A 121,896-nucleotide genomic window follows, 5' to 3' on the forward strand; every position below is an offset into this window, starting at 1 on the left:
CATACAACGCGATTAACAGTAAGAGCTAAGCATAAGATGATATTTGGAATTCAGATCAGTATAAACAACCACCTCAAGTGCTGCAGTGAGCAGTAGTAAAGTTTACCAACTTGCCCACTGGGCACTAATACTCCATTCCTAACCAGGCCAATTTTCAGCATTCAGTACTCACACGTTTTGAATGACAATTACTCAGGCATGCAACACTGTACCCATATGAAATATTTGTCATTTTTTCACAGAAAACTGAATTTTTGTAAAATCTTACCTGTAAAATTCCTTTCTCTGAGTCCTCCGACAGTCGCCGCCATCTTCATATTCGTCACAATGGGGGTATTAGTCCCTGCTTTGTAGGAGTAGCTAGGCAACAGAATATGTCAATATTAAAGGTTTTAACATATCCCAACCCCAGGAGGTGGTCCCCTCAGACAATACCCTCCCATTTCCTGTATCCATTCCTCAGTTTTAGTGGAATAGCAGTAGAGAGTACATCAAACCCCAAAAGAGGGGCGGGGGCGGCGACTGTCGGAGGACTCAGAGAAAGGAATTTTACAGGTAAGATTTTACAAAAATTCAGTTTTCTCTTACGTCCTCCGACAGTCGCCGCCATCTTCATATTCGTCACAATGGGGACGTCCCAAAGCAGTGCAAACATGAGGGGTGGGAAACGCAGTCGCGCCTAAAGGCAACGCCATCTCCTCATCAGAGAAAGGAACCTTACCAAAGGAAGGAACCCAGCTGGGCAACCTGAAAAACTTGCTCAACAGGAGCAACAACCCAGGAAAAACAAATAACCCAGGGATAAAAACAAATCCCGGACAGGTAAAGGGTCCAAAACCAAAAACAAGGGCCCTTACGGAACTGCCGCACTAAGAACCTTGCGGCCAAAGGAAGCATCTGCCGATGCCTGAACATCCATTCTGTAGAATTTTGTGAAAGTGTGTACAGTCGACCAAGTCGCCGCCCTACACACCTGGGCCACAGAAGCCCCATGACGACAGGCCCAAGACGCACTCAGCGATCTGGTAGAGTGCGCCCTCACAGGCACAGGGGGAACCTTCCCCTTCAAAGCATATGCCCGTTCAATGGTCTGTCTGATCCATTTGGCGATGGTGTAACCCGACGCCGCCATGCCCTTCCGAGGACCTTCCGGAAGTACAAACAAGGAATCCGTCTTGCGAAAAGACTCAGTCGATCTTAGGTAAACCCTTATCACCCGAACAACATCCAAGGAGTGTGACTGTACCTCCTTCGGATGCTTAGGCTTCGCGCAGAGCGAAGGCCAGACAATGTCCTCATTGAGATGAAAAAACCGAAACGCACTTCGGAAGAAAAGAAGGGTAGGTCGTAAGACCACCTTATCCAAGTGAACGACCAGGTACGGAGACTTGCAGGACAGAGCCGCCAGGTCCGACACTCTGCGAGCCGAAGTGATCGCCACCAAAAATGCGACCTTCTTGGACAGCATAGACAACGATATCTCCCTGATCCGTTCAAAAGGAGCACGTTGTAACACGGACAGAACAAGGTTCAAGTCCCAAGGAGGCAAAGGACCCCTCCTCGGAGGGACCAGATGTCGCACCCCTTGGACAAAAGGTGCTAACCAAGGGGTTAGATGCCACAGGACATTGAAAAAGAACGGCCAGCGCAGACACCTGACCCTTGATTGTAGCCAGCGCCAAACGCTGGTAGACACCCGTCTGAAGGAAGGACAGCACTCTAGACACCGAGTAGGTGCGAGGTGAGACCCTCCTGGACTCACACCAGGCAAAATAAGCCTTCCAAATACGGTAATAGACCTTCCCCGAGGAAGATTTCCTCGCGTTGATCAAAGCGTGAATGACCTCAGGAGAGAGACCTCTATCCTTCAGGATTTCCGTTTCAACAGCCAGGCTGTCAAAGCCAGCGACTGTAAAGCAGGATGGAAGATCGGCCCTTGAGACAGAAGATCTTCTCGAAGAGACAGACGCCATGGAGCGTCGATTGCCAGATTCACGAGATCTGCGTACCAGGACCGGCGAGGCCAGTCCGGTGCCACCAGAATCACTGTGTTTCGTTCCGAGTGCAACCCGCGAAGGAACCTGGACAGCAATTGAAATCGGTGGAAACGCACACAGCAGTCGATACTGATGCCACGGGACTTCCAACGCGTCCGACGCGTCTGCCCGAGGATCGCGCGGTCCTTGCCACGAATCTTCTCACCTTGTTGTTCAAACGAGACGCGAACAGGTCGACCTCCGGAAGACCCCACTTCTCGCACAACATCTGGAAGACATCCGGGTGGAGGGACCATTCCCCCTGGTCCAGGGTCTGGCGGCTCAGATAATCCGCCTGCCAGTCCTCCACCCCCGGAATGTGAACCGCCGACATTGCCGGGACGTGTGTCTCGGCCCAAGACAGAATGTCGGCCACTTCCCGAGCCGCTCGGGCACTCCTGGTGCCCCCTTGGTGATTGATGTAAGCCACCGCCGTGGCATTGTCCGTCTGCACCCGAACCGGGTAGCCCTGCAGCCCGTCCGTCCAACGACGGAGGCAGAGATTTTATCGCAATTCCAGAATATCGATCGAAAGGGAGGATTCCTCCTCCGACCAAGTTCCCTGGGCGGACAGAACGCCCAGAACACCACCCCAGCCCGACAGGCTGGCATCCGTGGTGATCACCGTCCCTGAAAAAGGACGAAAAGACTTGCCCCCCGACACCGCCGGGGACTGGAGCCACCACAGAAGATCCCTTCCGGTGCGATGACTCAAGAAAATCTGGAGATCCAGAGACTGGTCGCCCGTCCCACCTGGATAGGATCTCCGCTTGGAGACCCCGCGTGTGAAACTGGGCAAAGGGAATCGCCTCGAAAACCGAGACCATCAATCCCAGACACCGCATGCACGTCCAGAGGGGCGAGCACGGAGCGTCCCTGAGGGACCTGACTTCTTCCTGAAGAGTCCTGAGTTTGTCGTCCAGTAGGAAGACCTTCGCCTGGACCATTCCCAGGTAGGGAAGACGAACCGACGGACACAGCGTCGACTTTGGAACGTTTATCGTCCAACCAAACTCCTGCCGAGTCTGCATCGTGGTGGACAGGGCCTCCACCAGACCCTGGCTGGTCACAGACCGAACTAGAATGTCGTCCAGATACCCCAGGACAGAGATGCCCTGGGCTCTCAACAAAGCCAGAACCAGTGCAAGCACCTTGGTGAGCACCCGTGGGGCCGAGGCGAGACCAAAAGGTAACGCCACGAATTGGAAGTGATCCTCCGCAATGGCGAATCGAAGGTACCTCTGGCGACCCTCGAAAATCAGGATGTGAAGGTACGCATCCTTCAAGTCGATGGAAGCCATGAACTCCCCTGGAATCAGGGCAGCCACCACCGACCGCAGGGATTCCATGCGGAACTTGCGAACCCGCACAAAGCGGTTCAGGGCCTTCAAATCCAGGATCGGACGAACCTTGCCCTCCTTTCTGGGCACAGTGAACAGAATGGAATAGAACCCCCGAAATCTGTCCCGGTGAGGCACCGGGACCACCGCTCCCTGAGCCCTCAGATCCCGCACCGCCAGGTGCAGATCCCGCAAACACTCCGGAGACAGTTGAAGATTTGAGGGAAAAAATCTGCTCTCCGGTCGAGAGAGAACTCGATCTTGTAGCCAGACCGAACGATTTTCTGAACCCACCTGTCCCGAACCCGGGCCAGCCAGGGTTGAAGAAAACCGAGCCAGCGTCCCCCCACCCCAGAACTGGATGAGGGCGCCCCTTCAGGCCGCATTGTTATGGGCAGTGGGTCCGGACTGGCCGGACTTCTGCTTACCTGACCACGGCTTCTTTTGGGAGCCTTGACCCTTGAAGGGCTTGCCCTTATAGTGCGACCGAAAGGCACGAAAGGACCCCTGAGAGTGCCGAAAAGAAGCATGCTTCTTACCCTGAGCAGCCTTAGCCTTGTGGGAGTGGGGCAGGAGCGTGCTCTTGCCACCCGTGACCCCCTCTATCAGCGTATCCAAAGATTCGCCAAAAAGGCGAGACCCATCAGAAGGCAGATTGGCTAAGGTTTTGCGCGAAGATTGGTCCACAGACCAACACTTCAACCAAACCAAGCGGCGAGACAACACCGCCACACTGTGTACACGTGCAGACAACGGTACCATATCCAAGTCCGCATCACACAGATACATGACACCCTGATGGATTTGAACCACCAAATCCAAAGTCGCCGGGGAGTCAGATTCAGCCACCAGGACGCGCCTAAGCACCTGCGTCCGATTCGCCACAGCCTGGGCTGTCATAAGCGAAGCAAATAAAGCTTTCAGCATAGACCCAGTAACAGAGCAAGTATGGCGGGCAAGAGACTCCAGTCTCCTGTCCGTGGCATCCCGGAACACCGGGGCATCCTCTGAGGGAACCGCAGTGGACTTATTCAAAACCGCCACCGCGTGATCCACTGGAGGTGGCACACACCAACGTTCATCAGTAGCGGGCGTGAAGGGATAACGCAGCCTGAACCTACTCGGTACAGCAAAAGGCTTGCGTATATTGCGCCATTGTTCCTTAACAGCGCGCTGAAAATCATCCGTGCAGGGAAAAACCTGTGATGACTTGCGCCTTTTTTGTGTCCCATAAGCTGCCAGAGCAGCAGGAGGACATGGTTCACCATGTAAACGCAGCTCTTGCTTGATAGGAGCAATCAATTCATCCATGAGAGCAAGCTCTTCAGGCGAGCCAGGGGGAGAATTATCCACCCCTTCTACCTCAGCCTCCACCTCGGACCCCACAAGATCAAGGGAGGAACGGGACCCCGATAAGGAGACCCCAGCCATAGCAGCCCCATCACCATCATCCTCTGAATCAGAGGAAATTAAAAGTCTGGGCCGTTTCGTGGATTGAGCAGCCACCAGCATTTGCACCTGAGCAGCAAGATTAGCCACAACCGCAGCCAAATCCCCCCCTGGGGGGGAGACAGCAGTCCCTTGTGAACCCACCAGGTGGTAGGAAATTTGCTTTTCTGAGAATCCATTGCCCCCAGATCAGACCGGAAAATAAAGGGTTAACAGCCCCTACAACAAGCGCGGCGAGCGCTGCCCACCGCCACACACACTAGCGCAATTGAGACCCCCACAGGGATAAAGGCTAAACTTAGGCAAGGACACAGGGATAGAGAGGATAAAACCTGCAAAGACCACTGCTGCTGCTCCGATCGGTGCGCCCAGGGAGAAGGATGAGATGTAATACAGGGTGCTTCTGTGCAAGCCTATGGAAGGCTACAAGAAAATGGCCGCCAGCAGTGTTACCATGCGGCCGGAGCGAGCGCTGTCAAAATGGCGTCCTTTGGCGCCGAAAACTCCGCTCCCTCACCTCAGTGAAATGCACAGTAAACATGGCGGACCGCCGCAGCGGTCTTAGTAATGTGCCCCAACACGATTCATGCATGTTATACAGCACACAGTCTGACACACAGATCCAGTCTGACACAGAAGTGCAGCACAGCCCCCCTCCTTGCAGCCCACAGCATGCAGCCAGAGAGATAGGGAACATTTACAGTGTGACAGAGGCAGGGTAACACAGTCCCAGACTGACACCCCCCCAGACAGACAGGTCCCCACATAGATTTACACTTACCTCATAGGTGGCGTGGGGAACCCGCACAGGTGAACAAGCCACTGTACATGAGACAGGGAGAGTCGCATCCAGGACGCAGCAAAGGTGGGTTAAGAAACCGCACAGCGTCCAGTGAGGTAGCCACCTCACCATAGCATCCCTGCACTGAACAGGGATGGGTCGTTCAGAACGTCAGGAGCAGTACCTGACTGAACGCTCGATGGTGGGCTGAGAAGCCACTGACCCACAACCTGCGAGCAGGGGGGTCAGCCCGAGACACAGCCCGCACGATCCTCTTCATCAGAAGAACCAAACTAATGCTGGTAAAAATAACAGCTAGGTAGAGAAAGAGAAAAAAACTCAAAATAAAATCAAAAAAGAAGAAAAAGGCTGAGACAAAAGCCCCAGCATAGAGACATGCAGCCACTCCTGACAAGCTAGACATTGAAACTGAGGAATGGATACAGGAAATGGGAGGGTATTGTCTGAGGGGACCACCCCCTGGGGGTGGGATATGTTAAAACCTTTAATATTGACATATTCTGTTGCCTAGCTACTCCTACGAAGCAGGGACTAATACCCCCATTGTGACGAATATGAAGGTGGCGGCGACTGTCGGAGGACGTAAGAGAAATATAGCTTTCCTTTAGGGGTATTTAATCACCATTGTTTTTTTTATTTTTTGCGCTATAAATGAAAAAAGACCTAAAAATTTGGTAAAAAACAAAAATGCATTTTTCTTCGTTTCTGTTATAAACTTTTGCAAATTAGTAATTTTTTTTTCATAAATTTTGGCCAAAATTTATACCGCTAAATATCTTTGGTAAAATAACCAAAATCAGTGTATATTATTTGGTCTTTGTGAAAGATATAGAGTCTACAAGCTATGGTTCCTATCACTGGAAATTGATCACACCTAATCACACCTGATGTGCTAACGGCCTATCTCATTTCACGAGACACTAACAAGCCACGACAGTACAAATACCCCCCAAATTACCCCTTTTTGCAAAGTAGACATTTTAAGGTATTTAGTAAGAGGCATGGTGAGTTTTTTAAAGTTGTAATTTTTTTCCCACAATTCTTTGCAAAATGAAGATTTTCTTTTTTTTCACAAAATTGTCATATTAACAGGTTTTTTCTCTCACATGCATATGCATACTTGCAACTGCACCCCAAAACACAATCTGTTACTCCTCCTGCAAAGCACGATACCACAAGTGTGATAATTTTTCACAGCCTGGCCACATACAGAGTCCCAACATGCAGGGAGCACCGTGAGGTGTTCTAGGGACATAAATTACATATTTATTTCTTGACTATCTATTACAATTTTGAAGGCCCTGGATGCCAGAACAATGGAAACGCCAAAAAAAAGACCCCATTTTAGAAAGCAAACACCCCAACACATGATCTAGGAGGCATATTGCGTATTTTGAACATATCCTTTTTTCCATAAGTTTTTGGATAATGCGAAAAAATAAGGAAAGCACATTTGTTTTTACACAAAGTTGTCTATTTTATAAGATATTTCTAACACATAGCATGTACATAGCAAAAATTACACCCCAAAATACATTCTGCTACTCCTCCCGAGTATGGCAATACCACAGACCTTTATACAGCCTGGACACATACAGAGGCCCAAATAAGCAGGGAGCACCGCCAGGTGTTCCAGGGACATAAATTACTAAATTATACATCTTATTTCCGGACTACCTATTACACTGTTGTGAGGCACTGTTGTGGCACTGATGAGCACTGTAGCGGTAATGATGGGCACTGTAGTGGCAGTGATGGACACTACAGTGGCACGGAATTGGCATGGATGAGCACTGATGTGGCACGGATGAGCACTGATGTTACATGGATGAGGCACAGATGAGCACTGTTGTGGCATGGATGCAGCACAGATGATCACTGAGGAGGCACGAGTGGGCACTGATGTGGCATGGATGAGGCACGGATGAGCACTAATGTGGCACGGATGAGCACTGATGTGGCATGGATGAGGCACGGATGAGCACTGATTTGGCATGGATGTGGCACGGATGAGCACTGATGTGGCATGGATGCTGCATGGATGAACACTGATGTGGCATGGATGAGCACTGATGTGGCACTGATAAGCACTGATGTGGCATGGATGAGGCATGGATGAGGCATGGATGAGGCATGGATGTGCACTAAAAACCAAAGTTAAGAGGCGCTAGCATTTAGTGATAATATAAATCATGTGAATATAATCAATTCATATAATAAATATGAATAAAAATATACAAATGTCCTTATTGGTGAACCAAATAAAGTGCTAAAGATTTATACAAAATTCTTCAAATCAAACCACAATGTGAATAAATATGAATAAAACAGTCCCTAATCGTGATCCAAATAAGGTGCTCAGGTGCTAGAAGTCAAACAAGATGCTTCAAAGTGATAGGTGACCCCTCTCGGTTCCCCACTCACCAAATTGCCAGAATTTATAAGCCTTGTAATTGTATTGCACATTTACACAAAATTAGCAAGAGCGCATATACAAGATGCCTCGTGTAGACAGCGCTTGGCGTGCGTTCCTCGACCAGGAAGTGCCTGACCGTTTTCAAAAAAAGCTTTTTTTGAAAACGCCGTGGAGGACGGTGAAACGCGTTGACGTAATTTCCGGTTACAGACGAGACGTAACGTCACTTCCGGTCAGGCACTTCCTGGTCATGGAACGCACGCCAAGCGCTGCCTACACGAGGCATCTTGTATATGCGCTCTTGCTAATTTTTTTTTTAAGTATGTTTTTGGCTTATGAAGCGTAATAAATAGTATAAACATACTTCACTATGTATGGCCTTTATTTATTTTAATGGTGGATACGGAAGCGGATTCCTACCTATCCATATTCAAGGCTTTATGGAGAAACACCTTTGAGATCCTGGCAAAGAGGGCTAATGTGCAATACAATTTCAAGGCTTATAAATTCTGGCAATTTGGTGAGTGGGGAACCGAGAGGGGTCACCTATCACTTTGAAGCACCTTGTTTGACTTCTAGCACCTGAGCACCTTATTTGGATCACGATTAAGGACTGTTTTATTCATATTTATTCACATTGTGGTTTGATTTGATGAATTTTGTATAAATCTTTTGCACTTTATTTGGTTCACCAATAAGGACATTTGTATATTTTTATTCATATTTATTTCATGAATTGATTATATTCACATGATTTATATTATCACTAAATGCTAGCGCTGCTTAACTTTGGTTTTTAATATTTCCTAAGATTTGCTTAATGTTGCAGCTGCTGCATACTATTTTGAACTTTATAATAATTTACACAATTCACATATTTATTGACTCATATTCAGTTGATCTACCAGCGTGGGTATTCATTTTGATTTTTTACATGGATGTGCACTGTTGTGGCATGATTGAGCACTGTTGTGGCACGAATGAGCACTGATGTGGCACAGATGAGCACTGATATGGCATTGATATGGCACGGATGAGCACTGATGTGGCATGGCTGGGGCATGGATGTGGCATGGATGAGCACTTATGTGGCATGGATGAGGTATGGATGAGCACAGATGAGGCATGGATAAGGTATGGATGACGCATGGATGGGCACAGATGTGGCATGGATGAGGCACGGAAGAGCATTGACGAGGCCCGAATGAGGCATGGATGGGCACAGATGTGGCATGGATGAGCACTGATGGTGCATGCATGAGGCATGGATGCGGTATGGATGAGCACAGATGAGGTATGGATGGACAGGGATTAGGTATGAATGAGGCATGGATAGGCATGTATGAGGCATGCATTGACAGGTATGAGAAATAGATGGGCATGTATGAGGCATGGTAGAGGCATGGATGAGGCATGCATGAGGCATGGATGGAGCACAGATGAGGCATGAATTTGGCACAGATCAGCGCTGTGGGCACTTCAGATCCAGCCCACTGGCGCTCCTGCACAGGCTCCCTCCTCTCCTCATACACTGTACTGATCAGTGTGAGGAGAGAGCTGAACCGGACATGCAATGTTTTTTTGAAAAGTGATTGCTCTGTAATTGGACGGAGCGATCACGTGGTAAAGGGCCGCTGTCATTGGCTCTTTACCCCAATCCGGGGGCTCGCCCCAGGGGGACGTGATAGAAGCGCAAATTGATACAAAAAGTTAAAAAAGCAGGGTTACTCTGATGTACTAACTTAAAATGATGAGAGAGACTGTGATTTTTAAAACCCTTTTTGATGTTTGAGACATGTTCTCTAAGTCTTATTCTTAATTCCCTAGTGGTCCTCCCCACATACTGTAACCCACAGGGACAAGAGAGAAGATGGGTTACGTGGGTGGACGCACAAGTAATGAATTTGTTAATTTGGTAGGTTTTACCATTGTAGGAGGATCTGAATTCACTAATTTTCCTTTTCCTATATCTTGAAGTTCTACAAACCATGCATCTCCCACAACTAAAAAACCCACCTGGTCTAAAAAAGTGCACATTTTGGTGGGAGGGTTAATTACATCGTGCGCCAACTGTAACCTCAGGGTCTTAGGTTTGGTATATATGAACTGGGGTTTGGGAGGTAAAAGACGCTTTAGAACATTATCTTTTAACAGAAGGTGCCAGTGCTTTTTAAAAATTCTTTCGATCTGAGAATGCTGTCTTGAAAAACTCGTTAGAAAGGCAAGACTAAAATCCTTTTCTTTATTCTTATCTTTTTTCTTGAATAAGTCTTTACGTTCAATATTTCTGACCTTATTCTTCACTTTTAAAAGATCTCTTGTTTTATAGCCTTTTTCTTGGAATTTTTTTATAATTATATCGGCTTGTGCATCATAATCACTTTCTCTGTCACAGTTTCTCCTTATTCTCATTAGCTGGCTATTTGGAATTGTATTTAACCACCTGGGGTGGTGGCAACTTCCCATAGGGATGTAGCCATTAGCATCGACTTCTTTAACCACTTGCCTACTGTGCACTTAAACACCCTTCCCATACAGACCAATTTTCAGCTTTCAGCGCTCTCACACTTTGAATGACAATTGCGCGGTCATGCTACACTGTACCCATATGAAATTTTTATCATTTTTTTCACACAAACAGAGCTTTCTTTTGGTGGTATTTAATCATCTCTGGGTTTTTTTATTTTTTACAAAAAAAAAAAAAGAAAAAAAAGAGAAAATTTTGAAAAAAAAAAAGTTTTTCTTATTTTCTGCGAGTAAATTTTGAAAATAAATTTTTCTCCCTCACTTATGTGCACTGATGAGGCGGCACTGATAGGCTGCACTGATGGGCACTGATGAGGTGGCACTTATGGGCACTGATGAGGTGGCACTTATGGGCACTGATGAGGTGGCACTAATATGCCGCACTGAAGAGCACTGATAGGCGGCATTGATAGGCGGCACTGCTGGGCACTGAGAGGTGGCACTGCTGGGCACTGAGAGGTGGCACTGCTGGGCACTGAGAGGCGGCACTGACGGGCGGCACTGATAGGCACTGGCGGATGGCACTGATGGACACTGACGGGTGGCAGTGATGAGCACTGATGGGCAGCACCATCAGTGCCCACACTCAGTGCCCATAGTGCTGCCAGTCAGTGCTCATCAGTGCCTAGATGAGCAGGCACTGACTGGCAGCACTATGGGCACTGATTGTGGGCATTGATGGGGGCACTGATGGCGGGCACTGTGGGCACTGATGGTGGGAGCAGTGTGTGTGTTTTTTTTACCTTCAGTAATCAGGGCACTGGAGATCAGTGCCCTGATTACATGTCTCTGTGTCCCCAGCGGCTGTCGGCTCCCCCTCCTTCCTCACACTGCAGTGTCTGTGTGAGGAAGGAGCGCCGGCGATGAGAGATGATCTCATATGTTTACATATGAGATCATCTCTCATTGGACGGCTTGATCACGTGGTGAATGGCCGCTGTGATTGGCCATTCACCACGATCTGTGATCGGCCGACACAGATTCCCCCCGATGCGCGCTCGCAGGAGCGGGGGGGGGGGGGGCGTGTCACTGGAGGCCGTTTAAAAACGGCCTCCCGAAAATTCGAGTCCGCGCTGCAGCCGTATATAGGCTGTAGCGCGGATGGGAAGGGGTTAAAATAAGTTTTAGTAAAAAGCCTGTTAGAACTCTTAAAAATACACAAATCTAAAAAGTTAATCTCGTTAAAATTATACATATGGGAAAAGGAGATATCATACTGGTTATTGTTAATAACCGTTCCAATGATTCCTGAGTACCAATATATGTTGTATATTGTACATACTGATTGAATGCTATTTTTTTATTTGTGGTTTTACTCTAACTTCCCTGCAATAAAAGTTGAAAAAAGGACCTAGCACCTATCTCAATGAGTTGTTAAGGGAGGAGAGTTAGCTGTCTGTCTAATTACAGGCATACCCCGCTTTAAGTACACTCACTTTAAGTACACTCGCGAGTAAGGACACAGGTTGTTCAGCTTGGAATGACACTACTGCCGGTTTTTAACATTGGCGTCTATAGGAAATCTTGGTCAGCTTGACATGGCACTGCTCCCAAACCATAAGTGACAGGGATACCAAACTTAGGGAGCACGAGAGGGGAACCAGGACTACAACATATCCTGTTTGTGGCTGGCCAGCTTGCCTAGGTAATCTACTATGTCATAGTCCTGGATCCCCTTAACATGCTCCCCAAGCTTGGTGTCCTTGTCCCATGGTTTGGGAGCAATGCCATGTCAAGCTGACCAAGATTTCCTATGGAGCTCAGCTAGTGTATTTACATGCATTGAGAAATGAAAAAAGGTATTGCTTCACTTTAAGAACATTTTTGTTTTACATACATGCTCTGGTCCCATTGTGTACTTAAAAGTGGGGTATGCCTGTATACCTCAGCCAAGTGTAGTGAGGGCAGAACAGTAAAACGGCAGCTCCAAACAGGCTTGCACACAGAAGGGCAGTGAAACAGCAGCCTTTACCAGGCTTCCACATTGCAAGACATAATGTCAGAGAAAAAGTCAGAGCCATTAGAGACGAGGTCCCAAGTCTCGTTTAGCTCCAGGAGCTCAAAAGGGTCACTGAGCAGCGATATGGTCGCTATTGCCTGCGCAAAAGCAGAAGCTGGAAAAGTAAAGACTGCCTTTGCTGAAAAAGAAATGCATAGGAAATTAGATAAGCTACGCATAGAAGAGAGAAATTGGCTACAGAGAAGGAAGCAGTGGCAGCAGTAGCTGAGGGAGAGAGCTTAGATCATGGGTGTCCAACCTTTTGGCTTATCTGGGCCACATTGAGTGTAGAGAAATTTTCTCGGGCCGCATATAAAATATATGCTATAGTTAAGGTATATAAGTAATAAAACATTGCCGCTCCCTTCCCCCGCTGCTGTGCCCCCCCTCCCCAGCACTAATTTAACACAACTAGTGGATGATCCCCCCCAAGGCAGCCTCTGCCTACAGTTAGTTGGAAGCCGCTGTGGCCGTGCCCCCGACTCGACTTCCTTCCTCCCCAGCAAAAAAAATAAATAAATTGTCAGGGGGCAGTGGGCCGCATTGCCTGTGGTTATGGGCCGCATGCGGCCCCCGGGCCGCAGGTTGGACATGCCTGTCTTAGATGAACTTGCCAACCCCATCAGTGGGAGACTCAGCAACATACTTGAGATTAAAGCTGATCATCATAACAATTCACAGTGTACTACAGACTATGTGCTGCAACATGCCAAGCCAGATGACTGCCTGCATTTAGCTTCAAGAGCAGAGTCAACTCCTGCGTCCACACACCCTACATTAACTACCTCAATACTGGGCACTTAAACCCCCTTCCTTCCCAGACCAATTTTCAGCTTTTAGCGTTGTTGCAATTTGAATGACAATTGCGCGGTCATGCAACATTGTACCTAAACCAAATTTGTGTCATTTTTTCCCCACAAATAGAGCTTTCTTTTGGTGGTATTTGATCACCGTCAGGTTTTTTCTTTTTTGGTGCACAAATAAAAAAAGACTGAAAAGTTTGAAAAAAAAAAAAAAGTTTTTTTGTTTAGGTTATAAAATTTTGTAAATAGATACGTTTTTTCCTGCACTGATGAGCACTGATGATGCCGCACTGACAGGCACTGATGAGGAGACACTGATGGGGTGGCACTGATGTGGTGGCACTGATATGTGGCACTGATAAATAGCACTGATATGCAGCATTGGTGGGCACTGATAGGCAGCGCTGATGGGCACTGATAGGCAGCGCTGATGGGCACTGATTGGTGGCACTGTTGGGCGGCACTGATCGGCACTGATGGGGGGCACTGATGGGCACCACTGGTGTGCAATAATGGGCACTGGTGGGCGGCACTGATAGATGGCAATAACGGCACTGGTGGGCAGCACTGATAGATGGCATTGGTGGGCAGCACTGATAGGGAGGGCACTGGGGGGCTCTCTGAGCCCTGTTTGCCATCCCTGGTGGCCATGGTGGGCATCCCTGGTGGTCATGGGTGGGCATCCCTGGTGGCTCTAGTGGCACCCCTCCCCCCCCCCAGGGCTGCACTGGTAATCAATGTTCTGATTACCAGCACAGACCCCCCCTGTGATCAGTGAGTAATTAGAAATACTCACTGATTACCCCGGCTGCAGCACAGATCATCCCTCTTCTCCTCACTGACAGGATCTGTCTGGAGGAGAAGAGATCGAAGCCGTTACAACGGCTCTATTTACATTACATGACGGCTGTGATTGGACACAGCCGTCATGTGATCAGGAGGGCCAATCACAGGCAGCTTCCCTTCCCATATACAATCACAGGGCCCTCCTGCCGAATGATGTTGCTCTGTGTCCGAGGGACACAGACACATCGAGATCGTGCCGCTGCGGGTGCCCGCGGCAGCGCGATCTCTCTCCTTCTGAAGGACGTTCCGGAACGTCCGATCAGAAGGAGGAGACTCCCACCCGGCCGTATATTAACAATGGCCCGGGTGGGAGGTGGTTAAACAAGAAAATAATCCCATACTCGGTCACCCCTTAGTGCAACCTGCATCCAAGCTATCAAACCCCTTTAATACAGTCACCCATTTCAGAAAGAAAGGGTCATGGGGTAGGAATCACAGTGACAGCATTTCTGATAACCACAATTACCCAAGTCCCCCGCACAACAGAACACCTCAAGGCTACTCACAAAAAGACCAAGGTATGCTGGGTTTCCTCAAGTTCTTTGCAGGGCATGAGCTGTTGACAAAAGGACTCACAATGTTCAATGACCAACCTGAAGGCTATAGAGCATGGCGATCATCCTTCAGAAATGCAATAAAAAATCTAGATCTATCTGCAAGTGAGGAGGTCGATCTCTTAGTTAAATGGCTGGGGAATGAGTTAGCAGAGCATGCAAGATGAATCAATTACATCAATGTTAACTATCCAAGCAGAGGACTGAGCATGATATGGGAGAGAATTGAGGAGTGTTACAGTTCCCCAGAAGCCAAAGAAAATTCACTCTTTTAAAGAATAGAGGACTTCCCTAAGATTCCGAACAAAGGCTTCCAGAAACTGAGAGAGTTAAGCGACCTGGTGACAGAGCTCCAAGTAGCCAAGGCAGAAGAGATAAAAACGAGGGAGCCAGCCCTTCATGTTCACTAAAGCCCCCGCATCGTGAGAGCACGCATCCACAATCTATCTTTGGGTCATGTGTGAGTGTGATCTTTTTCATTTCTGTTCATGTACAGATGTCATAATATCACACTCCTCAATCATATATAGTAACATGTTGTTTACTGTCTCATTCATTTTTAGACAATTTATCTCATATTTACTCCTGATGAGTGAGCTTACTGAAGACTCACGAAACGCGTCAAGTTACTACAATATAGGAGTGCAACCCATATTTTTATCGATATTGTTATTCATGTGTATTGTTGATGCTATTATGCCGCATGCCCATTGTCTTGTTGTTTTATTGTTGTCATCATTCATATGCAACTACATCAATAAAATTTGTTATATTTTTTACCATCTTTGTACTATGGTCACTGAATGTATATACCTCATTTAAAGTCCCACCCCAAGGGCACCCTCTCTCTTTTTTCTAGTATGAATCGGGATGGAGGTGTTTACATGGAACCATGTGAGACCATTTCTTTTGCTTACTTTCACTAAAGACTTGTACATGCGTTAGTGAAGAAACTGGGAGAAGGGCCATTGGTTAACAAATCAAATCTATGGATGGCCAAACATCCCTGTCTTTGCCAACCTTAATCAAGTGCAATCAGTTCCCAATTGACAGAGGGGAGATCCCTGCACCTGAAGCAGCATTTCATCACAGACCTCTTAGGAGCATAGCACATCTCATCACTACGCTTGACCCCCAGGCTCAGATAGCACTCCTGCTTGGGAGAGATCATCAGAGTTCACAAGGTGAGAAAACAAATCAATGACCCCCATAACTCTCCTTACGCTAAGAAGCTGGACCTAGAATGGGTCATTATAGGCGTTGTTTGCCTAGGAAATGCTCACAAACCAGCCAGCATGAACTCTATTTTTACAAAGACTTTAGAGAACGGCATCCATCCCTTTTCCTACCTTGCCCCAACAGATTCCTTTATAAAAGAGAAACCTGCCAGGGTCATACATTCCAACCTTTACAGAAACAATTTTCCCTGCGAAGAAGAAAAAGATCAGTTGGGATGCTCAGTTTTCCAAAAGATTAAAAATGACCAAAAAATTGCCCTATCTATTGAAGATCAGATTTTCTGGAAAATAATGACAGAGGGATTCTACAAAAATGATGAAAGCAGCTGGGTAGCACCCTTGCTTTTAAAAACACAGAGAGCCTGTCTTCCTAACAGACTACAGGCTCTAAAATGCTTTTCTTCTCTCAGGCTCAATTTTTTAAGGAAACCAGAAATGAAAGAGCATTTCTTCTCGTTCATGGGCAAGGTGTTTGAAGACAGCCATGCAGAGGTGACCCCACCTCTGAAAGAGAATGAAGAATGCTGGTACCTACCTATCTTCAATGTTTACCATCCCAAGAAGCCATAGAAAACCAGAGTAGTATTTGATTCCAGCTCCCAGTACGAAGGAATCTCTCTCAAAGACGTCCTTTTAAAAGGACCAGATCTCAACAACACTCTTCTTGCCGTTCTCATCAGATTCCGCAAGGAAGCCATCGTCATAGTTGCTGACATACAACAAATGTTTAACAGTTTTCAAGTCAAGGAAGAACACAAGAACTTTCTGAGATTCTTCTGGTTTAGGGATAATGACCCCACTAAAGACATTATAGAATACTGCATGAAAGTGTATGTTTTTGGCAACAGTCCATCCCCAGCTGTTGCTATCTATGAATTTAAGCTATCTGCCCAAGAAGGTGAAAAGGACTATGGGCAAGATGTAAGACAGTTCATTGAGAGAGACTTTTATGTAGATTATGGCCTAAAGTCACTTCTATCACCTGAGGCAGCAATCAGTCTACTTAAGAGGACCCAAAGTCCTTCTCTGCTGATGAATGGAGAACAGCTTCTGGGCATGCGCAATGAGCTGTGGGATGACGTGCCTGCACCAGAAGTGACGAGGCATGGCATTCTGGGACTCTGACATCCAGGAAGAGGGATGCGAAGAGGGACGCTCCGGCTTCAGCTGCCCACACCGGAGATGGCAGTGCTGGACAAGAAATTTTTAAGGTACGTTTTTCTTCTTACAGGTAAGCTAAACAGGGAACAGTTCCGAGGCTATTGTTGCTTAAATTCTCTAGCCCTCACTGTCCTAGGGGTATTTTTATCCCAAAAAATGTTTTTGCCCCGAACTCCGCTTTAATTAACGTCCTTCCTCAGACGTTGTGCGCATGCTCCGAAACGCGTTACGTCATCATAGGTGGACAAGCGGCTCCCCGCTGTTCCTGGACTGATCCTGCTCCCCCATTGGACTCTATCGAGGCGGTGTCATCTCCCGACTGCTGGTTCGGCTGTGAGGAAGAGAGCGCCATGCCACGGGGTTGACAGAATAACAGAAGAAGCCCATACATTACCCACATGTAAGTGTGCTATGTTGTTGTTTAATAAATTGTGGTTGCATTACTAAGTGGCGCCTGTCCTTTCTTATTACATTAGTGCTGCCTATGAGTGCCCATCAGTGCCCATGAATGTTGCATATCGGTGCCACCTATCAGTGCTGCATATCAGTGCCCATCAGTGTTACATATTAGTGCATCATCATCAGTGCCCATCGGTGCTGCCTCATCAGTGCAGCCTCATCGGTGCTTGTCAGTGCAGGAAAAAAATTATTTACAAAGAAAAATTTTTTTTTTTCAAAATTCTCTGTATTTTTATATTTATATTTTATATAAAAACCCAGAGGTGATCAAATATCACTAAAATAAAGCTCTATTTGTAGGAAAAATGTTTTAAAAAATGTTGTTTTTGTGCAACGTTGCATGACCGCGCAATTATCATTCAAAGCGTGACAGCGCCCAAAAAGTGAAAATTGGCTTGGGCAGGAAGGGGGTGAAAGTGCCCTGTATTGAAGTGGTTAATATCACAGTTGAGTGAGAGAGGCAAAAAAACAAAACAATGTCTCCTTCTCCATGTTTCCTTGGGTGTACACACAAAACAATGTCTCCTTCTCCATGTTTCCCCTGGGTGTACACACAAAACAATGTCTCCTTCTCCATGTTTCCTTGGGTGTACACACAAAACAATGTCTCCTTCTCCATGTTTCCCCGGGTGTACACACAAAACAATGTCTCCTTCTCCATGTTTCCCCGGGTGTCCTCACAAAACAATGTCTCCTTCTCCATGTTTCCCCTGGGTGTCCTCACAAAACAATGTCTCCTTCTCCATGTTTCCCCTGGGTGTCCTCACAAAACAATGTCTCCTTCTCCATGTTTCCTTGGGTGTACACACAAAACAATGTCTCCTTCTCCATGTTTCCTTGGGTGTACACACAAAACAATGTCTCCTTCTCAATGTTTCCCCGGGTGTACACACAAAACAATGTCTCCTTCTCCATGTTTCCCCTGGGTGTACACACAAAACAATGTCTCCTTCTCCATGTTTCCTTGGGTGTACACACAAAACAATGTCTCCTTCTCAATGTTTCCCCGGGTGTACACACAAAACAATGTCTCCTTCTCCATGTTTCCTCGGGTGTACACACAAAACAATGTCTCCTTCTCCATGTTTCCCTGGGTGTCCTCACAAAACAATGTCTCCTTCTCCATGTTTCCCCTGGGTGTCCTCACAAAACAATGTCTCCTTCTCCATGTTTCCCCTGGGTGTCCTCACAAAACAATGTCTCCTTCTCCATGTTTCCTCCGGTGTACACACAAAACAATGTCTCCTTCTCCATGTTTCCCCTGGGTGTCCTCACAAAACAATGTCTCCTTCTCCATGTTTCCCTGGGTGTCCTCACAAAACAATGTCTCCTTCTCCATGTTTCCCCTGGGTGTCCTCACAAAACAATGTCTCCTTCTCCATGTTTCCCCTGGGTGTCCTCACAAAACAATGTCTCCTTCTCCATGTTTCCCCTGGGTGTAAACACAAAACAATGTCTCCTTCTCCATGTTTCCTCAGGTGTCCTCACAAAACAATGTCTCCTTCTCCATGTTTCCCCCGGGTGTACACACAAAACAATGTCTCCTTCTCCATGTTTCCCCCGGGTGTCCTCACAAAACAATGTCTCCTTCTCCATGTTTCCCCTGGGTGTCCTCACAAAACAATGTCTCCTTCTCCATGTTTCCCCTGGGTGTCCTCACAAAACAGTCTCCTTCTCCATGTTTCCCCCGGGTGTCCTCACAAAACAATGTCTCCTTCTCCATGTTTCCCTGGGTGTCCTCACAAAACAATGTCTCCTTCTCCATGTTTCCCCCGGGTGTACACACAAAACAATGTCTCCTTCTCCATGTTTCCCCCGTGTGTCCTCACAAAACAATGTCTCCTTCTCCATGTTTCCCCGGGTGTACACACAAAACAATGTCTCCTTCTCCATGTTTCCCCCGGGTGTACACACAAAACAATGTCGTCTTCTCCATGTTTCCCCTGGATGTACACACAAAACAATGTCTCCTTCTCCATGTTTCCCTGGGTGTCCTCACAAAACAATGTCTCCTTCTCCATGTTTCCCCGGGTGTACACACAAAACAATGTCTCCTTCTCCATGTTTCCCCCGGGTGTACACACAAAACAATGTAGTCTTCTCCATGTTTCCCCTGGATGTACACACAAAACAATGTCTCCTTCTCCATGTTTCCCCCGTGTGTCCTCACTCTCAGTCCCAGGCTTGGATTAGAGGTGCACGCAGAGGTAAAAAAAAAATCATAAAAAATGTGTCCGTCCAACCAAAATAATAATTAAAAATAAGTACACCTAATGTGAAGCAAGCACACATTTCCTTTGTATCACTCACAGCTGAAAAAAAGACATAGTACATTTCACTAGCAACAATTTTCCCTAAATAAAAATGATGAAAATTGTGAACATGGAAAATTGAATTCTGCTACAGAATGTCCAAAGTGCAATGTGCCCTATTAATAAAGGAGACACACCCCACAGTTAAGATGTCGGCGCCGGAGACTGAAGACCAGTGAAGGAACTGACTCAGGTGAGGACAGCGCTGGATCCCAGGACAGGTGAGTGTCTGTTTACTGAAAATCAACAGATACAGTTTTTGCAGATGCTGACTTTAAATTTTCACACATATGACTAAGAGCCCATTCACATTAGCGCGTCTTATCAGGTGACTTGTCAGCCTGACAAGTCACGCTCGGTCGCGGTCCATTGATTAGCACAGGACCCGTTCTAATAGGAGCGACACAAGTCGCTCTGACTTAGAAAAAGGGTCCTGTACTACTTCGGAGCGACCTGGAGGCGACTTGCATAGACTTCCATTATGTGAAGTCTCTGCAAGTCGCGCCGAAGTCACGGTGCACAGCGGTGCACGCGACTTTCCAGGTCACCCCCCAAAGTCGTGTTGTGCTAGTCTGAATGGGCTCCGAAGGTCCTCTTTATATAAAACTGCGCTGAACTTTTTCTATCATGGTTGGCATCTCAAAAGTAAACAAGCATTCAATAAACATAAAACAAAATATTCAAAAATTAAACCATGAATAAAGTACAGTAACCCACACTTTTTTTTAACAGTTTCTATTCCCTTGTCTAGGTCTTCTGTGTCACCTGGATGATGCGTGTCTGAAAAATCCATGTCACCCGGAGGCCACATGCATGACGCACCCCCTGTCCAGCAGGGCCATGTGCCATTGCCAGCCAGGCTATACCGGAGCCACTTGTTATGAAGACCTGAATGAATGCAGTTTAGGTGAGCGCTCTAGAGAGTCTAGAGAAGAGCTGCTACAAGATAAGGACCATGGAGGACCTCAGCTATGAGGAACGATTTCATGAACTAATTGTATTGTTCTTTGAGGAAAGATGTTTTAAAGGGGGATATGATCACCATGTATAAATACATAAATGGTCCATATAATATTGGAAAGGGGGCTAAATTAGCCCCTCTTTCTTATGGGATGGTGGAAGGGATAGCTGGGAGTATAAGGTTAAAGTAAGGTTTAGGTAATGAGGCCCATATATTTCCTCAGGCTAGTTTTCCCGCCAGAAAGGGTTACTAGGCAGGTTAGTGGGGTCTCTAGGTGGCTTAGGTAGTTGTTAGGCAGTTTAACATATTGCAGAGGGCTCTCAGCGAATGAGCCCCTTCTCCCCGCCCGCTCGCCTCAGCCTATGAGGTGGAGGTTACCTCAGAAGAAGGCTTATTTAAGCTGCTGCCCGTCTCAGGGGGCTCAATCTTCAGAAATCTTTCTACCTGTTTTCAGCGCTCCTGTGTTTCCTGCTTTTCGGTGGTCTCCTGAAGCGATGTCCCTCATCCGGCAGTTAATTGAAAGGGCGGGTGAGCAGGGCGGCGAGGAGTGGATCCGCAGATGTCTCCAGCTTCCCCGGTCATCTGAAGCGGTGGAACCGGCGGGACCTGCATCGTTGGCGGCGACGGTGGAAGGAGATGGAAGATCGGCTGCAGGGTCGGAGTTCAAGCTGATGTGATTCCGCCGGATGTCGACGCCGGTCACCGGATGGGTGACGTAGGCGGTGAACCCGAACAGCGGAGTAGTTCCGGGGCAGTCGGCCCGGACAGACGGAGAAGAACACCGAGGAGGAGATACTCGCCGGCGGCTCCGAAGCGCCCGGCCGGGCGGAGCGTGGACAGCGGGGACCGTCGCGGACGCCCGGAGGAGGTCGTGTCGAGCAGGAGGAGCGTGTCGGCGGGCTCAAGGCCGACCGGATCGCAGGGAGCCGGACGTCAAGCTGGAGGGAGGCAGCCTGCTGCTGCGCAGGGCGCGCTCCTCCAGGTCAGCAATCCACCAAGCAGCCATCAGCATGTCTCTCAGGAGGAGACATACCAGCCTGAGGATCCGAATACCCCAGGGGATCAGCCGGTACTGGGCGGTGAGTGGCCGGGTTCTTCAGACCCGGATGCCTTTTTCTCCATGTTTAGAAGTTTCTGTCAGAATTTTCAGTCTCCAAAGCCAGCAGAGGTGGTGCCTGATCTTTCTGAGGTCTGGGCGCCCCCTAGTGTCCATAGTAAGGGTAGCATGTTTGACACTGCGAGGGTTCAGAATCTCCCTGAATCGGTTTTGAAGGAAGCTATGCCCTGTGCCATTTCACCCCTGGGAATGCACTTGCCTGACTCTTTGAAAGAAAAGATATGGCAAGGTGCTTATATTGATTTATTGTCATTACTTCCTTCAGCTAGAGAGTTTATGACAAAAGGGGATAAGAAAGAGGAGGAAGCTGATAGAAAACGTTTTGTGCCAAAGTCGATTTTTAATTGGCTTCAGGCGTTTTGTATCTATGCCTCTATCTTATGCGAGAAATTCCCCAGTAGAAGTGTGGGTTTATTCCACCACATCGAGATTATCCTTGAAGCCTATAAAGGATTTGGGGGGGTTGCTTGGTACAATTATGACATAGCCTTTAGACAGAAGATGGCGGTCCATCCCGGTTTGTCCTGGGGTTCTAAGGATGTTGGGCTGTGGTTGGACTTATTTCTTCCCCAGCGGTCTTTTCAGCCCCGCTTCGCACCTGGTGCCCAGGTGCCCCAGCCAGCAGCCCCCTCGGGTTACAAGCGTGGGATCTGCTTTGCCTTTAATGATGCGCAATGCAGATGGCCGGGTACGTGCAAATACCGGCACGAATGTGCGTTTTGCGCCGGGGCTCACCCGGTGGCCAAATGTTTCAAGCGTATGTCGGGGGCCCAGCAGGGAGGTGTTCCTAAGGGCCCAAACACCAGTGAGGCTGGCAGAGCTGCCGGTGGAAGGCGGATCTGTTAACTGAGGGTTTTCGGTTTGGTTTTCGCCTTCCACTGTTTTCAGGGCAAGGATGCACAGTTGTTCCAAATCTAAAATCTGTAGAGGGTATGTCACATGTGGTGTTGCAAAAGATAAATAAAGAAATTCTTGAAGGAAGGTTTGTGGGCCCATTTTCTTCACCTCCTTTTGAAAATTTTAGAGTGTCCCCGATTGGTATTGTCCCCAAAAAAGAGCCGAATTCTTTTCGTTTGATCCATCACCTGTCGTATCCGCGGGGTGATTCTTTAAATGAACAGATAGATATGGACTATGCATCAGTGCATTATTCTACATTTGAAGATGCTCTGTGTATAGTTAAGGGGTTAGGTAGGGGGGCATTGCTGGCAAAGGCGGACATTAAATCCGCTTTTCGGTTATTGCCCCTACATCCTTCCTGTTTCAGTTCACTGGGTATCTTTTTTGAGGGAAAATATTACTTTGACAGGTGTCTTCCTATGGGGTGTTCACTTTCCTGCTATTATTTCGAGTGTTTTGCTACATTTTTGGAGTGGGTGGTGAAGCAGGTATCTGGGAAGTCGCAGATAATTCATTATCTGGACGATTTTTTATTTATGGGGAAAGTGGACACCCTTGATTGTGCATTTATTCAAAAGACTTTTTTCATGCTTTGCGAGGCCTTTGGCATCCCTTTAGCTGGGGAGAAGACGGTGGGGCCTTGTACATGTATCGAGTTTTTAGGTATTACCGTGGATTCGCAATTGATGGAGTTCAGACTGCCACCTGACAAGATTCGTCGGCTGCGAGGTATGTTGTACCTGGTAATGAGAAAAAAGAAAGTGTGTCTCAGAGAGATGCAGTCTCTACTGGGCTTGTTGGCCTTTGCCTCCAGAGTCATACCTGTGGGGAAGGCTTTTTCCAGGAGGCTGTATCTCTCTGTATCTGGTTTGAAGTCTCCCTCAGCTCATGTTAGGGTTACTCATGATATGAGGGAGGACTTATTGGTGTGGCTGCAGTTTCTGGCCAACTTTAATGGGAGAGCTGTCTGGCAGGATGATTTTATTTTGGATTCTGATTTCCTGCTTTTCACCGACGCTGCGGGTTCAGTGGGTTTCGCAGCAATTTGGCGAACGCACTGGTGCGCGGAGCGGTGGTGTGAGCGGTGGAAACGTACGAAATTGATTAAGAATATTGTACTGCTGGAATTGTTTCCCATTATTGTGGCTTTGGAGGTGTGGGGTGAGAATTTTAGGAACCGGCGATTGTTGGTTAGTACGGATAACAAGGGAGTTCTGTACGCCATCAATTGCTTGTCTTCTAGGTCTCCGCCGGTCATTGCTTTGCTCAGGTACATGGTTTTTAAATGTCTGACGTTAAATGTGTGGATTAAGGCGACTTATGTTCCTGGGAAAAGCAATGACCTGGCGGATTCGTTATCTCGTTTCCAGGTTCAGAAGTTCTTTCAGCTCCTCCCAGAAGCGGATACGGTGGGCGTGCCGTGCCCGACTCACCTGTGGGAGTTAGTTTAGAATTGGTGATGGACAATGTGCAGCACTCAGTGGCACACAGCACTTGGTCGGGCTATCGATCGGCGTTTGCTGTGTGGCTGTCTTTCCTGGACTCTTTGCACAGCCCTCGGGAGTCCTTCTCAGAGGAGTTGGTCCTATTTTTTCTAAACTCGCTTTTTGCAAAAGGTTACTCCTGGACGCATGTCAATAAGATGTTGGCAGGGGTTTCCTTTTTTGTCAAACTACAGGGCCATCCGGCCTGCTCATCCTTTTTCTCGGTGCAGCAGGCCCTGAAAGGTTACAGGAGGAGAATGGCTCATAGTGATTTGAGGCGCCCTATTACAGTTGAAATTTTGTCAGGATTATGCGAAGTTGTATCCAGCGTATGTTATTCTGCGTTTGAAGCAATACTGTTCAGAGCGGTTTTTTCGTTGCTATTTTTTGCGGCGTTGCGGATCTCTGAGCTCATCCCGGTGCGCTCAATTGCGGGATCAGGTCTTGAGCTAGCTAACGTTTACTGTTCTTCGGAAAGATTGAGCATTTTTTTAGTCAAATCTAAGACGGATCAAACGGGGGTGGGGCACTGGTGCCACCTGAACAGGTTTCGGGGTTCACAGGTTTGTCCTGTGCAGATGGTCTCTGCTTATTTACAGGTCAGATCGGGTAGTAATGTTTATTTTTTGATTCATGAAAATGGTAAGACATTGACTAAATATCAATTTGATTTTGTTTTTAAGAAATGTTTACAATCACTTGGTATGGGTCGGTTGCGGTTCTCGTCACATTCTTTTAGGATTGGGGCCGCAACCGAGGCTTCTAGGGCAGGTTTGGGGGTTGGGTCTATCAAGCGTATAGGGAGATGGAAGTCCAATTGTTATACATCGTATGTGCGACCTAACCTCATCTCTGCTCCTTTCAGGTGATCCCTTGCAGGTGTGGATTGTGGGGCACTCATATGTTTTTTGGGCACAACAGAGAGCAAGGCAACGGATATACTCGGAGCTCCTTGGCCTGGATCGGGAATGTTTTCAAGTTGTTTGGTTCGGTAGGAGGGGAATGCGGTGGGAGGAGTTGTTCCCCTTTTTAGATGATCTCTTTGTGTCCCGCCCCCCTCCTGATATTATTGTGGTGCACTTGGGAGGTAACGATGTGGGTAAAGTTAGAACCCTGGATTTAATTTTCCGTATCCGTGATGACCTGCACAGCCTGAAAGTGAGATTTCCGGGAATGGTGGTTATGTTTTCAGAGATCGTTCACAGGCTGGTTTGGTCATCCGGTCGTTTGCGTTTATTAGGAAAAGTCAAGAAGCGTGTTAATCGGGCTCTTGAGAAATTTCTAGCACAGGTTGGGGTATTAACGTATAGGCACTCGGACCTGGAGGGTGGAATTAATGGTTTATATCGGGAGGATGGGGTTCACCTCTCGGGTATTGGCCTGGATATATTCAATGCCAACCTCGGTTCGTTAATTGAAATGGCCGCGCTGCGGGGGTTTGGTGACAGGCAATGAGGCATTGCCTGTCCTGTGGATGTTGATTAATTTGATCTGCTGTAAATGACAACCCGAGTTGTTTATGACTCGGTTGGTCTGTATTTTATATTTATTTTAAAAAAAATGGTTTATGTTTATATTTAATACCAGTTAATAAAGTAAGCCGCGGCCTTTTATCCAAATTGGTGTCTGAGTGCCTTATTATTATTAAAAAAAAAAAAAAAAAAAAGGGTATATGGTTCAGATATACTTGCTAAGGTTGGTTGTTTTAAAAAAAAAAAAAAAAAAAAAAGGTTAGCATTACTCCTTCCTACCATCCCATATTGGAAAGGGGGCTAAATTAGCCCCTCTTTCTTATGGGATGGTGGAAGGGATAGCTGGGAGTATAAGGTTAAAGTAAGGTTTAGGTAATGAGGCCCATATATTTCCTCAGGCTAGTTTTCCCGCCAGAAAGGGTTACTAGGCAGGTTAGTGGGGTCTCTAGGTGGCTTAGGTAGTTGTTAGGCAGTTTAACATATTGCAGAGGGCTCTCAGCGAATGAGCCCCTTCTCCCCGCCCGCTCGCCTCAGCCTATGAGGTGGAGGTTACCTCAGAAGAAGGCTTATTTAAGCTGCTGCCCGTCTCAGGGGGCTCAATCTTCAGAAATCTTTCTACCTGTTTTCCCCTCCCCCCCTCCCCTGGTTTGTCGCGGCTTCACATAAATTAGCTGGTTTGGGTCACCTCTGTTTCAGAGGGGAACGTGTATTTTTATATATATTTAATTATTCTATGATTTATTATTGATATGGTATATGGTTGGATGTTGATTAATTTGATCTGCTGTAAATGACAACCCGAGTTGTTTATGACTGGGTTGGTCTGTATTTTATATTTATTTAAAAAAAAATGGTTTATGTTTATATTTAATACCAGTTAATAAAGTAAGCCGCGGCCTTTTATCCAAATTGGTGTCTGAGTGCCTTATTATTAAAAAAAAAAAAAAAAAAAGGGTACATGGTTTAGATATACTTGCTAAGGTTGGTTGTTTAAAAAAAAAAAAAAAAAAAAAAGGTTAGCATTACTCCTTCCTACCATCCCATAAACTTTGCACTAAGGTTTTCACTTTTAGGTCGTTGAAAAAGACAAGGAGGCCTATCAGAATGCCCCCTTATATCAGACTATGCAGCAGAGTTTCCCCTTACATTAGTCCCCATAAGAGTTCCCCCTTACATCAGAGTCTCCTTCAAATAATGCCCTTACATTAAAGTCCCTTGCATCAGGGTCAATTTCAGAGACTCCCTTTACATCAGGGTCCATATGGGAACCCCCACTTACAATCAGAGTCTTTTTTTTAGGAATTCCCTAATACATCAGAATCCCCATCTCATTACATCAGATCCTCATCAGAATCCCACTTACATTAGATCCCCATTAGTGGTCTTCCTTACATCAGAATCCCCTTTTACATCAGAGTCCCCATTAGTGGTCTTTTTTACATCACTCTTACATCAGATCCCTATTAGTGGTCTTCCTTACATCAGAGTTCCCACATACATCAGAGTACCCATCAAAGCCCACCCTTACCTCATACAGCGTGGCTGGAAGCCTGGAGAAATAGGAACATGGCTGTAGCAACAGGTGGTAGCAGAGTATGTCTGGATGGAGGATGTGCCATCCTCCTGTGAATGCTTGTACAATGACAGTACAGACTGGAGGTGGGGGGTTGTGAATGCTGAAGACCTGTGAGGGACCTGTGTGAGAGGACACTGACCCTGGCCGTAGGACAGATAAAATATTGCAGCAGGACAGACTTGGTCCATGGGTCATAGTTTGGAGAGTGACCGCGAACTTCCTCTTTTTGGGTCCACCGCTGGTGATCCTGGCCCCTCCCCACTGTCCAGTGCCCCTATGGGAAGCCATTTCCGATGGGGGCACTTGTGTGTGCTCACACCTAAGCCCCACTGCTGCGTCTATTGACACTGACTGCTGGATCCGCCCCACCCCCCATCACTGGCTTTGATTGACAATGGCTCCCAGTGCCCCAGCAAAGTCAGTCAGTGAGATACAGAAGTGAGGGGAGAGATGAGCTTCAGATGTGCATAGTGCTGGATCGAACGAAGGCTCCAGTAAGTAAGGGAGGGGGTTGAGGGGGGATACTGATACCCAAACACAAATAATGCATTAGGTAAAAAATGTTTAGGCTTTACAACCACTTTATTAAGGGCTTCTTCATACTGTATCACAGTTCGCCTTTAATACAGACTAGATTATTACAAGGTAAGTACACAGACCTTTTTAAACACATGTGCCGAGCGCAAAGAGTGTATACCTTAATGCCCACACACCACACATATGGGTCAATGGGTGGGCGAGGTTTCCGTACTGAGAGCTCAGTCACTGCAGGCACCCATTAAAAAACAGCATCCGGTCTCTAGAAATAAGGACGGGGTGGGACTGGCCTCTGATCATGTGACTACTTCGACAGCCAATCACAGTGGTCATGTGATTGGGCAAACGTTTCTACCCCCAAGGAGTAATATCCCATTAAATGTGCACCTTTAACTGTTCAGAAAGGGGTTAACTGACACTTTACTGTATTATCCATGAAAGCTCATTTAACCACTAGGTGAGACTTTTACATTTATAGCTCTTCGTGTTATTTTTCAGACAATTCACTTATTGCTAATTTTTCAAATTTGTCTTTTGTCTTATTTTTTCAATCCCCTTTCCCTGTGAACACCATGGACAGTGTGTAAACACCATGGGCTCCTTCCTGTGTCGCTGCCCCCCCGGATTTACCGGCACCCGCTGTGAGACGGACCAGAATGAGTGTCACTCCAATCCCTGCCTCAACGGAGCCTCGTGCCTGAACTTGTTGGGTCGCTTCAAGTGTGAGTGCACGCCTGGTAAGGAGGATCATATTCACCACAAACAATATGCAACTCCTTGTTTTTTCATCCTCACAGGTGCTGTGTCTTAGTGATTGTATACTGTATGTTGCATTGTAATGATCTGCACTGTAGAGTAGGGTGACCAGACGTCCGCCAGGGGAGGGCTGGCAGCCTTAGGCCTGGGGGGCAAGTCCAGTCAAGTGGCCCATTGAACCACCGAATCAACTCACCATCCATGCCCACCTGGTTTTAAAACTGATATTCATGATATATATATATATATATATATATATATACACACACACAAATTACATTTATATCATTTTTTTTACACAAATAGAGTTTCCTTTTGGTGGAATTCAATCACCACTGTTTTTTTTTGTAAGATAAAAAAACACCGAAAATTTTGAAATTAAAAAAATATTTTCTACTTTCTGCTAGAAAAAAAATATCCAATTAAAAATGTTTAAAAAAAAAAAAAAAAAAATCAAATGTCTTCATGAATTTAGGCCAAAATGTATTCTGCTACATACCAAACTAGTGAAATAGCCGGCCACTCCGAAAATTCTTTTGAATCCTAAATAGCGCAAAAAAGCGCTATAAACAGAAAAAGAGTGACAATTTTGAAAACAAAAATCAAAATTGTTTAATTTCTGCTGTAAAACATTCCCAATGAAAAAATTTAAAAATAAAAATTTTCATCAATTTAGATCAGTATGTATTCTGCTACATATTTTTGGTAAAAAAAACAAAAAATAAGTGTATATTGATCGGTTTGTGCAAATTTTATTGTGTCTACAAACTATAGGATCCATTTATGGATTATTTTTTTATTTTTTATTGTTTTTACTAGTAATGGCGGCGATCAGTGCTTTTTAGTGGGACTGCGACATTGCGACGGACAAATCTGACACAAAGTGACACCTTTTGGGGACCAGTGACACTAATACAGTGATCAGTGCTAAAAAATGCACTGCTACTGTATAAATGACAATGGCAGGAAAGGGGTTAATACTAGGGGTGATCAAGGGGTTAAGTTTGCTCCTAGGGAATGCTTTCTAAAGCCCCGTACACACGTACCGATGGTCGGCTTACAAATGTTCCTCTTTTCTCCCCGGGATGTCGGTGTCTGCTGAAAAGTGCAAAGACAGCACAAGGACAGCACAAGAATTTTGTCCGCCGACTGCAGAAGTGATGTCATGTAATGGTTAACTTTCCCTGTGTTTTCTATTTTCTGAGCATGCCCAGTCTTGCAAATCTGCGGTCTGTCGGCCGAATTGTGTACTGACAGGCGAACAATCGTCCGTTCTGGTGTCGGCATACAAATATTTTCATGTTTGCACGAAAGACTTTTGTCCGCGGATTGTGCGCAGACATCTGTCGGAGGCACCATACTAACACGCGTACAATCGGCAGATCCTTCGTCCACCGACGTTTGTATGCCGACGATCGGTACGTGTGTACGGGCCTTTACTGTGTGTGGCAATGGATGTACTAGAGAAAAAAAAAAAAAAGATCTGTGTTTCAGTTTAGCTTAGCTGAAACACAGATCTCCATCTTCCTGTGACAGAATAGCCGTCTGCCTCGTTTACAAAGGCAGAACGCCGTTCTGTCATTCTCCTGCATGATCGCAGGTGACCTGCTGATTGGCTCCCGCTGTGTAGCGCCCCCCTAGAACCCATGTACAAAATAACGCACCAGTATGTGATTTTGCCCTGCCACACTATATATGCGGTGGGCAGTGTGGAAGTGGCTAAGCTGGAAGAGTGGGTCCTGTAGTCCTTCACTAGTTGCGGGGATCGGGGGTGTGTGACACATGCTGAGCTCTGAAGGGCTTACGCTGGGACCTGTAGTCCTTCACTTTTAGGGGGGGTTACATCCCCAAAAGAAAAAGACTACAAGTCCCAGCATGAACCCTGGCTGAGATCTAATCATGTGACCTCCTCCTTTGCGGCCAGCTTACGCTCCCATGACACAAGGGGGAGCCCTATGGGACGTCAGGGACCCAATACCTTTAACTGGACTGTATACAGCCTGTATATTGATGTCTAGCTGCTCCTGGCTCTATATACCAATCTCATACCTGTATGAGACAGGTCAGAGGCGTAATTACCTTCAGGGCCCCGATGCAAGAAACCGTGATGGGCCCCCCTGACCCCGAGCCTTTTGCATCGGTCCTAGGGCCCTTTACTCTTGTCGCCAGGTCCTTTATTATGGTAAACAACAAAAGAGAAGAAAATGTGGCCAAGGAGACACGAACTCAGCCTACTCTATATTAGAAATATAAAAAAGTTTATTATCAAAAAACCATAAATATAGCCAACAATAAGGCTATATTCACATATAGGCATTTTGAATCGCGGGCAGAATTGCCGTGATTCTGCCCGCGATTCTGAACCATTGCAAGTCGAGTGACGCAAGAGCGATTCCCATGACTTGCAATGGCTCCCCAAGCGCGGCATGATTTTGCCCCGATTGTTGCCTGACGAATTGTGGTAAAAATCACGCAAACAGGATCGCAGGACGCCTGATGCCCAAAAGAAGTACAAAAACTTGCAATGGTTCGGAATTGCGGCAATTCGGCCTGTGATCCGAAACGCCTATATGTGAACGGAGCCTAATAAATATGATCAAGATAGAAAACCACAAGGAAAAAATTGAAAATAAATTAAATACTACCCCTGGTCAGACCCAAAGGAACCCTCCCAGCTCCCTCTCAACCCCCCTATAGATACCCACCACCACAGTCCCTGCTAAACCAACCTGCATGGAAAATACCCAGTAAAACAATACATAAAGGCAATGCACTAATACCTCTGTCAGAATAGCAACTGGGGCAACTATATATAAGTCCCAATTGAGGCAGGGTCCACATATGCTGCGGGTGCGGCTTACAGCAGGGGGTCCTGTGCATCCCCGTTCACCGAATCAGATCTGAATTTCTGCCCGAATTGGCACCTGATTAGAAGCCAAATACGCACAGGACCCTTTCTATATGTGGACCGCTGTCGCCCTGGAGGGGTGTGAACCAGCTCCATTAAGAGCTGGTCACACTCTCCTATCATGCGAATAGGATGGGGGAAACCCTGCATCCAATTTGCATAAGAGCCGGTTCACACTTCTGCGTGTGCCGGGTTCGCATGTCATGTCGGAGCGCACTGCTCCGACATGACATGCGATCAGCTGTGCGGTGCGAGTTTAGCCATACAGTTTGTATGGCTAAATTCGCACCGCACCCGCAGCAAAGACGCACAGGAGGCATTTTTGCTGCCGCATCAGGATCGGATCGCACAGCGGTTCACACTTGTGCGATCCGATCCTGTGCGAACTGCACGATCGCACTGCGATATGCGATCAAACTGGGGGTGTCGTTAAGATTACATTGACACCCCCAGCGGATCGCATATGGCAGTGTGAACTGCCGGGGGTGCGTGTGCGATGCGGGAACAGGCTGCGAATTCGCACCCTTCCCGCATCGCAATAGTGTGAACCGAGCCTAAGTGTGAACCCAGTCTAAAAATATAAGTGGACTAAAAGTCTGCATGGTGTAAAAATGGTATGCCAAAGAGTTATCCTCTGGTGGATGGACCGCTATTCACATCTCTATGGCCAATCTGTAATATATTGCAAATGCAGATTGTGATAAATGTCCAAAAAGTGGTGTTAGGCTACATGTATTTGGTCCAGTCCACCAACAACTTTTATTGTGGCTATAAATCTCTTGCAATAGCCTGAGAGCCAATGTATGGTATGGGGGATTGAGCTGGATGGATGGCTCAGCTGCACTCTGTGAGTGATATGCAGCAGGTAAGCTTACAGTGTGTAGACAGGGCTAAGAAAATAACTCAACGCCCTTCCTGGGTGTGTGTGGCTGAAAGGCTCACTGTATGAAAGGCTCACTGCAAGTGATCTAAGCTGGATGGATGGATGGCTGGGCTGAAATTCTTCTGTAAACAATGACCAGAAGACTCACCCGATCTTCACCCCTCCTGGGGACTTGTTGCCTATAATAAGATGTAATCTGATACAGCTGATCTACTGATGGAAGGGGAGCCCACACACCATGTGTGCATCCAGGACAGGATGAGCTCACTGCAGATCAGTGTGTGCTACTAGACAGGAAGCCGACACACAAACGGAGTCAGCTCTGCAGATGCCAACCTGTGCGGAGCCCTTCATGTTTTCACCCCCACCCAGGGGCGTAACTACAGGGGTTGCAGGGGTTGCAATCGCTACCGGGCCCCATGCTCCAGGGGGCCCGGTAGCAAACCAGTGGGTGAACTTCTAGGATCTCAAAGGTCACACTTGCGACTGGGCCCTGGCATTTCACCACTGTGGGGAGGCCCCAAGATTACAGGAAGGGGGCCCACTGCAGAACTTGTGAAAGGATCCTGATGCGGGACCATAATAAAAGGCCATGCAATGAGAGTAAAGAGCCCCAGGATTAGTGGGAAGAGCCCCGGGCTTGAAGGGAAGGGCCCCGGCCAGTGGTCTGGGGGGCCCTTCATGGTTTCTTGCATCGGGGCCCTGAAGGTTCTAGTTACGCCTCTGCCCCCACCAGAGATATTACTGGACCATCCAAAGTGCTACTTGAGATTCTCCTAGATGCCAGGTCGCCTGTGTGAAGTAGCTGATCCCCGTGACATGCAAGCTGTCAGAACTCTAGAAACACTGCTGCAGTAAGTAGTTCCTGTAGCACTGTAGAGTGGCGGGCTGCCTGTGTGAAGGGACTAGTGCCAGGGGGGAGCAGATTACAGGGAAATAATGCTCCACATGTCCACACATGACACTTTTTTTATTTTTTGAAACTCACCGCTCTTCTCTGAGTCCCGACCACCTCACCGACACTGCAGCAGGTTGACTGGAGAGGTGCTTCTGTGCTTCGGATGGTGGATCTGCTGCTGCACCTGCGGAGTGTCTTTTCTTCAAATCTGGATTGCAGTTTACCAGGCCAGCCCTCTCTTCTGCATCGGCCCCACGTTGGATTTGGATGGAAGGAGGAGCCGGAGGTGGGTGGGGCGGCTGGGGCCAGTAATCAGCGTGGAGGACGAGGAAGATCCTCCTCCGCTGACCGCTTTGCATGATGGGTCCTCTCTGCTCTCTCCACTCGGCCTCGCTTTCATCTAATGCTCTGGAGGCCGTGACGTCACTGGTTGCTAGACGCTAAGCGGCTGGTGATCTAGCAACCAGTTCTCCAGGGCAGTCGCTGGCTGCAGCTGCGCCAGTCAGATACAGTGAGTGACTCCATCAATGCAATGCATACTGACTAACCCTTTAATGAAGAAACTGAGCGGCCTTTTCTGTGGAGGATCAGATCGGGCCCAGGGGGAAATTGCCACTTTCCCCCGGCCCAGCCCGCCCCTGGATGTCCCGATTTCTGGGGACAGTCCCCGGACTGAGGAAACTGTCCCCGGACCAAGTCTGTCCCTGGTTTTGTCCCCAGATTCAGGGCCAGATTAACCACCCCACATCCGCGCTACAGCCTATATACGGCTGCAGCGCGGACTCGAATTTTCGGGAGGCCGTTTTTAAACGGCCTCCCAGTGACACGCCCCCAGCGCGCTCCCGCGAGCGCGCTGCGGGGAAAATCTGTGTCGGCCGTGTCCAAGATCACAGATCGTGGTGAATGGCCAATCACAGCGGCCATTCACCACGTGATCTGGCCGTCCAATGAGCGATGATCTCATATGTAAACATATGAGATCATCTCTCATCGCCGGCGCTCCTTCCTCACACGGAGCCTGCAGTGTGAGGAAGGAGGGGGAGCCTCACAGCGCCGGGGACACAGGAGAATGTAATCAGGGCACTGATCACCAGTGCCCTGATTACTAAAGGTAAAAACACACACACAGTGCCCCCCCATCAGTGCCCGCCATCAGTGCCCCCCATCAATGCCCACAATCAGTGCCCATAGTGCTGCTAGTCAGTGCCCATCAGTGCCTGCTCATCTAGGCACTGATGAGCACTGACTGGCAGCACTATGGGCACTGAGTGTGGGCACTGATGGTGCTGCCCATCAGTGCCGCTCATCAGTGCCACCCGTCAGTGTCCAGTGCCATCCGCCAGTGCCCATCAGTGCCGCCTATCAGTGCCCATCAGTGCCGCCTCTCAGTGCCCAGCAGTGCCACCTGTCAGTGCCCAGCAGTGCCACCTCTCAGTGCCCAGCAGTGCCGCCTATCAGTGCCCAGCAGTGCCGCCTATCAGTGCCCAGCAGTGCCGCCTATCAGTGCTCATCAGTGCTGCCTCTCAGTGCCGCCTATCAGTGCCGCCTATCAGTGCTCATCAGTGCGGCATATTAGTACCTCCTCATCAGTGCCCATAAGTGCCACCTCATCAGTGCCCATAAGTGCCACCTCATCAGTGCCCATCAGTGCAGCCTATCAGTGCCGCCTCATCAGCGCACATCAGTGAAGGAGAAAAATTTATTTTCAAAATTTACTCGCAGAAAATAAGAAAAACTTTTTTTTTTTTTTCAAAATTTTTTGTCTTTATTCTTTTTTTTTGTAAAAAATAAAAAACCCAGAGATGATTAAATACCACCAAAAGAAAGCTCTATTTGTGTGAAAAAAATGATAAAAATTTCAAATGGGTACAGTGTAGCATGACCGCGCAATTGTCATTCAAAGTGTGACAACACTGAAAGCTGAAAATTGGCCTGGATGGGAAGGGTGTTTAAGTGCACAGAAGGCAAGTGGTTAAGGTAGACAGGGCATTCCATGCTGGCTGAGAAACAACCTGGTGGCTCGGATGACCCCTGCTGGACGATCTCACTGCCGCTCCTGCTGCTGTTCAGTGGAGGAGGGGAAGAGCCAAAAATTTACTGTGTGTAGGGCTGAGAACAGGAGATGAGTAGATGGGGGGGAGGGATTCCATTTGTACACAGGACACAGAAGTGTCCCCTGTGTATAGCAAACCTCTGAACCCTGCACTCTATGCCTAACTCCTTCTTGTATATTATGTAGTCCTGTGCCCAGAACTCTGTGTATTATACAGTCCTGTGCCCAGCACTCTGTGTATTATGCAGTCCTGTGCCCAGCACTCTGTATTATGCAGTCCTGTGCCCAGTGCTCTGTATTATGCAGTCCTGTGCCCAGTGCTCTGTGTATTATACAGTCCTGTGCCCAGCACTCTGTGTATTATGTAGTCCTCTGCCCAGCGCTCTGTGTATTATGCAGTCCTGTGCCCATCACTCTGTGTATTATGCAGTCCTGTGCCCATCACTCTGTGTATTATGCAGTCCTGTGCCCAGCACTCTGTGTATTGTGCAGTCCTGTGCCCAGCACTCTGTATTATGCAGTCCTGTGCCCAATGCTCTGTGTATTATACAGTCCTGTGCCCAGCACTCTGTGTATTATGTAGTCCTCTGCCCAGCGCTCTGTGTATTATGTAGTCCTCTGCCCAGCGCTCTGTGTATTATGCAGTCCTGTGCCCATCACTCTGTGTATTATGCAAACCTGTGCCCAGCACTCTGTATTATGCAGTCCTGTGCCCAGCGCACTGTGTATTATGTAGTTCTGTGCCCAGAGCTCGGTGTATTATGCAGTCCTGTGCCCAGCGCTCGGTGTATTATGCCGTCCTGTGCCCAGTGCTTGGTGTATTATGTAGTCCTGTGCCCAGTGCTCTGTGTATTATGTAGTCCTATGCTCATTGCTCTGTGTATTATGCAGTCCTGTGCCCAGCACTCTGTGTATTATGTAGTTCTGTGCCTAGCGCTCTGTGTATTATGCTGTCCTGTGCCCAGTGCTTGGTGTATTATGTAGTCCTGTGCCCAGTGCTCTGTGTATTATGTAGTCCTGTGCCCAGTGCTCTCTGTATTATGCAGTCCTGTGCCCAGCGCTCTGTGTATTATGTAGTTCTGTGCCCAGCGCTCTGTGTATTATGTAGTTCTGTGCCTAGCGCTCTGTGTATTATGCAGTCCTGTGCCCAGCGCTCAGTGTATTATGCCGTCCTGTGCCCAGTGCTTGGTGTATTATGTAGTCCAGTGCCCTGTGTATTATGTAGTCCTGTGCTCAGTGCTCTGTGTATTATGCAGTCCTGTGCCCGGTGCTCTGTGTATTATGTAGTTCTTTGCCTAGCGCTCTGTGTATTATGCAGTCCTGTGCCCAGCGCTCTGTGTATTATGTAGTCCTGTGTCCAGTGCTCCGTGTATTATGCAGTCCTGTGCCCAGCACTCTGTGTATTATGTAGTCCTGTGTCCAGTGCTCTGTGTATTATGCAGTCCTGTGCCCAGCGCTCTGTATTATGCAGTCCTGTGCCCAGCGCTCTGTGTATTATGCAGTCCTGTGACATTTGCCAATAAAAAAAAAATAATTACATGTCTGTCCCCGGATTTCATTTTAAAAATCTGGTCACCTTACTGTAGAGTAGAAAGACACCAACATACTGAGCAGTTGCAACCATAGAACTCAGGGCTGTTTTTTTTGAGAACTCACAAAAATGGTGCCGATGTTCTGCCGAAAACTCTAATCACCAAAATCTCCAACCACGTCACTTCCGGTGACTCTCAAGCAGCAATAATTGGAGATTTCGACGAGTTGCTGTTTTCACAGAACACCGGCAATGTATACTCTACGGTACACAATATGATGAGTGGAGATTGTTAGTCCACCCGCAACTAACTAAAAACATGACCGCCTCCAAGGCGGTGACAACTTTTTTCCTTCTTACCCGTTGTTCTGTCAAAAAAGCCAACTTGTCGTGTACCGTAATGTATACACTGCTGGTATTTTGTGGAAACAGCAAGTCTTCGAAATCTCCAATCTTGCTGCTATGGAGGCACCAGCAGGGGCGTGGTTGGACATTTTGGTGAGTTGGAGTTTTTGGCAGAACACCAGCTTGCTTGGTAGAAAGGAAGTTGGAAGCATGAAAATAAATATCTGACGCTAGGTGCTCTTTAGAAGAGGATATTGTCTGGCTTGTTTGAGACACCAAAGAACAGTTCATGAACTACCTCCGGGTCTAATGTCTCTGGCAACAGTAATACATACCTACCAACTTTTTGAGATGGGAACAACGGACACCTATCAGCAAAGGTATGTATTCATAGGACACGCCCCCTGACGCACCCTCTTATAGGAGAATTGTACAAAAAAAAATTATGAGCTAAACGCAATACTATTCCTTTATATTGACTCTTGAAATGTACAAATGCAGCAATGTAAAAATTGGATGAAAGGTTTAGCACTGGGAAACACTTTTTAAAGGATAAAAGAGTGCATTTTATATACAACTATATAGATCAGACCAAAATGAGGGACAAATGGGGAGGAAAAAGGGACAGAGGGACCTTGTTCCAAATCAGGGACAGTCCCTCGAAATCAGGGACAGTTGGAAGCTGTGGTAATATTGGTTTATTGACAGGTAAAGAAGATTACATGAACAATTAACTTAACCACTTCTGGACCGGAAGGATTTTCCCCCTTAATGACCAGGCCATATTTTGTGATTCGACACTGTGTTACTTTAATGGACAATTGCGCGGTCATGCGACGCTGCACCTAAATAAAATTGATGTCCTTTTTTTCCCACAAATAGAGCTTTCTTTTGGTAGTATTTGATCACCTGTGCGATTTTTATTTTTTACACTCTCAACACAAAAATTCTGAAAAAACTTTCTGCTTTATAACACTCCCAATAAAAAAAAAAATAAAAATAAAATGTTTTCATTATTTTAGGCCAATTTGTATTCTGCTACATATTTTTGGTAAAAAAAAAATCCCAATAAGCGTTATCGCGTCTACAAACTAGGGGAAAGATATTTATGTCATTTTTATTTATTTTTTTACTACTAATGGCGGTGATCAGCGATAGAGGGATTTCAACATTGCGGCGGACAGATCCAACCCCTAACTGACATTTTTTACACTTTTGGGGAGACCAGTGATATTACTACAGTAATCAGTGCTAAAAATATGCACTGTTAATCACCAATATTGACACTGGCAAGAAAGGGGTTAACCCAGGGGCGATCAAAGGGTTAAATGTGTGCCTAGGGGGTGTTTACTAGCAGTAAGGGGGATGGGCTTGTGGAATCAACACAGAGAGACCTGTGATCCTAAATAGGAGGAGCAAAAGAGCTCTGTATTGATTCCAGAGAGAACAACGGTCTACTGTGTTTACAACAGCAGACCGCCGTTCTCTCTCTTCACGGGGAGCGATAGTGGGTGCCCCATGAATTAGCTTCCCCACTGGCGAATAGGGGCGCACGCCCCCAGGATTGCTCCCGCAGATTGTTGTACAGGTACGGCGATTAGCACAGCTGAGCCAACCTGCCGCAGTATATATGCGGCGGGCGGGCGGGCGGGCGGGCGGGCGGTCGGCAAGCGGTAAAGGATAAGCACACCTTTGTGATAAAAACATAAAAGACTGACAGCAGAAAAAGACCTAGGGGGCGTGGTGTCTGCCTTTTCTTATAAATTGTTATCCTGGCGTTTACTTATGTTTAGATTCACATTGGGGTCTATAAAACATTTGTGATTCAAGTTAGGCTCGGTTCACACTGATGCGATGCGGAAAGGCTGCGAATTCGCAGCCTGTTCCCGCATCGCACACGCACCCCCGGCAGTTCACACTGCCATATGCGATCCGCTGGGGGTGTCAATGTAATCTTAACGACACCCCCAGTTTGATCGCATATCGCAGTGCGATCGTGCAGTTCGCACAGGATTGGATCGCACAAGTGTGAACCGCTGTGCGATCCGATCCTGATGCGGCAGCAAAAATGCCTCCTGTGCGTGTTTGCTGCGGGTGCGATGCGAATTTAGCCATACAAACTGTATGGCTAAACTCGCACCACACAGCTGATCGCATGTCATGTCGGAGCAGTGCGCTCCGACATGACATGCGAACCCCGCACACGCAGTAGTGTGAACCGGGGCTTAAAGTAATATTCAAGTCTCCTTTTTTTATTCTTAAAAATAACAAACATTTTATACTTAACTCCTCTGTGTAGTGGTTTTGCACAGGGCAGCCCAGATCCTCCTTCTCTCCAGTCCCTTTTCGGCTCTCCTGGCCCCTCCCTCCTGTTCTGTCGAATAGTGCATCCCATCAGATAATGCCTTTGACATAGTTGCCAACAGAGTTGGAATAATTCTCCCATTCAGCTGCACTACTTCTGTCTAAAGTTTAAAATTCTCATCACAATTCCCTGCAATTCTAAAGTGTGAAATGTGCTCAGGTGTGACCATAGAAATAAATGTAATATGGAAATATAAATAAAGTGCAAGGTGTATATAAGTACAATAAAACCTAATTATGCTATCTGGTATTTTACTATCTGGTATAATTAGGTTTTATGGTACTTATATACACCTTGCACTTTATTTATTTTTACATTTTCCATTTTTTGTATGGTCACACCTGAGCACATTTAACACTTTATTCACATGTCTTGGAATTCAACCCTCTGTAGGGTGATCATTTTCATTTCCATCAAACGATGTGTCATCCTTTCCTTCCTAACACATTACCCAGTCCTAACACATTACCCAGTCCATACCAGTATAGATCCTAACACATCACCCAGTCCATACCAGTATAGATCCTAACACATTACCCAGTCCATACCAGTATAGATCCTAACACATTACCCAGTCCATACCAGTATAGATCCTAAAACATTACCCAGTCCATACCAGTATAGATCCTAAAACATTACCCAGTCCATACCAGTATAGATCCTAAAACATTACCCAGTCCATACCAGTATAGATCCTAACACATTACCCAGTCCATACCAGTATAGATTCTAACACATTACCCAGTCCATACCAGTATAGATCCTAACACATCACCCAGTCCATACCAGTATAGATCCTAACACATCACCCAGTCCATACCAGTATAGATCCTAACACATTACCCAGTCCATACCAGTATAGATCCTAAAACATTACCCAGTCCATACCAGTATAGATCCTAAAACATTACCCAGTCCATACCAGTATAGATCCTAACACATTACCCAGTCCATACCAGTATAGATCCTAACACATTACCCAGTCCATACCAGTATAGATCCTAAAACATTACCCAGTCCATATCAGTATAGATCCTAACACATTACTCAGTCCATACCAGTATAGATCCTAACACATCACCCAGTCCATACCAGTATAGATCCTAACACATTACCCAGTCCATACCAGTATAGATCCTAAAACATTACCCAGTCCATACCAGTATAGATCCTAAAACATTACCCAGTCCATACCAGTATAGATCCTAACACATTACCCAGTCCATACCAGTATAGATCCTAACACATTACCCAGTCCATACCAGTATAGATCCTAAAACATTACCCAGTCCATACCAGTATAGATCCTAAAACATTACCCAGTCCATACCAGTATAGATCCTAACACATTACCCAGTCCATACCAGTATAGATCCTAACACATTACCCAGTCCATACCAGTATAGATCCTAAAACATTACCCAGTCCATACCAGTATAGATCCTAAAACATTACCCAGTCCATACCAGTATAGATCCTAACACATTACCCAGTCCATACCAGTATAGATCCTAACACATTACCCAGTCCATACCAGTATAGATCCTAAAACATTACCCAGTCCATACCAGTATAGATCCTAAAACATTACCCAGTCCATACCAGTATAGATCCTAACACATTACCCAGTCCATACCAGTATAGATCCTAACACATTACCCAGTCCATACCAGTATAGATCCTAAAACATTACCCAGTCCATATCAGTATAGATCCTAACACATTACTCAGTCCATACCAGTATAGATCCTAACATATCACCCAGTCCATACCAGTATAGATCCTAAAACATTACCCAGTCCATATCAGTATAGATCCTGCAGCCGGCAGGAGAGGGGAGGGAGCAGCACAGTGGGGGGGGGGGGAGGGCAGGGGAGCACACAGGGCCCAGAGACAGCAGAACACAAGTGAACTGGATAGGAGGAGTGGCAGGGGCAGCATACAGAGGAACCAATCTCCTCCATTCTCCTCCTGCAGCTACAGGAGGAAAAAGGAGAACAGTGATTTCTCTACATGCTGCCCCCGCCGCCCCTCCTATCCAGGGGTACAGGAGAGCTACACAGGCCCCCTGGAGCATGGGGCCCGGTTGCAATTGCAACCCCTGCAACACCTGTAGTTACGCCCCTGCACTGAGAGGTGGCACTGAAGGGCACTGGGAGGTGGCACTGATAGGCACTAGTAGGTGGCACTGATAGGCATTGGTAGGTGTGACTGATGATGAGGCACTGATGGGCACTGATTGGCAGCACTGATGGGGATAGTGTAGGACCGATGTCCCTCTTACAGAAGCCGGTTGCATTCACTCCTAAAATGTTTTATCCCTAAGAAATTACACCATTTTGGTTGCCTGTCTCTGGAATTCCTGTATCTTATCAGGAAAAAGGTTTATGTTATATCCCGAAAGTTACTTCAGTTGTCAGGATATATTACAGGAGATGATGTGTTTAAATGCATTTATCGTTTAAAGTGTAAGTGCACATTTTCATAAAAAATGAAATGCTAAACTTACACCATACAATCTCCCCAGTCCTTGCTGTACTTACCTCTGAGGATGATCCGCTTTCACTGCCCATGCAACCGCTGCAGGAGTCCGAGGATTTGAAAGTTTGTGCCTTCTGGGACAGATCAGAGCGATTCTGATTGGTTGGCGCTGGCACATGATCATTTTGACCAATCAGAATTGCTCTGATCCATCTTAGCGTCCCTAAGGAAAGAACGGGAAGAGGAATGCAGCTTTTTAAACTTCCTAGACCGCTGCACCAGCTGGGTGGGCAGTTTTTGTAAAAAAGTGAACTTACACTTTAAGAATGTCGCTTCACTGAAATATCTCTACATAGAATTTAAAGCAGGGAGCTTTGCCAGGTATTGATTAAACAACTTACTGTATATATATATATCAGTATCTCACAAAAGTGAGTACACCCCTCACATTTTTGTAAATATTTTGTTATATCTTTTCATGTGACAACACTGAAGAAATGACACTTTGCTACAATATAAAGTAGTGAGTGTACAGCTTGTATAACAGTGTAAATTTGCTGTCCCCTCAAAATAACTCAACACACAGCCATGAATGTCTAAACCGCCGCTGGCAACAAAACTAAGTACACCCCTAAGTGGAAATGTCCAAATTGGGCCCAAAGTATCAATATTTTGTGTGGCCAATATTATTTTCCAGCACTGCCTTAACCCTTTTGGGCATGGAGTTCCCCAGAGCTTCACAGGTTGCCACTGGAGTCCTCTTCCACTCCTCCATGATGACATCACGGAACTGGTGAATGTTAGAGACCTTGCGCTCCTCCTCCTTCCTTTTGAGGATGTCCCACAGATGCTCAATAGGGTTTAGGTCTGGAGACATGCATGGCCAGTCCATCACCTTTACCCTCAGTTTCTTTAGCAAGGCAGTGGTCGTCTTGGAGGTGTGTTTGGGGTCGTTATCATGTTGGAATACAGCACCCTGCTTCTCTGAAAGGAGGGGATCATGCTGTGCTTCAGTATGTACACAGTACATGTTGTCATTCATGGTTCCCTCATTGAACTAAAGCTTGCACCGTATATATGTGAATATATGTACAGTATCTCACAAAAGTGAGGACACCCCTCACATTTTTGTAAATATTTTATTCTATCTTTTCATGTAACAACACTGAAAAAATAAAACTTTGCTACAATGTAAAGTAGTGAGTGTACAGCTTGTATAACAGTGTAAATTTGCTGTCCCCTCAAAATAACTCAACACATAACCATTAATGTCTAAACCGCTGGCAACAAAAGTGAGTACACCCCTAAGTGAAAATGTCCAAATTGGGCCCCATTAGCCATTTTCCCTCCCCGGTGTCATGTGACTCATTAGTGTTACAAGGTCTCAGGTGTGAATAGGGAGCAGGTGTGTTAAATTTGGTGTTATCGCTTTCACTCTCTCATACTGGTCACTGGAAGTTCAACATGGCACCTCATGGCAAAGAACTCTCTGAGGATCCAAAAAAAAGAAGTGTTGCTCTACATAAAGATGGCCTAGGTTATAAGAAGATTGCCAAGACCCAGAAACTGAGCTGCAGATCGGTGGCCAAGACCATACAGCACTTTAACAGGAGAGGTTCCACTCAGAACAGGCCTCCCTATGGTCGACCAAAGAAGTTGAGTGCACGTGCTCAGCGTCATATCAAGACGTTGTCTTTCGGAAATAGATGTATGAGTGCTGCCAGCATTGCTAAAGAAGTCGAAGGGGTGGGGGGTCAGCCTGTCAGTGCTCAGATCATATGCCACATACTGCATTAAATTGGTCTGCATGGCTGTCATCCCAGAAGGAAGCCTCTTCTAAAGATTATTCAGAAAGCCTGCAAACAGTTTGCTGAAGACAAGCAGGCTATGGAACACTGGAACCATACCCTGCGGTCTGATGAGACCAAGATAAACCTATTTGGTTCAGATGGTGTCAAGCATGTGTGATGGCAACCAGGTGAGGATTACAAAGACAAGTGTGTCTTGCCTACAGTCAAGCATGGTGGTGGGAGTGTCATGGTCTGGGGCACATGAGTGCTGCCGCCACTGGGAAGCTACAGTTCAATGAGGGAACCATGAATGCCAACATGTACTGTGACATACTGAAGCAGAGCATGATCCCCTCCCTTCGGAGACTGGGCCTCAGGGCAGTATTCCAACATGATAACAACCCCAAACACACCTCCAAGATGACCACTGCCTTGCTAAAGAGGCTGAGGGTAAAGGTGATGGACTGGCCAAGCATGTCTCCAGACCTAAACCCTATTGAGCATCTGTGGGGCATCCTCAAACAAAAGGTGGAGGAGTGCAAGGTCTCTAACATCCACCAGCTCTGTGATGTCATCATGGAGGAGGGGAAGAGGACTCCAGTGGCAACCTGTGAAGCTCTGGTGAACTCCATGCCCAAGAGGGTTAAGGCAGTGCTGGAAAATAATGGTGGCCACACAAAATATTGACACTTTGGGCCCAATTTGGACATTCCCACTTAGGGGTGTACTCACTTTTGTTGCCAGCGGTTTAGACATTAATGTGTTGAGTTATTTTGAGGGGACAGCAAATTTACACTTTTATACAAGCTGTACACTCACTACTTTAGGGCTCTTTCACACGGCCGCTCCGTGTGAAAGCTCCGCTGCGGGACTTTTTTTTTTTTTTCACGGAGCGGATGACATTTGTGTCATCCGCTCCGTGTGTCCGCATATCATCCCATCCGTTTGCGGATGATATGCGGACATAATGTAAGTATATGGCATTGCGGATGTCAGCGGATGACACCGCTGACATCCGATTTTCCTTCCTTTCCGTTTTTTGAACGGAGGAAAAATGGGGTTCTGTTCCGTTCCAAAAAACGGAACAGAACTGAAAGGAGGAAAATCAGATGTCAGCGGATGGTATTCCGCTGACATCCGCAGTGCCATTCACTTACATTATGTCCGCAAATCATCCGCAAAAAAATAGGATGATTTGCGGACAAGCGGAGCGGCCGTGTGAAAGAGCCCTTACATTGTAGCAAAGTGTCATTTCTTCAGTGTTGTCACATGAAAATAAATAATATAATATTTACAAAAATGTGAGGTGTGTACTCACTTTTGTGAGATACTGAATATATTTATATATAAAATGGAGAAATGTTTTAATTTTTTTTTTACTTCTCTAGGATTTGAGGGAGTTCACTGTGAACAAGAAGTAAGAAAGAAACTGTAAAGGATTTTCACTGTTCCTGTCCCCCAGGTGAGTATTCTATCAGTTCTTTCTTAATGCCCAAAAGAATGATCAGTTTAAATCCACTGAATACATTCCTGGTGATTTGAAACAAAAGCTGTGTAAAGTCTTGTTAATTAGCCACAGCCTGGGTGGAAAAGCCTTTCCCCTGCCAGCATGCTGCATAGAAGGACCCTTGCTCGCTGTGTGGAAGCAGTGGTCTCTCTACAGGGGTCTGTCAGGGCCTCTGCTAAGTCAAACCTATAACTCTGCAATCAGCAAAAGCTCATGCCCTCTGCTGATTGTAGAGCTGTAGCTCGGATTCAGCAGGGGACATGTTGGACTTCTTTTGACACACGAGTGTGAGCATTTTCAGGTGGTTTTGGAGCTTTTTTGTGCTTCTAAACATGGGCTTTTCAGACGTAATCATTTTTTTGGGGTTTAGCCAATGGAAAAATAGTTACTAGGGCAGGAAATTGAGCAAAAAGCACGTTTTCAAGGATCCTTGCTCGCTGTGTGGAAGCAGTGGTCTCTCTACAGAGGTCTAACACATCCTCTGTTGAGTCAAACTTCTAACTCTTCAGTCAGCAAAGCTCATGCTCTCTGCTAATTTTCGAGTTGTAGTTCTGATTCAGCAGGGGACATGCTGGACTTCTTTTGACACCTGAGTGTGAGCATTTTCTGGTGTTTTTGGTGCTTTTGAACATGGGCTTTTCAAGCGTTTTTAGGCTTGAGCGTTTTTTTTTGTTTTAGCCAATGGAAAGCTAGTTACTAGGGAAAGAACTTAAGTGAAAATCACGTTTTCATGCACTTCTATTCTGTAAGGGTCAAAAATGCATGACTCTGCCCCAAAGAAACTCTTGTACTTTTTTAAACTTCGAGCGACAAGCTTCATGCCACACAACACTCAGGTGTGATTCGGCACCACTCATTATAATGGGAATCTTGATGTTGAGCATGTAAAAGCTTTTGGGAGCTGGAGGCCTAGCTTGAGTGGAAGGCCGACATGACTAGGTTTGCAGTTAGGCTGGGGTTTAAAGAGGGTTAAAAACCAAGAGGTTTCAAGTTACAGGGTCTTACCAGATAGAGCAGGGGTGGGACAGGGTGTGGAAAGGTGGGACCATAGTGAACTTAGAAGGGGTGGACACTAAAGCCTCGTACACACGCATCGATTATTGGCCGTGAATTTTCGGCCAACGTCCGATCGGCCGATTTTCGGCTTGTTAGTATGATGCTTCCGACAACCGACTCCGACTTTTCGGCCGAAAAAAATCTGGTGTGCATGCTATAAAATTTTTGTTGGCCGTCAACACAACGGACGATTTTCCGTCAGTCAGTACAGATTTCGGCAGACAAAAATCTGATGAGCAAGACTGGGCATGCAAGAAAAAACACACGGAAAGTAAACCAGCACATGACATCACTTCTGAAGTAGATTTTTGTTGGCCGAGAAAATTCGTGTGCAGTCTAGGCACATTCCAACCAACAAAACTCAACTTGGACAAAAGTCGGAAGATCGGTCGGCCGATAATCGTTGCATGTGTACGAGGCATTAGCCTCATGGTCAGAGCAGGAACAAGGACAGACAAGCTTCTCCCATCCTCCCTACGTTTTGACTTTGGCCTTCTTTCTTCCCCTTTTCTTTGGGACATATTTTTTTGTTTGCTTTTATGTTTTGAGAAATTCTGTTGTTGACAGTGGAGGCTAATCAACACTACGTGACAAGTTCAGACTGAATTTTATTTCCTCATTGATATTGACGCAGCAGCTGGCAGAGTCTCAGGAGTCTTCAAAGGTGGGAGATGGTTGTTAAGATTTGGACAATAATGGGTTTGAGCCCATCGCAGGTACGAGTGTACCTTCCCTATTTAAGCTACTAATCAATATGTGGCTGTATCAAGAATAAATGGGTAGTTAAATTGTCCTCGAGTCTGTGCAGTTGCGGCTGAGGGCCTTGAAGTGGAAATTTGTTGGATACAGTTGGTTGGTAAAATAACGCTGCCATCAAACACCCTAGACCAGGAAAGTAGGTCAGTCATTGTTAGGATTGTTGTAATCAATTTTCATAATGGTTGTATTTTTGTAATTTTTTTGTATTTGTTATTTAATAAATGGCTGCTATGACCTTTTTAACCCCAGAAAATATCGGGGTTGATTCACTAAGAGTTGGCAAATAAAATGCAGTAAATCAGTTGTGAAAGTTCAATTCACTAAGAATTTACCGTTAAATATTGAATGCGGTATTTGTTCAATTTAGCAGTAATTACCGCAATATTTAATACGGTAATTTACTGCATTGAGCTGGTTTGCTAAGAAGCGGACCGGATTTGTCAAAAAAACAGCCTGATAATATGGGCACCCCCAGGCTGTTCTTTGACAAATAGCTGGTTGCTAAGCAGCGGGCTGCTGCATCCTAAACAACAGATGACTCATCAGCTGTCAGCAGGCTTCCCGCTAATAGCGGTTTGTAAAAAAAAAAAAGCTGACAATTAAAATATATGAAAAAAAAACAGAGTGGGGTCCCCGCACCCAGTCCATACCAGGCCTTCGGGTCTGGTATGGATTTTAAGGAGAACCCCCGTCAAAATAAAAAAAAAAAAGCCAGGGGCCCCCCTTCACAAAATCTATAGCAGACCCTTATCAGGGCATGCAGCCTGGCAGGTCAGAAAAGAAGGGAAACTAATGCACCCCCTCCCCTTCTGAACCATACCAGGCCACATGTCCTCAGCATGGGGGGATGGGTGCTATGGAGTGGGGGGCTCTTGAATGGGACAAGGACCTCATCCCCAAAACCGTGGGCGATGCTTGTGGGGGTCTGCGGGCTAGGGGCTTATTGGAATCTTGAAGCCCCCTTTGATAAGGGGACCCCCAAATACCAGCCCCCCATGTGAATGAGTATGGGGTACATAGGGAATCCCGCTGACAGCTGATGAATCATCGGTTGTTAAGGACGTGGCAGCCAGTTTCCTGGCCTGCTGCTTAGCAACCAGCTATTTGTCAAAGAACAGCCTGGAGGTCCCCTGACCCCCCAGGCTGTTTTTTTTACAAATACAGCATGTGATACCGCCAGCTAAACCCTGGTGGTAATTATTGCATGCTTTTAAATGCTCTGTTATGTTTGGGAATTGGACATAAGAGCTTTTTATGCAGTATTTACTGACACATTTTTTTTCAGTAAATACCGCATAATCGTTATTTATTTATTTATTTTTTTTTGCAGTAAGCATGCAATAATTTATGCTATTGAGTAACACGATACCCTTATCGCATGCGGTAAATGTTAGTGAATTTACCCCATTGTTCTCATTTGACTGTTTTGTGGGTAGGGGTAATATAGGGTGAGGTACGTATTTAGGTCATGAGAGCCATAATACAAAGCAATACCATAATCAAGATTGCTGAGGTGTGAATGAAGTCGCTAGAGAGGCTCCCCCCGCTTCAACACAGAGAGCGAGGTTATTTGTTAGTAAGTAAAGATATCAGCTTCATATTTGCTCCATACGTTATAATCAGTGCATGACTTACATCTGTCGCCTTCTTGCTAATACCATTTATTACTTGTCTCCTTCTCTGGGTTTCAGGGTCGAAGATCTCAAACCGATGTGGACGAATGTTCCAGCTAGCCTGTTTTTTTTTTACCTGTGAATTCACGGGCCAACCGCGTGAGGAAGACGCAGGATTGCCAACCTCCCTTTTAACTGACAAAACATGAAATATTTACTGACGGAGCACATTTTTACTGACATCCTGAAATTTAACAAAAACTCTTATTATAACCTAAGAAAATCAATATTTAAACAGTATAAACAATATGTAAACATTAACAATACTCATAACAAGTAGTCTTCTAATTAAAAACTCAAAACAGATGATGGAGTGTGAGCATGACAAGGATTATGAAAGGCCTGGGGCACCCTGGGATAAAACAGAAAATAGGTTCTGCGAAGTGCAAATGGTATGCATGGCCAGATTCTGCCTAGTCTCGTTATACACTACAAACATACAACAGTCCTTTCACCAACAAAATACTCTTAAAGTGGTTGTAAAGGTAATGAAGTATATCTGCCAGCTCCTCTGTTCTACTAATCTATCCTACACTGTGTAAATGTTTTTATAAAACAATGCCTGTAAATATCTTATCTCATATCTCTTATGGCCGGTCACGTGACCTCCGGCCATATTACTCCTCTGATCTATGGGCTACAGCGGGAGGGGCCGAGATCCCCCTCTGATGTCAGCCAGGGAGGTCACGTGACCGCTGTGCTGGCTGCTCAGCCTCTCCCGATATAGCTCTTAGATGAGGAGGAGTATGGCCCCATGACTGGCCATAAAAGATATGAGATAAGGTGTTTACAGGCATTGTTTTATAAAAATATGTACACAGTGTAGGATAGATTGATAGAACAGAAGGGCTGGCAGTAATATTTCTTTACCTATACTGTCAGCTACTATTAGTGGCAGAAGGAGTGTGGGGGGGGGTGGCGCAGATGGCTCACACATACAGAAGCTAACAGTCAAGAGGGGAGGGGGGAGGAGAGCAGCTGCATGATGGAGTCACGTAAACTGACCACAGAAATCATAGGTCTGAAGCCATGATTACCGTGGTCAGCACATACAGGGGGACATAGGAACAGGCAGGATCAACCAGGTTTTTTGCCGTTTAGATAGGGACAGATTAGAAAGCACAAGCACCGTGCTATCTAATCTGCTATAAGGTAACAGGATTTTTTTTTTAGGGTTTCAACCACTTGGCCTCCGAAAGGTTTTACCCCCTTCATGACCATGCCATTTTTTGCTATTTAGCACTGTGCTACTTTAACTGGCAATTGTGCGGTCATGCAACACTGTACCCAAATAATACTAATGTAATTTTTTTAACACAATAGAGCTTTCTTTTGGTGGTCACCACTGGGTTTTTTTTTTTTTTTTTACAACCACAATCCAAAAAACCGTAATCCAATAAAAAAGGAAAAAATCTAATTTCTTAATAAATTTATATCAAAATGTATTCTGCTACATGTGTCTCTTGTACAAAAAAAAAATCTCAATAAGTGTATAATAATTGGTTTGTGGGAAAAGTATAGCTTCTACAAACTATAATATATACGTATACTGGAATATATTCAGCTATAGATGCTATACTGTAATGGCGATGATCAACGACATATATTGTGACTGACCCTCACTGGGAGGAACACTAACTGACACTGACATCAATAATGACACTAATACAGTAATAATACTGTACACCGACACTGTGCTAAAAACATTAGCTGGGAAGGAGTTAACAACTAGGGGCAATCAAAGGGTTAACTGTGTGCCTAACAATGTGTAATGTGTGTAACATGTGCTGCTTTTTTTTTACTATCTGTCTGTTTTTTTCCTCCCTGCTTAGCAGGGAAAATAAAATGCAAGATCGCTGTTCACAGTACAGTAAACACAGAACCCTGTGTGTAATTTGCCACAGCCAATCAGCTGACTTCAGCCAATATCATTCGCTGAAATCAGCTGCCAGACTGGCAGCACAGCACGGGTTGGCAGGGGGTGTGCATGCGCACTGTGAACCCAGAAGAAAGGCTGTAACGTACAGGTACATCGCCTGGCGTGGAGCTGCTGCCCACTCGCAGTACAACTACTGTGGGCGGGAGAGAAGTAGTTAATTACTGTATCACCAATAAAGGAAAATAGTGCAGTGCAATAAATATTCATATATTAAAAAAACATATAAATCTTATAAAATATTTAAGAGAAAGTCCAAATAAATTTCCAGAAAAAAAAAAAAGGTTCATAAAAATATCCCGGATGGTGCAAAGGGATGTCTCTAGATTGAACATGCAGGTGTCATATAATGTGCAACACCTCCACCATAAACACAGATGGCCGCTCACCTTCGGACCATGACCCCCTTAACCAACAGGATGGTCCAACAAGCACTCCCATGAAGGGATCTAATAGTCTCCCAATAGTCTGAGTAAATCAGAGACAGCCAACTCCTCCGTAGGATCGTGGATAGCGATATAAAAGCAAATAGAATCTAGTGCTCTCTGCTATACAGTGGGGAAAACAATTATTTGATCTCATGCAGACTTTGTAAGTTAGAAAGAAATGAAGACATTTTTATCATAGAGATAGAATTTTTTATCATAGCTGTATTTTAAATAATAGATACAGAATATCAACCAAAAATCCAGAAGAAACACATGATATAAATGTTATAAATTGAGTTGCAGTTCAGTGAGTAAAATAAGTATTTGATCCCCAAGCAAAACATGACTTAGTACTTGGTGGAGAAACCCTTTTTGGCAAGCACAGAGGTAAGACCTTTCTAGTAGTTAGTGACCAGATTTGCATATATCTCAGGAGGAATTTTGGTCCACTCTTCTTTACAGATCTTCTCTAAATCCTTAAGGTTTCTTGGCTGTCGCGCGGTTACTCGAAGTTTCAGCTCCCTCCATAAATTGTCTATAGGATTAAGGTCTGGAGACTGGCTAGGCCACTTCATGACCCTAATGTGCTTCTTCTTGAGCCACTCCTTTGTTGCCTTGGTGGTATGTTTTAGATCATTGTCATGCTAAAAGATCCATCCATGACCCATCTTCAGTGTTTTGGCTTAGGTAAGAAGGTTCTCATCCAAAATTTTACAATACATGGCTCGGTACATTGGCCTCTCAATTGGGCAAAGTTGGTCTGTACCTTTAGCAGAAAAACAGCACCAAAGCATAATGTTTCCACCTCCATGCTTGACTGTAAGGATGGTGTTCTTAGGGTCATAGTCAGCATTTTTCTTCATAATAGTGTGTATTTTGTATACATGCAAGTTGTAGTGAGTCAGCAGGTTGCCCAAAAGTTAGGAATGAGTTAAGGTTACCAACTGAATAAAGTGAAAGGTGCGCTGATTGAAATTAAAGCTGCTATCAAAGATCCAATAAACTGATTGGAAAAAAGTATATGTGTAATAGTAGTCTGGTGCTCTAAAAAATACAAAAATTGTCCTAATGTACAAACACAAGGTGCTGTGATGATGTGATTCAAACAAAAGTGGCAAAATATACACGGTGCTAATATAAAATATTATGGATCCCAAAGTCCAAAATGTTTGTAGCAAATCTTCAAATCAAATGTGAATAAATGTAATTCCAATTCAAAAAGTGAAGGTCCATATATCCATGTGGCTTGTGCGTGAATCCCACCACCTCTCAAGTTATTCCCTTAATCCCCGTACACACGCACCAATTGTTGGCCGACCGATCGGCCGACTTTTGTCCAGTGTTGTTATGTTGGTTGAAATGTGCTCTAGACTGCACACAAATTTTTTCGGCCAACAACAACCAACTTCAGAAGTGATGTCACGTGATGGTTTACTTTCCGTGTGTTTTTTTCTTCTCTGAGCATGCCCAGTCTTTCTCATCTGATTTTGACGGCCAACAAAAATTTTATAGCCTGCACACCAGATTTTGTTCGGCCGAAAAGTCGCAGTCGGTTGTCGGAAGCATCATACTAACAAGCCGACAATCGGCCGATCAGACGTTGGCCGAAAATGTATGGCCAACAATCGGTGTGTGTGTACGGGGCTTAACCAGACGGATATGATAAAGGTGCAAATTACTCCTAAGTAACCTCCTGTGCTGTGGAAGTGATTAAGTGCTCCAATTCACACTGGGTAAACCCTCAACAAATCAAGCCTCTTACCAGATATAAGACAGTAATTGGCATGGATTTATCCCCTCAAGGGTTTTCATCAACAGCATCAGTGGAAAAACTCAGAGTAGTTCAGTGGAAAATCTAGTTGCCTCCTCCACTCTCCTTATGGCGGAATCTCCAAGATGTTTCCCATAAAAAATAAAGTGACGGGCAATAGTGCATTACCTCACATAAAACTTTATTAAAAGAAAGAAGTGCACTTACATGATCCAAATTAAAATAAGCAATCCGCAATAACTTGGTGGAGACCGCGGCCGCCTGCAGCGCGGACCGCGGACGTGGTATGTGACAGCGCGGCGCCTCCTCAATGACGCGTTTCCTTCAAAAGAGCTTCGACTGAAAAAGTCTGCAGGCGTACCTTGTGTTTGTACATTAGGACAATTTTTGTATTTTTTAGCGCACCAGACTATTATTACACAAGGTTACCAACTACCAGGTGTTCATGGTCCTGCCCCTTGTGCTGGCCCATAAATACAAGCGGAGGTAACCTTTGGGGCTGGTTAGTCTTCCACATGGGAACTTGCAGGAAGCTCTGCTTCAAGATGTAGCTCTTCTAGGAACACATCGCCAACTTCTTGAGGTACTCAGTCAGGGTACTGGAACAGAACATGGACCTTAAACAGGGACTCTTTCTTGCACAGAAGTATGATATGGGCAACCTGAATTAACGAAGTTAGCTAGAATGAACTGGAACTGCCAGCAATGAACTGTGAAAGACTATGATGTGTTGACCCTGTATTTGCAAGAAGCTTCAGTAAATGTTCTTAAGTAAGCAAATGCCTGGTGTGAAGTTATTACTAAAAGTAGTGCATGTATGGCAGGTGTATCAAAAGAACAGGGCTTATAGCAGGGAATGTGTGTTATTACAGGTCTACAAGTTGAGGATACCGCAAGTGGAAGATGTGATTGCCATTGCCACAAGTAACCGATAACATGTTTGGTGCTTAAGCACTGTTGAGCATCAGCGAGCAAAAATTCCAGAGTTCCACTTTAGAGCGCCTTAAGCCCCGCCTACACCGTGAGTGATAACATAGTGTGTTTATTCATAAATGAAGCTTAGGAAACTGTGCTTTAGTTTGTGAATAAACATCAAGGCTCTGTACAGAGTGCCTCCTGTTTATTCACCTGTAGTTTAAATAAGAAGAGAAAGGATTGGGGATCTACGTCCTCAATTTCTTTCTCTGGCTCAAAAGTGATGTCTGTTTAGACCTCTGATGTTTCACCAAAGCTCCCCCCAACAGCGCTGTAAAAATTTTTTTAAAAAATAATAAAAAAAAAAAAAGTAAGGGCTCATTTAATTCTCTCACCCGTACAGAACGTGTGGTTTGTTTGTGCAACTGGACCTGCTTGTTACTCTATGGGGACACAGTGGCTCTACGAACACAGCTAATTTGACAGGTGTACAGATGTGGGTAAGTGACGCCAAATGCGCAGCTGCTGCATCCCCATAGGGCAACATAGGTTGCCCACACACAGATCTAATGATGCTGATTCACACTGTACAGACCACAGCACCCATATGAATGAGCCCTGTGACCTAATTTACACGTTACAGTTTATCTTCTAGATTTAGCAGGAATTTTGTAAGTTGTGTTGTGTTTGTGTCCACCAATAATTATTTTTGTGTATTTTTAGCAAAAATATCAATTTGATATTTTTTGGGGGAAACACTGTCAGATGAACTGTATGGGGCTTTGTAATTTCTAACTCCTAGCCCTGGCTAGGTACATGGTAGTGTTCCAATGATAGTTAACGGTTATCAAGGGTCTTGATACAAAAACACTCCCCATGCAGGACCAGGACAAGGGGTGGGCGAAGAGATAGCTGCCCTGGGCACTGTGCTATCATGTGAGGTGGGGGATGCCACAAGGAGAGGGGGGGGATTTGTGTTGGAAGAGGGAATTTAGGGGGATGCAGGGGATGAGTATTGTTCTAGGAGGGGAAATTTGGGGGGTGCTAAGAGGGGTGATTTAGAGAGTTTTGTGTTGGGAGGGGGGTGGGGAAAGAAGGTTTTTTTTCTAGGTGGAGGGATTTGGGGGCAATTTGTGCTGGTAGGGGAGGATTTGATGTGGGGGGGGGGGGGAGAAGACGTATAATAGGAGGGGGCATTTTAGAGGTAGAGGATATGTGCTAGGGGGGATAAACTAAGCATGCCAATATCTTCTTTGCAGGATGTGGAAACCTTACAAGCGGACCTGAACAAAATAATGGGGTGGGCAACTACATGGCAGATGAGGTTTAATGTTGAAAAATGTAAAGTAATTCACTTGGGCGTCAGAAACATGAAAGCAAGCTACTCACTAGGGGGGGGGGGGACCTCTGGATGGATCTAAGATGGAAAAGGACCTGGGTGTACTGGTAGACAACAGGCTTGGCAGTGGCATGCAATGCCTAGCCGCTGCAAGCAAAGCCAACAGAATACTGGGATGTATAAAAAAGGGGATTCACTCCAGAAATAAAGAGATTATTCTCCCACTCTACAAGACTCTGGTCCGGCCACACCTGGAGTTTGCCGTCCAGTTCTGGGCACCAGTCCTCAGAAAAGATGTGCTGGAACTGGAGAGAGTCCAGAGAAGGGCAACAAAAATAATTAGGGGAATGGAGGACCTCAGCTATGAGGAAAGACTACAAGCACAAGAGGATTGAGGGGGATATGATATCAATGTACAATTACTGTACTGGTGATGACCCTAGCATAAGGAACAAACTTTTCAGAGAAAGGAAATACAATAAGACACAGGGCCACTCACTAAAACTAGAGGAAAAACGGTTTAACCTTAAAATACGTAAAGGGTTCTTCACTGTCAGAGCAGTAAGGATGTGGCATTCTCTTCCACAAGCAGTTGTATCAGCAGGGAGCATCGATAGTTTCAAAAAACTATTAGATGGGCACCTTGAAGACCACAACATACAGGAGTATACAATGTACGGTTGCTAATTATTGACTGAGCCAAGAAGTAAAGTGATAAACTGTGAATGTCAAAGTTTCTAACGCTAACCTAGGGGGACCCGTAAGTGTGACAATCCAGCAGTCCTTAAGGGGGCAGTGCTACACCAGCATGGTCTTCTGCTGATGTAGAATGTTGTTTAGCTTACAGTAAATAGCAATAATATATAGTATTCAATGACCTGTGCAATGATATAATTGTAATAAAGGATAGCTGTGCTCTCTCAATGCATACACATTGAATAGCAAGGAAAAATATTTTCAGCGCGCTTATCCTCTATTCACTCCTTACGCCTTCATAAACAAAGGTGTGGTACTCAGCGCAGTTGTTTTTACATTTATATATTGTTTCTACTGATTCTCTAGTGCTGCAGCTTTGTGCTATCCTCACTAACATGGACATCTTTGATTACCGTACATCTCTCACTATTAATACTGAAGGTGTTTTTACCCCGATAGAGGAATCACCTGACAATTTAGGTGGTCTCTTTTTGAGACCTAAGAATCTTCTAACGGCGGAACTTTCACTAACTGGGATGTGGCCTTCTTTGAGAGGTACATCGCAGATGGTATGGTTCCAAGAAGCCTTCGTTGGGAGGTATATCCTCAGAGTGATATTACAGATACAAATGAATGGTTCCAATTTTTTAATAAAGCGGGACTTAATTTAATGAATTTTATGTTATCTAAAAAGAAACAAAAACTTTTAAGATTGGACGTTGACATTAGTAGCATTAAAGAAAAACTAACTGCTTTTAAAAGTGGTGAAGATTATAAAAATAAATCTGAGACATTGAGAAAACATTTGGAAAAAGAGGAATCAGAGCAAAAACTCAAAAAGAAAAATACATTTTCTAGAGATATGGGTGACTACAAGCGTGGTGAAGTATTTAAGTGGCAATCTGCCATTGCGGCTAAAGGGCCTTTGGGCGAAGACACTAATGTGGAGATGGAAGTTTCCAGTGTCTCCGCACCGATTAGGCCAAGATTGACCTCTATCAGGGATTCAGTCCCCCCCTCACCCAAGACCACAATCCACACAGTGGTTACCACGTGGGCGGGGTAGGGGGCGAGGTAGAGGTAGGGAAAGAGGACATCCTCCCCCTCCAGTGCCTAATAACAACTCTATTTATCATCATAATAGATTTGAACCCCTATTTAAAGATTTTGAAGAACCTGATAGATATATGACTGTTTACTCTTCAGAGCGGGAAAGATTTGCTCCTCCAAATAATGGGTGGACACAACCCGCTAGATATGGGGACTATCAGGATCCTTCTTCTTATGGATATAATGACTGTGATTATGAGCCCTCCCATCCTGAGCCTTACACTCATTGTGGGGCTAATAATTATAATCGCAGCCATTTTTTTCGCAAGGACACCCCCAAAGGAAAGTGGGCAAAAAACTTAAAAGAGGGACCAGAGGGGGGGGGGGGAGAATCAGAAACAAAGAGAAGGGGGCTCTGAAAGATGCCGGCCTCTTTAATCTGAGTTCTGCCTCCATCTCTAATGAGGAAAAATATGTCCTCAACCATGGTCTTAAATTTGCACCACCAAAATCCCTAAATAAATTCGATACTTTCATTGACTTGCAGAATTTAAGAAAAATCTGAAAAATCAGAAAAATGAATATTAAAAGATATCTACTTACCAACCTGGTCAATCCGAGATCTGACTATGTTATGGGGGTAAAAAAGCTTTTTTCAACGCCTCTACCTATAACCCCCCCAGGTCTGGTAGCACCCTCCCTCACAGTATTTCGAGATTTGGTTGCCAGGGATATTGATTTTTTGAAATTTAAAAATCCCGGGGCTGACCTTATGTTTAAGAAAGGTCTTAAGCGCCTAAAGGAGAGGGAAGATATTATTGTTAGGCCCGCTGACAAGGGCGGGGGGCATTGTGATTTTAGACACATTTGCCTACAATAAGGAGATGTATAGGCTTTTGTCGGATCGGGACACTTACAAAATATTGACCGGGAACCCTACAAATAAATACAAAAGGGAGTTAACAGCTTTGGTAAATAGTGGTTTTCAGAAAAAACTCTTAACCAAAACAGAGAAGGCATTTCTGGTTCCTTTGGCCCCAAGGATACCAGTGGTTTACTATCTTCCAAAGGTCCACAAGGACCCAATTAACCCCCCAGGGAGGCCTATCATTAGCGGTATTGATTCCGTCACCTCGCGGGTGGGCACATATATAGACAACCTCTTGCAACCGTTGGTTGTGAAAACGCCTTCCTTTTTACGTGACTCTATGCAGGTCATAAATGAGTTGAACAACATTAGTTGGAAAGATACCTATACTCTAGCCACTGCCGATGTCTCCTCATTGTACACCATCATGGGAGGGAGGCGGTGGACTACTATTTGAGACAGGATGTACGGTTGAGTTTACAAAGAGATTTTCTGATGTCCCTCCTCGACTTTGCGATGAGTCACAACTATTTTTGGTTTGATAACATCTATTATCGCCAGAGGAGTGGCGATGGGCGCAAAGTTTGTGCCCAGTATGGCCAATCTCTTTATGGCCAGATGGGAGGAGGATGTCGTTGGGGCTGTCCCTAGGCCAGAGCTGGTGCTCTGGCGTAGGTACATTGACGACATCCTCCTCCTTTGGGATGGTGACATCACATCCCTGGAGCAATTCATGGCCACCTTAAATACCAACGATAAGGGTATTGTGCTTACATTCGAATGGAGCAGGAGTGAAAATCCCTCTTTAGACCTGAATATCAAGGTAGTTGATGATCGGATCATCACTTCTACTTTCTTCAAAGCTACTGACAGGAATGGATTTATAGATATATCCAGCTGTCCCCATCCACCTTGGCTGAGATCCGTTCCTGTCAGTCAGTTTCTACAGGCTTAAGCGCAATTGTACCAGGAGGGATGATTTCCTCAAAGAGGCTGTCTCTTTAAAACAAAGGTTTCTTGAAAAGGGATATAAAGAAACAGATCTAGATTTCGCTATATCACGCGCAGATAAACAGAACAGAGTTGATTTGCTAGAACCCAAAGCGAGACAAAAAAACGAAACCTTTCAGTATGCTTTTTTGTCGTCCTACACTACACAGCACTTTTCAGTGAAAAACATTCTGTGTAAGCACTGGCATGTGCTGCGGAATGATGGGGCTTTGGGTCCCATCTTGCCTGAATTGCCCCCTGTGATCTTTAGAGGGGTGCCTACCCTGAGATTACAGGTGGCACCTAATGTCATAAATCCTCCAAAACGGATCTCCTTTTTCCAGGATAAGGGAGGTTTCTTTCCGTGTAAATCTTGTGGAGTATGTAAACTGAATACTGCTGGTAGGAGAAAAAGTGAAGAGTTTGTCACCTGTGTAACCAAACAATCTCATAAAATGAAACCTTTTATTACCTGCGCATCCAAACACGTGGTCTATCTTATTAGATGTCGATATGGTTTGGAATATGTTGGCCGCACTACCAGAATGCTTAAAGTGCGGTTAAAAGAACATATTGCAAACATTATTAAAGGTTTCCCTAAACATAGTGTCTCTCGACACTATGATACCTGCCATAATAGAAACCCAGCAGGTACTTTGTTTTAAAGGGATTGATAGGTTCATAGGTAACTGGAGGGGGAGTAACCTTACTAGAGGGGTATCCAAGCTGGAGACTGCCTGGATTTACAAAATTAAATCCTACACCCCGTATGGACTCAATATCGAGTGGGATTTAAATGCGTTTATTAGTAATTCCTAAATACATTTCTCCCATTATTTGTCGCCATATAAAACTATATGGTTTATTCTCCTATATCCACTTAGAATTTATCATGTCCAATTTTTATAATTAATATTTTAAATATTGTCCCCTTGACAGTTTTATATATTTTTATGTAATATTCATCTTTGTTTTCGTAATTTATGTTTTTGATTTTATGTATTTGTTTAACATTGTGTTTGAGTGGCTGAGGCATATAAATATCGTTTGGCTGTGTATTTGTTTCTTGACCACAAGATGGCGCTGTTATCAGACTGCGCATGTCCGTATTAATATTATATGTTTGGCATTTTGGTGACAAGTTATGTTGTCTTACTAAATTGTCCAAATAGATTCTGGCCTCCATTTGCATTCTAGTTTACACAGGGCTTTTTTTCTCGGAGAATAGGTGCAGGAACTCCCCCCTTCTGAGTGACCCCCTTGTCTCCACCCACTACCCACCTCTGAGCACTGTCCCTTGGATCCACCCCCCTACCCAACTCCCATGCACAACAAAATACCTTACCCAGCAACAAAAGATCCACCCCAGCAACATTTGACCCCCCTCCAGTAGCAACAACGGCTCTCCCAGCAACCAGTATCAATAGATTCAGCAACAATAGATCCCCCAGCAGCAACAATAGACCCTCACACAATAACAGATCCCTACCAGTGACAATAGATCCCCAAGCAGCCAGCATCAAGAGACCCTCCAACACACCCCACGCCCCTTGCTATTACATACATACATTCAGTGCTGGAGGTGCCGGAACTGCGTTTCCCCGCGTTCCTGCTGAAAAAAAGCCCTGAGTTTACATATTGATCTATAGTGCTAGGTGCAATCGATATATGCCAGTTTAGTTGAGTTGCTATTTCCTCTTCCGGTCTCTGGAGCGCATCTATTGATAGCCTCTCCTAAAGCCCATGCACAAAAAAGCCCACCTCGAATTTGCCAGGGCTCAGGCTGAAAAAGAAGATGACTACTGGGACTCTGTACTCTGGAGTGATGAGACCAAAATAAATGTTTTTGGAACTGATGGCTTTAAAACTGTATGGCTTCACAAAGGTGAGGAGTACAAAGAAAAATGCATGGTGCCTACAGTTAAACATGATGGTGGCAGTGTCCATCTGTGGGGCTGCATGAGTGCTGCTGGTGTCAGGGAGCTGCATTTCATTGATGGTATAATGAATAGAGTTGAGCGAACACCTGGATGTTCGGGTTCGTCAGGTTCGACCGAACTTGAAAAAAAAGTCCGGGTTCGTGACCCGGACTTAACCCGAACTTTGTCCCGATCCCGAACCCCAATGGAGACCTGAACTTTTGAGCACTAAAATGCCTCTAAAACACACATGGAAAGGGCTAGAGGGCTGCAAATGGCAGCAAAATCATCTTAAGAGCATGGCAAGTGCTCTGCAAACAAATGTGGATAGGGAAATAACTTAAAAGAACAGAAAAAACAGAAAAATAAAAAATAATCATCTTCTTGAATGATGTAGGAGGAGGAGGAGGCCCATATGGAGTAGGAGGTTGAGGTGGCGGAGGATATGGCGGTGGATATGGCGGTGTAGGTGGAAGCGGCGGCGGCAGTGGAGGAGGAGGACGAGGTAGCCAACGCTGGTTTTGGTTTTTAATAAAAAAAGATTTAAATTCGGGTACACCCCAAAAGAGTAAGAAAGATCAAATCCAGCAATGGCTGGGTAAGGCCGGTATACATGACTATTCTGCACAAGGTACGGACAAGTCCTGTGGGATCCATGCCTGGTTCATTTTAATGAACGTGAGCTTGTCCACATTGGCTCTGGACAGGTGGCTGTCTGTGATAACGCCCCCAGCCGTGCTAAATACCCGTTCAGATAATACACTGGCTGCAGGGCAGGCCAGCACCTCCAAGGCGTAAAGGGAAAGCTCAGGCCATGTGCCCAACCTGGACACCCAGAAGTTGAAGGGGGCAGACCCGTCATTCAGTACGTCTAGGCGTGTGCACACATACTGCTCCACCATGTTAGTGAAATGCTGCCTCCTGCTAAGACGTTCCATATCATATGCTGCTGCTTGTAGTGGCTGACAAAGTGCTGACAAAGCTTTTCCACATGTCGGCCATGCTAACCCTGCCTTCTGAGGTGCTGGCGGTGCCCTGGCAGCGTTGACAACCTCTTTCTCCTCCTCCCCTGCCTTGGCCTTGTGCTTCCACTGTGCCCCCGCTGTCAGGTGGGAATGCCACCAGCAGCGCGTCTACAAGCGTGCGTTTGTACTTGCGCATCTTGCGACCACGCTCCAGTGAGGGAATTAAGGACGGTACGTTGTCCTTGTAACGGGGATCCAGCAGGGTGGCCACCCAGTAATCAGCACAAGTTACTATGTGGGAAACTCAGCGGTCGTTGCGGAGAAACTGAAGCATGTAATCGCTCATGTGTGCCAGGCTGCCCAGAGGCAACAAAAAGCTGTCCTCTGTGGGAGGTGTATCCCTTGTGTCCTCTGTATCCCCCCAGTCACGCACCAGTGATGGCCATGAGCTGGCCTGGGTGCCACCCTGCTGTGAACATGGTTCCATATCCTCCTCCATCTCCTCCTCCTCATCCTTGTCATCCTCCAGAACTGTGCCCCTGCTGGACAATTGTGTCCCTGGCGTTTGTGTGTGCAGGAACCCACCCTCGGAGCCACTTGCGAATGACTGCCCTGAAAGCCTTGGAAATGTTACCTCTTCATCCTCCTCCTCCTTCTCCATATCCTGTGCCACATCCTCTTCCATCATCGCCCGAAGTGTTTTTTCAAGAAGGCATAGAAGTGGGGTAGTTAAGCTGAGAACGGCGTCATCGGCACTGGCCATGTTGGTGGAGTACTCAAAACAGCGCAACAAGGCACACAGGTCTCGCATGGTGGCCCAGTTATTGGTGGTGAAGTGGTGCTGTTCCGCAGAGCGACTCACGCGTGCGTGCTGCAGCTGAAACTCCACTATGGCCTGCTGCTGCTCGCACAGTCTGGCCAGCATGTGCAAGGTGGAATTCCCCCTTGTGGGCACGTCACATATGAGGCGGTGAGCGGAAAGGCCCAAGTTACGCTGCAGCGCTGACAGGCGAGCAGCAGCAGGGTGAGAACGCCAAAAGTGCGCACAGACGGCCCACACTTTCTGCAGCAGCTCTGATATATTGGAGTAATTTCTAAGGAACCTCTGCACCACCAAATTCAGCACATGCGCCAAGCAAGGGATGTGTGTCAAACCGGCTAGGCCCAGAGCTGCTATGAGATTTCGCTCGTTATCGCACACCACCAGGCCGGGCTTGAGGCTCACCACTCATCGGTCTGCAGTTCAATGCCCCTCCACAACTCCTGCGCAGTGTGTGGTTTTTCACCCAAACAGGCAAGTTTTAAAACTGCCTGCTGTCGTTTACCCCTGGGCTGTGCTGAAGTTGGTGGTGAAGGTGTTACGCTGACCGGAAAAGGAGGCGGTAGAGGATGAGGAAGCGGAGTAGGAGGAGTTAGGAACAGGAGGCAAACTGAAGCGCCCTGCAATCCTCGGTGGTGGAAGGACATGCGCCAAACTGCTATCCGCCTCGGGCCCTGCCGCCACTGCATTTACCCAGTGTGCTGTTAGGGAGATATAACGTCCCTGACCGTGCTTACTGGTCCACGTATCCGTAGTTAGGTGGACCTTGCCACAGATGACGTTGCGCAGTGCACACCTGATTTTGTCACCCACTTGGTTGTGCAGGAAAGGGATGGCTTGCCTGGAAAAGTAGTGGCGGCTAGGCATGACGTACTGTGGGACAGCCACCGCCATAAGGCTCTTAAAACTCTGCGTCTCCACCAGCCGGAATGACAGCATTTCAAAGGCCAGGAATTTTGAAATGCTGGCATTCAGGGCCAGGGATCGCGGGTGGGTAGGGGGGTACTTCCTCTTCCGCTCCAGTGTTTGGGAGATAGAAAGCTGAACGCTTCCACTGGACATTGTGGAGATGGTTGTTGGTGACCCAGGTGGTGCTGTTGCTGGTGGATCCTCTGTTGTGGGGTGGCAGGTGCCACTGTCACTACAGAGGTGGATGAAGAGGCCGAGACTGCAGCAGCAGAAGAGGAAGCAGGAGGAGCCAGAGACCTTTCTTGGTTTTTGAGGTGTGCACTTCACTGCAGCTCGTGCTTTGCACTTAGATGCCTGGTCATGCAGGTTGTGCTCAGGTTGAGAAGGTTTATGCCTCGCTTCAGGCTCTGATTGCACAGCGTGCAAACCACTCGTGTCCTGTCATCATCACATTGTCTGAAGAACTGCCACGCTAGGGAACTCCTGTGAGATGGCTTTGGTGTGCTCGGCCCCTTGCTGCATTGGGCAGTAGCAGGCGTAGTGTCTAGGGCACGGCCGCTCCGCTTTTGCACCCTGCTCCCTCTTCTGCTGTGCTGGTGGCTCTGTGCGTCTGTGCTCACCGTCTCTTCCTCCAAACTACTGCATGGCGTTCATTCCATGTGGGGTCGAGGACCTCAACGCCCTCTACATCGTCTTCCACCCAGTCTTCACCCCTGCAACCCTTGTCGGTCTCCACAATTCGGAATTTTGCAGCAGTTGGCACCTATGTTTCGTCATCATCCGAGACGTGCTGCGATGGTCCTCCCATGTACTCATCTGGAAACATAAGTGGTTGGGCATCGGTGCACTCAATCTCTTCCACTTCTGGGGCAGGGCTAGGTGGATGGCCCTGGGAAACCAAGCTAACAGAGTCATCAAAAAAAAGAAGAGATTGCTGCATGAATTGGGGCTCAGACTGCTTGACTGATTTGCAAGGGGGTGCGGTGACAGATTGATGGACATCGGCTGCAGGTGCCAACTCTGACCTTTTAGCAGAAGACTGGGTGGGAGACAATGTGAAGGAACTGGAGGCACCGTCAGCAACCCAATCTACTATCGCCTGTACTTGTTCTGGCCTCAACATTTGTAGAGGCACATTAGGCCCTGCCAAATACTGCTGCAGGTTCTGTCGCCTACTCGTAGCTGAGAAAGGTGTTTCACCTGTGCGTGTAGCTGGCACAGATCGACCAAGTCCTCTCCTTGCAACAGGAGCTCCACTAGCAACACCACGACCCAGGCCATGTCCCTTATTTGACCTTCTCCTCATATTTATTGAATTTTGGATCTTCCCCGAAATGGGTTTTTATTGCAAGGCGCAATACAACAGTATACAACGAGTGTATCTCACAGTAAAATATGCAGACTAAGCCGCAATGTAATATTTTTTCCCTAAATGGGTGTTTATTGAATAGCGGACTAGAACAACAGTATCCAACGAGTGTATCTCACACGTACAGATACAGACTAAGCCTCAATTTAATATCTTTCTGTCCCCTAAATATTTTTTTTCATTGCAAGGCGCAATTCAACAGTATGCAATGGGTGTATGTCACTGTAACATATGCGGACAGGGCAGCAATAAACTTTTGTCCCCTAAATAGTTTTTTTATTGCAAGGCGCAATACAACAGTACGCAATGGGTGTATCTCACTGTAACATATGCGGACAGGGCCGCAATAAACTTTTTTGCCCCTAAATGTTTTTTTAATTGCACGGCGCAATACAACAGTATGCAATGGGTGTATGTCACTGTAACATATGCAGACAGGGCCGCAATCAACTTTTTTGGTTCCCTAAATAGTTGTTTTTATTGCAAGGTGCAATTTAACAGTACGCAATGGGTGTATCTCACTGTAACATATGCAGACAGGGCCGCAATCAACTTTTTTGGTCCCCTAAATAGTTATTTTATTGCAAGGCGCAATACAACAGTACGCAATGGGTGTATGTCACTGTAATATATGCAGACAGTTCCGCAATCAACTTTTTTGGTCCCCTAAATAGTTTTTTTTTATTGCAAGGTGCAATTCAACAGTACGCAATGGGTGTATCTCACTGTAACATATGCAGACAGGGCCGCAATCAACTTTTTTTGTCCCCTAAATAGTTTTTTTATTGCAAGGCGCAATAGAACAGTATGCAATGGGTGTATGTCACTGTAACATATGCGGACAGGGCAGCAATAAACTCTTTTGTCCCCTAAATAGTTTTTTTTTATTGCACGGCGCAATAGAACAGTATGCAATGGGTGTATGTCACTGTAACATATGCGGACAGGGCAGCAATAAACTCTTTTGTCCCCTAAATAGTTTTTTTTTTTATTGCACGGCGCAATAGAACAGTATGCAATGGGTGTATGTCACTGTAACATATGCGGACAGGGCAGCAATAAACTCTTTTGTCCCCTAAATAGTTTTTTTTTATTGCACGGCGCAATAGAACAGTATGCAATGGGTGTATGTCACTGTAACATATGCGGACAGGGCAGCAATAAACTCTTTTGTCCCCTAAATATTTTTTTTTATTGCACAGCGCAATAGAACAGTATGCAATGGGTGTATCTCACTGTAATTTTTTTTGCCCTAAATACTGTAAAAGAATTATTTTCCCCTCACATTGGTGCTTTTTGAAGAGCAAGTTACAAAAGCAATGTCTGTCTGACATACAGTCTTTAAAGTTAAATAAAAAGGAAAAAATGTTTTTTCTTTTTTAAATGCAGATTAAGCACACAGATATGCCCTGAGGTTGCATGAAATGTGCAGCACCGCACGCCTAACAGGTTTGAATACTGTTGTTGTTCTATTCCGCTATTGAATAAAAAAAAAAAAAGAAAACATTTGAATGAAAAACTGAAAAATATTTTTTTTACCCTAAATACTGTAAAATAATTATTTTCCCCTCACATTGGTGCTTTTTGAAGAGGAGGCTACAAAAGCAATGTCTGTCAGACATACAGTCTTTAAAGTTAAATAAAAAGGAAAAAAACGTTTTTTCTTTTTTAAAAGCAGATTAAGCACACACATATGCACTGAGGTTGCATGAAATGTGCAGCACCGCACACCTAACAGACTGATACATTTTTTTTGTTTCTCCCTTCTCCTCCTCACTTGGCTCAGGTCAGGGCATAAAGATCGTTCTACTGCACCCCCACACAATACAATCAATGTAGATCGCTGTCTGATTAAAGCAAATTGTTCCTATCTTTGCTTTCCCTAAAAGCAATCTCTCCAGCCTGGCCCTACAGTAAACTGCTATCTCTCCCTCCTGGCAAAAACATCATTCACTGCACTCCACAAAATCAAATCAATGTAGATCGCTGTATGATAAAGCAGATTGTTCCTCCTCAGTGGCGGCTGGTGCTCAAAATTTTTGGGGGGGCGCAAACAGAAAAAATCTACTAGGCATTGCTTTGCGGCAAAAAATTGCATGACTTTGAGGTCACAAAAGTGTCAAAGGGGCCTTCAGTAATCAAAGTATAGTGTGCCCCCATCAATGCAGAGTTACTACAGCGTGCCCCCATTCAATGCAGAGTTATTACAGCGTGCCCCCATTTAATGCAGAGTTAGCACAGCGTGCCCCCATTCAATGCAGAGTTACTACAGCGTGCCCCCATTCAATGCAGAGTTACCACAGCATGCCCCCATTCAATGCAGAGTTACCACAGCATGCCCCCAATTAAATGCAGTGACCAGCATGCCCCCAATCAATGCAGTGACCAGCGTGCCGTGCCCCCATCAATGCAGTGACTAGTGTGCCGTGCCCCCATCAATGCAGTGACCAGCTTGCCGTGCCCCTTTCAATGCAGTGACCAGCTTGCCATGCCCCCTTCAATGCAGTGACCAGCTTGCCGTGCCCCCATCAATGCAGTGTCTAGCATGCCCCCCATCAATGCAGTGTCTAGCGTGCCCCCCATCAATGCAGTGACCAGCGTGCCATGCCCCCATCAATGCAGTGACCAGCGTGCCGTGCCTCCATCAATGCAGTGACCAGCGTGCCATGCCCCCATCAATGCAGTGACCAGCTTGCCGTGCCCCCTTCAATGCAGTGACCAACTTGCCGTGCCCTCTTCAATGCAGTGACCAGCGTGTCGTGCCCCCATCAATGCAGTGACCAGCGTGCCGTGCCTCCATCAATGCAGTGACCAGCTTGCCGTGCCCCCATCAATGCAGTGACCAGCGTGCCGTGCCCCCATCAATGCAGTGACCAGCTTGCCGTGCCCCCATCAATGCAGTGACCAGCGTCAGAAGTGATTCTGTGGCCAAGTATGTCTCCTGATCTAAACACAATCGAACACCTACGGGGAATTCTGAAGAGATGAGCATCACTCTCCATCCAGCATCCAGGCTTCAAAAGAGGTCTTGAAGAATGGAAAAAGATAGATGTTGCAACATGTCGCCAACTTGTTCATTCCATGCCTAGAAGACTTGGTGCTGTCCATACAAATCATGGAGGTCATACAAAATACTAGATGTAATAGTTTTTATTGTGGGGTGCATTCATTTTTACATCAACTAATTTTAGTAAAACTGAATATTTTGAAATCGAAGTTATACTATTAACCTTACTTTCATAAAATGAGCTAAAACAAATGTTCTATACAACTTAGTTTTGTCAAAATTGTGGAAATTGTTCTTGTGTTCATTGAGAAATTGATTAAAATATTCCTTTTTAAAGGGGTGTGCTCATCTATGCTAAGCACTGTGAATTTAAATCAGTGGCAGGCTGTGCATTTCACATCTAGGCCTTCAGTGATGTCCTCAGAATTCATCACTAATAACGCATTTCCATCGGACTCTGACTTTATCCATGTTGTCGGTGCAGTCTGCCAGAACTCCACCTATTACCACTCTGTATTGTGCTATGTACTGTACATCTGGTGCTCCCCTGAACTCTTTCTCCCGTCCTCAATGAACCACTGAGTTCCACAGCAATGCCTACTTACTTGCCTTTCAGCTCATCTTTCTTTCCATTCACACTGTGGCTCCATCCTGCTAAGGTGAGGGGGCATGGACCACATGACATCACCAGTACTGTTCTCTGATCCAATTAAAGGACATGAAAATGCTGACGTGACTGTACACCTGCTAGTTTCACCAACTCAAAATCTGATTGGTTAAAGCAGTAGTCTCCAAACTGTGGCCCTTTGCTTCCCTTTAACCAGCGCTTGGGACACCTTTCCTCCAACTGACACCCATGATGGGGCACCATACCTCCCACTGACACCATCGATGAGGCATTTGTCCTCCCTCTCATACCAACAATGAGGCAGTATTCCTCCCAATAAACAAATGATGGTGTAATGTTTATTCCCATTGGTGCTGGACTATCTTCTACTCCCACTGGCCACAGCCCAGCCCCCTTAAAGCCTGAAGGACAGTGAACTGGCCCTTTGTTTAGAAATTTTAGAGACCCCTGGGCAAAAGTAACTGTTTCGTTGCCATTTACTGTAAGCTACAGGCACCCACACTGTTGATTCTGAAGGCCTCAGGACAGATTTCTTTGACACTGGCAACAAATGATGGGTATCATGGCTGAAAAAATGATTGGATGAAAGCTCTAACACTACTGGAAGCAACAAAACCAAGGGGAAAACTATGAAATTAAGAGAATAAACTCTTGGGAATAACACATTCATGGAAAAAATATAATAAAATTGTAAGTCTGTGATTCTGATACTTTAGGCAGTGTTTATGCCAGCAGAGAAGGCCTTGCTGGCTCTGACAGCCCACCCCACTGATATACAGTATATACGTTTGATTGCTTCCCCCCTGTCTTCCAAAAGGATTCCAGAATATAGTGGGTAGGAGAATCAAATGAGCAGCCTGAATATTTATCTAACTCCAGTCAATCCCTTAGGGGAGGTGCCCAGATGGTGGCTGGGAGACTGTATAAATAGTCTCGGGCCTAGGAGAGCACTGTTCTTCACCAGGAGGAAAGGGTGCCAGCTAGAAGGGCTGCTGCTCTTCTTGGCACTTCAGCTGAAGGTTCTTCTTGTGCTCATCAAGGTCCCAGCTGTGCGTAGCTGGGGGAGCGTACTCTGCTTCCAAGTACTAAAAGAGGGGTTTTACCAAGGATCCAGTCTGGAGCCTCACTGAGGGGACTGCCAGAGTCTGGAGGGAGACATCTAAGTCCCAGGGGCACTATGACCTGAGAGGGGGATCCTAGTGCCTGTTGCTGCTATTAACCCCTGCTGCCTTGGTACTAAGGCTTGCCTGGCCTGAAACATTGCTTATGGTGTCCCAGTGCTGTCCACTTTATGTTCTACTGCTCAAGGGACTTTTATGAGAAGTAGCTGCAAAAGGAAGAGTGTCCTCACATTCCTGTTCAATGTTCTGGAGTATCACACAGCTTTCCTGAGCCCCATTGAAGTTACTCTGCAATAAACCTGAAAAAAAGGCAACTCCTGGACTGTTTATTTGAGCCTAGGGAGTGAATGTTGCTGTTTGCCTGGCTAATACGATACCGAGGGGAAAGAACCTGGAACACTAATTCCATTTAAGTAAAATCACCAAACACTTCCAGTTAAAAGGGAGGGATGAGTGAAAGAGCTATAACTCCAAATTTCAGCAACATTTTACAATTTTACCAAAAATTTTTTGGGAAAGGCAAATTAAGTTGGTTATTTGGTGGGAATTTTTTAGGGTGCAATGGTTTTCAAATGGCTCCTGGGAGTTACGGAAGCTGCTTGTAAATATCCTCTGCACTTTTATTAAAGTGCAACTCCAGGCAACTAAAACAATTATCCCTTGAAGTTGGGCTGTGCCTGCACTGCAAGGGTTAATTGCTTGTTTTGGTCTAGGAAAAAAAAGAAAAGAAAAAAGATTTAGGGCTCTTTCACACGGGCGTTCCTTATGTAGCGGTGTTTAATATGCCTGAAAGATGATTGTTTGACATTTGAGAGGAACTCGGCTCCATCTAGTGGCCAAAACGACACACTGCAGCTACTATGGAATTTCTTGTGATGTGATTTTCCTTTCAGGAAGTTGAGAGACTTCATCATCCATAGTGCTCTTGGACTACCAGGATGCACTGCTTCACCGCACAGCCTTCTGGGGGAAGCTTTATAAAGGAAGGGAGGAGCCAGGCTCAGTCTCTTGGGAGAGACACAGTGAGACAAGCAGGAAGCCAGCGCTGTGGGCTGATGCTGCATGCTAGGCCGAAGCCTCTGGGCCTGAAGTGACGACGCTGAAACGTTCCATGCAAAGCAAGAGACCCTTCCCAGAGGTCCCATCGCTGTTTGCAGAGACCGGAGCCATCCACCCCAAACACCTCGCGCGGCTGGGGACAGAGAACAGAGACTAAGACAGCCGTGGAGAGTTCTAAGGGAAAATCCTGTTGGTGAGAGGGCACTTGCCCAAACCTGACTTTATCTACCAAAAGAAGTAACGTTATCCACAGATAGCTATAGTGTAACAGAAGGTGATAAACCCCGGGGTAGATCAGCATACTCTCTCAGGAGATTCATAGACAAACAATAATATCTGTAAAGGAGTCGCCAGAGGCCCATCTCTCTCACAGAAGTTATTGCTCAGCTACACAGATACCCTGTGGTGACAACCAACAGCTCACTGCTCTTTTTCTCTCTCTTGATCTTCATTCCTAATGCGGATTACAAATATATCTGCGCAGTTATCTTGCTAGCGAAGATTCAAGAAGAAGAAAGAAGAGGACTTTGGGGAAGGGACTCAGATAGGCCTATCTATCTTGTACTGTGTCTAGCATCAATGAGGGAGTAGTGTGGGATATTTCTTTTATCTTTTTAAAGCCGATTTAAGTAACCCTTTAAAATAACCGTATTTCATTGTATCTCACTTGCTTAATTTGATATACAGTAAATTAAGCTTTGGTTAATTACAATCCTGTGTGCTGTTCCATTGTGTCACCCAGAAAGACTACCATTGAAGAAGGTAATAAGTCACTGTTGCATATTGAAGTATTGTAGTCCAATCTGTGTATCCATTTGAAGGTCCAGTCCTATTCTGGTCAGTTGTGCCTGAGGAGGGATCGAGCCAGTTCTATAGGGTTGTTAGGCAGGGTGTAGACCCAATAACATAATCAGCAGCTCCTGCGGGGGTGGTGCTACACGTGGGGGCTCGTCCGGGATCTCTACAGTCCTGCAACACAACCCTCTCAGCCACAGAATCCCCCTCAACGCAGAAATGGATCCTACCGCTGCAGCCGAGTGGTGCAGGGAAGAGAATGTCGTAGTGGAAAATGGCCTGGTGGTTGAAATCAAGGGAGAGGTCTGGACTGAGGAAAAACTCCTCCCAGTTTTAAGGGCACTGTCCACAGACAGGAAATTCTGGGTGACTGACATAAAGACAGACACCACCGTTCCACACACGTATGCATTGTGTGAGTGGAGGAAGGGGGTCCCCGATTACTTTAAGGGAACCAGTGTAAAGACTACTGACCAAACAGAACTTTTTTTAATACATCCAGAAGTCCTTACTGAAGGTCCCTCATCCACCACTCCTGGGGGATCCAGCAAAGAAAAAGGTGTCCAAGAAGGAAGTCCAGAGTCACCACCTTTGTCTACCTTTAGCTCAGAACTGTGTGCTGTTCTCGGGGAAATCGTAGCAAAATGTAGTAAGGACTCCCCAAACTATCTGATGACTGGATATAGGAAGCTCAGGACATTCTCTGGGAAACAGCCTGTGCCTTCAACAGAAGATGGGTTTGAAGAGTGGTTAGATACCGCCACTCAGGCTTTGGAAGAGTGGGAGGTACCAGAACAGCATAAGAAACAGAGAATCACAGAAAGTTTAAGGGGACCTGCACTAGAGGCCGTACGTAATCTCAAGCTAAGCAAAAAGAACTGTACTGCACAGGATTATCTAGACATTCTACAAGATGTATTTGGTCGGACGGAGAACGTGGCTGAACTTCTTTACCAGTTAGACCACTGTTACCAAGAAGAGGAAGAGAAGTTGTCCGAATTTATTAGACGCCTGGATAAGATCATCCACCAGATCCTGTTAAAGAAAGGGATAGACCCCCGGAAGGTAGATGAGACTCGTGCACGGCAGGTGCTGAGAGGGGCTCAACCTTTAGATCCCATTGCCATACTGTTGCGAACTCGTCAAGACGGTGGCATTCTAGAATACCCTGACCTGATTCGAATGGTCAGAGAGGAAGAGGTCATGTTGGACAACAAAAAGAAGAGTCGGCAGTTTGACTCAACTGCTCGAGTCAGAGTGATAAGTGTAGAAGAAGGTGATTCGCAAGTTGAACTCCTAAAGACCCAGGTGTCCCAGTTGATAGAAATGGTGTCTATCCTGACTAGTCAGGCATCCACTCTACCTAATGGGAACATATCAGAGAAGCCAGATGAACCTGCTAACCTTAGAGCAGATCCGGAACCGAGACCTACAAGATTGTTAACTTGTTTCAACTGTGGGGGAGTAGGTCATGTTAGAGGAGTATGTCCCAGCCCAGGAAAGGTTGTCTCAAAACCTCGCAAGCCAGCGGAAAACTTCAGAGGGCCCCCGGTGAAGGAGTCAACCGGGTGCCCGCCAGTTTCAAGGGACTCCAGGAGGCTCACTGGTTCAGGGAAACTGAGTCAGGGAGTAAGATCTAGGTACAACGCCCCTCGTTCTATACTCCAGGCTACTGGGGGGAGGAAAATCAATGCACACCGTGCCCAGCGGGGACTGAATCCAAGAAAAAAAAGAAAGAAGAAAAGAGCTTGGGTGCAGAGAACTGAATCAGACAACAAGGCCACTTCAAGAGAATTCCCAACTAACTTGGTCGGGCCTTCCCCTGTAGTCTCCGTCCAGGTAGAAGGAATTTACACAAGAGCCCTCCTCGACACTGGGGCCCAAGTGACTCTTCTGTATAGAGACTTCTATGATAAACACCTTACCCATCTACCTCTGCAGAAGTTGGAAGATCTGGAGATATGGGGTATCGGGACTCAAAGTTTTCCCTATGACGGGTATCTGCCAATCAAGTTGACCTTTGACCCATCAGTGGCTGGTGAAGCTGAAACCTTTGACACCCTAGCGGTGGTCTGTCCTCGTCCGCCAGGGGCCAACAAAAGCTCTCTCATTGTAGGGACCAACACTGACCTAGTAAGGCGCCTCCTGACACAACTGGTCCAGGGACAGGATTCTCCAGCGCCAAGGATTCACCCCATGCTACGGCAGGCCTATCAACGACTAGTATTGGAGCAAGAGACTCCTGCAGAAGGAGTTGGAAGACTCTGGAAGTTGGACAGAACAGAAAAGGTCTTGCAGCCAGGAGAGGTGGCTTGTCTGAAAGCTTCAGTTAAACTCACATGGAAACAGCCTGGCCCTTTTATCATCTTTGAATCAGGTCCACAGGAAGAGGAGAGAGGGATAGAAGTAATCCCTGAAGTGATCCCTTTGAAGGTGTTACAGAAAAACCGTGGAAGGGTTTTAGTGAGTGTCAGAAACACCTCTACTACACCGGTGAAGGTACCGGCCAGATTGCTGTTGGGCCAAGTTAACCCGGCTACCCCAGTTGTCCCATCTGATCTTAAAGAGGAGGGAAGTGGTGAAGTTGTCATAGAAGAGCTCTGCTCTGGAAGCGCTGCCCTCCCACCGGAATGGGTGAAGAGGGCCAAGGCACAACTTGCTCGATGGCGAGGAATATTTTCTAAGGATGAGTTTGACGTGGGCTGCGCCAGGAGTGCCACTCATAAGATCCGCCTGAGTGAGGACAAACCTTTCCGAGAAAGAGTCCGGCGAGTTCCCTTGGGTGACTTAGAAGATCTACGTCAGCAGCTGGCGGAACTCAAGAAGACTGGGGTTATTCGAGAATCCAGGAGCCCATATGCTTCTCCGATAGTGGTAGTCCGGAAGAAAAACGGATCTTTGAGGCTTTGTATCGACTACCGAACACTGAACAGAAGAACCATCCCAGACCAGTATACCACTCCTCGAATTGAAGACGCCCTACAGAGCCTGTCAGGGGCGAAGTGGTTCAGTGTGATGGACTTAAAGAGTGGGTACTATCAGATCCCCATGCACCCTGAAGACCGGGAGAAGACAGCCTTCATAACCCCCGTGGGGTTCTTTGCGTTCAATCGCATGCCGCAGGGGTTGTCAGGAGCCCCTGCTACTTTCCAGAGGCTGATGGAAAGGACTGTTGGGGATATGAATTTGATAGAGGTACTGGTATACTTGGATGATGTTATCGTGTTTGGCAGGACTTTGGAAGAACACGAGGAGAGGTTGGAAAAGGTCCTGAAGAGGCTACACGAAGAAGGCCTGAAACTTTCTCCTGAGAAGTGTCAGTTCTATCAATCCTCGGTCCATTACCTGGGCCACATCGTGTCTGCAGAAGGGGTAGCCACCGACCCGGACAAGCTGGATGCTGTCTCCTCCTGGCCGAGACCTACAAATGTGACCGAACTTCGGTCGTTCCTGGGCTTTTGCTCCTATTACAGGAGGTTTGTGGAGGGGTTCGCCAAGATTGCCCGACCCCTCAATGAGCTACTAAAGAACGAGGAAGATGACGTTCCTGAACTGGTCAAGCCGACGAAGTCCACCATGGGACCCCGGAAGGCTAAGGAATCCATCCAGGATCAGTGGACCCCAGAATGTGAAGGGGCTTTCATTCAGCTGAAAAAGAATCTAACCACTGCCCCTGTGTTGGCCTATGCAGACCCCATGAAACCATATGAACTGCATGTCGATGCCAGCCGAGATGGGCTGGGTGGGGTACTCTACCAGGAACATGAGGGTCACTTGCGACCTGTCGCCTACGTGAGCAGGAGTCTACTACCTGCTGAAAGGAATTATCCTACCCACAAACTTGAATTCTTGGCCTTGAAGTGGGCAGTGGTTGACAAATTGAAAGATTACCTGTACGGAGCTGAATTCATTGTCAAGACGGATAATAATCCCCTTACCTATCTGTTGACTACAGCCAAGCTGGATGCCACAGGACACAGATGGTTGGCTGCCCTCTCTAGCTTCAACTTCAGCCTGAAGTATCGGCCAGGAATCGGGAACAGGGATGCAGATGCCCTATCCAGAAGGTTGCATGCACCACACGAACCTGATGAAGAATGGACCCATTTGGCTCCAGAAGGGGTGCGTGCCCTATATCAGGGAACTGAACTTCGATCCAGAGGAGGATCAAGAGCCGAAGAGATTGGGGTTTCGGCTGTCGGGGTACCCAAATACTATTGCAGGGGGACCCAGGTTGAAGGGGAAGATTTACCCCGGCTATCCAAAAGGGACTTGAGGAAGGAGCAGCTGGAAGACCCTCTGGGAAAACTTCTTTTGGAAGCCTTGGAGATCCAGCGCCCTGAGTTGCTTCTAACCGATTCTCCTCAGGGGGCCCGCCTGTTGCATAGAGAGTGGACCCGGTTACAGATCCGAGAAGGGGTGGCCTACCGAAGAGGCCCATCTGAAGATCTGGAGGAGAAGTGGCAACTGTTCTTACCAGCTAAATACAGGGAGAGAGTTCTGGCTGCTCTTCATGATAATCATGGCCATCTGGGACCTGAAAGAACTTTTCAGCTTGTCAGAGACAGGTTCTACTGGCCCTGTATGAGGGCCGAAGTTGAAGGATACTGTCATTCTTGTGTCCGATGTATACAAAGGAAGACTCTGCCACGTCAAGCAGCCCCAATGGGCCATCTGCAAAGCCAGGGACCCATGGAACTGGTGTGCATTGATTTCCTTTGCCTAGAGCCTGATCTGAGTGGCCAAGGGAATGTCCTTGTGATAACAGACCATTTTACCAGATACGCCCAAGCATTCCCAACAAAGGATCAGAAGGCCTCAACGGTAGCCAAAGTTCTTGTAGAAAAGTTCTTTGTACACTATGGGTTACCACAATGCCTCCATTCAGATCAGGGAAGAGACTTTGAAAGCAGACTGATCAAGAGACTGTTAGATCTGTTAGGCATCCAAAAGACTAGAACTACTCCCTACCATCCACAAGGGGATGCCCAGCCGGAAAGATTTAACAGGACTCTTTTGGACATGTTGGGGACTTTGAGCTCAGAGAAGAAACAGCATTGGGGCAAACATGTAGCTGCCATTGTGCATGCCTACAACAGTACTGTCAGTGATGCTACTGGATATTCCCCTTATCGTCTAATGTTTGGACGAGAGGCTCGGTTGCCAGTGGATTTGGCCTTTGGCATCTCGCCCGATCACACCTCTTCAGCATCGCACAAGGGATATGTGGACCGACTGCGGAAGAGTCTGAAATCGGCCTATGATAAAGCTCAGGCCACATCTGATCAACGTGGACTGAGGAATAAAAGGAATTTCGACTTAAAAGTTCGGATCCAAGACTTGCAACCCGGGGACAGGGTATTGTTGAGGAACTTGGGTGTCCCGGGAAAACACAAGTTGGCAGACCGCTGGAAATCCCAACCTTATGTTATCTGCAAGCAACTACCAAACCTCCCTGTGTATCAAATTCGGCCTGAAGGAAGTGTGGGCCCATTGAAGACTTGGCATAGGAACCATCTACTGCCTCTCTCTGAAGCAGTTCGCATGCCTCCTGTCGTAGATTCGCCAGATACCCCTTCGACCTCCCGCCTATCCAGACCAGTCACCAGATCTCAGTCGACACTCCCAGATGTGAGGGAGGGAAATTCTTCATCTGAAGATCTGGAAGATGAAGAGGAGGTACCTGACTGGATGTGGTCATCTCAGTTACCAGAACCCACACCTGCCTCCCTGTCTTCATCCGAATTGGCTGAAAGAGGAACCCTTCGGGCAGAAGCCCCCGAATTCATACCTTTTCACATGCTTCCAGAAGAAGTAGTTGATGATGAAGATCCTGAGGAGGAGGTTGCACCTTTCTCTGAAGAAGAACTGACCGCTCTTGAAACATCAGATTCCTGTGTGTTGGAACATGAGGAGGAGGACATTGAAGAATCCCCAGAAGTGGCTGGTCCTAGTACCTCTGAGATCGTGCCTCCCAAAGAACAGAGGGACAGGAGAGTCATTCACCCACCCAAAAGACTGACCTATGACCAATTGGGTGAATGCTCGGAAGAAGCTATCTTTACTTCCAAACGATCTCTTGATCAGCCTAGTTCTTCCACCGCAGATTTGGTGGAGGACAACCCTAGCTCACCCCCAGGCACATCTGTACAAGCCACCCAAGTGTCGGGGGTCTGTGAACAGAATTACCTTCCCTCCCCTGACAATTGGTGGGAGGTTCCTATGTCGAACCTGTGTTGTAATATGCAGTTGTTGAGTTTGAATTCTGCTTATGAAAAGGAAGATAATTCCCTGTTATGCATATGTTAATGTTTTTGTTGTGTACTGCCAACATATGCACTGGAGTACATGCTGTTGTCCTCTTTGGGGACCAAAGTTTCTTAAGTGGGGGGAGTGTGTAGCGGTGTTTAATATGCCTGAAAGATGATTGTTTGACATTTGAGAGGAACTCGGCTCCATCTAGTGGCCAAAACGACACACTGCAGCTACTATGGAATTTCTTGTGATGTGATTTTCCTTTCAGGAAGTTGAGAGACTTCATCATCCATAGTGCTCTTGGACTACCAGGATGCACTGCTTCACCGCACAGCCTTCTGGGGGAAGCTTTATAAAGGAAGGGAGGAGCCAGGCTCAGTCTCTTGGGAGAGACACAGTGAGACAAGCAGGAAGCCAGCGCTGTGGGCTGATGCTGCATGCTAGGCCGAAGCCTCTGGGCCTGAAGTGACGACGCTGAAACGTTCCATGCAAAGCAAGAGACCCTTCCCAGAGGTCCCATCGCTGTTTGCAGAGACCGGAGCCATCCACCCCAAACACCTCGCGCGGCTGGGGACAGAGAACAGAGACTAAGACAGCCGTGGAGAGTTCTAAGGGAAAATCCTGTTGGTGAGAGGGCACTTGCCCAAACCTGACTTACTCTCTCAGGAGATTCATAGACAAACAATAATATCTGTAAAGGAGTCGCCAGAGGCCCATCTCTCTCACAGAAGTTATTGCTCAGCTACACAGATACCCTGTGGTGACAACCAACAGCTCACTGCTCTTTTTCTCTCTCTTGATCTTCATTCCTAATGCGGATTACAAATATATCTGCGCAGTTATCTTGCTAGCGAAGATTCAAGAAGAAGAAAGAAGAGGACTTTGGGGAAGGGACTCAGATAGGCCTATCTATCTTGTACTGTGTCTAGCATCAATGAGGGAGTAGTGTGGGATATTTCTTTTATCTTTTTAAAGCCGATTTAAGTAACCCTTTAAAATAACCGTATTTCATTGTATCTCACTTGCTTAATTTGATATACAGTAAATTAAGCTTTGGTTAATTACAATCCTGTGTGCTGTTCCATTGTGTCACCCAGAAAGACTACCATTGAAGAAGGTAATAAGTCACTGTTGCATATTGAAGTATTGTAGTCCAATCTGTGTATCCATTTGAAGGTCCAGTCCTATTCTGGTCAGTTGTGCCTGAGGAGGGATCGAGCCAGTTCTATAGGGTTGTTAGGCAGGGTGTAGACCCAATAACATAATCAGCAGCTCCTGCGGGGGTGGTGCTACACTTATGTCCGTTTTTCATCCCATCCTTTTGCGGATGAAAAACGGACATAACGTATCTCTATGTAAATACGGATGTCAGTGGATGATCATCCGCTGACATCCGTTTTCCGTCCTTTCCGTTCAGTTCAGTTTTTTGGAACGGAAGAGACACCTATTTTTTCTTCCATTCAAAAAACGGAACGGACGCAAAAACGGATGTCAGTGGTGTCATCCGCTGACATCCGTATTTACATAGAGATACATTATGTCCCTATAAGTTTGAGGGGAGCAGCATCTTTGGTGGGAAGCAGAGTCCCAAGAGGGAGAGTATGGCTGGCTCTCCTCCTGTCAGAGGAATCGGGTGTCCCAGGCGGCTGGCCTGAGGGGACAGAGGGCTGAGCTGAGCTGCAGAGAGGATCCGGTGTGCCGAGGACCAGCAGAGCTGAGAGGGGTCCAGGTTTCAGGAAAGCCTTCACAGTCGTGAGTACTGTAAACTGCCCCTGGGGGTCTGCCTAGAGAGAGGGGACCACTCCGGTGAAGGTCCAAGGGATCCAGGAGCTAGCTAGCCGGTGCAGGAGCAAGTGTAAAGGGGGTGCCAGTATTGACCCTGAAGAGAAAAGAGGGTGCCAGTGTGTGGGCCCTGAAGTGTAGAGGGGGTGCCTAGTGAGAGGACCCTAAATTGTAAAGGGGGTGCCTAGTGAGAGGACCCTGAAGTACAGAGGGGGCGCCAGCGGTTGGGTCCTGAAGAGTTAAAGTGTACAGTGTGCAGCGTGCAGTGTTGAGAGTTGCAGCAGCAGAAGCAGTATACAGAGGCTACCTCAGTCAGGAAGGACTGAAGGGAACAGTATCCAGGACTTTTGAGCTAGCCAGAGTATCACGAGTCAGTTCTCAGTACATCCCAGGACTTTTGAACTAACCAGAGTGTCAGAAGTCAAGTTCAGAGTACAGTTCAGCAAGTCAGTGTTTTTCAAGCGCCAGCAAGCGTTGGTCGGCATCCAGCCAGCTTCAGTGCCAGTTCACACATGTGCGGCTGCGGCGATCGCATATAATATCGGAGCGCACTGCTCCTTCATTATATGCGATCGGGTGTGCGGTGCAAATTCAGCCATACACTTTGTATGGCTAAATTCGCACTGCACCTGCAGTAAAGTCGCACATGACCCTTTTTTTGAGCCGCATCAGGATCGGATCGCACAGTGGTTCACACTTGTGCGATCCGATCCTGTGCGAACTGTAAGATCGCACTGCGATATGCGATCAAACTGGGGGTGTCGTTAAGATTACATTGACACCCCCAGCGTATCGCATATGGCGATGCCAAGGGTGCGTTTGCGAATTCGCAGCCTTCCCGCATCGCATAAGTGTGAACCGGCACTCAAGACAGCGCTGACAAGCATTTTTCTACAAAGTGTCCCAGTTGTACCTAGTTGAGCCAGAGGAGTATCCCACTCATTCCCTTCTCCCATCCCCAATATCAAATAAACAAAACAAACCAAAGATGCCGGACTGGTCCTTGACTCAAATCTCACACTTGGGTATTCAGCTTAAAGGAGATGCTGGCGTTTCCGGTAACCATGGCAGACCCACATCAGGCCCAATGCCTGGAAAATCAGCTACATTTGGGGTAGATACAGGCCTGAGTGTGCCATTGGCTGGGTTTCCTCCACTGCCCATTGAGAACCCTCTCATAGAGCACAGTGGGGAGACTCCCCAGTCTCAATAGCCACACCTGTGAGACATGACAGCCCAGCTGAAAATCATGGCCCTGCTGTTAGGCAGCCAAGGCCCACTATGCTTTACCTAGCACCTACCTTGTAGGGTGCTACACAGAAATGCACTACAGTCCATTTAACATGACTTGCTATGGGACATGTTCACATATATACGCTTTTCAGCCAATGCGTTTTTGGAAAGGGTCAGGGACTTTTTTCCTGCAGCAGATTGTGTTTTGCGTGTATCAGACTTCAATGAACCTGCACCAAAAACGCAAGAGTGGCATTTTTTAATGCATGCGTTTTGCATTTCATGTTTTTTTTCTCTTCATAACACACTGTGTATAACTGGTTAAGGAACAGGCCAGGAAACCAGCTGCCCTGTCCCCATGAATCATCAGCTGTCAGCGGGCTTCCCCACACACAGCTGAATGTATGAACAAGCATTGCCGGCAAAAAAAATGATCAACGGGCTGCAAACCCTTGCAGTACACCAATATCAACCAAATACCCTAAAAAATAAAAAAAGAGATCTGCAGTGGCTTGCTTTTCAGGGACATTTGACAAGTGGTGAGAAGGTGTTTTAACCCAGAAATATCTACCCACCCGCCCCAATGACGCGTCGTGCATGTGGCTGTAAAGTGATTGCAGTACGACCCAATTTACTTGAATAAGATGCATTCACCCAGAAAATGCCACCTGCCATTTAATTTCTTGCCATGGCATGTGTACAGCACTGAATGGATGCATGCCCTTGTTTAGGTGGCCCCGATCAGAGGACAATAAAACCACAGTTGCACTGCCTGCATTTACTGCCCCTGGCCACATGTCTGAACAAGCCCTTGCACAATCTGAAGCCATGTGATGTCAATGAGCTGATTCCTTTCCATAGCTTCCTTCTGGGATAGAGGTCAGGTGGAAGTAGTTTATACAATCATCCTGTAGGTGTGTGGTCATCTCCTTACTCCATCCTGCACAGATTCTTAGGTCAGGTAATGTACACAGTGTGCACAGAAAATTCCGGACTCCAGTGACTTGTTTTTACTGTTCTGAGGGATGTAGAGGAAACTATTTTAGGCTTCTCTACTCTAAGAAGTGTTATGTTTTCTTTTGCATCACACATGGTAATTTGTCCCTGGGGAGCAGGTTCAGTGTTTTGGGTGGCCAAACTTAGTTATTGCCCAGGACCCCACATTTTATAGGTCCCCAGGAGATCAGCCCCCCCCCCCCCCAACTTGTGTGTGTGAGATATATGTATATGTGAGTAGGGCTATATGTATAATTTGTGTTTTATAACGCTGGTTGTTTTTGTTTTGTTGTTTACAAGTTTTTAAATCCCCCCCCCCTTTTTTTTTTTTTTTGCTAGATATATATATATAACATTTATTATTATTAAAATATATAATTTTTTTTTTTTAAATACACTTTTTTTAATGAATAAAAAAAAACAATGTATACCTCAATTTTTTGTATGATGTTAAGTGACTAGATACCTAATATGACATGCTTTAATATGGCACGCACGCATGGACTGGCGGAAAAATACAGTACTTGAAAACCTCCATAGGTGATGCTTTAAAAATCTCTTCAGGTTACCAGTTTGGAGTTACAGAGGAGGCCTAGTGCTGGAATTACTGCTCTCGCTCAGACGTTTGCGGCGCTACCTCACGTGTGATGCAAACACTGTTTACATATGTGGATGTGGCCTACATTTGTGTTCACTGCTGCATGTAGAGACCCTTTAATTTTTTTTTATGTATTTTTTTATTTTTTTACACTGTCCCTTTTATTAAAAAAAAAAAATTGATTGCTTTTATTAATATCGCAAGGAATGTAAACCTCCCTTGCAATAACAATACAGCATTACAGGTCCTCTTTATGGAGAGATCTGGGGTCTAAAACACCCCAAATCTCCCCTCTACCCTTAAAAGCAAAAACATGTTAACATGGCTCGAGAGCCTGAAGTGACAGTGACGTCGCTCCAGTCCTCCAAAGGTCATAGAGATGAGCAGTGGATATCTTGCTCTCACTCATCTATATGCAAAAACCCTGCCAACGCAGGAAGTGATTGGGGACGTTAGCCTGGGAACCACCAGGAAGCAGCAGGAGGGGGGTACACCTCTCCCGCCGCTTCTAAAAGTGACCCAGTGGCGAATCTGCCACTGGGATCCCTTTTATTGGAAAGCCGGCCCACTAAGGGAAAGAATGATACCATGGTTATGGAATCTAGCTGAAGCCATAACCCCGGTATTTAACGTCCCAGTTAGGCAGCCAGCAAGTGGTTTAGTGATATGCTGGTGATTATAATGTAGGGCTATGTGCACATGTGAGAGTATAGTGCAGATTGGATGTATGTTTATGTATAAAATGCAGCACCGCATATAATGCAAAATCGGTTATCTATTTTTTGTGTGCCCTGAGTTCACTTGTTTAAAAAAAAGGACCGAAATACATGTTGGTGTATGCATTACATTAACACACAATATGTATTTTAATAGGTTGTGGTGCCATTTCATTTAAAGCGGGGTTCCACCTGTTTTTGTGTTTATTAAAAGTCAGCTGCAACAAAAAGTTTATCTGCTGACTTTTAACAAACAGCCACTCACCTGTCCCACGGTCCAGCGATGCAGCCGGCGGGAGCCTCGGTTCTCTCCCTCTTCTCCCTGTGACGCCGGTATCTCTAGTGTGGGCACCTGGCTGTGGCAGCTTGCGGCTTCACAGCAGGGTGCGCACTGCGCATGTCGCTCTGTGCGTCCTGAGTGGATGGGCAATCTTCTGGGACCAGTTGACGTGCCCCAAAAGATTCCAGGGAGGGAGGGGGAGAGGAGAACTTCCGCTCCTAGGTGGTCCGAGTGGAAGTGAGAGCAGGTACCTAATCATTTACAATGACAGAACCTATAGTGTCAAGTGAGTTGGACAACATTCAGGGAAATTGAAGTGAGGAGGATGCATGTACACTTAGCCACTCCCCAAGGGGCAGGGCAACAAATATAATTGTATTCTATTTTACTTTTTAATATCATGAATTTTAAATTAATAATTTATTGTTGGCCATTATTGGAACCTTTTAGTGCAAGAAAAGCTCAAGAAAACTGTATCCCTTTAAATTCTATGTATTTCTTCAGGCTGGTCCATTGTGCTACTGTTTTTGGAGTTAAATGCCTGGTTCGCACCTATGCAGGTTATTGGGCCTGGTTCGCACCTATGCAGGTTATTGGGCCTGGTTCGCACCTATGCAGGTTATTGGGCCTGGTTCGCACCTATGCAGGTTATTGGGCCTGGTTCGCACCTATGCAGGTTATTGGGCCTGGTTCGCACCTATGCAGGTTATTGGGCCTGGTTCGCACCTATTCAGGTTATTGGGCCTGGTTCGCACCTATGCAGGTTATTGGGCCTGGTTCGCACCTATTCAGGTTATTGGGCCTGGTTTGCACCTATTCAGGTTATTGGGCCTGGTTCGCACCTATGCAGGTTATTGGGCCTGGTTCGCACCTATGCAGGTTATTGGGCCTGGTTCGCACCTATGCAGGCTATTGGGCCTGGTTCGCACCTATGCAGGCTGCGGTTTGCATATTCCAGGTGCATTTTGCACTTTTCAATGCACATTTTTGATCCATTGAAGTCTATGGAACCAAAAACCAGAAAAAAGTCCCAGGCTCTTTCCATAAAATGCACAGATGTGAACATGAACCATGTTAAATGGACTGTGGTGTTTTTCTGCAAAACTCAAAATGCACAAAAAAAAAGTATGAACCAGGCCTAAAAATCCTGCTTGCTGCATTTTTGGTCAGTTAAGAAAAACTGCACCAAAAACACACCTCCCCGTTGAAATGCATCAATAACGCACCCGTGTTTGTTTTTGATGCAGTTATTGAGTCACATGACCTATAAAAAATGCACTGTAAAATCGCGGCAAATGTTTTTGGCGCCATTATCGGCACCCTTTTCTCTCATCTGCAAAATGCTGATAACACAATTTTTGGCCGCCTAAATTTCGATGCATCTCTAATAAATATAACATTTAATGTTAACAAAGTAGCCTGTGCCATGGCAAATACACTGATCCAAATTGTTGGTAATAAAATTGTAATATATCTGTATTTACTCTCTCCAGGAACTCTTAATATCCATCTCTGGCAGTATACAATGGCCAAACATTTAGTGAGTACTCTTTGAATCATTCATTTATTGCTTCATACTGTTTTTAAATGGCTAATCTAAAATGTACTAAATTAAAAAAAAAAAAAAACACTGGGTTAACTTATAATGTTATAAAGCTGTTGTTCTGTCAGATTAGCAAACCTGTCAGATCAGCTAGTGGAAGTGACGTTCCATCAGCTGACTTACCAAAAATCCCCACTGGGCATGCGTTCCACCGCTAGCAGGTTTGTTAATCTGCAGAACACCTGCAGTCAGAAGGTGGCAGCGGACATCTTACTACACCCAGCCAAGTCTTGAATATCAAACTTGCTATAGCAATAAAGTGAGCATATATACTTGTATACAGTATTTTGAATCCCTTGAGACCGTTTTGATATTACATACTGCGGCAGGGCGGCCCTCCTACACAAAATCCCGTACCTGTACGTGATTCCGTGCAACGGTTCTGGGGCACATGCTCTGCCTGCAACCTGCTCCTACTGTGATTGGACTCAGTGGGTCCAACGGATCCAATGTTCACCAGCACCTCGCAATCGTTTGGGAGAGAGGCAGGACGGCAGTCTGCCTATGCAGACAAGTCAGACCGCCATTCTGTAAGAGGGAAAGGTGGAGATCTTGTGTTTCTGCTAAGCAGGAACACAGATCTTTACATTTCCCCCAGTCAAAGCACCTCCCCCCACAGTTGGAAAGCACTCCCTAGGCACACATTTAACCGTTTATTCGCGTCTAATGTTAACCCCTTCCCTGCCAGTGTCAGTATAGTGACAGTGCAAATTTTTAGCACTGATCACTGTATGGAGTCACTGGTCCCCATAAAAGTGTCAGTGTTCGATTTTGTCCTCTGCAATGTCGCAGTCCCACTAAAAATCGCTGATTGCCGCCATTCCTAGTAAAAACAAAAAAACAATTAACAAATTCTATAAAAATATCACAGTTTGTAGACGCTATAACTTTTACGCAAACCAGTCAATATGCGCTTACTGAAATTTTTTTTTTTTTTTTTTTTTTTTTTTTTAACCAAAAATATGTAGCAGAATACATATTGGCCAAAATTGATGAAGAAATTTTGATTTTTTTTCTTGGCAGCGGACATCTTGCTCACCCAAAAATACTTACTGCACATGTATTTTACTGTTAATGCATTCCACCACTTCTCCTTCACTTCACTACCAACAATCTACTTGTCAGCTTGTTGGATGCTGCAATGTGCATGCGCTAGTGGTGGAACGCATGGGCAGTAAGTATTTTTAAGTTAGCTGGCGAAACGTCACTTCTGTTTGCTAATCTGACAGAATACCATAACCTACAACTCTTCATTCATTGTCATTGTAACCCAATGAAATGTAATTGATGTACATTGCTTTATGTTCCACATCATTACCCCAAGTGCCACCTTATTTAACCACGTATGGACTGCCCCATACAGAGATACTGCAGCAGGGCGGCCTTACTGTGCATAATGCCGTACCTGTACATGATTTTGTACACAGGGTCTTGGAGGTGCGCCGCTGGTGACCAACTCCCGCTGTAATTGGACACAGTGGGAGCCAATCAGCGACCTGCCGATCACTCCCACAGGAGAGGCAGAATTACGGTCTGCCTATGTAAACAGGGCAGACCGCCATTCTACAAGATGATGGAGATGGAGATCTTGTGTTTCTGCTAAGCAGAAACGTGAATCCCTTTCTTCCCCCATTCAAAGCATCCCCTCACACAGTTATGGGCCATACACACTATACAATTGTGTTTAGACTTTTTCCTTTAGATTTACCAAAAACCATATAATATGAGGTCAAATCCAAACACTTTCAATTTGTATGCAATCAGGCAGGGCCTTTCACTACATAGCTGAAGGTAAATCTAAAGGAAATCTAACAACAAAAGTTGTATAGTGTGTACGAGGCTTTAGAAAGCGCTCCCAGGGAACACATTTAACCTTTTCATTGCCCCTGATGTTAACCCCTTCCCTGCCAGTGTCATTAGTAAAGTGACAGTGCATTTTTTTTTTTTTTAAGCACTGATCACTGTATTAGTGTCACTGGTCCCCAAAAATGTGTCAGGTGTCCAATTTGTCTTTGCAGTCTCACTAATAATCGCTGATCACCACCATTACTAGTAAAAATAAAAAAATATATTCCATAGTTTGCAGTTGCTATAACTTCTGCGCAAACCAGTCAATATACGCTTATTGGGATTTTATTTATTTTTTTATTGGATATTTTGCATAAAGTAAAAAATATATTGTGGGTTTTTTTTTTTTTTTCTGAAAATTGGCGTTCTTTATTTATTTTTTTGTTTTATAGCGCAAAAAATAAAAACGATAGAGGTGATCAAATGCCACCAAAATAAAGGTCAATAAGTGGGGAAAAAAGGGCATACATTTTATTTGGGTACTGTGTCACACGACCGTGCAATTGTCAGTTAAAGTAACGCAGTGCCGTATCGCAAAAAATGGCCTGGTCATGAAGGGGGGTAAACCTTCCGTGGGGTTAAGTGGTTAATAAACATGAGTATATGACATGAGTAACATGGGAGCAGCCATTACTGAATGCCGCTAAATATCTAGCTGTCTGGCTGCCGCATTCACTTCAATAAATTGAACCAACAACAGGAATGCTGCACATGGGAGATGCAAAATAATTTTCTTTCTTTAATAAAATAGCCAGCAGGAACAAGTCCTGTTCTGACATGTTTTAGGCTAGGCACAGAGAAAACCTGCTGGGTATTTTAATAAAGTATAAATTTTGCATCATTGTGTAGCATTCCTGTTGCTGGAGCAGTTGATTGCTTCAGTGGGGACGAAGCGCGAGATCTGACTGAAGTGTGGAGCCTAATCTCGTCAGAAGCGGCATGTATTTTTGCCACTGACTTCAATACTTTGCATCCCTGACCCAATGAGTCAAACTACTAAAGCTTATATACACAATATTACCACAAGTATTGGGACGCCTGCCCTTACACACGCACATGAACTTTAATGGCATCCCAGTATTAGTCCGTAGGGTTCAATATTGGGTTGGTCCACCCTTTGCAGCTATAACAGCTTCAACTCTTCTGGGAAGGCTGCCCACAAGCTTTAGGAGAGTGTCTATGGGAAAGTTTGACCATTCTTCCAGAAGCGCATTTGTGAGGTCAGGCACTGATGTTGAATGAGAAGACCTGGCTCGCAGTTCCCTGCTCTAATTCATCCCTAAAATGTTCTATCAGATAGTTGAGGTCTCTGTGCAGGCCAGTCAAGTTCCTCCACCCCAAACTCGCTCATCCATGTCTTTATAGACCTTGCTTTGTACACTGGTCCAAATCATTTGGAGGGGGGATTGGAGTGTGGGGTGTTTTTTTTTTTTTTTTTTTTTCAGGGGTGGGGCTTGGCCCCTTAGTTCCAGTGAAGGGAACTATTAAGGCCTCAGCATACCAAGAAATTTTGGACAATTTCATGCTCCCAACTTTGTGGGAACTGTCCATAAAGACATGGATAAGCAAGTTTGAGGTAAAGGAACCTGACTGGCCAGCACAGAATCCTGACCTCAACCTGATAGAACTACCGATGAGGCGAACACCCCCGGTTCGGTTCGCACCAGAACAACGCGAACAGAGGAAAAGTTTGTTAGAACAAACTAACCCCATTGAAATCTATGGGACTCGAACCTTGAAAATCAAACGGCCTCATTTTGAAGACTTAAATGCAAGTTATTGCCCCACAACAGTATATAGGGGTCCAGGTCCTGACCTTGGGAACATGTAGCAATGAAAATTTTTTTTTAAAAACGATAGTTTTTAAAGGATCAGTGATTTACTGATTTTAATGAGGCTTAAAGTGAAACTATAAAAATGAAAAATTCCTTCAAATATCGTGCCTGGGGGGGTCCCCTGAATGTGCCTGTAAAGTAGCGCATCTCTACGATGTATGTAGCCTGCTGCAGCTATACTAACATTTCTAAAGCAAAAAATGTCATCTACAAATATACATACAAGTTTCAAATCGCATGTACTTGTCATACAGGTGCAGAAAAATCGGGCCTTGCTTGTTGATGTATAGTGAAAAAGTATACCTGCGCTGATTACAAAGCAAACTAATAAATAGATCTTAATAAATATTGTGTATAAATAATATGTATAAAGTGCTAGTGCTCAACTTAAAATACACAATTCCTATGTCATAAATACCAATCACTATATATAAATATACATAAATACAAATATTATACACGTGAAGATAATAAATGTGAATAAAATCCTTCAATTAAACGCGTGCTAACAAGTGCCGGTGCTCTCTGTACACGAGTAGGTGCTCCCCTCCTGGACCCCTACTCACCAGAAGCCAAATAATACACCGCTTTCAGAATATCCTTAGATAGGACGAGCCTTATTGGACCATCAACTCAACAGCTTTACTGTAGATCACACCATCCAGGTATTGCTCAAAAAAGAAAGAGATGCTGGCATCGTGAAGTATGTAACCACTTTATTCGATGCACACAATACAAGATACACTTACAATATGGCAAAGGTTCAAATGCCTAAAAACCATCCCACGGGTTGCCAATCCAAACGGCTTTTGATAACGCTCTGTGTGCGGAGCGAAACACGTCAAGCCGTTCGTCCGAGTACGTACTACGCCCGACTGCATCCACCTTCCGACATACGGGGACACGGGGAGTGAGTACAGCCGTTTGGATTGGCAACCCGTGGGATGGTTTTTAGGCATTTGAACCTTTGCCATATTGTAAGTGTATCTTGTATTGTGTGCATCGAATAAAGTGGTTACATACTTCACGATGCCAGCATCTCTTTCTTTTTTGAGCAATACCTGGATGGTGTGATCTACAGTAAAGCTGTTGAGTTGATGGTCCAATAAGGCTCGTCCTATCTAAGGATATTCTGAAAGCGGTGTATTATTTGGCTTCTGGTGAGTAGGGGTCCAGAAGGGGAGCACCTACTCGTGTACAGAGAGCACCGGCACTTGTTATACGAGCACGCAGCACTTTGGACTTATGTTTCGCACAAAGACTCTCACAATTTGAGCATGTGTTTAATTGAAGGATTTTATTCACATTTATTATCTTCACGTGTATAATATTTGTATTTATGTATATTTATATATAGTGATTGGTATTTATGACATAGGAATTGTGTATTTTAAGTTGAGCACTAGCACTTTATACATATTATTTATACACAATATTTATTGAGATCTATTTATTAGTTTGCTTTGTAAGCAGCGCAGGTATACTTTTTAACTATACACTTCTTAAAGGTACACCACCTTTTTATACCAGCAGCAGCCTACTATACAGTGTTATCAGAACAATTGTAATCCTCAGCGCTAGCCTATAATCCTTACTTGCTTGTTGTTGGTGCCTGAACGCCGTAACAACTTGCAGTTACTCTTGCTGAGTGCAGGAATGGGCCCTGCTGCTAAAAAATCCATACAAATATGAAATCGCATGTACTTGTCATATTGGGCCTTTGGTGTTGCTTGTTCCTGAACACCGTAACCAACCCCTCACAGTTACTCTTGATGGGTGCCGGAAAACAGGACCTGCTTGTAAGAATTCCATGCAAATTTGAAATCGCATGTGCTATACAAGTGCCAAAAATTGGACCTTTGCGGAAGGTGTTGCCTGAACACCGTAACCAAGTCCTCGCAGTTACTCTTGCTGGGTGCAGGAATGGGACCTGCTGGAAAAAATTCCATGCAAATTTAAAATCGCACGTGCTACACAGGTGCCAAAAATTGGGCCTTTGGTGTTGGTGGTGCGTGAACACTGCAACCCCTCACAGTAAGCAGGGCACAGGGACAGGGCCTGCTGTTAAAAATGACATACAACATTTAAATTGTGTGCACCTGTCATACAAGTGCGGAAAAATTAGGCCTTGGGGGTTGGTAGTTTCCTAAACCAAAAACATTGTCGGAAGCTAGCAGAATCAAGGTAGAGGAATAGGATAGGCAGCATATGCAGTCTTCAAGAGATGGCAGACCCCTAGCAAATTCAATCTGTTACATCAGCATCAGGGGCCTGATGGCTCTTGTTGATCCAAGACTGGTTCATTTTCATGAAAGTCAGCTGATCAACAGAGTCTGTGGACAGATGCACTCTTTTGTCCGTCACAAAACCTCCAGCAGCACTGAACGTACGTTCGGAAAGCACGCTGGAAGCAGGACAGGCCAGTACTCCATTGCATATTGAGCAAGTTCTGGCCAGTGGCCCTTCCTCAAGACCCAGTAAGCCAGTGGATGCGCAGCTGGAAAGGTCTCCAAGTCTGCTCTTGTGCCTATATAATCATACACCATATGATGGAGACGCTGGAGATGTTTGCTTAAACCGAACAGCCCTGGGTGCTTCTGAGGACAAAAGAACTGTTTAAAGGCATCAGTCAGCCGGCCGCCTTCTCCACCGCTCCTCCTTTGGCTGAACGATGCCTCAGAAACCCATCCAGAGAGAGTTGACATCCCAGTGTCTGGAAAGGCGGTACACACATTTTTTTTCAAGGCCTCCTCATGATGTTTCATCCTCTGCTCCCTATGCGAAGGCAGGATGAGCTTTGCAACTTTACCCTTGTAACCAGGATCAAGAAGGGTTGCCAACCAGCAATTGGCCCTCTCCTTGATGGCACGAATCCTTGGGTCCTTTCACAGGCTTTGCAGAATCAGGGAGCCCATGCAACGTAAGTTAGAGGAGGCATGAGCTTCTGAGTCCTCTGGGTAACTAAGCATGACAATGTCAGCAGGAGCAACCTCTCCCCAACCATGTACAACTCCTGGGGTTTCTGGGGAATCAAAACCATCCCTTGAAGACTGCTGTATGCTATCCTCTTCCTCTACATCCATGCTGCCGAAATCCTCATCCTCCTCCTCTTCTGAGATCCCTATAGAAAGATCCACAACTGAGCAATGGTTATTGTGGCTGATTTCTGCAGTGATCTCTATTCCTACAGGTCTGAGACCCCTATAGAAAGATCTATAACTGAGCAAAGGTTACTGTAGCTGATTTCAGCAGTGATCTCTATTACTACAGGTCTAAGACCCTATAGAAAGTTCCACAACTGAGCAAAGGTTACTGTGGCTGATTTCTGCAGTGATCTCTATTCCTACAGGTCTGAGACCCCTATAGAAAGATCCACAACTGAGCAAAGGTTACTGTGGCTGATATCTGCAGTAATCTCTATTCCTACAGGTCTGTGAATATTTTAGAATGTTGCAGAAACTAACCGATGAACAATACTGTGACTGGTATCTGATGTAAAGAAAGACAGCTCTCCCTACCGCACACTGGAACCTTGGCCCACCCTACACTGCTACTCACTCACTGGCGCTATACTGTCTATGATGTAAAGAAAGCAATCTATCCCTACCTCACACAGGAACCTGTCCCTCCCTACTCTGCTAGGAATGTCCCTCTGCACTGTCTGACTCAAAAAAAAACGACTCTCTCCCTGCCTGAATTGCCTGCCTGTCCCTGTCTGATCGCCTGCACAATGACACTATACTCTGCGGCTGCGCAAGCAGGCTTTTTGTAGTGTGGGGGCGTGTACTTGGCCCCTGAGCCATGATTGGCTAAAGGCAGACTGCCTTTAGTCCAATCATGGCAGAGATCATTTGATTGGCCAAAGCATGAGGTCCGGGTGCATGCTTTGGCCAATCCCATAACGTGCTGCACGCGTACAGTGCATTATGGGAAGCTAAAATTTCCCGCAAAGAAGCACATTTGTTTGTCATTTGACTAACGATCGAATTGGCGATGTTCGAGTTGAACTTACCTTTTACTCGAAGCTCATCCCTACATAGAACACCTTTGGGATTAATTAGAGCGCAGACTGCGAGCCAGGCTTTCTCTCCAACATCAGTGCCTAACCTCACAAATAGGTTTCTGGAGAATGATCCAACATTCGCATAGACACACTCCTAAGCCTTGTGGACAGCCTTCCAAGAAGAGTTGAAGCTGTTTTAGCTGCAAAGGGTGGGCCAGCTCAATACGGACTAAGACTGGGATGATATTAAAGTTCATGTGCGTGTAAAGGCAGGTGTCCCAATACGTTTGCAAATATAGTGCATGGCCGCCAAGCAACTAGAATTTTTATAAGGAGGTCAGCAACAGCAGTCCCCTGTATTTCTTTCATAAAAGGCTACCGTTTTTTTTTTTTTTCCCTAGAGTGGGCCTCCGACAAGGCTCTCTCGTCAACGATCTACTTGTTTTCTTCTGGAACCTCCCACTGTCGTAGGCTCAGATTTTGTTGAGATGCTCCGTACTATCAGTTACCCTGGAGCACAGGATCTTAAGGGGGAGGATTTTGATTGGCTCTGTGAAGGCAGTGAAGAGGTAGAGGTCTTCCTAAGCTGGCTTTGCAGCACTGTGGATCAGAAAAATGTTTTAACAAGTGAGCAATTGGAGGCCTACGACGCCCTTCTAGGCTCCGGACAACCACTTCTAGAAGCAGATGAGCTTCAAAACCTCTGCAAAGGGGCAAATGAAGCTGAAGGAGACTGGGAGATGGAAGATACAAAGAGTTTGGAAGAACTTGAAGCAGAACTACAGAGCTTGAGAAGCATCAAAGCTCACCGACTGCAATGCCGCAACAAGTTGGAGTCTTTGGGGTTAACGTTTCTCCATAATCGCTTGTCCTTGGAGAAAGTGGAGAGGCAAGAAGAGAAGAATCTGAGTAACATAAAGGAAGAACTTTCAACCCTGAACTCAAGGTGCAATGCGGCCCTGGTGAGGCTTCGAGAGATGGTAACAGAGCTTGGAGACTATCACACTGCCCCATCTTCTCAGAATATCTTGCTTTCTTCTCTTGACTTGGATGGCTACATAAGACTTGAAGAAGCATGCTGGGAACAGGTGGAGGAAAATGCCAGGGCAGTGTTACCTGTGAAAGAGGAAGATCTAGAGAAAGAAACGAAAGCTCAGATAGAAATGGAAAAAGAAAGCAAGAGAGTTCAAACAGCATGGTCCTCCCAGAAAATACAACTAAGCATTGCACTTGCCACCCTCAATGGTAATAAGGAGGCATTAAACTGGCTGGATAGGAATGCAGGAGAACAGGTAAGAAATCAGAATATTTTTTAGGAAAATCCCAACTGTTTTTTTTTAACTGATTTCTTATATAGTATGCCCTAGCACCATAATATTTTGCATTTCTTAAAAGCTTACAGCTCCAAAATACATTCTATAAAACATATCCAAAGGCGAGACTTTTTTCTGTCTTTTTTATCTAGTTAGAAATGTTTTTTTTTTTTTTCCTATTTTCTTGTTCTAAAGACACAACAGGAAGTGAGGAGAAATCTTATAATGGTGAGGGAATTTCCTTCATCTGCTGCTGTCACTAGAAAAGGTATCCCCCGTTCCAGTAATGCGTATAAAATTTTGGATTTCCCATCACTTTCTGTGTCAGTGACAGTGGTCACCACCAGGACAAATAAAGATGGTAAATTTCACCAGTTAAGACACAACCTGAAATAAAAACCTGCCAGGAGTACTACTACTGCTGCACATTAACCAAAACGTAAAAAAAAGCTTTAGCTATAGATAAACCTTAAAGTAGAACTATAGGCAAAACCATTTTTTCTTTCTTTCGCTTTGGATAGAGTAAGGGTATAATTCCTGTAAAATTTATTTTTGCCCTCTTTGTCCCATTGGGGTTTTACCTTCACGTCCTTTTCCATAGTCAAACAGGAAGTTAGAGGAAATCCCTGCAAATTAAGGAAATCTCTTGGGAACCCCCAGGTCACCAGAACTGTGTCCCCATTGGAAGATTTCCCCTCTATTACTTTTATGGGGACAACCTAAAATTTTGGATTTTCTTTTACTTTCAATGATCATGGTAAACAGGACAAATAGAGAGGGTAAATCTCCCTAATGAGGGCACAGACAGCAATAAAAACTGACGGTTCTTATCAACCTCCCCTCTATCCAAAACTAAAAATAAAAAGATGTCTTTTAGTTGTACTTTAACCCTGTCACAAATGAAAAATGTGGCATGCAACTGCTGATCTTCTTCTGAAAAATCTGGTTCTCTGGCTGTTATTCTGCTCCCCCATGTACACTTCAGAAATGTCCAAAAAAATACTTACCACACTTGCCCTAAGTCACTAAAGGGCCTGTACACACAATCAGAAAATTGGACAAAAATTACCACTTTGGAATCATTCATACGATAATCTGATCGTTAGTAGCTTTCAAGAGCCAAAATTATCCCATGGGACAAGCCCAAAAACTATTTTCATTTAATCAGTACAATTTTTGTGCGAAAATATGATGCAATACAAATACAATATATTACATTTTATTCTGTTGTACAAGAATTTTTGAAACTATAGTAACCGCTTTATATTCAATATGAAGACTAGCATGCAAAAAAAAAAAAAAGCAGATCATTCATCCGATAATCTCATTGTGTGTACCAGGCTTAACTCAAGCATTGAAGCAAGTTGAATACCTTTCCAGTCCATCAACTAGCATTTTCACAAGGAGAGCTCAGTAGGCCCCAGTTTCTGTCTTGAAGAGTTTCCTTAAACTGTCAGACGTGCACCCTAAGTGTCGGTTGACACTATGGCGACACGACTTTGGGGCGATTTAATGAAGTTGCCATGCACCGTGACTTCGGCGCGACTAGCACCGACTTCACATAATGGAAGTCAATGCAAGTCGCTCCGACTTTGTCCAAAAGTAGTGCAGGAACCTTTTTCCTAAGTCGGAGCGACTTGAGTCGCTCCTATTAGAACGGTTCCAATTGCACAGCACGGTCTGCGACTTGTCAGGCGACCAAGTCGCCTGGCAAGTCGGAACAGTGTGAACCGGCACTAAGACTTCTAGAAGCAAGGTATGCACTTCTAAAGAGGGGGCAGAAAATTAAAAGATTCAAACAGCTGTTCCAGTTAAAAAAAAAAAAATGGAAGACAGATTCACCAGATTAACCACAGAACATTGCATTTTTTTGATGGTAGAGGTCATTGTAGCCGTATTAGTGCACTTGCGACAGAGACAATTGAGTACTGTCCGTGATACTTTATTTATTTGCACTAACATACAATTTTTCAGGACAAGCTTTCGGGGTATGTCCCCTTCTTCAAGGTCCAAGCAGTACTGATTCACAAAATTTTAAAAAAACCACAAAATCTCTAAGCCAAAGGGAAAAAAAAAAAAAGAGAAACTAAATTTGTTTATGTTTGTTTGGTTTTCTCTGGTTTTTTTTTTTTTTTTTTTTTTTTTTTTTTTTTCCTTTTGGCTTATTTTTTGTGGTTTTTTTAACATTTTGTGAATCAGTACTGCTTGGACCTTGAAGAAGGGGACATATCCCGAAAGCTTGTCCTGAAAAATTGTATGTTAGTGCAAATAAAAAAAGTATCACGGACAGTACTCAATTGTCTTTGATGGTAGAAAATGTTAAGCAGCATGTAAACCTTTTTGGGATGTGTGTGGGGGGAGCATTACTGTCTGTTGGGGAAAGTATGATTGTGTTGGGCAGTTGCTGTTAAGAAAATGTAAATTGTTGGTTTACTATAGCCCTTGGAGACAACAGAGATATCCCCAGTAAAATTTCCCAGTTCTGCTCAATTGGCATAACCTTTACAAAGCCTATAATCGGTTCTTCATTATCTTGAATAATCAGTGAGTCCAGCTTTGCAAGATCAACACCTTTTGGCCTTGAGAAAGGGGATGACCGCTTGAAGTATGAAATAAGCAGCCAGGACTCTTAGAGCTGTCTCAGAACTAAAATATCCGCTTTGGCTGGTGATGTCCTTTTAAATAGGATATCACAAAATGTAAAAATTTTTAAAGTTTCCTTTGAAAATAAAGCCCCGTACACACGTACCGATTGTCGGCCGTAAATATTCGGCCGCCGACCGATCGGCCGATTGTAGGCTTGTTAGTATGATGCTTCCGACAGCCGACGGCGCATTTTCGGCCGAACAGAATCTGTCGTGCAGGCATTAAAATTTTTGTTGGCCAACACCAGAACGGCCGATTGTTCGCCAGTCAGTACAGATTTCGGCCGACAGACAGCAGATTAGCAAGACTGGGCATGCTCAGAAAAGAAAAAAGACAAGGAAAGTTACCCATCACATGACATCACTTCTGCAGTCTGCTGTTGTTGGCCGACAAAATTCGTGTGCAGTGTTTTGCAGTTTTCAACAGACACGACAGCCCTGGACAAAAGACGGCCGATCGTTCGGCCGACGATCAGTACGTGTGTACGAGGCTTTAGACTCTTCAGTATAGATCCAAGAAATCATTATTTTCCGACTCACAGCTGACTTCTTGTCTAGTCATCCAATAATGGTATATGAATTTTAAAAATCCCATACTTTGTGTAGGTGTTGGGATATTTAGACATATAATGTTCTTCATGCGTCTCTCACTTGTAGTAACATGCTTCAATCAATTGGTCCTTTGTCAGGTTTGGGATCCTCTTCGTTTACCTTTGCTGGAGAGAGACGTTCAGACACTAGAGGCGGAGATTGAAGGTTTACAGACGCAAAGACTAGCTCTGCTGGTCTGTGAGGCTTCAATGGGGCTATGCCTACCTGCCCACCATGGTTGGGTTCAAACAGAGAGACAGAGACTTGCACGGATAGGCCAATACCAAGCTCCAGTGGCGGAGGCCATACTCTCTCAGCTGTCTCGTCTACAGCTGGTAGAATTGGGCCTACAGGTTGAGATGAGGGAGCATCGCCAAACTGAGAGGGATCTTCGAACATTTAAGATTAAGATGAGCAACCGGTCTGGAGAACTTGGGAGGAGAACACTTGGGCCAAGAGAACTAAGGGCCACACCTCAATGGCTGCCACCGATACGAGTTGACAGCAAAGACCACACAGCAGTCAGGTGAGGCTGTAAGGAAAAAGAATTTCTGTATAAAATCTTCCATTGTTCTTCCTTGCATATTAATCTTTTTTTCCCTACCGAAAACCCGGCAAACTGTTAAATTTAATTTTAAGATCAGTTTAGCCATGATAAAAATATGATACAAAATATCAGATTTTAAGCTTGCTTTAAAGGCACTGTACACTTTCAAATGCATTTGTTGTTTTAACTAGCGATTAGTGTGGTTCTATTCCCCATTGTTGTCTGTTTGCCTTACCTTGTAACGACGGACTCACATGTTGTGGCTACAGTTTGTAGTATCATGCCTGAATCATTGCCCTATGTCCATGTATTCATTTACCTAGCTTGTCTAGATTCTCTAATGGGAAAGGCAAATTCTTGTTTAGGTTCATGCAGTGTCCAATCCATGTCTCAATATTTCTCTGTGTTGCATCAAAAATGTGGGATGTGATGAAAATGCATCTCTTCCAGCATGGTGATTTCTCAATGAATGCTCTGTCTGTTTGTGTCTGTAGTAAATCGAATTACTGTGCAGTTCTCACCTGTACTAGTGCTAAATTGAGAGAAACAAATGACTTCCAAATGCTACGAGATCTTTAATGCAATAAAATCATCCAACAACCAAAATCAAAGCGAGTTCATTAGACACTTTTCGGGAAGAGCGTGGTTGACCTGTTTCGTGAATCTAATCGCTTACTCCTAACCTGCTAGCACTAATGATGTTGCCTTTTAAATAGCCCTAAATCAGCTGTATGGGATTAAGGTCTAGATGAACACGCTCTATACAAAACCATTCACTAAACAAACAAAATATAAACATAGTAGTCTATATAAGGAAAATTATAGAAATTAAAAGACATTATACATGTGTGTTAAAAAAAAAAAAAAAATGTATACATAGCAAACAGACTTTGTATATCAATTTAACCACTGCATGACAGGTGCCGTATGAGTACATCCAAAAAATTCATAAAAGTACAAAAAACTCCTCACCTACACATTATGGCTAAAAAAAAATCAAAACCCAACAAAAACCATACTGAAATGTAAAAAAAATACATATTCCTAAAAAAACAGAATATATATATATGGAAGCATCAGACAAATGATAGGACCAGGTTAGATTCAGATGCTTTTACTGCTTGATTTCCAAACGAGTACTTTTTTTCTTGTATGTAATAAGGAATACAGAACTGCATTACTTTATTACTATCTCCCCCCCCCCCCCCCATACTAGCACATTATGTTAAACTTGCCTGAAAACAAAGCGTTCCAGTGATGTGATGCCATCGCTGGAGGCAGCCTCCATCTCTACCCAGTCTTCCTTCCGGGTTCACGGCTCCAGCTCTGGCCGGAGCCATGGTGAAGTTACTCCTGCGCATGTGCGCGGGAGCAGCCAGTAATGGCACACTGCTCTGAAGAAACGGCACGTATGGCCGTTCCTTCAGAGCACATGCGCCAGTGATGTAACTGGCTGCTAACTCAGTAAATATCTCCTAAACGGTGCACGTTTAGGAGATATTTACACCACCTATAGGTAAGCCTTAATATAGGCTTACCTATAGGTAAAACTTAAAGATTAAAGTTTACTTCTTCCTTTTAGGTATCTTTTCTTGGGAAGAGCAACCCATACTTCTGCCGTTCTCGTCTAGGCAACAATGACGTCTCCAGCTGCCCAAAGTCTTCTGCAAAACTGGCATTGCACATCCGATGAGGTTTCAGGGGAGGGGAGGGTCTCAAGCTTACTGTGCATGCACCAGTGGGGGTCATCAGGGGGGCATCTGGAAGGACCTGGGAGAGGTAGCTGCCTCCCGATGTCAGGAAGAAAGCTGGCAGAGTTGTACCTAACCTGCAGTTGGCCTTTGGTGCATTTTAGCAAGGCAACCCTGGATTCGCTGGACATGAAACACTGGAGACTAGCAGAAAAAAATCCACACAGTAGGGTGAACTTTCTTTTCATGGTCCTGCAATATTCTAGTCTGCCAGTTCTGAATGCGACGACTGTTCTACTCTGCATGCTCGTGTCTTGACCAGTCTTGATGCTGCCCTTCTCATCAAAGTCTTGACCAGTAGCCATGTCCTCCAGATGGGATACGGCTCCAAGTTGGAGAAAGGAGGACCAGGATGCCAGATGTTGAATGGCAGTTTAAGGTGAGTAGTACTCTGTGTTAGTACATCTGTTTTTAAAAAGGAGCTACAGATTGTTGTGTACTGGGGGAATCAGTATTGTGTTTTATTTTCCTTTTTTCATTAATTGGCCAAAGTTCCACTTCAAAGTCTTGTTTCGTTTTTTTTTTCTCATGTGTCACTTTAGCACTTTAGCACAGTTTATTGAAGTTTTGTGGAGCCATGTTTATACTTTTAATTGTTTGTGTCTCAACGGTTTACATTCTTCTTCACCTTACATTGTTTTGATTATTTTTTTGTTTGAATTTCCTATTTTGCTGAGAAGCATTTTCCTCTGGCTCCACGCTGCCCGGACCGTACCCCCTGAGAATGGCCCCGCAGACTGCACATTAAGATGTGCGATGTTGGCTTCCAATTGTTCTGCTAATGGCTATTTCAGTGCACTTTGGTTTCTCTTTGTTCCTTTGTGGTCAGGTTTGACTCTAGAAAGCTCGGAAGTGTTTCCGTATTACTGCTTTGTCTTACCCTAGTTTTTATGGAAGGTAAATTGTTCTGGCGAAAAGCTGGATCTGAGAAAATTGGTTCCTCCTGCCCGGGTGAGGAATGTGCACTCCTACTGGCTTCTGTAGTAAGGGAAGTGCGGGGAACGATTATGTACTGATGCATGGCGTCCAGCTAGAATCCACCTTTCATGGATTTTCTTCAAGTGGGTTGAAATCTGATATGTTTTAACGCTAAAGTTTAAAGTGATTGTAAACAATCACCTTGTCAAATAACCTATTCAGTTTAGAATGGAAATGAAATGCAAAACATTTTTGTATTGATTAAAAAAAACAAAAACTTTTTTGTTTTGTTTGTTTTATTCCACTTTTCGAAGTGATCACATTCCCTTTGTTTTCATCTTCATAAGAACTGGGGGGGGGGGGGGGTAGAAGCAGCAGCACACTGAACTTCCCAGTGAAAGGCTGAGGGGCGGGGAGTGTGTCAGGAGCAGCACAGCTAGAGAACTGACCACTTGGTGCTCTCCTGCCTAATGTGGTCAGTTTTTTTTTTTTTTTTTTTTATATTCAATATTTCTTTATTATAATTTCCAGAATAACATTACAACTCAACATACCAAAGTTGTGAGGAAAAAAAAAAAAAAAAAAAAATATATATATATATATATATATATATATATATATATATAATCTATATCTCTCTCAGGTCTTAATCCAAAGAAACAAAATCCTAATTGTTCGAATGGGACATTAATATCATAAAGACTTCTACTGTATACCCATATTCCATTTTAACAATCACACTATTAAGAGCAAAAAAAAAGGGAAGGAAGAAAGGAAAAAAAAAAAAAAAATATATATATATATATATATATATATATATATATATATATATATATATATATCTCGGTCTCTCCCTCCAGCTTCAATCCAACCATAACAGAATCAAAAAGGAAACCCTTGGTTATACCATTCATAATACAGTTCCTATTTAATTAGTTGATCTCCACTGTACATCTAAAATGATTCAGCCATGCGTTCCATCTACCTTCAAACACCTTCTTCATCAACCCTATAGTAGCTAGAATCTTTTCCATCTCACACTGCCGATTTAGTAACACGACAGTGTCAGAGGAAGTTGGAACTTCTTGGGATTTCCATCATCTTGTGATCGAGAGCTTTGCCACCAACAAAAGGTGTACTGTCACTACTCGATACCTAGGTGGATCTCATGAATATTCAAATGTAGGATGGCTAATTCAGGGTTTGGAATCACACTATATCCAACAATTTCTGAGATTACAGAGAATATCTTATTCCAGTATGACCTGATAGATTTGCAGGACCACATTATGTGTAATAACGTACCCTGTTCGCCACAGTTCCTCCAACAAAGATCTGATCGTGAAGGATAATATTTGGTTAGTTTAATTGGTGTTAAATACCAAAAATTTAGAGTTTTTTGGTATAATTCCCAGTGATTAATACACTTTTGAAGATACATAAGTGGAGGCATAAGCTTTCAACCAACTCGTTTCCGGAAAGGTTTTACCCAGTAGCTTTTCCCATTTAATAACTTTAATAACAGTGTATACTTTAGAGCAGTGCTTTCCAACCCTTTTATCGCCGCGGACCGGTCAACGTTTGATAATTTTTCCGTGGCCCACTGAGGGGGGGGGGGGGGGGGGGCCTCAATGCACAGTGCCACAGCGTGCCCCCAATCAATGCACAGTGACCACAGCATGCCCCCAATCAATGCACAGTGACCACAGCATGCCCCCAATCAATGCACAGTGACCACAGCATGCCCCCAATCAATGCACAGTGACCACAGCATGCCCCCAATCAATGCACAGTGACCACAGCATGCCCCCAATCAATGCAGAGTGCCACAGCATGCCCCCAATCAATGCAGAGTGCCACAGCATGCCCCCAATCAATGCACAGTTACCAGTGCACTTACCTGATTTGCAGCGGCGGCTTCTCAGTCTCCTCGAGTCTTCCCTCCTCCTCCTCCTCCTTGGCCAATGGCATGGGTTCGCCTTTCGGCCAATCAGGAAATGCGTCTCGGACCCGCTTCCTGATTGGCCAGGAGGAGGATCCGTGTGACAATAGCGAATATTCATTCGCTATTTGTCACACAAATGGGTGGGCTCAGGATGCACTGCTCTGTCCCCCGGGTCCACCCCTTTCTGAAAAAAAATAGTTTTTCTAAAATGGAAATAATGTAATGTTCTTTAGGCGGACCGGTACCGTTTGATCCACGGAATGGTACCAGTCCGCGGCCCGGGGGTTGGGGAACACTGCTTTAGAGTACACATTATGATCATTCAATATATCATAGAAAACCAAGATGCCTTTCATGAGTACTCCATTCCCCTCAAAAAATTTTTCATCAAAATTGGAAATTTCAGATATAGAGGTAAAGAACACTTCCGTAAAAGTGAACGAATTTGAAAGTAAGTTAAATAGGCCGAGACTGGTATTTTATAATGTTGTACAAAATACTGAAGAGGAGGAATCTCTGTCTGAATATATAAATCTTTCAAGCACTTAATGCCCATCTTCAGTTTTTTTTTTTTTTTTAATGGGCAAGCAGTGGGACTAGCAGGAACACCAGGGATTTCACACAAAGGAAGCAATACATAGAGTACAGGAGACTTTTTGTTCATGTAAGTACACGATACAGCAGGTACATATCAGGAATATGAAGTGTTGGGGTGTTGATCCCTATTCCCCAACGCCAATGCCCCCACCTATACAGTAAATGGCCTTCGCAGCAAGGAGCACATGGAAGGGTGACGCATGTCAAACAAAACAAAGAAAATTCCCAGCTCCACTTGCCAACCAGCCTGCAACCAACCAAATTATCCTGTCTAACAGTATGCGCTAAAAACATGGGTTTAGTTTGCACGCATCTGCAAATACATGCGCAAGCTGCAGAGCCACTTCACGGCACCCCAGTATTATCTGCAGTCTTAGCTATATACATTTATGAGAGCCTTCAAAGTAGAAGCACATGTATTATAATGGGCAGGCAGAGGGCAGGTGAGCCTGGAGGGTGCCCACCCCTTCTTAAAGGCACAGGGGCTCACTGGACACCCAGCACAATAACAGCAAAGGTGTGCAGTGCATACCCTCCACCAGTATTCCATTGGTACAAACAAATGACCACTGCCCCCACCTATAACTGGTCTTCGCAGCAAGGAGCACATGGAAGAGTGACGCATGTCAAATAAAACCCAAAGAAAGCTCAATTCGCAAACCAGCCTGCAAACAACTGAATGAAAGGTACAGGCCAAGGACAATTAGGCTGAGGAGGAAAGTGCTAGACCAAGGTTTCTGAACCAGGGTTCCTGCAGAGGTTGCTAGGGGTTCCTTGACCAATATCTGCCTCTCGGATAAGTTCCCACTGACACCATTAATCTTTTTAGCTATCTGTAAGGGGATAATTCTTCCCAATGACCACAAGTGTAAGGAGCATTCTTCCCACTATCACACTAATGTATCATGGATTGTAGACAGTCAAGAAAGACCGGAAAGATATTTCAATGATTCCTGTGTTTGAAAAGGTTGAGAAAGGTTGGGCTAGATGAAGCTGGATGTCCTCCAGCCAGTAAATGAGACGGGCTCTATTGGACCCACTGCAGCTTCCAAAGCACACTGTGAGAGGCTGACAGTGTGCAGTGAAATCGGAGTAAGCTATTTAAAGCGGAGTTCCACCCTGGGAATACTTTTTTTTATTAAAAATACCCCCAGGACAGTCAGGGCTAGTACATTCCACAATGGCTAGCCTCTGATCTGTCCAGGGTTGCACTTACCTTTTATAAGAAATACTTACCTTGAAAATGTATTGTCCAGCGCTGCCATCTCAGGTGTGGACAGCTTGAAGCCAGCGTGATCCTCTTCTGCATCCTCTTCCGTGTTCTTCGGTCCCACGATGCACTGCGCCAGCCCCGCCGTCACTTCCGGTGCCTCAGCGTCATCCCTGCACATCTTCTGGGCATGCCCAGAAGCTGTTTAGCAAAGTATGACGGTGCCTGCACCGGAACTGACGTAGGGGCCGGTGCAGGCGCATTGATTCCTGAGAGCGATGACGTTCAGCTCCCAGGAATCATTGCAAGCCAGGAAGTGACGAATCGCCGTGGCCGCCGAGGGGAGGAAGAGGAAGTTAAGGTGAGTATATTTTCTTCTAAACCAGGTAATTAAAAAAAAAAAAAATTGCGATTATCCATTTGTTTTTCAGGTGACCCCGGGCATGAAGATGGAGGTAAGTTTAATTTTAGGGTGGAACTCCGCTTTAGGTGCAGGAGAGGAGATTGTACATCTTCAAGTATATTTGGAACTCAATCTTAAAACTTTTAATTTTGTTTGTTGTCTCTGCTTGGAAGACTCACTCTTTCCAGCATTTGTCCCGGTACTACCATTGATGGCAAACCCAAAAATGCTACTGATGTCACCAAAACAGGCGTAGAGGGGAGATCTTCTCATTGGCACACATGTTCTGGTGACAAGTGGGGTTTTTCCAACACTTTGATGACCTTTCCTGTTATATTTTTAGGGTAAGAAGTGGAAGGTTTCTTTGAAGGCCATAGAACAAAAAATAAATAATAAAGACCTGACTATGGTTTTAACTAGGGAAAACCAATACCAGTTTTTTTTTTTTTTTTAAGACCCGTGAGATTTCAGTCCAGTTCAGGTGCAATTTCTAATCTCATACAATTCACATTGGAATCTCACCTGAACTGCTGAACAAAATCACACCAGACCGCGCTTTGAAATCGCACTGCAAACTGCTTCGCTCGTATGCAACCAAGTTGGAAGGTATCGGTTTTAGTATTGGAGTATTTGCATGAGTATGAGTACTTGTGCAAATGCTTAGTATCGGCACCGATACCCGTATCACTGCAACACTCGTTTTAACCATCCTCTACTCCAGGGGTGTCAAACTCCATTTAATCGCCAGCCACATCTTCATTATGGTTTCTCTCAAAGGGCCAGTTGTATCTGTAACACTAGATGGCCAATGCATCCCACTCCCCTTACATCAGATGTCAAGATCCCCCCCACTATGAGAAGTAGAGTCTCCCACCCTCCTAAATCACAGTTACCTTTACCTTGTGCTGCTGCCTGGAAGGAGCTGGGGATGGAGTTGGGAAGCAGCGCGGCATCTGGAGGAGGACCAGTGGAGGGTTGGAGTTTGCAGAGATGAGGTGGTGCTGCAGCTGAAAAGAGAGGTACGGAATCTGTATGAGGAGTTCTGTCCTCTGCTGCCGACGGCTGAGACAAGGTGGGGACAGAGATGAGTGGGTCGCTGCAGGAGGGATGCAAGGGCCACATGCAATGGCCCGGAGGGCCCCATACGGCCCGCAGGGCTTGTGTTTGACACACGTGTTCTACTCTATCCAAAATTGTAAAAAATACTTTAAAGTGATTGTAAAGGAAATTAAATGGAAAAAAAAAATAAAATCTTTATGCCTACCTGCTCTGTGCAATTCCATTGCACAGAGCGGCCCTGAACCTCCTCTTCTCGGGTCTCCCGCCAATGCTCCTGGCTCCTATCTGTCCAGTGCCCCCATGGGAAGCCACTTCAAATGGAGGCACTAGTGCATACTCGCTCCTGAGCCCTGCTGCTGTGCCTGTTTACACAAACAGCAGTACTTGGCCCCTCTCCTTGCTCAATTGTCACTGGAACTGATTGACAGGAGAGGGAGCTAATGGCTCCTGCTACTATCAGCCGTCTCGATGAGTAGGGAGACAGTGACGAGAGCAGCTGCTCTCGTGTATGTCGCTGGATCGGATCAGGGTCAAATAAGAATAAAAGGGGAGGGGGAATCCTGAAGCAAAGAAGGTAAAAAAAAAAAAACCCTTGAGGCTTTAAAACCAATTTAATACTATAATAGAACAAGAAAAAAAGTTTCCCATATGGTTCCTACGTCAGCAATGTTTTAACTTGTCCCAATAAAATCTAGGTAAAGACAAATTTTAGTGGTGTTTTTTTGTAGTGGTGAAGAGTTAGAACTTCTGCATTGTGGTTTTTGTCCCTGCTAGTTGGATGCACGCTCTCTCTATTTTGTCCTTTTTATGATCATTGTCATTTGGGCCCAAAGCAAATTCAAAAATTTGAGTTGTCACCAGATAAGACGACCTCAGTAAATCTTCCAATGGGAAAACTTATTCCGTTGACATCTGAGTTGATTTCCCTCACTTTGGGTATTTATTATCACTTCCTATTGAATCATCAGGACATAAAGGAAATTGTTTTCCCAATGGGACAAAGATGGGGGAAAAAACAAAAAGGGGGTTATCATTCCCTAATACAAACCTATTTAAAACTGTTTTGGCTTTACAAATTTTAAGATATTTTTTTTTTCTCTTCTTTCTTCATGATCGTCTTCTGAGTTCTGACCTTCTCACTGTTGTGTCCTCCTCCCATCTTTTTTTTTCTTTTTTTCTCTTTTCTCTCCTTTTACTCATTGATATTGTCTCACTGACTTATTCCAGGATCTCAATGATGCTGGAGAATCCATCAAGGCATAAAGAGCTTTTTCCAAAGTATGAAGCCCTCCAGCGCCAAGCTGGTGCTCTTCTCCAGGAGCTGATGACACTGAGAAGCATTCATCGTGGTCCTCTTCCGCAGACCTCCAGCTTGGAACAGGACTGTGAGGAGCTTCATCAGTGCTTGTGCCGGGGTACACGGAATTTGCAACTGCGAGACCCAGTAAGTACTTTCTTTAAAAAACATAACTTCATCTGTGAGAGGCAATCTAGTATGTGAGACCCACCTACATGTCTTTAAAGTAGATCCAAACCCTGATTGGACATCCTTGAAACTTAAATCTTTACCTGGACCCTGCAGCCTTTACTCCATAAAGCTAATGCATCTTCCTCTAAGTCTTCTTTTATATCCATGTAGTCAATAAATGTGCAGGGGTCTTGCTTTCCTTTATATTGTTTGCCCATTGGGGCCTTTAGTTTGCTAAATCACAGTGTATCATATAAAACTTGCTTTTTTTTTTATACAAGTGTAGCACCCTACAGGTAGGTGCTAGGTAAAGGTATAGTGGGCCCTGTCTGCCTAACAGCAGGGCTGTGATTTATTAGTCAGGGTGTCATGGTTTCCAGGTGTGCCTGCTGAAGGGGGAGTCTCCCCACTGGCTCCTGTGAGAGGCTTCTCATAGGGCGGTGGAAGAAACCCAGTCAGGGGACGCATTCAAGCTTGTAACTACCCCAGAAGGCAGATTGTGCTGCAAAGGATTCTGGGAGTGGGTATAAGTTTGGGGGAAGTGCGTGACAGTCTTTGGCGGGAGCAGAGTCCCAGGACGGAGAGAAAGGCTGTCTCTCCTCCTGTCTGAAGGAGGCGGAGATCTCGGGGTGTCGTCTGAGAATCCAGAGAGTGCTGAGTGAGCTGAGGCGGATCCGGTGTGCCGAGAACCTGCAGAGAGCGATAGGGGTCCAGTCCCAGTAAAGCCTACACAGGTCGTGAGTACTGAGGATTGCCCCTGGGGGTCTGCCAGAGTTAAAGGGGACCACTCCGGAAGAGGTTCTGGCATCCAGTGTCAGCTAGCGGAAGGGGGGTACCTAGGTCGAGGACCCTGAATTACAGAGGGGGGTGCATAGACAGTGAACCCCGAAGAATTCAAGGTTAAAGGGGGCACCTACTGTTGGGCCCTGAATTGTACAGTGTGTGCCAGTTGGGATTTACAGCTTTTCAGAATTCTACAACCTTCTACTACCTCAAGCCAGAGCAAGGCGGGAGGGAAGTATTCAGTGACTTGTTGCAGTGTAACAGTGACCGTGGTTCTACAATTTCACAGTCCTGGACTTTAAGTCAAGGATTCAGCACTTCTATTAAGCTACGGAGTATCCTCAGAGTTAGTGAGCGTTGGCTGGCGTCTGCTGGCGTTAAGGAAGCGCCAACAGGCATTTTTCAGGAACCAAGTCCCAAGCGTACATAGTTGAAGCCTAAAGGAGTATCCCACTCATTCCCTTCTCCCATCCCCTTTATCTACAAAAAAACCCAACAAAACCAAGATGGCGGAGTTGTCCATGTCTCAGCCTCTACATCCAGGGCTGCAGCTCACATGGGCTGGAAAGGTAACCGGTAAAAATGGCAGACCCACATCAGGCCACAGGCCTGGAAAACCTGCTACACACCATTTTCTATTTTCCTCATGTACAGTTGTAGTCTTTCCCAGTTCTTCATGTGGCAGGGTGACAAAGCAGATCAAAAAAACGAAGAGATTTCCAGTCACTACTTAACAACCAGCCAGCGACCAACGGAATTGACCTGTCTAACAATATGCGTTAAAAACAGGGGTTTCGTTTCACATATTTGCAAATACATGCATAAGCTGCAGGCCCCGGCAAGGCACCCTGTGATCTGCAGTCCCTAACTCTAAAATTTAAAGTCTCTACAATGAGAGCACATGCATTTAATGGGATGGATGGAGGACAGGTGACTAGAGGGAGCCCACCCCTCCTTAAAGGCACAGGGTCACTCTGAACACCCAGCACATCGCACAATGGCGGCAAAGGTGTCAGTGCGTTCCCTAGCTCAATATAGATATCAACAATAATGCAAAAAGTGGTAACCGCCTCCACCTATAACTGGTCTTAGTGGTAAGGAGCAGGGTGACAAAGCAGAAGCACAATTGGGATGCAGTTGTCCCCCCACAACAGGAAGTGCCCAAAGAAGGACCTTTTATTGCAAGATCACCACATAATATTTTAACCACTTGATGACCGGCATTTCTTTTTTTTTAGCTAATATGGAGGAAAAATAATACCAAAAATATCCTTATTTTATGATATACTACATAACAAAAATACCAGGACAGTACAAAAACCCCTGAAATGGCTCATTTTTGGAAAGTAGACACCCAAAGGTGATTTTTTTTTTTTTAGAAATTAAAAAACGTGCCGGTATTGATAGTATTAAACAATGGATCTTGATAATGGTGCACTAGATGCAGTAAATATACTGTATCATATATAGAGGGATCAGTATGTGGGAGGAAAATGAAAGCAGGCTGCTAACGAAAGCCATTGTGCACATTGTGCAATTCTGCGATTGATCACAGCAATCGTGGTACAGAGCCGTCCTCATTGGCTCTGTATCTCCTTTTTTTGATCTGCACTATCCAATAAACCGTGTGATTGCAGTACTGGGCTTGTGTATGCTAGAGGGCGCACATGAGCAGCACAAAGAAAAAATGTTTATTTCTTGTTTTGGTCATACCAGGTAAGATAAATGAGGTCTAATCTTCCCGCAGTAAGTCCCCATTCACACTGGGGCGACTTGTGTCGCCGTAGGTCGCCTTCCATAGGGAAGCTATGGACCCGTTCTAATAGGAGCGACACAAGTCGCTCCGACTTAGAAAAAGGGTCCGGAGCTTCTTTGGGGCAACCCGGAGCGACCATCATAGACTTCAATGTTATGAAGTCCGTGCCGGCCGCTCCGAGGTCGCGGCGCGCTGCTCGCACCACGACCTCGGAGGTCGCCCCGGGAAGTCGGATCGCCCCAGTGTGAACGGGGCCTGAGGGTAAGGACAGAGGTTCTGATGATTAGCCATTTTACTGAAAGCTAAATATTGTTCTTTGTAGTATGCAGGCTGATGATGTTACTGTAAAAATAAAATACTGCCACTGCATTCCCTTGCCATTGCCCCAACACCGCCTTTACATTTTGGCAAACACTCCTTTTAGGCTGGGTTCACAATTATGCGAATTGGATGGAAGTTTCCGCACACCCAGATCATATGACCGGAGACTGTGACCGGCTCTCAATGGAGCCGGTTCACACATCTCCGGGGTCGCTGCGGAGTGGAGGGGTCCTGTGCATCTTTGGCTCTGTTTCGGGTCCAAATTCAGGCAAAAATATGTGCCTGATTCGTCCCTGAAATGGAGAACAGGGATGCACCGGACCCCTGCTGTGAGCCCCATCCAATTTTAGTGTGAACCCAGCCTAAGGAGGGTGTAATGCCTCGTACACACGTACCGATCGTCGGCCGACCGATCGGCTGTCTTTTGTCCAGGGCTGTCCTGTCCGCTGAAAAGTGCAAAAGACTGCACAAGAATTTTGTCCGCCAACTGCAGATGTGATGTCATGTGATGGTTAACTTTCCCTGTGTTTTTTCTTTTCTGAGCATGCCCAGTCTTGCAAATCTCCTGATTGTCGGCCGAATTCTGTACTGACTGGCGAACAATCGGCCGTTCTGGTGTTGGCCAACAAAAATTTTAATGCCTGCACGACAGATTCTTTTCGGCCGAAAGTGCGCTGTCGGCTGACGGAAGCATCATACTAACAAGCCTACAATAATCGGCCGAATATTTACGGCCGACAATCGGTACGTCTGTACGGGGCTTAAGCCACTGGGAGAGTCTTATATAAATGTGATGAGTTAACAAGGTCAGCGCTATGGTCAAACAGAACAGGCAGCCATTAAAGATAAGGGTTGATATACACACCATGGGAAGAGTGTTCTAACATGTTTGTAGCCAGTGGTGTATTTAGGTTTTGTGCTGCCCTAGGCCTGAATAACTTGTGCACCCCCTAATTGAAATATGACCCACCCCTTCCTGTAAAGGCCACACTCCTTCCTGTTTATGACCCGCCCTTTCATCTGTAAACCACAGACCACAACCAAAGTCTATCAGAGCCCATCAGTGCCGCCTTTCCATTGCAGCCTCATCAGTAGCCACCAGTGCAGCTTATCAGTGCCGCCTCATCAGTGGCCATCAGTACAGCCTATTAGTGCCCATCGGTGCAACATATCAGTGCCCATGAGGGCACCATATCAGTGCAGCCCCATCAGTGAAGCTTATCAGTGCCGCCTTGTGCCCATCAGTGCAGCCTCATCAGTGCCCATCAGTGCAGCATATCAGTGCTGCCTTATCATTGCAGCCTCATTAGTGCCCATCAGTGCAGTTTATCAGTACCCACCATTGGCAACTCATTAGTGGCCATCAGAGCAGCATAATAGTGCCCAACAGTGCAGCATATTAGCGACCATCAGTGCAGCTATCGGAGCATATCAGTACCCATCAGTGCAGCATATCAGTGCAGCCCCATCAGTTCTTTTAATATATTTGGACTTGTGTTTGCTGCCACTGATTGTAATCATAGGATTATGTCACTTATTTGTATAATAAATAGGAAGTCTGGAGTCATTATACAAATAAGTGAAATAATCAGTGGCAGCAAACACAAGTCCAAATTTGTTGCTGCCCCCCTACAAAGTGCTGCCCTAGGCCTGGGCCTTGTTGGCCTAGGCCAAGATACAGCACTGTTTGTAGAGCCTGCAGCAATAAATTATCATAAATATGGTTCTACACTCACCGGCCACCTTGTTAGGTACACTTTGCTAGTACCGGGTTGGACCCCCTTTTGCCTTTAGAACTTCCTTTATTCTTCGTGGCAAAGATTCAACAAGATGCTGGAAACATTCCTCAGAGATTTTGGTCCATATTGACATGACAACATCACACAGCTGTTGCAGGTTTGTCGGCTACACATCCATGATGCGAACCTCCCATTCCACCACATCCCAAAGGTTCTCTATTGGATGAGATGTGGTGAGTGTGGAAGCCATTGGAGTACAGTGACCTCATTGTCATGTTGAAGAAATCAGTGGTGAGATGATTGGAGCTTTGTGACATGGTGCATTATCCTGCTGGAAGGAGCCATCAGAAGATGGGAGCACTGTAGTCATAAAGGGATGGACATGGTCAGCAACAATACTCAGGTAGGCCGTGGAGTTTAATGCTCAGTTGGTACTAAGGGGCCCAAAGTGTGCCAAGAAAATATCCGCCACACCACCACAAGCCTGAACCGTTGGTACAAGGCAGGATGGATCCATACTTTCATGTTTACACCAATTCTGACCCAACCATCTGAATGTCGCAACTGAAATTGAGACTCATCAGATCAGGCAACATTTTTACAATCTCCAATTTTGGAGCCTGTACGAATTGTAGCCTCAGTTTCCTGTTCTTAGCTGACAGGAGTTGCACCCGGTGTGGTCTTCTGCTGCTGTAGCCCATCTGCTTCAAGGTTTGCTGTGTTGTGCATTCACAGATGGTATTCTGCATACCTTGGTTGTAACGAGTGGGTATTTGAGTTACTGTTGCCTTTCTATTATCTCAAACCAGTCTGCCCATTCTCCTCTGACCTCAACCAGGCATTTTCCTCCACACAACTGCCCCTCACTGGAAATGTTCTCTTTTTTGTACCATTCTCTGTAAACCCGAGCGATGGTTGTGTGTGAAAATTCCATTAGATCAGCAGTTTTTGAAATACACAGACTAGCCTGTCTGGCACCAACAACCATTTCACTCAAAAGCCCCTAAACCCTTTATTCTCTATTCTGATGCTCACTTTGAACTTCAGCAAGTTGTCTTCACCATGTCTATACGTCTAAATGCATTGAGTTGCTGCCATGTGATTGGCTGATGAGCAATTTGTGTTACCAAGCAATTGAACAGGCTTAGCTAATAAAGTGGCCGGTGAGTGTATATAAAGAAATATAGATCCAGTGAAAATCTATACATTCGTGTATAACAAGTTCATCCAAGTGCGCTGCAGCAGCATGACATGAGAGCTTACACTTCGCCCAGGCCAAGAATTCCAAGCAGTGGCTCCTATGTGAGTTCTCTAGGTGATTTTGAATAGTTTTGGATGCTATTGTACTTTGTTTCTGAGCAATCAGGCTGCTGTTGCTGCATGTTTTGCAGCCCATATTTCTGGTGTGTCTGAAATTCACTAGGGAGAGTTGGTTGGCCATACATTTGCAGGCAGGTGCAGTCTACTTTCTCCACTGCAGGTGGCGATCTCCTGCAGATGCACTGCGGTTGGAGAAGTCATGAGGAACAGGATTCCTCTATGGTTTCCTGGGTAACTGGGAATGCTGCTGCCCCATGTGACTCTGGTGGCCATCTTGGGTCAGGCAGAGCCTTTTTAAAGCTCCGGCTCCAAGGTTTGGCACCAATGTAGGAAGAGTAGGGACACATACTCCGCCTGGTAGTGAAAGGTTTCTGACAAGGAGGGAAAGCTTAGGACTTGCAACCTGTCTGGACACCTGCCTGTTTGGGCACAAGACTGCCAGGCCGGATTCTTTCCTTCTCTACAGACGCCGTCAGTCTGGCTGCATCGTGCTCTCTACATGCTGTTGGAATGCCTTCCCACCGGGTTACTGTATTTGTGAACTGGCTCTGCATTATTTCAATACAAATTCTTTCATTGCACTGGGACTAAAGCCCCGTACACACGCAACGATTATCGGCAGACCGATCGGCCGTCTTTTGTCCAGCTTCAGAAGTGATGTCGTGCTGGTTTACTTTCCGTGTGTTTTTTCTTCTCTGAGCATGCCCAGTCTTGCTCATCAGATTTTTGTCTGCCGAAATCTGTACTGACTGACGGAAAATCGGCCGTTGTGTTGACGGCCAACAAAAATTTTATAGCCTGCACACCAGATTTTTTTCGGCCGAAAAGTCGGAGTCGGTTGTCGAAAGCATCATACTAACAAGCCGAAAATCGGCCAATCGGACGTTGGCCGAAAATTCCCGGCCAATAATCGATGCGTGTGTACGGGGCTTTAGTGTGTTGTTCCTGCTACACCCCACCTACACATTAGAAGATCGGCTCTCGATTGGCTATGGTGGTGGATGTCACGTCATGTTTTGATTTCCTGCACTTGGATGAACATTTTATAGAGACTTTTTTTGCATCACCTTATTAGTTTGATCACAAATTGTATTTTTTATATTATATTGATTACACGTTATAATTTTGAATGCTTTCACTGGATGTATTTTTCTTTATATTCACATGGTTTATATTGATCCACATTTACAATCATTTTAATGCTGTAGGTGCTGCAAACATATGTTTTAACTCATACACGTCGATACTTCTGGAGACATTTTATTTAACCACTTAAGCCCCGGAAGATTTTACCCCCTTCCTGACCAGGGCCTATTTTGCGATTCGGCACTGCGTGACTTTAACGGACAATTGCGCGGTCGTGCGACGCCGCTGTACCGAAATTAAATTGATGTCCTTTTTTCCCACAAACAGAGCTTTCTTTGGTGGTATTTGATCACCTGTGCGATTTTTTTTTTTTTTTTTTTTTTTTTTTTTTTTTTTTGATCATGCGCTACAAACAAAAAAAGAGCGTCAATTTTGCAAAAATTACTTTTTCACATTTTTTTTATATGAAATTCCCCCCAAAAAAAGTGTAAAAATCATTTTACATTTTCGGCCAATTTGTTTTATGCTACATATGTTTGGTTAAAAAAAAAATTGCAAAAAGCGTATTTTGATTGGTTTGAGCAAAAGTTTATCACGTTTACTAACAAAGGGAAAGATTTTTGTCCTTTTTTTTTTTTTGGCGTAATGGCGGCGATCTGCGATTTTTTTTTTTTTTTTTTCGACATTTGGGGCGGACAGACTGGACCCTTGACTGACATTTTTGACACTTTTGGGGTTACCAGTGACATTTCTACAGTAATCAGTGCTATATATATGCACTGTTACTGTAAAATTACACTGGCAATGAAGGGGTTAACTTTTTATTTTTTGAGAGGGAGGGGTTATGTGTGTCCCTAGGGGCGTGATGCTAACTGTGATTGGCTGTGGCTTGAGGTGTAGGAACAGTGATCAACGGTCCTACATAGTAGAACCGTATGATCACCATTCATACACAGGGGAGAATGACAGGCGGCTTGTTTACATCAGCCGCCTGCCTTTCTCCCTCTGCACCGACGATCGCCGAGTGACCGGCGGACATCGGGTCCGCCGGTCACACGCGCGGGGGGGTCGGTGACCGTGTGGGAGCGCGCCTCCCGGGGGCGCTCGCTCCCTAGACCATCACAGGCTTGCGACCTAGTACTACGTCGCTCTGCCTGTGAGGGGCTGACTGCCGACGTAAATAGTCGTGCGGCAGTCGGCAAGTGGTTAACAAAAGCAAAATAGATCGTGCACAAAACTGCAACTTGAACAGGGGCAGGTGTCAGCTTTGGCGGTCGTCTTGTTCCACGACCTTTGGCCACACACTTCTTGGTGCGTACCTTTCTTCAGAGTGTCCAACATTTTGGTTCCTCCAGTGTGGGCTCTGTTGCTGCCTTGGGATCTTAATTTGTTGGTTTTAGCTCTACAGAAGCCTCCCTTTGAAAATATTTGGGAGATTTCCCTGCCTACACTGTTCCAGAAGGTGTCCTTTTTTAGTGGCTATCACCTCTGCGCGCAGGGTTTCGGAACTGGCAGCATTATCCTGTCGTTCACCTTACCTGGTGGTTCTTCGCCCCTATCTGCAGGTTTGCAAGGCAGCCACTTGGTCATCGGTGCACACTTTTACAAAGTTTTATGAAGTGGATGTGCAGGCTGCTGTTTAAGAGGACCTGATCCTCTTTGAGGGTTTTTTTTTTTTTTTTTCTTTTAACTTCTTATTTCAGATAGGCTCCAGTTGTTTGTTTGAGCTCCTGTTGCCTGGTAGGCTAATGTTTAGCCTTGGGAATTTTTTGGTTGTGTACGGTAAAATCCATCTCTCTGATCATTGATGGACACAGCACTCACCCCTCTGTGGAGTAATAATTCTGACTCTGACACTGCTTGTAACAAAACTGAGTGCCTATCGCAGAGAGAGGGAGTATACCCCCAGGGACTGCCCATGGGTGTAGCCAGAATTGTTTTCTGCCTAGTGTCCTACTCCTGTAGGGGGCAGTATAACCCAATGGTTATGAATACCAGGAGCTGTGTCCGTTAAAGAACGAAAAAAAGAAAAAGGCCAAAAACACCAATTTAAAAATGGTATACAAGAAAAACTGGTTTTACGGTAAGTCAAAATCCAATTTTTTTAAATCATAAAAAATTAACATAAAAATAAAACAGCAAGAAATGTGGACCTAGATTTTGTCATTTCCTATTTTTTGTTTTTAGTTTTTGTTATGTATTTTTATATTTTTAGACAATAGAAAAAGAAATAGTGACTTAAAAATAATAGTGGGTAAATGCTTGTACTACTGTCGTCGTCATTCCTTTTTTTTTTTTTTTTTTTGTTGACAAAAGCGCAAACCACCCACACCCCAAAACAGGCAAAAAAGCAATTGCTGCAATTTTTAATAAAGTATATTGCTTTTAATTTTAAAACCTGTTTTTTTATTTTTATTTATTTATTTTTTAACATAAACCAGTTCCTCACCTGACCTTATGATCATGAATGGATGCACACAACATCCAACCAGGTCAGATGAGGACATGGAAATTGTGAACAACTTATTATGTGTGTTAACAAAGCCGTGCGGTTGTGATGTTTTTAAACTGTGATAATGGCTTTTTGATTGTAGTCTAAAATAAGACCATCCATATATAGAAGATCTTATTGTATGCAGATGTAGACATCCAATATTGTAATTGAGAGTGTAAACAGGCTGCTGGCCAAAAATCAATCATTCTGCTAACCATTAGAGGTCACACTACAACACTTCCAATAAAGAACACGTGTTAACCTTGCTGTGCTCTGAAAACAAAGGTAGGTGCAATTCTTAGCCCATGGTAAAGTGTTAAGTGCCCATTATAACAGAATTGGCATGCTCTACGCTATACGTGTTCATGTGCTAATGTAAATTGGCCCTTTGTGTAATGTGACATTCACATTTCTACAAGCTTGCTGTTCTGTATTTCTCGTTCCAATAAAGACCAGATAAACAAAAATTGTATCCACTTTCTGCCCGGTCGTCATTTGTCTATAGGCCAGGTGGGAAGTGGTTAAAAAATAGAATGCATGAAGATAAAAAAACCTATGTGTAGGACACTCCTAGGTAGGTGCTAGGTAAACGGGTGAACAGCAATTTTCAAGTCTTGCCACAGATTCTCGACTGGATTTAGGTCTGGACTTTGACTGGGCCATTCTAACACATGAATATGCTTTGATCTAAACTATTCCATTGTAGCTCTGGCTGTATGTTTAGGGTCGTTGTCCTGCTGGAAGGTGAACCTCCGCCCCAGTCCAGTCTGTCTTTCGCAGATTTTTAAATGTTTTCTTCGAAGATTGCCCTGCATTTGGCTCCATCCATTTTCCTATCAACTCTGACCAGCTTCCCTGTCCCTGCTGAAGAAAAGCATCCCCGCATTATGATGCTGCCACCACCATGTTTCACGTGGGGATGGTGTGTTCAATGATGTGCAGTGTTAGTTGTCCCCCCACACATAGCGTTTTGCTTTTAGGCCAAAAAGTTTAATTTTGGTTTCATCTGACCAGAGCACCTTCTTCAACATGTTTGCTGTGTCCACCACATGGCTTCTCAACAAACTGCAAATGGGTTTATAACCTAACCCTGCTTTAACCACTTCTGGACCGGAAGATTTGCCCCCTTAATGACCAGGCCATATTTTGCAATTCGGCACTGCGTTATTTTAATGAACAATTGCACGGTTGTGCGACGCTGTACCTAAATAAAATTGATGTCCTTTTTTCCCCCACAAATAGAGCTTTCTTATGGTGGTATTTGATCACCTGTGCAAATTATTTTTTTTTTTTTTCGCTGTAAACAAAAAGAGTGACCATTCTGAAAAAAAAAAACAATATTTTTTGCATTCTGCTATATAACATTCCCAAAACAAAAATGTAAAAATCAAACTTTTTTTTAACATTTTATGCCAGTTTGTTTTCTGCTACATATTTTTGTTAAACAAATTTGCAATAAGCATATTTTGACTGGTTTGCGCAAAAGTTATCGCGTCTACGAACTACGAAAAAGATATGTCATTTTTTATTTTTAAATTTTTTTATTTTTTTTTTTGCGGGACTGTGACATTGCAGCGGACAGATCGGACCCCTGACTGACGTTTTTGACAATTTTGGGGGGACCAGTGACGTTACAGTAATCAGAGCTAAAAATATGCACTGTTACTGTAATGACACTGGCAGGGAAGGGGTTAACATTGTGGGTGATCAAGGGGTTAAATGTGAGCCTAGGGCAGTGATTCTAACTGTGGGTGGTGTGGCTTGTGAAATGTCCTTAGAGACCTGCGATCCTATGAAGAAGGATCACAGGGGCTCTATGATCATTCCAGGGAGAAGAACGGTCAGCTGTGTTTACAATAGCCGACTGTCCTTCTCTCTTAGTGGGGGTGTCAGGCCTCAATCGGAGCCGCCTGACCTGTGCATCGACTTACCTGCTGACGAGTGGGGGGCGGGAGCGTGTCAGCGGCATGCGCTCACCCCCTGGCTCCCTGCGCACGACCGACGTACATCTATGGCGGTTTACGCAGGAGCGGCTGCCTGTCGCAGTAGAACTGTGGCGGGCGGTTGTAAAGTGGTTAGACTTCTCATCAACTTTATCCCTGACCTGTCTGGTGTGTTCCTTGGCCTTTTATGATGCGGTTTTGTTCACTAAGGTTCGCTAACAAACGTGAGGGCTTCACAGAACAGCTGTATTTACACTGAGATTAAATTACACACAGGTGGACTCTATTTACTTCTAAAGGCAATTGGTTCCACTAGATTTTAGATAGGGGTATCGGAGTAAAAGGGGCGGAATACAAATGCACGCCACACTTATCAGATAATTATTTGTGTAAAAAATGTTGAAAACCATTTATCATTTTCCTTCCACTTCACAATTATGTGCCACTTTGTGTTGATCTATCACATAAAATCCCAATAAAACACATTTAGGTTTTTGGTTGTAACATGACAAAATGTGGAACATTTTAAGGGGTATGAATACTTTTTCAAGGCACTGTTTCTGCTTACCCGTACATCCCATACAGGTAAACCAATACTCACTGACAGGAAGACAATGAAATACGACAGCGCCATGGTAGTTCCTTGAGAACTACAAACCGACAGCTGCTAAGGCTGTTGAGACTTGTAGTTCACTCATACACAGAGTTTGAATGAATGACACGGCTGTTTGGGTGAAGCCTCGCATGGCTGCTCTGCATTCAAAAACTGGCAGCTAGTAGGGAGGAGGGGGGGGGGGGGGCAGTGAGTGGCCAATGCAGGACTGGGAACATGTTACATGTTCCACCCTAAAATCAGGTGGAACGTGTAACATGTTCCCAAAGGTAAACTTATCCTTTAAATCAGCCATATATATTACAGGAGCATTAAAACAAAATCAGAGTTTGCGAAGTCTTACAGTTGGTTTTCTTTAGAAAGCAGCCACAATGTGGGTAGAAAAGCCTCTTCCCTGCCAGCATGCTGTGGAGATGGACCAGTGTTTAGCATACAAAGTGATTAATAGTATGGACTAGGCAAAAAATATTTGTCGTCCAGATCAGCATAAACCCTAGAGAGGCCAACTCAAGTGCAGCAGTGAGCAGTAGTAAAGTTTAGTCTAGTCTACCGAGTGCTAAACTATACTGCCAGAGCGCATTTATGGTGGTGATGCTAATCCTGGACCGACTGGGTATACCGTCCAAAAGAAAAGGAGGATGGGAGCAAAGGGTGGCCTGAATAATTATTATGGAAGGGGCAGTCCTTTGAGATGTTTTTCTGCCAGCTATCGTCGAGGTCTTTTCAAACCATTGGTGCACTTAACAACAGTCCCAGTTAACCTGCATGCAGTAATGTTTCAGGTGGTTGATGATGCGTGGCCCTAAATTAAGGGCCTATAAGAAATGCATAGGCACATGCACCAATGCATGCACTAAAACACAAATAATGTTCACAGCACTCTCTGAATCACACACTTAGGGTGTTATTGCATTCTGCCAGGATAGACTTGTAGAAACTATGATTTTTGACTTGGTTTTTAAGTTGCAGGTTCCATAGAAAACCTAGCAATGGTTCCTAAACAGGTATGGCCAGCTACTTTAAGTGTATATGTTTATCCTAATAGAGAGAAAGAGAAGGAAGGAGCAAATGGAGAACTGTGGATGCCATGCTTCTTGGACTTGAGAGTTGAGTTGTCTGACCAGTAGGGTTTTCTATAGAGTTGAGTTGTCTGACCAATAGGATCTTCTATAAGTTGACAAATCCACTCTAAGCAGTTTTTATTTTATTTTCTTACCCCTAGAACCTTGCCCTAGCCTTTGAAGTACTCTCCTCTGGTGTTTCGCAGTTTAATCAGTTCTGTCTGGACTGCCTACGGGATCTGGAACGTAAGAAACATTCCATTCAGACTTCTTATCTAGAGCAGGAGAGGCAGTTCTATGTTCTATTCTATCGAGACCACACTCAGCTGGCCAAACTGGTCCAGGATCTGGAGCAGCGGGTGAAGGAGATACAGATGGACTGAGAAGGACACCCACCTTTAAAGTGTCAATAACCAGAGCACTGGCACTTCATGTTGGTTTCACTTATCGTGGTGGCTTATTACACAGGTGACGCACAGGAAAATTGTTCCCCAGTTTGTACTTAATAAACAAGCATTGGCACATCTGATTCCATGTTTTTATTCATCTTGGTGACCCATCAGTCATAGAGTGAGAAGTCACACTTTCTCTGTGGGAGTTTAAACCATATCTAAACCAAAAACACAGACCAAGTTGTCCAACAAAAAAAAAGACAATTACAGGGATGAGACCAACCATTAAAAGAGAATCCCCACCCCCACGGCCCTTTTATAGAAAAATTCATGAATATGACCTAAAACAAAGAAAAAGCGCACTTGCAGTGCTGTGAAAGGATTTGCTCCTTCCTGATTTTTTTTATTAATCAGTTCATTCATGATTTAGCAAGGGGCCAGAGAGGGGGCAGTTACTTTTTCACAGAGGGTTATCTTTGTGTAATATTAAAACTTGTTTAATGATCTGAATCATTTGTGTGACAAATATGCAAAAAAAAAAAAATCAGGAAAAAGTTTTTCTCTTTTTTTGTTCATTGACAGACGCAGCTTCATATCTTTTTAGCCATTGGGGTTATGCTCCTCCCATCAGGAATAGGACATTAGGCAAGAAAAAGCTTTCACTACGCCTCTGGGGCTGTCCCTGCAGACATAACCCCACACACTCTGCTACAGCCCTCTGTTTCATTGCAAGCAGTGTTTAGTAGAAAACAACCCCATTCCACTCCTAAGTAGAGGGGCGAGTTCTGCGTCTGTCAATGAACTTCAGAGAAAAGGATTTTACGGTAAGTCAAAAATACAGTTTTCACAACACTTTACCTACTTCCATGCTGCCTCTCCTCTCTTCATATTTCTACAGCCCTTAGTTTGTTTCTGCCTAGTTTAGGAGTAGGACCTAGTTCCCTGCTGGGACTTCGGTCTTAGCTGTTATTTTTTGGACACCTGTTTTTGTACTTTATTCTTAAGTAGAGTTACTGGAGAACTACAAGCAACTGCGGCTGGGTTTTGGACTGGATATTCTAGATCCTTAAGGTCTTCCAGCCTGGCCAGCAAGCGTGAGCAGGTTATAGTTCAGCACTAGGCCTCGCCACGACAGAGCCCCGATGGATGGGAACGAGCCCCCGAGTGAACCTTCTCTCTTGGACGCGAACGCCCTGAGTCGCAGCGTACCCCTT

The 121,896-nt window shown here is 45.3% G+C and overlaps 1 protein-coding gene across 1 annotated transcript; it reads left to right on the forward strand.

Annotated features, from left to right (window-relative positions):
- Positions 1–20,896: 20,896 nt before the first annotated feature.
- Positions 20,897–120,673, forward strand: LOC309559767 (HAUS augmin-like complex subunit 3; the record flags this gene model as incomplete). The annotated part of the gene is made up of 5 exons (XM_082263202.1): positions 20,897–20,938; positions 93,129–94,019; positions 97,375–97,802; positions 106,934–107,150; positions 120,452–120,673. 5 exons carry the CDS (start codon positions 20,897–20,899, stop codon positions 120,671–120,673), a joined length of 1,800 nt encoding a protein of 599 aa, XP_082119328.1.
- Between the last annotated feature and the right edge of the window lie 1,223 nt (positions 120,674–121,896).

The sequence above is a fragment of the Pelophylax lessonae genome, assembly GCF_965119305.1.
Source record: "Pelophylax lessonae genome assembly, chromosome: 7".
Classification (NCBI taxonomy): domain Eukaryota; kingdom Metazoa; phylum Chordata; class Amphibia; order Anura; family Ranidae; genus Pelophylax; species Pelophylax lessonae.